The sequence below is a fragment of the Paecilomyces variotii genome (assembly GCF_004022145.1).
Source record: "Paecilomyces variotii strain CBS 101075 chromosome Unknown C8Q69scaffold_23, whole genome shotgun sequence".
In the NCBI taxonomy this organism is placed as follows: Eukaryota; Fungi; Ascomycota; class Eurotiomycetes; order Eurotiales; family Thermoascaceae; genus Paecilomyces; species Paecilomyces variotii.
Window position 1 is genome coordinate 1 of NW_021167162.1, and position 116236 is coordinate 116236.

The 116236-nt window shown below is 46.2% G+C and overlaps 45 protein-coding genes across 45 annotated transcripts; 20 read left to right on the forward strand and 25 right to left on the reverse strand.

Annotated features, from left to right (window-relative positions):
* The first annotated feature begins 3527 nt into the window (after positions 1 to 3527).
* C8Q69DRAFT_483362 (hypothetical protein) lies at positions 3528 to 5258 on the forward strand. The gene has a single exon (XM_028631711.1). The coding sequence runs from the start codon at positions 3642 to 3644 to the stop codon at positions 5073 to 5075; it is 1434 nt and encodes a 477-aa protein (XP_028480904.1). The 5' UTR covers positions 3528 to 3641; the 3' UTR covers positions 5076 to 5258.
* A 718-nt stretch (positions 5259 to 5976) lies between these two features.
* Positions 5977 to 7790, reverse strand: C8Q69DRAFT_191698 (putative amino acid transporter). The gene is made up of 2 exons (XM_028625977.1): positions 6189 to 7790; positions 5977 to 6123 (listed from the first exon to the last, which is right to left on the reverse strand). The coding sequence occupies exons 1-2, from the start codon at positions 7557 to 7559 to the stop codon at positions 6064 to 6066; spliced, it is 1431 nt and encodes a 476-aa protein (XP_028480905.1). The 5' UTR covers positions 7560 to 7790; the 3' UTR covers positions 5977 to 6063.
* Positions 7791 to 8714: 924 nt separating this feature from the next.
* On the reverse strand, positions 8715 to 9534 carry C8Q69DRAFT_483376 (hypothetical protein; the record flags this gene model as incomplete). The annotated part of the gene is made up of 2 exons (XM_028631712.1): positions 8885 to 9534; positions 8715 to 8838 (listed from the first exon to the last, which is right to left on the reverse strand). A coding segment is annotated over exon 1 (212 nt), but the record flags the coding sequence as incomplete, so codon positions are not given.
* Positions 9535 to 13666: 4132 nt separating this feature from the next.
* On the forward strand, positions 13667 to 14770 carry C8Q69DRAFT_489204 (putative short-chain dehydrogenase/reductase family protein; the record flags this gene model as incomplete). Its single annotated transcript, XM_028632101.1, has 2 exons — positions 13667 to 13826; positions 13911 to 14770. The coding sequence occupies 2 exons, from the start codon at positions 13667 to 13669 to the stop codon at positions 14768 to 14770; spliced, it is 1020 nt and encodes a 339-aa protein (XP_028480907.1).
* A 973-nt stretch (positions 14771 to 15743) lies between these two features.
* C8Q69DRAFT_511112 (putative nascent polypeptide-associated complex subunit beta) lies at positions 15744 to 16754 on the forward strand (the record flags this gene model as incomplete). The annotated part of the gene is made up of 3 exons (XM_028633247.1): positions 15744 to 15793; positions 16234 to 16406; positions 16510 to 16754. 3 exons carry the CDS (start codon positions 15744 to 15746, stop codon positions 16752 to 16754), a joined length of 468 nt encoding a protein of 155 aa, XP_028480908.1.
* A 667-nt stretch (positions 16755 to 17421) lies between these two features.
* Positions 17422 to 21515, reverse strand: C8Q69DRAFT_494160 (histidine phosphatase superfamily; the record flags this gene model as incomplete). The annotated part of the gene is made up of 8 exons (XM_028632201.1): positions 17422 to 17463; positions 17517 to 18971; positions 19060 to 19136; positions 19657 to 20014; positions 20088 to 20844; positions 20946 to 20991; positions 21144 to 21340; positions 21386 to 21515. The coding sequence occupies 7 exons, from the start codon at positions 21513 to 21515 to the stop codon at positions 17822 to 17824; spliced, it is 2715 nt and encodes a 904-aa protein (XP_028480909.1). The 3' UTR covers positions 17422 to 17463; positions 17517 to 17821.
* A 963-nt stretch (positions 21516 to 22478) lies between these two features.
* Positions 22479 to 24039, reverse strand: C8Q69DRAFT_191837 (hypothetical protein). The gene has a single exon (XM_028625978.1). The coding sequence runs from the start codon at positions 23748 to 23750 to the stop codon at positions 22527 to 22529; it is 1224 nt and encodes a 407-aa protein (XP_028480910.1). The 5' UTR covers positions 23751 to 24039; the 3' UTR covers positions 22479 to 22526.
* A 1525-nt stretch (positions 24040 to 25564) lies between these two features.
* On the reverse strand, positions 25565 to 26411 carry C8Q69DRAFT_191963 (hypothetical protein). The gene is made up of 3 exons (XM_028625979.1): positions 26185 to 26411; positions 25664 to 26064; positions 25565 to 25600 (listed from the first exon to the last, which is right to left on the reverse strand). Exons 1-2 carry the CDS (start codon positions 26189 to 26191, stop codon positions 25712 to 25714), a joined length of 360 nt encoding a protein of 119 aa, XP_028480911.1. The 5' UTR covers positions 26192 to 26411; the 3' UTR covers positions 25565 to 25600; positions 25664 to 25711.
* Positions 26412 to 26967: 556 nt separating this feature from the next.
* C8Q69DRAFT_448671 (glutathione S-transferase) lies at positions 26968 to 28174 on the forward strand (the record flags this gene model as incomplete). The annotated part of the gene is made up of 4 exons (XM_028629302.1): positions 26968 to 27082; positions 27157 to 27443; positions 27500 to 27964; positions 28022 to 28174. The coding sequence occupies 4 exons, from the start codon at positions 26968 to 26970 to the stop codon at positions 28172 to 28174; spliced, it is 1020 nt and encodes a 339-aa protein (XP_028480912.1).
* Position 28175: 1 nt separating this feature from the next.
* C8Q69DRAFT_191982 (short-chain dehydrogenase) lies at positions 28176 to 29348 on the reverse strand. Its single transcript, XM_028625980.1, has 2 exons — positions 29235 to 29348; positions 28176 to 29177 (listed from the first exon to the last, which is right to left on the reverse strand). Exons 1-2 carry the CDS (start codon positions 29305 to 29307, stop codon positions 28345 to 28347), a joined length of 906 nt encoding a protein of 301 aa, XP_028480913.1. The 5' UTR covers positions 29308 to 29348; the 3' UTR covers positions 28176 to 28344.
* An 859-nt stretch (positions 29349 to 30207) lies between these two features.
* C8Q69DRAFT_502244 (putative 5'-nucleotidase) lies at positions 30208 to 32898 on the reverse strand. Its single transcript, XM_028632386.1, has 4 exons — positions 32503 to 32898; positions 32226 to 32436; positions 31953 to 32146; positions 30208 to 31894 (listed from the first exon to the last, which is right to left on the reverse strand). The coding sequence occupies exons 1-4, from the start codon at positions 32613 to 32615 to the stop codon at positions 30418 to 30420; spliced, it is 1995 nt and encodes a 664-aa protein (XP_028480914.1). The 5' UTR covers positions 32616 to 32898; the 3' UTR covers positions 30208 to 30417.
* Positions 32899 to 33467: 569 nt separating this feature from the next.
* Positions 33468 to 35480, reverse strand: C8Q69DRAFT_511118 (phosphoglycerate mutase family protein; the record flags this gene model as incomplete). The annotated part of the gene is made up of 2 exons (XM_028633248.1): positions 33468 to 35394; positions 35446 to 35480. The coding sequence occupies 2 exons, from the start codon at positions 35478 to 35480 to the stop codon at positions 33468 to 33470; spliced, it is 1962 nt and encodes a 653-aa protein (XP_028480915.1).
* A 1325-nt stretch (positions 35481 to 36805) lies between these two features.
* C8Q69DRAFT_483408 (putative peroxisomal 2,4-dienoyl-CoA reductase) lies at positions 36806 to 38091 on the forward strand. The gene is made up of 2 exons (XM_028631713.1): positions 36806 to 37041; positions 37175 to 38091. The coding sequence occupies exon 2, from the start codon at positions 37186 to 37188 to the stop codon at positions 37924 to 37926; it is 741 nt and encodes a 246-aa protein (XP_028480916.1). The 5' UTR covers positions 36806 to 37041; positions 37175 to 37185; the 3' UTR covers positions 37927 to 38091.
* C8Q69DRAFT_483410 (major royal jelly protein) lies at positions 38092 to 39751 on the reverse strand. Its single transcript, XM_028631714.1, has 2 exons — positions 39102 to 39751; positions 38092 to 38998 (listed from the first exon to the last, which is right to left on the reverse strand). Exons 1-2 carry the CDS (start codon positions 39601 to 39603, stop codon positions 38196 to 38198), a joined length of 1305 nt encoding a protein of 434 aa, XP_028480917.1. The 5' UTR covers positions 39604 to 39751; the 3' UTR covers positions 38092 to 38195.
* Positions 39752 to 40366: 615 nt separating this feature from the next.
* C8Q69DRAFT_511121 (hypothetical protein) lies at positions 40367 to 42490 on the reverse strand (the record flags this gene model as incomplete). Its single annotated transcript, XM_028633249.1, has 3 exons — positions 40367 to 41608; positions 41659 to 41989; positions 42150 to 42490. The coding sequence occupies 3 exons, from the start codon at positions 42488 to 42490 to the stop codon at positions 40367 to 40369; spliced, it is 1914 nt and encodes a 637-aa protein (XP_028480918.1).
* An 810-nt stretch (positions 42491 to 43300) lies between these two features.
* C8Q69DRAFT_192048 (hypothetical protein) lies at positions 43301 to 45189 on the forward strand. Its single transcript, XM_028625981.1, has 2 exons — positions 43301 to 43754; positions 43812 to 45189. Exons 1-2 carry the CDS (start codon positions 43476 to 43478, stop codon positions 45087 to 45089), a joined length of 1557 nt encoding a protein of 518 aa, XP_028480919.1. The 5' UTR covers positions 43301 to 43475; the 3' UTR covers positions 45090 to 45189.
* On the reverse strand, positions 45189 to 46227 carry C8Q69DRAFT_192052 (hypothetical protein). Its single transcript, XM_028625982.1, has 3 exons — positions 46092 to 46227; positions 45799 to 46011; positions 45189 to 45707 (listed from the first exon to the last, which is right to left on the reverse strand). Exons 1-3 carry the CDS (start codon positions 46102 to 46104, stop codon positions 45289 to 45291), a joined length of 645 nt encoding a protein of 214 aa, XP_028480920.1. The 5' UTR covers positions 46105 to 46227; the 3' UTR covers positions 45189 to 45288.
* Positions 46228 to 46324: 97 nt separating this feature from the next.
* On the reverse strand, positions 46325 to 47791 carry C8Q69DRAFT_192088 (putative U3 small nucleolar ribonucleo protein Lcp5). Its single transcript, XM_028625983.1, has one exon. The coding sequence runs from the start codon at positions 47745 to 47747 to the stop codon at positions 46575 to 46577; it is 1173 nt and encodes a 390-aa protein (XP_028480921.1). The 5' UTR covers positions 47748 to 47791; the 3' UTR covers positions 46325 to 46574.
* A 534-nt stretch (positions 47792 to 48325) lies between these two features.
* Positions 48326 to 49950, forward strand: C8Q69DRAFT_483417 (hypothetical protein). The gene is made up of 3 exons (XM_028631715.1): positions 48326 to 48940; positions 49001 to 49056; positions 49112 to 49950. Exons 1-3 carry the CDS (start codon positions 48697 to 48699, stop codon positions 49625 to 49627), a joined length of 816 nt encoding a protein of 271 aa, XP_028480922.1. The 5' UTR covers positions 48326 to 48696; the 3' UTR covers positions 49628 to 49950.
* A 125-nt stretch (positions 49951 to 50075) lies between these two features.
* C8Q69DRAFT_192186 (endosomal integral membrane protein) lies at positions 50076 to 52709 on the forward strand. The gene is made up of 5 exons (XM_028625985.1): positions 50076 to 50241; positions 50321 to 51434; positions 51494 to 51831; positions 51893 to 52328; positions 52385 to 52709. The coding sequence occupies exons 2-5, from the start codon at positions 50330 to 50332 to the stop codon at positions 52450 to 52452; spliced, it is 1947 nt and encodes a 648-aa protein (XP_028480923.1). The 5' UTR covers positions 50076 to 50241; positions 50321 to 50329; the 3' UTR covers positions 52453 to 52709.
* A 758-nt stretch (positions 52710 to 53467) lies between these two features.
* Positions 53468 to 54716, forward strand: C8Q69DRAFT_192119 (calcium sensor). Its single transcript, XM_028625984.1, has 4 exons — positions 53468 to 53579; positions 53772 to 53857; positions 53928 to 54223; positions 54284 to 54716. Exons 1-4 carry the CDS (start codon positions 53569 to 53571, stop codon positions 54461 to 54463), a joined length of 573 nt encoding a protein of 190 aa, XP_028480924.1. The 5' UTR covers positions 53468 to 53568; the 3' UTR covers positions 54464 to 54716.
* Positions 54717 to 55365: 649 nt separating this feature from the next.
* On the forward strand, positions 55366 to 56291 carry C8Q69DRAFT_511128 (P-loop containing nucleoside triphosphate hydrolase protein; the record flags this gene model as incomplete). Its single annotated transcript, XM_028633250.1, has 5 exons — positions 55366 to 55375; positions 55458 to 55618; positions 55706 to 55773; positions 55850 to 56069; positions 56151 to 56291. The coding sequence occupies 5 exons, from the start codon at positions 55366 to 55368 to the stop codon at positions 56289 to 56291; spliced, it is 600 nt and encodes a 199-aa protein (XP_028480925.1).
* A 632-nt stretch (positions 56292 to 56923) lies between these two features.
* Positions 56924 to 58555, reverse strand: C8Q69DRAFT_410057 (putative bleomycin hydrolase; the record flags this gene model as incomplete). Its single annotated transcript, XM_028628275.1, has 4 exons — positions 56924 to 57358; positions 57425 to 58294; positions 58346 to 58434; positions 58498 to 58555. 4 exons carry the CDS (start codon positions 58553 to 58555, stop codon positions 56924 to 56926), a joined length of 1452 nt encoding a protein of 483 aa, XP_028480926.1.
* A 490-nt stretch (positions 58556 to 59045) lies between these two features.
* Positions 59046 to 61251, forward strand: C8Q69DRAFT_192264 (hypothetical protein). Its single transcript, XM_028625987.1, has 4 exons — positions 59046 to 59576; positions 59642 to 59752; positions 59813 to 60122; positions 60185 to 61251. Exons 1-4 carry the CDS (start codon positions 59267 to 59269, stop codon positions 60918 to 60920), a joined length of 1467 nt encoding a protein of 488 aa, XP_028480927.1. The 5' UTR covers positions 59046 to 59266; the 3' UTR covers positions 60921 to 61251.
* C8Q69DRAFT_192212 (putative short-chain dehydrogenase/reductase family protein) lies at positions 61009 to 62536 on the reverse strand. The gene is made up of 4 exons (XM_028625986.1): positions 62338 to 62536; positions 61628 to 62257; positions 61287 to 61562; positions 61009 to 61227 (listed from the first exon to the last, which is right to left on the reverse strand). The coding sequence occupies exons 2-4, from the start codon at positions 62212 to 62214 to the stop codon at positions 61098 to 61100; spliced, it is 993 nt and encodes a 330-aa protein (XP_028480928.1). The 5' UTR covers positions 62215 to 62257; positions 62338 to 62536; the 3' UTR covers positions 61009 to 61097.
* A 209-nt stretch (positions 62537 to 62745) lies between these two features.
* Positions 62746 to 66686, reverse strand: C8Q69DRAFT_483433 (putative kinesin family protein). The gene is made up of 5 exons (XM_028631716.1): positions 66318 to 66686; positions 66197 to 66231; positions 66034 to 66128; positions 63488 to 65925; positions 62746 to 63433 (listed from the first exon to the last, which is right to left on the reverse strand). The coding sequence occupies exons 1-5, from the start codon at positions 66320 to 66322 to the stop codon at positions 63193 to 63195; spliced, it is 2814 nt and encodes a 937-aa protein (XP_028480929.1). The 5' UTR covers positions 66323 to 66686; the 3' UTR covers positions 62746 to 63192.
* Positions 66687 to 67235: 549 nt separating this feature from the next.
* On the reverse strand, positions 67236 to 67931 carry C8Q69DRAFT_489223 (putative ubiquitin conjugating enzyme; the record flags this gene model as incomplete). Its single annotated transcript, XM_028632102.1, has 4 exons — positions 67236 to 67359; positions 67415 to 67639; positions 67702 to 67766; positions 67890 to 67931. The coding sequence occupies 4 exons, from the start codon at positions 67929 to 67931 to the stop codon at positions 67236 to 67238; spliced, it is 456 nt and encodes a 151-aa protein (XP_028480930.1).
* A 717-nt stretch (positions 67932 to 68648) lies between these two features.
* Positions 68649 to 70079, forward strand: C8Q69DRAFT_409988 (putative acetyl-coa-acetyltransferase; the record flags this gene model as incomplete). The annotated part of the gene is made up of 3 exons (XM_028628273.1): positions 68649 to 68813; positions 68876 to 69820; positions 69879 to 70079. The coding sequence occupies 3 exons, from the start codon at positions 68649 to 68651 to the stop codon at positions 70077 to 70079; spliced, it is 1311 nt and encodes a 436-aa protein (XP_028480931.1).
* A 1263-nt stretch (positions 70080 to 71342) lies between these two features.
* Positions 71343 to 72704, forward strand: C8Q69DRAFT_511134 (putative toxin biosynthesis protein Tri7-like protein; the record flags this gene model as incomplete). The annotated part of the gene is made up of 2 exons (XM_028633251.1): positions 71343 to 72115; positions 72203 to 72704. The coding sequence occupies 2 exons, from the start codon at positions 71343 to 71345 to the stop codon at positions 72702 to 72704; spliced, it is 1275 nt and encodes a 424-aa protein (XP_028480932.1).
* Positions 72705 to 72744: 40 nt separating this feature from the next.
* Positions 72745 to 75307, reverse strand: C8Q69DRAFT_192376 (transcription factor IIIC subunit delta N-term-domain-containing protein). The gene is made up of 5 exons (XM_028625988.1): positions 75093 to 75307; positions 74102 to 75025; positions 73845 to 74046; positions 73047 to 73796; positions 72745 to 72994 (listed from the first exon to the last, which is right to left on the reverse strand). The coding sequence occupies exons 1-5, from the start codon at positions 75195 to 75197 to the stop codon at positions 72786 to 72788; spliced, it is 2190 nt and encodes a 729-aa protein (XP_028480933.1). The 5' UTR covers positions 75198 to 75307; the 3' UTR covers positions 72745 to 72785.
* A 250-nt stretch (positions 75308 to 75557) lies between these two features.
* C8Q69DRAFT_448693 (hypothetical protein) lies at positions 75558 to 77069 on the forward strand (the record flags this gene model as incomplete). The annotated part of the gene is made up of 3 exons (XM_028629303.1): positions 75558 to 76015; positions 76096 to 76999; positions 77052 to 77069. The coding sequence occupies 3 exons, from the start codon at positions 75558 to 75560 to the stop codon at positions 77067 to 77069; spliced, it is 1380 nt and encodes a 459-aa protein (XP_028480934.1).
* A 374-nt stretch (positions 77070 to 77443) lies between these two features.
* Positions 77444 to 79024, reverse strand: C8Q69DRAFT_409973 (beta-1,4-mannosyltransferase; the record flags this gene model as incomplete). Its single annotated transcript, XM_028628272.1, has 3 exons — positions 77444 to 78394; positions 78512 to 78708; positions 78769 to 79024. The coding sequence occupies 3 exons, from the start codon at positions 79022 to 79024 to the stop codon at positions 77444 to 77446; spliced, it is 1404 nt and encodes a 467-aa protein (XP_028480935.1).
* A 669-nt stretch (positions 79025 to 79693) lies between these two features.
* Positions 79694 to 80845, reverse strand: C8Q69DRAFT_192435 (hypothetical protein). The gene has a single exon (XM_028625989.1). It carries the CDS (start codon positions 80655 to 80657, stop codon positions 79761 to 79763), a length of 897 nt encoding a protein of 298 aa, XP_028480936.1. The 5' UTR covers positions 80658 to 80845; the 3' UTR covers positions 79694 to 79760.
* A 455-nt stretch (positions 80846 to 81300) lies between these two features.
* On the reverse strand, positions 81301 to 84498 carry C8Q69DRAFT_192439 (putative CDF zinc transporter). Its single transcript, XM_028625990.1, has 4 exons — positions 83786 to 84498; positions 82517 to 83722; positions 82245 to 82463; positions 81301 to 82193 (listed from the first exon to the last, which is right to left on the reverse strand). The coding sequence occupies exons 1-4, from the start codon at positions 84274 to 84276 to the stop codon at positions 81389 to 81391; spliced, it is 2721 nt and encodes a 906-aa protein (XP_028480937.1). The 5' UTR covers positions 84277 to 84498; the 3' UTR covers positions 81301 to 81388.
* Positions 84499 to 85390: 892 nt separating this feature from the next.
* Positions 85391 to 86920, forward strand: C8Q69DRAFT_192605 (hypothetical protein). The gene is made up of 2 exons (XM_028625991.1): positions 85391 to 85903; positions 85988 to 86920. The coding sequence occupies exons 1-2, from the start codon at positions 85660 to 85662 to the stop codon at positions 86845 to 86847; spliced, it is 1104 nt and encodes a 367-aa protein (XP_028480938.1). The 5' UTR covers positions 85391 to 85659; the 3' UTR covers positions 86848 to 86920.
* A 415-nt stretch (positions 86921 to 87335) lies between these two features.
* C8Q69DRAFT_489230 (putative ubiquitin conjugating enzyme) lies at positions 87336 to 89812 on the reverse strand (the record flags this gene model as incomplete). The annotated part of the gene is made up of 5 exons (XM_028632103.1): positions 87336 to 87592; positions 87653 to 87745; positions 87806 to 87977; positions 88660 to 89586; positions 89654 to 89812. The coding sequence occupies 5 exons, from the start codon at positions 89810 to 89812 to the stop codon at positions 87336 to 87338; spliced, it is 1608 nt and encodes a 535-aa protein (XP_028480939.1).
* Positions 89813 to 90883: 1071 nt separating this feature from the next.
* C8Q69DRAFT_483503 (hypothetical protein) lies at positions 90884 to 91715 on the forward strand. Its single transcript, XM_028631717.1, has 3 exons — positions 90884 to 91560; positions 91623 to 91639; positions 91694 to 91715. The coding sequence occupies exon 1, from the start codon at positions 91203 to 91205 to the stop codon at positions 91509 to 91511; it is 309 nt and encodes a 102-aa protein (XP_028480940.1). The 5' UTR covers positions 90884 to 91202; the 3' UTR covers positions 91512 to 91560; positions 91623 to 91639; positions 91694 to 91715.
* On the forward strand, positions 91433 to 92381 carry C8Q69DRAFT_483504 (mitochondrial carrier domain-containing protein). Its single transcript, XM_028631718.1, has 2 exons — positions 91433 to 91454; positions 91512 to 92381. Exon 2 carries the CDS (start codon positions 91727 to 91729, stop codon positions 92309 to 92311), a length of 585 nt encoding a protein of 194 aa, XP_028480941.1. The 5' UTR covers positions 91433 to 91454; positions 91512 to 91726; the 3' UTR covers positions 92312 to 92381.
* Positions 92382 to 93914: 1533 nt separating this feature from the next.
* Positions 93915 to 96755, forward strand: C8Q69DRAFT_502268 (high affinity methionine permease). Its single transcript, XM_028632387.1, has 6 exons — positions 93915 to 94755; positions 94829 to 94924; positions 94995 to 95526; positions 95589 to 95725; positions 95784 to 96036; positions 96109 to 96755. The coding sequence occupies exons 1-6, from the start codon at positions 94266 to 94268 to the stop codon at positions 96347 to 96349; spliced, it is 1749 nt and encodes a 582-aa protein (XP_028480942.1). The 5' UTR covers positions 93915 to 94265; the 3' UTR covers positions 96350 to 96755.
* Positions 96756 to 97237: 482 nt separating this feature from the next.
* C8Q69DRAFT_192720 (CFEM domain protein) lies at positions 97238 to 98468 on the reverse strand. Its single transcript, XM_028625992.1, has 3 exons — positions 98139 to 98468; positions 97890 to 98071; positions 97238 to 97837 (listed from the first exon to the last, which is right to left on the reverse strand). The coding sequence occupies exons 1-3, from the start codon at positions 98317 to 98319 to the stop codon at positions 97346 to 97348; spliced, it is 855 nt and encodes a 284-aa protein (XP_028480943.1). The 5' UTR covers positions 98320 to 98468; the 3' UTR covers positions 97238 to 97345.
* Positions 98469 to 98606: 138 nt separating this feature from the next.
* C8Q69DRAFT_192865 (hypothetical protein) lies at positions 98607 to 99847 on the reverse strand. Its single transcript, XM_028625994.1, has 2 exons — positions 99112 to 99847; positions 98607 to 98978 (listed from the first exon to the last, which is right to left on the reverse strand). The coding sequence occupies exons 1-2, from the start codon at positions 99616 to 99618 to the stop codon at positions 98748 to 98750; spliced, it is 738 nt and encodes a 245-aa protein (XP_028480944.1). The 5' UTR covers positions 99619 to 99847; the 3' UTR covers positions 98607 to 98747.
* A 1598-nt stretch (positions 99848 to 101445) lies between these two features.
* On the reverse strand, positions 101446 to 102998 carry C8Q69DRAFT_192723 (dehydrogenase with different specificitie). The gene is made up of 3 exons (XM_028625993.1): positions 102747 to 102998; positions 101659 to 102598; positions 101446 to 101586 (listed from the first exon to the last, which is right to left on the reverse strand). Exons 1-2 carry the CDS (start codon positions 102806 to 102808, stop codon positions 101812 to 101814), a joined length of 849 nt encoding a protein of 282 aa, XP_028480945.1. The 5' UTR covers positions 102809 to 102998; the 3' UTR covers positions 101446 to 101586; positions 101659 to 101811.
* A 340-nt stretch (positions 102999 to 103338) lies between these two features.
* On the reverse strand, positions 103339 to 105076 carry C8Q69DRAFT_483515 (hypothetical protein). The gene is made up of 3 exons (XM_028631719.1): positions 104707 to 105076; positions 104050 to 104642; positions 103339 to 103988 (listed from the first exon to the last, which is right to left on the reverse strand). Exons 1-3 carry the CDS (start codon positions 104995 to 104997, stop codon positions 103589 to 103591), a joined length of 1284 nt encoding a protein of 427 aa, XP_028480946.1. The 5' UTR covers positions 104998 to 105076; the 3' UTR covers positions 103339 to 103588.
* Positions 105077 to 105775: 699 nt separating this feature from the next.
* On the forward strand, positions 105776 to 106835 carry C8Q69DRAFT_192891 (hypothetical protein). The gene is made up of 2 exons (XM_028625995.1): positions 105776 to 106128; positions 106205 to 106835. Exons 1-2 carry the CDS (start codon positions 105953 to 105955, stop codon positions 106653 to 106655), a joined length of 627 nt encoding a protein of 208 aa, XP_028480947.1. The 5' UTR covers positions 105776 to 105952; the 3' UTR covers positions 106656 to 106835.
* Positions 106836 to 107409: 574 nt separating this feature from the next.
* Positions 107410 to 108423, forward strand: C8Q69DRAFT_409989 (S-adenosyl-L-methionine-dependent methyltransferase; the record flags this gene model as incomplete). Its single annotated transcript, XM_028628274.1, has 4 exons — positions 107410 to 107462; positions 107531 to 107696; positions 107757 to 108035; positions 108097 to 108423. The coding sequence occupies 4 exons, from the start codon at positions 107410 to 107412 to the stop codon at positions 108421 to 108423; spliced, it is 825 nt and encodes a 274-aa protein (XP_028480948.1).
* Between the last annotated feature and the right edge of the window lie 7813 nt (positions 108424 to 116236).

Below are 116236 nucleotides of genomic sequence, written 5' to 3' on the forward strand. Positions count from 1 at the left end.
TATTTTCTTAATTATACTTAAAGGCTAATAATTATTAAATTAGTTTATCTTAATTAAAAGAAATCTCTATTTTTATTTAATTACTTTCTATAGCTTTTTTTTATATAATTATTTAATCTTATTTTACCTTTTTTTTACTCCTTAGGGCTTATTTAATCCTATTATATTAATAGAGTAATAATTTTTTATAATATCCCCAGCTTCTTCTTTAGAGCTTAAATTATCCCTAGGCTATCCCAGCATAATTAACTAAATATTATATTTAATTAAGCTAATATTCTTTTATTCTTCCTTTAGTCTTTATTTAATAATCTCCTTTTATAATATATTCCCTTATATAAAATAAATAACTTCTCTATTCTATCTTTTTAGCTTAAAATAAAGTTTATAATCTTCTCCCTAATAGATAAGCTTTTAATTTAAGAGGCTTTTTAAATCTAAATAATAAGATTAAATATAATCAGGAGCCTAGCAGAAGTTATATAAATTTAGAGGTATTCTAGATCTTCTAATTGGGTTAAATCTTAAAAGTGCCTTAACTTATATATTTAAGCTAATATTAGGTATATTATTATTAGGCCTCCCTATATACTATATACTATATAGTTTTAACTTCTTAAACTCTTTTATTAACTAATTAATCTATAACTATTTTATTAACTTTATTTTAGTATTTTATTATTTAGTCCTATTCTTATTCTTATTTAAATAAGTTTTATTAAGTTTAATAAAAAATTATATTTTATCTTTTTTAATTATTTTCTCCTTTATTAAAGCCGCTATATTTTAATCTTTCTCTAGTTTATTACTGTTAAGATAGTAAAGGGTTTTAATTATTCTTATTTTATCTACTACTTCCTTATAAAAATTAATATATTTAATAATAGACAGAGTATAATAGTCTATATTTAACTCTTAAACTATTTATTACTTAAGCTCCTCTAAAAGTCTTTAAAGATATTAAACTTTTTATAAGTATTAGCTTAATTTATCTAAAATTACCAGCACTTCTAATATAGCTTAATATTCTTAATTATACTTCCTTAAATCCTCAGAGCTATTATATTTTATATTTTTAAACTTTTCTAGCTATTAAATATTATATTTCCTTTAGTGCTTATTATAATAAATATACTCTTATTTAATTGCTTCTGCCAGTTTTAAATAGTTCTTTTTTTTATATTTAGATTAAGTATTTATTTATAATAATACCAATAGGCTATAATAGTCTATAAACTATTTAGTTTTTTTTTTTTTTAAGAATTAATTCGCCTTATATAGCCTCTTAAAAAGCCTTAAATAATAAATAATATTATCTCCTTTAAAATATAATACCCTAAAATTTCTAGATATTAGTATCTGCAGAGCTAATATAACCTAGATTAGCTATATTATTAATAGTCTTATATTTTTAAATACCTAAGCTATTTATATCTTTAGACTTAGTAATATTAAAAAACTAGGAATCTTTCTATTTTAATTAGCGCTAAAAAGATTAATACTTTTCTCTATATTTTTTTAAAAGAATAGTAATAAAGATAATAGTAAAAAATTCTTTTATTTTTTAATAAATAGTTCTTACTTAATAATTTTTTATTCTTTTTAAATTTCTGCTTCTCTTTTATATTTATTAAGCTCTTCCTTATATTTAGCAGTCCTTCCTTTCTCTTATTATTAATATATATTTTTACCTTATATTATATTTACTATCTTTACTAATCTAAAAGATATATTTATTTTTTTTTATTTATAATAGTAATCTTCTTCAGCTATTTTATTTATCTTTTTACTACTTTTTACTCTTTTTTTTAACTTTAGCCTTAACCTTAGCTTTTAATTCTCTTTTCTCCTTTATTTCTACTTAATATTTTAATATCTCCCTATATTTAGCTCTATTTTATTATAGAAAAATATATTAAGACTTAATATAAAGTCTTTAAGCAAGTAAGTATTAAGAAAAAAAAGAAAGATATTTAGCTTTGGAGCTTAGAGTAAAGCTAAAAGAAAAGCTTTAATTATAGACTAATATAGTAAACTAATAATAATCTAATACTAAACTAATATTGAACAATAATAAAAAGAAAAAGCTAATTATTTTATTCTAAATAACTAAAAGATATTATCTCCTTTCTTCTGCTTTATTTATAGACTTTTTAAAGACTTTAAATAAAAGCATATAACCTCTTAACTAATTACATTCTTTATACTAATCCTCCCCACTATAATAAAACCTTTAAAATCCTTTACTAATAAAATTGCTTTCTACTTAAATATTAAATAGAGCGCCTATTTAAATAATTAGCTTATAGGGCTTTACTAGGCTGCTTATTACCTATACCCTAAGACTTATTATAAGAGCTATAAAGAATAAAATAAGGCTATTTATTAAGTAATCTAGCAGTATACCGGCAAATAAACAGTGCTTAATTTTTATTGCTTTAAGGGGTAAACTAAAGCTTTTTATAATAGAGTAATCTGCTAGCAGTAATCTAATATAAAAGCCTTTTAGAGAATAATAATATAGCCTTTATCCTACTGCTTTTATAACCTACTAACCTATATATTTTATTAGATTAGGGTAATACTAAATCTTATAAACTTCGCTATATAACTGCTTAAAACTATTACTAATTCTATTACCTCTAAATATTCCTTTTTAACTATAAACCTTCAGTATATAAAGATCTATAATAGGCTTAAACCTAAGCATATAGATAAGCTTATCTATATCTATATAAACTCGCGTGTATTATAGGAGATAAATAGAGGCGCAGAATGCCTTAATAAAAGGGATATTAAAGCCGAACTATTAGATTTAAAAGATAAAGAAATAGAGAAGGCCTATCTTATATAGGAATTCTTAGGCAAAGCCGCTAAAGAACCCCTATCAGCTATAAAATTATTTATAGCTAAATAGTTAGTACTAGGATCTAGGAGATTTAATACCTTCGCTAGCTATAAAATACAATATTATTTGGAGTTAAATAGCTTCTAATTTAGATTATTTTAATTTTTTACTGCTTATTAATTAGGGGGTAAAAATATCGGGTGGGTCGGGATTACCATACTAATTTATTAGTATATTTCAAAATTTCAGATATTTTATCTCGTGAAATTCGGACCCCCAAATTTTATGAAATTTCTGAAACTTTGAAATTCAAATGCCATCCCTATTATACAGGCCATTGCAGCGAAAAGCCCACCCGCAGGGGGGGCACCTTGCTAGAGGGTCTGAGCTTGCTGAGATAAGGTACATGCTGGTATAAGAATTTGAACATGACAGTGCTTAAGCCGCTTAGCCGATTCGAGCATAGATCGTCACGCTTGTCCCCGGCCACGCGGCGCCTTAGACCGTTAATGAAATAGTACAGTGCACACATTCCCCCAGCCAGTAGATACGGAGTACGGAGTAGTTATAATAATTAAGCGCGATATTAATGTCGATTAGTTTACCTCTGGTCCCTGGACCATGGAGTTTGAAACCATGCTCTATCAAGACTAGAGTGACAAGTTCCCCTTTTGCCCCCCTCCTTGATGCTAACACCATCAACGTTATATTACCTTCTTGGCATGCTATTATTCCTTTCTTTGAACTTTCTTACAGTATATACAGGAATACACTGTGGATATAAACAACCGGTATGCCTAGCAAAGGAATCACGGTTTACAGCTATATATCCGTCGAGGGATATGTGGTTGAGTTCACGGCGCCAAAACAACATGTTCAAAGAACACCTGCAGATAACTTTACAGCAGAAAATCTCGAGGTTGAATCGTCCAATATTCCTGGACTGGAAAACTTTGTGGGACGGTTCAAGTGGGAGGTTTTCTATCATGCCAGGGACGCCGATGCCCCCGTCCTTATCGGGAGCTCATACTGCGACATCAACAGTCTCACTGGAAAAGTGGAAGGAGGCACGATGACCGCGACCGCCGCCTGCAAGGCTATCGTAACAAACAATGCCATTATTACATATGGATTTTATAGTGCAGGCCATGGAGAATTCGGATTGACCAATCGCGACCAATGCTATGTAACCATTTGTCCGGCTTCCAACAGGGCCTGGATGGGAGCAGTTGCGCCACCAGGGTCTATCGAGGCGCAGAAACCATTCTCGCGGTTTGTGCTTGCAGCTCCACATGACAATGGCATGAATAGTATGCAGTCCTGTGATATTATCTTCAAGCACTTAGATCACGACATGGTGCACGAATTGCGCGAAATCACACCGTCTCTACAACACTTTGATCACCTGCCAGACCATCTTCTCCTAGCTAAATTGCCAGACATAGTCTATGGAGTGTCTATTACGCAGAAGAAAGAGATTTCGATTATGCTGGCCCTAGGGGCACGTTATTTCGAATTCCGTCCAGCCAAGTTGTTGCCGATGTTCCAGAAGCTCTCGGTCCTACCAGATAAATTCTATTTTCAGCATGCGTGCATACCCGGGTTGGCATTCGACGAGTTTCTTGACCAGCTGGTTACTTTTCTAGATGAACACCCTACCGAGATAGCGGTCATCCATATTAGGTCGGATAACCTACTCAAGGAGTGCCAGAAGCCCACGGAGGACGAGATTGCAGCCGCGCTCACCAACGCTTGCGCACAGGCACGCAACGAACGACTGACCTGGGGAGATAGCGAATGTTTCCGACAGCCAATTGATATATTACGCCATGATGGGAGACGCCTGATTTGCGTGATCGAAGCCGAAAAATACGACAGCTGGACAGCTGAAGCCTACGCGACACTTCATGCAGATTCGATCCTTAAGCGCTTCGAAGAGATGACCACTGAGGGACAGGAGAGCACAGATCTGACTATCCTGCAGTGTCAGGCTACGTCGCAATCAATCAAGGAAGTGTTTGTGCATAGTGTGCTAGCGGCACACGCCGCGACCTCATGCCTTGCGTCCACCAAGGCGGCAATAGACATGCACACACTTCCTTGGATTCGTCAGAACGCACTTGATAGATTAAAGGCGGACAAGAACATCGTCATTATGAATGACTTCATTGATGGCGCGACTTGCGATACGGCTATATTGCTGTCGAGGGAAAGACTGCTAGCCTAAGTTATTGATTCATTGGAGGTCCCTAACCCGATTCCTTTTGTCTTTTCTATCAGAGCACTATCTTATTCTTGTATCAGCCACGGCGATGCAAGTAGCTCGCTGACCCACTGTGATGTTCCAGCCACCGAGCTTTTAGGTGTATTTTTACAATTAGTCAAAGTAAGCAGATGCAGAGAAGGTCATATTCAAACTTATTAAAACCTGTTCAGATCATCCTCTGCGTGACGACGACTCCAGCTTTACACTAAAACTACTATCTACTAGCAGCATATCACAAAAGATGGAGCAAAAGTTTCACCTCTAGACAAGGAAAAATTCGCCCAGCCCATTTCTCGAAAAGATCCAATGCTAACAAAAATCATACTGTAGGGACCTCAAATAGATATGTCAGTCGCAACGAGATAGGTAAGATTATCCTTGTGATTTGCATTATTCTATCCATGGTCCTAAACAAGTATCACACAATATTCGAGTACTGGACTTCGGTTATCGAATGATTGGATGAAACGTTGGCAAAAGTGGATTCTGCTCGCACTCCAGACAATTGGCGGGTAAACGTCCGTGGCAGTCATAGCCGCAAAAGCATAAAGCGGAGAATTCCCTTCGGTGGTGTGACAATAACTAGATATCCGCTGATGTATCACTACATATTGGGTAATGTCGACTGTTTTGGTTTTGATGCGACCCGGATGATGATGAAAGACTTTTTGGAGCCACAGGGTCCGTAACCTCGCTTCCTGTCATTGGAATGAGCAATGCTGGAATAGAATGGTTTCTCTATTTCTTTACCGCATACTTCTATATATATGTACATGTTCTCAGGCCCCAGGCCCCTGACGTCTTAAAACCATTAAGGTTTCGAGTGATTTTAACCGACTCCGTAAATTGATATGCAGACCATTTCCGGGACTTACGCAGTAGAAGTGCCCTGTATAAGATGCAAGGAAATTTCGAGCTGCGCAGCCTTCCCCACTCACCAACATCCTGCTTAGGATGGTTGCGCGCAGGTAAAAACGCCCCTGACTGTGCCGTTTCTATACTTTAGGATCTGCAAGAGATGGTTGTTAGCCAATGAGTCGTCGAAGGGCAGCTCACAAAATAAAGGGAACTTACAATATCATCAACGCTGGAGTAAGTACCGCCTACCAACGTAACCAGGCCGATAATAAAACATATACCGTTCAAGAACGAAAGCGCCAAGTTCTTCTTCGAAGAATACCACTTGCCCTGGCAGATGAGCATGAACCACATCAATGCGGGGAAGTAGAACGAGAAGCCGGAAATGAAAAGTGCTGACGAGATAGACAGCAGATCCGAGAAAAATGGAATGACCTCGGCAATCACCCATGCGATAACGGTGATGATGGCAATCAGGACGGTCCACGTAATCCATCCCATCTTGGTGTTGATGAATTGAATGGGAGAATCCTTGTAGACGCGACCATGGATCAGGCGACCCAAGACGGTCCCGTTGATAGAGCCACTGATGAAAATGACGGGAAGGGCGATACCGAAGGCGACTTTGCTCAGGAGATGGCCTGCTGACAGCAGTGCTGGACTCTTGACATCCTGGCCGACAAAAGCATAGACCAGGGCGCCAGTCACGGTGTAGATAATGATCTCTGTGATTCCAAGAGCCCAAATGGACTTGGTAAAGTCCTTGGGGGTGTGCATTTCGTCCATGAAGGAAAACTGGCACATGGCGAAGCTGTAGGCGAAGATAATGTTGGAGATGGCAATGAATGCCTCGGAGAAAGAGACATCTCCTTCTGGGAATGCAGTCCAGTGAACCGCTGAGAGACCACCCGGTTGATTGGTACTCTCAACGCCGGTGCCAATGATGGTGATGCCAATGGCAACGATAATAGAAGCAAAATCGATATAGCCCAGAATGGCCACCTCCGCGAAACTAGGAGGCAAGGCTAGGAGGAACAGAATCACGGCCGATACGACACCCCAAACAACTGAGCAGACACCGCTGCTGGTGATGTTCATCCAAGCAATCGTGCCGGTAAGACAGTGCGATCCGACGAGGAAAACCAGTTGCAACGCGAGCATCCCATAGATCAGCTCATAGCCAATGCGACCGAACATCAGTCTTCCGGCATCAGGGTAATGATGCACTTCAGGGAACTTCAGCTTCACCTGGCCGACAACGTAACTGGTGTAGATAGCGACCAGACCGAGACCGACCGAGCAGATCACACCTGGGACCATGCCAAGGGTCGCAAATGACGAGGGAATTGACAAACTGCCCAGAGCAATAGCCTCGACAATCAAGACCACAGTGAGACGCTTCCAGCCCAGTCTGTTGAATTTACTGTGGCCGCGTTCCACGAGGTCTCTCTCCGGCCCGGTGATCTCCCCCAGCTCTTGGTCGTATACGGGAGGAGCGACCGACTGGTCGTCCTTCTTTTCCATTTGATTTTGCATCATTGACTTGTCCGCCTCGAAGTCCACTGAACGGTGGATGGACGCAGTCATACCGGAGGAGAGTAGGAGAGGCGTCGTGTGAGGAGAAGGGAGGAGAAAGAGAGGGAACGGTGGGAAAATTTCCACTGCAGCAGAGGCCGATTAAGATTGTTGTACCCCGGGATCGAGAGGGCCGAAACCTACTCCTCTAGGCAAGGCGCACCCTGGTAAAGATGACGGGCGACCCCATACTTAGCGCTTAGTAGTTAGTCCTACTACTTCCAAAAACTCCACAGTCGTAGCGATGTTGCACCGGATTAGATAACAAGTCTCACGCAGTGGCAATATATATTACTCACACAGCCCTAGGGCTGTCCCTTCGCATGGCCCTTGCGCCGAGAACACGGGGTAGGACAGCAGATGATCTGTTAGGTATACAATTCCAGATGCCTCGTTCGGAAGCGGACTGTCAGATTAAACTTAAGGTCTGCATACTCGATAGACGTGAATCTGAATTCTAAAATTATCTAGCTTTCATTCCGATTCGACCACCGGATTAGGCGCAGTCGAGCTGAGATCTCTCGCTGGAATTTGCCTTGATTCTTTGACGGGGGATTTTGACGCCAAGAAGTCGAGCATTTCTTCTCCGCAGCGAATGGCCGCCCGCTGATCCATCACGTAAGCAGCGGAAATCCTCCGAGGACGGACCTCAAAACTCGCCGCGAGCGAGTCTCGTGATTCATCCGCCCTCCGCATTCGGCCTCGGCTGGTCCGCTCCAGATTAACAATCACAATCATAATAATAGTCAACATTCCTGCGTGGGATTCAAGCTTTTTGGGTCTCGTTTGACGCGCAGAAGAACATGCACGAGACCACCTGTCATGTTGACTTCCGTTTGCGTCACGGTTCCTTGTACTGTACTGTACTGTACTGTACTGTACTGTACTTAGTCTGGCACATGAAAATAATATGAGGTCAAATCCTCCCGGCTCTAGTTTCAAGCAAGCAACTGGCACTTGGCCCGATGCTGCTACGTGACTGTCTTCTTCCATCCCGTTTGCAGCTCTCGAAGCATGGCATCTCACAGGAGTCCGCCAGTCACTGTGAAGCGGTAGAAAGTACCCGATCATTATTATTTATACGCTCAACGAATTATGAAGTATATTAACCTGGAGTACATAATGGCGAGCAGTAACTTGTTGTGTTAACAGCTTATTAAACATGCAATGGATAACTAGTTAAATAATGTCCAATTATCAAAGAAAATACAAATTATGGATACCGTACACTGATACTCCCACGTGAAGTATAGTGATACTATCTGTCCTGTCCGCGTTCCGAAACTCAATTGTAAGTCGGTTGCCAGTATCGTCGACATTGTTTAACTGCAGCCAAGAGCAACAGTTCCTCCCTGAACAAGTACCATATTCATTAGTTACCGGATCCACTCGCCGTCCTTCTCCGCAGAACTTACGAGTAAAAAGGCTTCCGTGCAGCACTTGGGAGCAGTCGAGCATGAGTCATCGTATACCTTGCCTGCGAGTAGAAATGGTCAGTATAGCCACAATAGTGAGATGTATAATCAATAAGTACACAATCACTTACATTCCAACCCAATTGAGCCAACAATAGCAGTGGCATTGACTCCCAATGTCTGCAGGATCGGGTCGACCGTCGGGTCCAACGGAGTCTTCAGTTCAGGACAGCAGAGAAGAGGGTTGGGGCAAGAATCCCTGGTTTGCACAGACGACGCGGCAGAGGTTGCAGCGATCGCGCTGAGGAGAGAGACAATGGGCATAAGGCGGAACTGCATCTTGAAGGATACTCTTTCGGTAAACAAGAATGCTGTGAAGGCGTATGGTATAAAGAGATATCTTTCTTGAGTCTCTTGTGGTCTCTGATGAATGGTCTGAGAGATCGGGAGAATGATGGAATGGAGATGCCTTTTATATCTCTCTTCTACCGTCTAATCTCTGAGGAGACTCCGTGATTCCATGGACTCTACCAGTAGATCCAAATCATAACTCAAGATAGACTTCAAAGGCCGTAGTAGATCTTTCTTGGGACAAGAACTGTCTAGTTATTCCCTAAACACAAAACTTGATGTATAAGAAGTATACGGAGGTTCAGCTACTTGGCGTATCCACAGTTTGTTCAGGAACCGGGAAGAAACGGTCGACATGTGCCTGGCACAATTCACAGTCATCCAAACATATGCAAGAAGGTTATCAGCAGGACCCGAAAAGGCAATATAAGGTCTTGTCCACATTGCTGCTTTAGATGATCTGCAATAGATACTGAAGGCTTGGCAGGTCCCGACGGTGCTGGGGCTATTGCCGATCATCGTGGTTCGCGACCCTGCAGAATGGAGACGAACCATAGCTTTCAAGAAGAACTAAGATGAACTATTTTCTGCTTCTCCACATTGTCAGATAAGGCTGTGGCGGTACCCTACAGAATCGATGGTAGTGTACACCCATGAGAGTATACCGTTACTAACTCGTCCTTTATCTGTGGAGAAACTACCCGTGGGCCCGGACAAAAGGCCAAGAAGTCGAATGGGGGAATCACAAGAAACAAACAGAGACACTCCTGAGGATCTATTCCTATCTGCAGTCTTGCAATAAGTCTAATGACATAGCTCATAGTCAATCACATCATAAATCAGATCAGGGAGGAGATAAACTGGGTAGCTATCTTCTCTATCTTCTTGACCGAGATCGAATATAGACACGGGTCTTAAAGTACCTAGTCTTTTGACATTTAGAGCTCATAATCAGTTATTTACAGATGGAAGCACTTTCATATACAGGAACACAAGTATGGGACCTGGGAAAGGTTCGTTAGAAGTCCAGAAGGGACATTATATGGATTACATCATCTCTTCTAGGACATCACCGTACAGCATTTCTCAGGATCAAGACGTATAAAAAGGATGCAAGATCGCAAAGCCTTACTTTGAGTGCAGGTTTCTTATATATAAAAAAGGCTCTATACACAGAACATGGAAATGATAATTAAAGGCGTATAATCCCTCTTCACACACGCTGTGTCGTTTATGTCTGGTTTTCCATGCCCTGCGGGCGAAACTGCCGGGTTCGGTCATCGCCGACGTTCGGGAGCATTGCTAGACCTAGCGACGGAATCACCGGACTTGTTGTATCAGAGCCGAGGTATTATTTCCAAGTCTCAATTCATAGAGCTCATAAGAGGTTGCCTAGATATGGCTTGCCAATTAGCAAAGGATTATCCAGCCTCGCTATCTCAGAGATACATACATCTCCCCCTCGTTGGTCTTAGCGTCATATATTCCAGCGTCCCTACGCCCTTACTGGAGAGAGCAGATACAACTGTCCCTGTGTATACCAACAAATATTTGTTATCGTCACTGATATCTGGACTGAGGCTGGGATTATTTCACGCAGTCAAATTCTGGTATCCTTTTACTCCTCGCTGATTGCTTGTCCCAGCCAACCGAGACATAGCTGCAAGCTAGTATACCGACTGTGTGCCACCCTTACCCTCAATTGTAACACTCGAAAGACATGCTAAGCATATCTCAACCCGGGCCTTCCGCAGATGTGACGCCCACCATAACGCACCATAACCCGGAAATAAAGGCATCCGGTCCGAGGGAAGATGTGTTCTCTGCAATTTCTCTTCCAAGGCTATCAATTGCTGCTGTACAAAGACATATCCTTCTTGCCCAGTGTCACACGGGTGGCTTCGCCTTTTGTGTACAGATATGATGCATTTGACAATATACGGTATTCTTTCGAAGTTGTGCGCAGACGACAATGGCACTGTCTCATCAGTAATAAAACACAATGCCCATAGAGTGCGTACCATCAGTTAGGGTATTCTTTTCTGCCCGTGTTTCAAAAATAGACTTAAATAGAATGAATAACCGCAAGTCGATAGTTTTCAGGCAATTGCACAGGCCGGTTTAGTGTGAAAGTCAGAATCTCCGAGAATGATACGAGGTCCACCCTTACGTTAATGCATCCATGGTTGTCAAAACTATGTTCTAAAGTACAGTGAACCAAGGAAATCTGCTTCAAAATAATCACTCTGCTTTCTTCCACTACCGCATATATCACTCGCTGTTATCTCACAGTCAGGTAAATTGGAAAGCAATCCAGCCATCCCTGACGTTTCCAGAACTCCGCAAAGAGTTTGAATTCTCAGCAGCCCCTGTATATGCTATCGAGGGCAGGAATATCTCCTAAGTAGACACTACAATAGCCTTTAGCGGCTTGCCTCATACGAAGAGAAGAAATGACATCCAATATCTACCTCAAAGTTAGGCAGCGAAGCGATCGCTGCAATTATGACGTCGCCCATTTTCGGATCCGGGTAATGATCCCACAGTGCCGTATTAAGAAGACTTGGAGTTCTGTCTCAAGACTGGAAAACCTCTGTACTCAACCACCGATGGGAGAGTATCTCGCAGCGGCGGAAGAGACAAACAATAAGGCATGGAAGAGCATTGTGCTAGTTATGACTGCTGGTAGCCAATAGAGGCGTAGGAGGGACGGCTCCTGAACATCAGGAGATAATGAGACATAGCCTTCCTCGACATATACCACATCTATCCGAAAACTAATGTTAGATATAGTGGCACGGGGGAGATGGACAGGTGAACCACGTTGAGTAATGTATGAGTGAATATAAGGCCGCAACATTACAATCTAGTGACCTATCCGAAACTTCGAGTTGATTTATCTCCATCTTAATTGTCCGGCTAGCTGATCTATACACCAGACGCCTTTTGATGTAGGTATCGATGTATATACCTGCACGGCGCTCTATGCTTTGCGTGGATGGTGATCTCTTTTCATCACATGCAACCGGATTACACGAGTGCCGTTCAGAGAGCCCTAATTTCCAGTACCATTGATGGCGACGAATTGAAAAATGTGATATTTGGATGCCATGTCACTGTAAAGATAGTGAATATAGCAGAAAAGGTGTCTGGCGGAGTTAATTTACGGGGTCGGGAAACCATCAAGCATATGCGTCTTCCTGAGTATTTCTGTAGAATAATTCCAGTAGATAATTATAGCATCTGTAGAGTTAGGTGCATTTTCTATTCTAGCTATCTGAGAGTCAAAGATAATTTACTGGGTCTGCTATTGCGGACGAAAGAAAAGAAAATAAGTATCTTCTTGATCACTAACAAGATGATTGGAATAATATAATGCAGGTCTTTGAGGAAATCTGAAGACAGGAGTATTCTTAAATTATTGTGATTGGCAAACTAAGATATACCAGTCACGCGCGTCTGTATAAAGGGGGATCGCGGTTAACTATCAAGAGGTCAGGCGATGCAGCTGCTGTTGCAATACGCATATGCAAAATCTGAGTATTTGTCGGCGTATAAAGCAAACGCCAGGTGATCTGTCAATCATCCGTTTGTGGCAGATTCTTTGAATCCTGATTATGCTGGATTACTACTAGATTACTACTAGATTACTAGATTACTAGGATCTAGATTCTTTGTATGCTAGAGATAAATATGGGATCAAATCCGCCCTAGACCTAGAGTCAAGCAAGCAATTCAGATTCTGCTTCCGTGCTCTTTACGATTCGACAGTATTCCTATATATTTATTTGTCCTACTTGTCTTGTAGTTATATGATTGTTGCGTTTTGTGGATATTATCAGTTTAGGTCAATGCTATACTGACTCTATTTATATATAATTTCAGAACTCCTAGGCTCTTAGTAGCAGGTCTCTGCTCACCCGACCAGCTAGTTTCGTTATCTAGATTAATATAGCTTTCTCTGGCCAGATGACTACATTGAAGATAATAACTGCCTCTCTTTGCGCAACACAATTGGTGAAGTGATGTGATGTAGTTTATCAACAGGCGGCGCTTTTACCAAGTAACGAAACGATTGCCGACCTGCGACATGAGCTAGTGCCCCTGGCGATTCCAAAGACCGCGGAAGACCGGTACGGCCTCATTGTTGGCTATTTTCTTCGGGCGGGCATTCACCCATATTCCAGGAAAGGCGCGTACACGCATTAAGTATTCATTTTGGTATTTAAAATTGCATTCGTTTTGACAAAAAGGAGTCACTTTGCCGGCATGGTCTCCGATTCGCGACTATCGCAGCAGGGTCAAGACCGACAAGCGAAAACTACGAATCCGATTCTCCAGGATGTGGCTGCGATGGGAAGATTTGTCGCTGATAGTTTCCGCCATCCCCTGGAGACCGCTAGCAGCGTTGGACCTACACTTAGTGAGCTTACGCTTGGCTTCGTTGGCGAATCCTTCGTGCCGGAGAGGGACATTCGCGACCTTACGGGCCAGGTGGTGTTTGTCACCGGCGGTGGGTGCCTCAATAATATGCTATTACATGCGAGCAGGGATCGAACCTTCATTTGAATTCAGCGGCTAACCTCCAGTCGCATAGGTAATGCCGGTCTGGGTAAGGAAACGATCTTGCAATTAGCGCGCCATCGTCCAGCTTGCATCTACCTGGGTGCGCGGAACGAGGACAAGGCCCGCGATGCTATCGCCGACATCCAAGCGCAGCTGTCAAGCCCTGTCGAGATCAAATACGTCCCACTGGACCTTGCTTCATTCAAATCCATCCATGCTGCTGCGGAAAGATTCACCGCAGAATGCCATCGCCTGGACCTCCTCATCTTGAACGCCGGGATAATGGCGCATGATGCTGTCACCACGGAAGACGGCTTTGAGATTCAATTCGGAACGAACCATGTTGGACATTTCCTCCTCACCCAGCTTCTCTTGCCAACTTTGCTACGGACCGTAAAGGATGTAGGCCCTGCAGCCGATGTCAGGGTAATTACCTTGAGTTCCGTAGCCCACAAGGCCGCACCGGGGTTTGATGTTATGACCTCGACACCTGCGCTCCTGGGTAGCAACACTTGGCTTCGTTACGGTGCCTCCAAGGCCGCTAACATCCTCTTCGCGGCAGAGCTCGCGAGACGATATCCCGAGATTACATCTGTCTCCGTGCATCCCGGAGCCGTTGCGAGCAACTTGTACGAGACAGCCAAGGCTTCAAATTCCGTGCAGCACTATGCCATTGCCACCTTTAGCGGCCTCGCCATGCGCAGCGTCCGTACGGGAGCCTTTAACCAGCTGTGGGCGGCGGGCGTTTCGCGGGAGTCGTTGATCAATGGTGCGTACTATACCCCAGTGGGAATCGTCCAGAAACACAACCGCTATGCGACCGATGCGGAGCTGGGGAAGAGGTTGTGGGCGTGGACAGATGAGGCGATTGGGAAGGCGTCCAAGTCGTAGTGCATTAATTGCATATATACCGTTGGATATTTCGACATCATATGTATATACAGGAGGGCCTTTTCCCTTGGTCTCTCATGTATTGTAGTCTGGGAGCAGTATCGCAGATGTGGATGTATGTACATACTACTAGTTAGTCATTGCCCTACCCAGCCATGCAATCACATTTATGTATGTACCTGTGGATTAGTTACTACATATACCATTTGTTTCTGATTTTCTTGTCCTTGGATAATACGGTAGAAACCTCCACGGTGTGGAAATAGAGTCAAAGTCAGACAATAATAATGAGAGAGAGTAGTTATAGAAACCGCTGCAGAAATTGCTACATTAATATTTAATATTCCATAGTCTCTCGCGTGCCGCATTCCAAGTCCAGACCCGTTGTTAGGGTTTAGCCGAGCAGAAGCTCTCCCGACATCTTCTTCCACCACGAACTGCGCACAACAACACTCGAATAAACCATCCTGATGTCTCTGATGCATCCCCATGCCTTGTAATATCGTAGTCCTGTTAGACATAACCCGTAGACGTGGCCCTCATGGCTGTCCGTAAGAAACGTGGACTGTGAACCAGGCGAACCGTTCATTTTGCACTCCACACAAACTGGTGCTTGGGCCCGACGGCGAGCTAAGTAATTCGGAACCCCAAGATGTTGCTCGTCTCCCTCCACTGCGTCTTCTGCTCGATCCAACCTCTCTAGAGACGAACCATTATCACCCCTCTACGAAGACCTTTCCTTGTGAGTGCCCTCGACCTCGACCCTCTTTGTCTTGCGCGGTGAGCGAAGATCAATCGTCTCCAAGCCCCAACCCCGCTGCGACCTACAATAACTCTACTTCGTTACCGAGCTTAGCTAACCAGACGCCTTTTCGCTAACAAGACCCGGTCACTGAAATCGTCGGCGGGCGACATAATTCCACACGCGCGAAACTCATACAGAATCGAGTGTCCCCGAGAACAAAATCTCATAATGGATCAGGCAAAGCTGGCTAGACTCCAGGCGAGCGTGCGGATTGGTACGTGTGTTCTGTTGGTTGGATTGTGTGCGGCATGATTTCGCAATCTCGAACTGGGCTGTTAGGCTTCGTGCGGAGGAAGCAGTAGCTGCTGGGAAGCTTAGCCTAGCCCCCTTTTCTGGTTGTCGAATATCTTTCGCCTTGTTCTATCTGCCTTATGAGTTTGCCGATGCAACGATGGGATTGCTAACATGTGCTCTGCAATCTAGGGTGCGTTATACTCTTTGACCTTACCCTTTGAGAAGATTAAAGGGATCCCCTTTCGCCCTTCATCTCTATCCCAAGGCCTTTACTGTCCTGGAGCACAATTCAATTCATTCCAATATTCCAGTGTGCGAGGCTTGATCGCATCCCCGTTTCTATCAGCTCCAATGCACGATTTACATCTCGACTGAATAAAGTTATACACGGGTTTGGCTGACATTGGATATTTCCACGTTACAGAGGCAAGGGTACCCCCCGCCGCAAGACCAAGAGAGTCCACAAGTCGTCCGGCGCCGACGACAAGAAGCTCCAGACCACCCTGAAGAAGATGAACGTTCAGCCCATCCAGGCTATCGAGGAGGTTAACATGTTCAAGGAGGACGGCAACGTCATCCACTTCTCTGCTCCTAGAGGTGAGTCCGGATAGTCGGTCTTCTGCGCGACCTATGTCGATGGAGAGAGTACACTTCTTCAACAACCGCGAATTGTCTGCTAATCATCCATGACACTCTTCAGTCCACGCTTCCGTCCCCTCCAACACATTCGCCCTCTACGGTAACGGTGAGGAGAAGGAACTGACCGAGCTCGTCCCCGGTATCCTCAACCAGCTCGGCCCCGACAGCCTCGCATCCCTCCGCAAGCTCGCTGAGAGCTACCAGAACCTCCAGAAGAAGGAGGGTGCTGAGAAGAAGGAGGACGATGATGAGGATGACATCCCCGACCTGGTCGAGGGTGAGAACTTCGAGAGCAAGGTTGAGTAAACGGGTTCAGAGCTGTGCTGTGTGGGGGAAAAGAGGGGCAGGCGCAAAAGATGGAATTGAAAGGAATTGATCAATCATTACGAAATAATAAGAATGCTTGTGACGTTGATTGTATCCGACTGGGCCTGCAGGTCCTTCCACTGGTCATCTACCCTGTGTCCCTCCAAGACTGTGCGATATCTGAGCTATCCATCTATATCAAACATATCTTCTGGCCCATCTTCATGGGTCAGACTACGCCGACGTTGCAATATTGGTCACTTGTTAGTATTGGCTATCATTGCTGGCCAAATCTGTTTCAAGTTGCGAAATCCTATCAGCATGACCAGTGACTATGATCCTTGCCTAGGAGGATATGGTTGTAACATGAAGGTGGACCTATGACTGATCTCTCATACTAATTTGAGGGTAACATGAAAAGATATCGATGAGGCAATCGGGCCCGTTCTTCTAATCAATGAAGAAATATTAGGATGCCGCGTCATACAATTGCACGGAATGGTCCTTAATCCACCGTTACACAGAACCCAACACTAGGAAAACCAACGACCACACGCCCACAAGGCTTATGTACGCTTATCGCCAAACTCCCCGCAATAGAGGCTGCAAAATAAAGAATAGAAAGATCGCCATGATACATGCTGGGCTGTAATGTTGATAAACTTTTCTTTGGATGAGGCAACCATGCACCAACAAACGGAACGTCGAACTTGCCGTAGTCATTAGCAAGAATCATCGTCTCGGAGCTCTAACGCAACATACAATTGCAGAGCACACATTTTTCGAGCCAATCCCAACTCCTGTACGCATGAATGTGCATTCTTAGAGTTCTGGCTGCAGTTGGAATCTCCCGAGCGTGGAAGCCATGAAGCTGCGATGACATCTGTAAGTCCCTCTATAGGAACTCGTCCACCGCATCTGGAACATCCACACAGATATTCCTTGCCAAGGCTGTCTATCAACACTGGGTAATCTGTTGTGATCTCAATGACACTTCCAAGTGTCCATGTTCGAGAAAAGCCGTGCCGCTGACCAGTCAGGAAATGATAGGTGAGGCAGCTAGGCTCTCACGATTCTTCCTTGAGGCCACAAATATCAGTACCGAATATCATGTCGACCATGTACCATAGGCGCCAATAGAGATTCGATTTTTCATAGTCGAAAGTTCCATCTTCGCGTAGCTGAGGTCCATCGCCCACAATATCACCAGTAAACCAGCTCAGTATCGGGATAGAACGCAACACTCGCTCACTAACAGTTGGCTGAGGAGGTAGTGCTTCGGTGATAGGACGGAGGGTCGCGCGTCGGACGTTTGGAAGATGCGTCATGAATTCGGACTCAGGCTTCGTCTCTACGTTTTGGCGTTGACGAGCACCTGTAACCTGTTCAATTGCCGTGGCCGTAGCTGAGCTCGCTGTCGCAGTGGACAGTTGCGAATCACCTTCGTCGTCCCCCGCACCGGCCACGTTCGCGAGATTGCCGACGGTGAATGACCGTGGGAGGGTAGATCTCTCCGGTTCAGTGTGTTGTAGGAAGGATGTAGAATAGGAAGGCGTAAGGGTGTGATGAGCCTTGGACTTCGACCGACTAGCAGCTGCAGACCCCTTTGGGATCGGGGCATCTTCAAGCGGACCTTGGCCATGGTAGGGCTCACAGAAAACAAGATGGCCGTCGATTTCTTGCGGCGAAAAATAGCACGCGCGGTCAGCGGCTATCGTGGAGTCAAAGGTGACCTTTATCCAGTGGTAACCTCCGGCATATCTCTTCGATTTGCGATTAGCATCCGCAGAAAGATTGGCCCGAATGACAACGTCACCACCACTCAACAACTGAGAGAACGTGTTCGGAGCATTAGGATCGCTGCGCGGGTAGTCCTCGCAGATGAGACCCTGAGAGATGCGCTCGTATTTGTCTATCACCTTCCACTCCGAATCTTTGTTTCGGTATCCATAGAGTATGCACTCGGTAGCAACCTTCTCGATCGGTTTTCGCGATCCTTCAAGGCTTGACGCAGATGATGACTTCGGCAGGCTACTGTGCGCCCTTTCTTCCTCTTGCTGTTGAGTGAAGAGTCGGTTGAACTCTGCGACATTAGGGTTTTCCTTTTTTGCAGGGGTTCCAGTGCGAGTGCGCGACCGAGCGTGGTCATAACGAGCGTTGCGTCTCTTGCCAAACGGTCCAGTCTCTTCTGGCGGTCGACGAGGATTGCGAGATTCGCTGCCAGTCTCCATATTAGCACCCGCATGACACTGACTATGATAAACATAATGCAGGAGAGGGGGTGACATCGGACTGAAGTACATACTCCTTGTAGACATAACCCCAGGGGAGGAGATTTCCTTTTTCATCTCTCGCTCGTTCTTCTGGCGGTACAAAGTGATACTCCATGGCGACACCCAGGCCAAATGCGATGGGGTAACTAGACACAGGGTATGACCTGGAAAAGAACGGGGAACTGAAAGGAAGTGCTAAAGAAAAGGTATGAAGGGTGAAAGGAAAACATGCGCGACCAGCTAAAGTCGGTTCTGGGCGATCGAAACAGTCTACAGAAATAAACACCCATTAGCCTGGATATCCGTCACGTGATGTAGATCCTTGCCCCCATCTCCACATCAGGTATGTAAACACATTTAACATTTAACTAACACGGTTGGATTATTTCATAAATGTGCCTGCTATGCCCAAATAAATCTCATAAAAAGGCTGTATATAAAATAGCGACACTCAAATGCTATCGACATGCGGGGAGCATTGGTTTACTGACTTTTATGGGAGTTAACTTCATTAGATCTAAGTGTCTCTTGAGTACCATGTCTTTTCCCTACCATGTCTAGATTTCAATTACATCCATAGGCAGTCATATCTCTTGCGGTTCCTGTCTGAGGAACGTGATCCTCCCAACATCCCCATCCAGACCGCAGACTTCAGCGAAATCGCCGACCTCCTCCTTCCTCCTGCGCACGAAATGCAGAAACTCCATGAGGGGACAACTCGAGCCAGGGCCAGAACTGCATTCTGAAAGAGGTACGATACCATCGTTAATATTGACCCGGACGAAGACGTTATTCGATGGGGAAGTCTCAGCTGAGGAGCCGCAGACCAACCGTTCGAAGGTGACCCGGCCACCCATGGGTAGGACCGCTGCTGTGCGCCAGACACGGTCTGCAGCGATGTGCGACGTCGGTAGATGAGGATCATAAGCCTGATCGGATAAGATGTCCAGAGCGACAAGCAGTGGGGCGATGTCACCATCATGTACACTGTTGAATGTAAAATGTTAGTTCCTGCTGTTTAGCTTTTGCAATTTGGATATGTGAGGTTCTCAAAACCTACAAGCTTAGAAACATTGTCCCAGCATCTGGACCGTCCTGTAGCAAGTCCGCTGTAGCGTTTAGCCAGAGCCAACCCATAGCACCTGCATAGGGGTTTCCAGGACCAGCACGGTAGTAGTGTATCAGATCCCTCGCATACTCGAAGTGGTCCCATTCATCCTCAGTGAATACATCGCACCAAGGGCTGAACCCACGCACTATTGTTTCAAACCCACACATTTCCTGCATGCTGAAGATGTCAAGATTGGTTAAGCGCCCCAAAGCCTCATTGCCTTCCGATTGCAGACGGTCGGCAATCTCAGGGGCATAAGAGTCTCGGAAGAGTGATTGCATGTTAGCACCATTATCATGACCTAACTCCGTGTCCTCGAGATATTTGAGACATGTATCCCCCGGTGTGAGCGTGTCAGCGCGACGCTCAAAGGTCTCCGGTATAATCTGCAGCTCTGCTATCCCGTCTTTTTCCCACATGGAACCCAAAAGTCCCGAGGCAAAGTAGCGTGCAGTGTCAATTACCCGCTGAGAATCACTCGCCCATAGACGAATTTTGCGCTTTGGTAAAAGATTCGCATATCTCGTCCGAAACCGAACGCCTGCCGTGAATGCTTGCAGCGTCCCTGCATACGGTCCTGTGGTGGTCAATTGATCCAAGTCTTTGGACGGTTCGTCTGTAAAATAAGTCCAGTTATTGACAAATGCAAGGGAGCCATTCAGGGCAACGCTCGCTTCTTTGATCCGGGACAGAAGGTCCAGATGCCCTTGAGAGGAGAAAAGTAAGTTTCAAGCTTGTTACAAGGTCGGGCGCGGGAGGGGATCAACTTCAATTCGTACATGACGAACTGAAGGTTTTGGAACGTACGGTCTCCCACTGATTTAGTCGGATAACGTTCAGTATGACGGGACATCTGGATTTAGGTTAGAGAATGCCACGGAATGAGTAATGACATCTCGGAGAAAGCATGAATCACCTGCAACGGACTGTAGCAAATACTCTATGTATAAGAGCAAGGCAGAAGAATATGGGGCTTCAATTCAGTTGCAGGCAAGATGAACGCACCACATGTATCTGATCAACTACACACCCTACAGGCGGTGCGACTGCGTCACCCTGGCCAATAGTAGAAGCAGTCCCATCTACTTTCTCAATCCACGGCCCATATCCTCCCAGATGGTACAATATATTCCATCCTTTTCGTCGTTCTCTTGGCGGATCTGGACCCGCGCGCTGTGGATGAAACCATGTGTTCCAGCTTGCTGTATGTGGAAGGAAAGGGTGTAATGATTCTGAATCCGGCCTACAGAGTCCTGCGCGATGGGACAGCGTTGAGAAAATCTGGGATAACCCCTGCTCTTGGGTATACAAAGAGATCCCGAGGAGGAGGACAATAAACGATGAAAAGCTCACCAGAGAGAAGGCAGAGCTCTGCATGTTGCTGTTTTCAGCAGAGCAATGTCTCTAAGCCCTCTCTACCTGGAGGCTTACAGAGCAGAGGAAAACATTCACCAAACTGACTGATTCTGATATCCCTTCATAATCCTCTCACAGATCATACCGGCGGTGAAACATTTCTGTGGTCCGTTTCTCCGGTGATTCTTACCATTTCTGCCGCCAAGAGCGCGATCGGGCTGCACTAGGAACATGCGCGGAAAAGGTGAGAGATTCAAGAGGCGATTACAATTTTACATAAATCTCGTACTAACTAGTTTAACTCTTTGGACATGTAAACATCTCCTAGCAAGACATTCGGGGATACCTATATTCTAGCAAGTACCATACACCAAATAGAAATGGAGTAAGTCATGAGCATCATGCAGCTCGCAACGAGGAAGGTATAAATTGCTGTGAATAATACACTTCTGTGGGTGATCACCCTGGCAGGGACAGTCGCCGTCTCAATGCATGCCCTTGCTGTCTGTCTTCCATCCTACCCAGCTTTTCCGGGACACTAACAGGCTACGTGGTAGGTTGATTGATTCTTTTCTGTTCAAGAGACTCGTGGGCCTTCAGGTGCGTATAAGTGGATGTATCCGAATTATTTAACAGAAATGGCACACGGGAAACTACATGTTACCATCTCGTTCGAAACATGGTGTTTCAAGTAGGCGAAGTCTACAATATGTCATCGTACATACGGGGCGTTTATCTGTCTAGATAGCGTTGATCGACGCTTAACCTCTTTTTGGTCATATGCGCCGCTGGAGGGGGCTGAATGACATCAAACGCCGACTGGGACCTCAACCGCTGTCAGCGCTAATGTATCCGGGGTTTCCTGTCGTCAACGGTGGGAATGCGATTATGTATACTTCTACTGGTAGGCGGACATGTCGGCGTATTCATACCTAGCCAACCAATCAATCTACCCCGTACGGAATGTGACGAATTACACATGGCGATTAATTTCACTGATATTATTATTATTAGACATCGAATTTGCCCTCCTCATAAGCTATGCTCTCTCTTCATCTCTATATTGGTCCAAACATATGTCACACCCGCCCATACCACAATATACGCAAATAGAACGCCTAACGATAATCCAAATGCGTAGTGAAACGGCAAGGTCCATATGACCGCCGACACGCAACCAATGTAGACACACACTCCCAGCAGCCACCATAGTGTCAGATAAAAAAAGAACTGTCTAAACATCTTGTTAGTCTCATATCTATCATTATATCGCACCCGGAATTCGCGGTCTTGCAATCCATCGACGGCGATGAAGTCCTCTGCCGCATAATAGATGAAAGGGCGTAGCCCCGACCCTCGAGGCTGGGAGTTGATGCCGATCGGGATGTTCCACCAGGGAAGGTCGACCGTGATGACCATCAGAATGCCAAGGAACCCCATGATGAAGCTTGGTCCGTATAGATATAGTTTGGGTATCACCAAGCTGCTTCCGATAACGAACGGAATCAGCGCCAACACCATGGCTACTAGATATACCCACGACGTAGCATCCAATTCCCATCGACTGCGAGAAAGAAGCGGTGCGCATTCCTCTTGATGAAACAGCAATCGCCATACGCGTGCGAGCAGAATCCATAGTTCACCAACGCCAAATGATGCAATCGCCGAGCCTAGGATATCTCTGTTGAACTGCGGTCTTTCAATGGGGCAAGGGTTTTGCCCAGGAAATCTTGTGCGACACTCATCCTTCCAGTGCCCCTTCTGGCTATCGTACCACGTGTAATAAATGATGCACGGCACCACAATGTCAAAAATAACAATCATCGGTAGACCCAAGGTGATGCCGAGATGCTGCAGCGGGTGCGCTTCTTTCTGCGCCAGCCGAGTCTCTCTGCGCTTCAATGGCGGAAGGCTCCGTCCTCCTGTTGAGCCCACGGTAGTATTCCCAGTACTATAGATAGGCCGGTTGTTGGAGCTTGCTGGCCGTATTTCTTGGGAGCGTATGCTGTTGGCGTTGCTATGCGGTCTCGATCTTGGGACTCCAAAGTGGCGTGGCAACTCTGCAAAATCCTGGCTCATTGTAGTGGTTGCTGGAATGGATGGAGAGGCCTCATTCTCCGTCTCTTTTTCGTTTGGGCCATTTTCGGGCCGGGCATTCAGAGCTCCAGTCACTGTATTTTCATCGACTCCATCTGTTGGCGTTTGTGTCTTTTCTGGATCTGACCCAAGTACTTCCTTCTTAGCTGAAGGATCCATATTCCCCCCTCTTCAGCAGGATCGTATTAAGCGGCCAATGGGCCAAAAGTGGCAGCGTAAACTCGCACGGCTGGCGCAAATCCAGCCGGTGCCGAAACCAATAGGTGCTCTGATTGCAAGGAAACAGACAATATCGAACTGTGCTGGTGCAACAGACGTCGCTCGAGAAGCAAAATAGGATCGTATAATAATGGTGCTGAAACAAGACAAAGCTGCTGGAATGATGGTAGTAGTGTTGGCGTCGCAACCGGATCCGTTTTCGGCCTTTTAGCAGATGTGGGCTATTATTTTGAGGCGTTTTTCGGGGCCGCGTAAAGCGGCAGTGATTGACTGACCCCTGAATCGCGACTTAGTCGTACCGGGAATAACGCTGCGAGATGAGATCTGAAGAAGCTTTGCTCCGATCCAGGCAAGGATGTATATATATATGTATATATATATATATCTTGCGAATCCTCCCCCGGGCAACAGCTCAAATCCACGCGGAGAGCACTCGCACTTGCGCCATGGAGCCCTCTCAGCCTTTTGTAATTTGTAGCCCCTTTCCGGGCCGTGAAGTTCCGGGGGATCGGGCGGGTCAGCGGGCTAGACAGCTCGCACGGGCAGCGATCTTGTGATAGAACCGAACTTCTAGTGGGGAGCTGCAAATAAGAGGCGCATTGGTATATGAAGATTGTTTCTTCCTCCCAGAGTCGCAGACACAACCGGTAGGACTATTGGCTCCCAGTCTTACCGAATCAAGCCACGTGCACAGCCGGGAATATCCTCTTCTTTTGCCCGAATCAGTATCTATGGCAGAGAAAAAGATCGTTTGCTGCACGGTCAATCTCACTTCTAAATTTTCTGTTGGTGGCTCGATGACGCCTGTGATGCAGGTAGGGATCATAGGACGTGGAAGCCACCCCTCGGATCTAGAATTGAACAGAGCCGTTGAGCGTCTTCGATCGCTCAAAGAATTGTCGTGATAGTTATATCGATTGCTGTTCTCCTTCCACTTAGGAACGCTGACTGGTGTTTCCACTAACTAATTAACTAATTAGTTAGTCATTGGGACAACCGCCACGCCTAGCAATCTGCCAGTGAGTTGTCGCATCCGGAAGATGCAGAAAGCGAGAGAAAAAACCTCCTCAATCCGAATCATCCTTAGCGATACGTCACTCGGTTTCCATCCGAGGGATCCCGCTTCGGTTGTCCCAATTTGCCAACCAGGCGGGCTTTGCTTGCCTAGATAAACATAAACCTGAAAAAAAGAACTCTCCGCATGCGTTCATCGAGAGAACCGATTTTCCCGAGGGGATGAACTACGCGTCTGGAGGTTTCCAAGACAATCCCACCCCCACAGCTGGTGTCATTATCGGAGTTCTTAGGCGTCTATCAAAATGAATGACGACCTCATCTTCTGGGCACCGAGACTTCTCCGAAGTCGAGTCACGTGGGCTGTCTCGTGGAGATGCACAGCGATATTATTCTTACTCTTCTCGGTGACCAGAATTTAATAATATTCGGGGCTCACTAGAGCTGGATTACATTAAACGGCGGTCCAAATAGAATTCATTAGCCTTCGTTAGTCCACAGATTGCCGTATCCTCTGAGCCTCTCCCTTACATTTAATATTAGCTGGGGAGATGTATGGAGACTCTTCGCTCCACTATCACGCAGGGATTTTCTGGCGACTTGGTTCTCTTGAAACGTCTTATACCGCACGGTTCATGATCCATTAATATTAAGAAAAAAAAAAAAAAAAAGAAAAAAAAAAAAAATAGTTTGATAATCGATAGACCAGAATCAAATCCATATGTACTGTACATTGGGCTCAGCCCTGGTTCTCATCTGGTTTAGAACAAACATATCTATGTGGAGCATTAGCCTCCTGTCCTACACATCATGTTCTTTAGTTCGTTAACTAATAATACTTAGTTTGTATGTTTCTTTTATTAAGCCTTGCGCCTTGGGAACCATCGCTAGTGCAGAGCACAAGAGTTTTCAGAATCATCATCGCAATCAAGTCCGGTCAAGATCCATGCCTCTGGCGGCAACAAATCTGCGGTTTCTCCCCGTACATCCCACCACAGCTCTTTCTGAGAGATGATCTGTTCGATAGCTATGTCCTTAATCGATTCTGGTGTTCCAATAGGCAGGAGGCGTCGATAGCCGGTGACGAACCGCTGGGCGTCAAGTATATCAGTAAGCTGCTTTAGACGTTGGCAGTATCTTCGAGAGCACTCCGGGAGAGAAATTGGAAGCAAATGCTCGGAAGGCATAGTGTATGCATGGTAGCCATCCATGGAGATCCAAATGCTATAGCTGACAGAAGCTGACAAGCAATGTCAAAAGTGCCCGGCTGGTCAAGACGTTCTGCGTGCCATCGCTGTTCAGATAGGTGGGCAATACCATTCCATAATCTGTTCTTGACGGCTTGGATATTCTTACTCACAATGCATAGCCGTTCTCCATCCTCATCGGAGCTTATACGAGTCATGACTCGTTCGGTGACAGACTTTCCGTCGAGATGATGAGGAACATTTGCCAGTGCAACTTCATCCTCTGTTGGCTCTGGTAGGCTTCATTGTTTTCCATTTGGGGAGTCTCCGCCACATGCAGGACTCGGGAAAATGACGATTGTTTGCGGTTCAAATGAGTCGATGGAGTCCGCCATTGAGAGAAAAAACGTTAATCAGTGAATGCATAGGGCGCGCTCACCAACTAACAAGTCCTTACTCTCGCGGTGCACCCTGGAGACTGGAACAAAGGAGCTGCTAGTAGGGGTCTTTGATGGTTGCATCCTTACCAACTTGAATTGGAGGCGCGTTCTAGCAGGCTAGAAGCGGGCATTATTGTCTACAGACAGACATGTCTATCCAGTACGGAGACTGGTTTCCCCTTTAGTTACTCTTTTCGTGATGCATAAGGGACCAAGAATAATAATAATGTCGATTATTCTGTACATAGAATCCCCAAAATAGCATACTTATGTAAGATGGTCTCGGCTTTTGTCGCGTCATCTGGGCTTCGGGCCGGCTCTTCGGATAAGTAGTACATAATCTACTAGTTCAATAATCCATCGAATTCACTGTTGCTAATGCCCCGCACGCATGCTGGCATCGTACATTGTCAATATTGGAATGCAACGAGGATCCCATGGCACGGGAGATCCGGTAACACGTCCTATCAGTATAGTATTCTTACACGAAGGAATCGATATACATCCCCATTGACAATGAGCACCTCGACAGCGCCAATCCATCAGCCTGGTACCGCGGATGGTTGGCATGGCGTCATTCGACCGGATAGTGAATACCCCCCGGAGAAGGGCCGTTATCACCTTTACATCGGTGCGTCCTCGTCTTTTCAAACTGGACTTCTTGTCTCATAATATATGAAAAACAAATAACACTTGCTACCGTAGGCCTTTTCTGCCCCTTCGCCCACCGTGCCAACATTGTCCGCCACTTGAAAGGATTGACGGACATAATCGACATCTCTATAGTTTGCCCTTATCCAAAGGGCGATTCAAAGGGTTGGCCGGGATGGAGATTCCCAAAGACTGACGACGAATACCCCAACGCCACAGTGGATAAGCTCTTTGGCAGTGAATACATGCATGAGGTCTACTTCAAAGCAGATAAGGAGTACAAGGGAAGATACTCGGTTCCTTTACTCTGGGATACAAAAACAAACACAGCAGTCAACAATGTGAGCTAAAACTCCTGAGCATGAGGAAGAGTTGAGGGAATTAATCCATCGAACAGGAAAGTGCAGAGCTTCTTCGATGGCTTCCGACTGCGTTCAACTCATTGATTTCCCCAGAACTTGCCAAGATCGATCTCTACCCCCAGCATCTTCGCTCACAAATTGACAGCATTTCAGAGTGGATGCAGCGTGATTTGAACACTGGCGTGTACAAAGCTGGCTTTGCAAACTCCCAGGAAGAATACGACAAAAACGTGATTCCTGTCTTCGGCTCATTGAACAAATTGGAGGAAATCGTAGCCAATAATGGCGGCCCATTCGTACTTGGCAAAGAGTTGACTGAACTGGACATCCGCCTGTATGCAACCCTGATTCGCTTCGATACCGTCTACGTGCAGCACTTCAAATGCAACCTGGGGACCATACGCCATGACTATCCAGTGCTCAACAATTGGCTCAAGCACATGTACTGGAATATTCCTGCATGTAAAGAGACAACGGACTTCAAACATATCAAGGAAAACGTAAGTCCCTTTTCTTTCGCGGATATGCAATCGTTGTGCTGATACTTTTGGCGGCAGTATACAAAGAGTCACTATGACATCAACCCGAAAGCCATCACACCAATGGGTCCGTTTCCCGACGTCGAAGAAGGTGTAGAAACCGACATTTCAAAGCTTAGAATCGGTGGAGTCAAATTATCAGCAGTGCTTGAATACCAGGCCAAGCTATAGCAGCATACATGGACCCCCGATGGATGAGCTACATTATTCTCAATACGAGAGATCGCCCACAAATCTGCGAATTAAGACATGAATTAACACAAGGAACTCTTAAAAGACATAATGTCAATCTTTTACGTATATATAACTCGATGTTCTAGCTTGAGACCCTTTGCTAAGCCTCAGACGGATATTGAACCAGTTGCTAAAATATAGCCGCCATCCACCACAATAGTGGCACCATTCAGGTACTGGTTGGTAGCAGTAAAGATAGTTGCACTAGCCATATCACGTTCATGCCCAGGCCTCCCAGCGGGAACCACACCCACCATCATCTCCTTCGGCAGATGACTCTTATTCTTATCGTCACTACTCATAGCAGTCATCTCGCTAGGAAAGACACCAGGGGCGATTTGATTGACGCGGATTTTCAACCCAGAATTCGATATTTCGTAAGCCAGCATTTTCGTGAGGTGGACAGCTCCGGCCTTGGACGTATTATAGGCGAAATGATCCTGTGTCACCTTTACAATGCCCGAGATCGAGCTTGTGTTGATCACTGTACTACTCCATGCGTATCTCTTGTCGCTGCCTTTCTGAAGCAACGGCAGAAATGCAGTAGTCATGAAGTAGAGATGGCTGACATTGGTCCGATAAATCGCATCCCAGTCTGCAAAGGTTGCCGTTTCATTTTCAAATAAGCTCTTGCGCAGTTCCTCGGGCTTCTTAAGATTCGCCGTTTGAGACTGCCCTGCAATGCCAGCCGTGTTCATCAATATGTCCAGGTGGTCTTCGTGAGACGAGAAGGTCTTGACAAGATTCGCGATGGATTTCTTGCACGTTATATCGGCAGTTAGTGGAATGATCTTTCCATCTATATTCTTGCCATAGAGCTCAGCAACTCTATCGAGCTTGTCTTCGGTGCGTCCGACGATATATACTCTGGCACCGTTCACTGCAAGAGCTTGCGCTTGCATCAAGGCGATCCCGGTGCCGGCACCAGACACAATTGCGACTGCACAATAGTCAGTAGTGGGATATGTAACATATCCAGATTACCGAATTTATGAACCTCTGCCTTTGACATCGAACAGGTTGGTGAGTCTCAATGACGCGTTGCTATCTTGAGCTCCTTGAGCAGCCATTTTGAATACAAAAACAAAATCATATGTATAGCAAAATAATAGTCAGGTTTGAATTCATGCTATAGAAGCAAGAGCAAGGACTATGAAGTAATTATATTTTGTCTACGTGTTAATGTGTTCAAAATGACGTGGGCTTTCGATGCCCTTACATTAGCAAAGTATTACTCGGAATAGACATATTCTTCTACCCAGAGCTGGTACTCGGCAGGATATAAACGGAATAAATGACCGAGTGCTACTATTTGCTAGTCCATCGTGTAGCAGAATTATGAATTCTCTGTTAGGGATAATACGTATATCTCAGGTCTACTAATCCAGTTGATAAGCCGTGAACACCGGATACAGAGCCGGGTCGAAGATGTTTCTAAAAGCATTTTGAGGATTATAACATAACATTGAGTAAGGATTCTTCTAACTTCAATCACCGCAGACCACTCGGAAGTATAAGTGGCCGCGAATCATGTTGAAGACCAATATTAGACGCAGCCGAGCAGTCACGGCCCTCGTGATATGCACGGTACCATCAACTATTTATTCTTATTTAGTGGACTATGTTTCTATACACCGATCAGCCTATTACGCAGTTGAAAGCATGTACAGCAATCACTAATAGTGATAAGATGTTCAGAAGGCCCAACTTGTTCCTGACGTCACTGTCTGATAGCACTCGAGATGTCTTGTAAATGTGCTTGAGCGCTGCATTGTGTAGCCAGATCTTCTGTCAACATCTTTGACCATTCTAGGTAACATACGTAGCACAGATGTTGAAGTAAAGCTTTTGATTACGTTGGATGTGATGTGGAAATTGGGCTTTCATTGAAGAAGTGGTGTATACCCTGCATACTCTGTCTTAACGCCTACAGCGAGCTACATCCCCAGTAAATTAAAGGAATATCATGTGTGTTCTGGTTCCTCGTAGAAAGAGGTAACATCCATTGAAATTTAATGAGTCGGTCGAGACTAAGGTCCTAATCTAGGAAGCGATCAAGATATGTGCAATCACTGACTGTCCTCTATATACAAAGATTTTTTATATTGAAGGGGGAAAAAAATATCTTTCTTTTCTTTGGCAACACCAGGGACCGAAATTATTCAGTAGTACGGTCTGATTCATTCTTCAATAACGATTCTTCCTTCAGCCTTGGGTGCGATTCCTGCAGTCCATGGAGGCGTGAATTCTGCGCCCACATCGTCCACACAATCAGGGACATCCTTCTTGAGACCTGCATGTCTCATCCATTTGCGAACCACCGAGCGCACAAGGTGCAACTTATATTCCTCCTCCGCCGCTGACTTTGCGTTCGATGTCACGTAATTGATTTCCGATTGGCTGTCTGTGAGTATTTCAGGATCGGAGTCCGAGTCCGAGTCCATATCGACCTGATCTCCGTCCAACTCTGCTTCGATGCCCGCGGGAGGTCGATAGCGCCCATAATAATAACGCGTACTTGAGTTGCGAACAAAAGTTGGACGCTTCGGCTTTGTCTCAACAACCGGTGACGGCGTTGCTGACGGAGGTCTCAACCAGTCATCGCCATGTAGCTTCTGATGTACGGCATCCCAGTGTCGATCCAGGCTGCTACTCCAGTGCCGCCATTTGCCAAGAATCTTCAAACTGAGGAAGTACTGTCGGATAATGGTGCTGATCATGACACCGTTCTCTTCACACACGAGCTCCTCGGCCTCACCTCCTTCGGACTTTGCCAGCAAAGACATAAACCCATCCTTTCCACGAGCCATATAACCTCTTGTTGCCACGATATAATCCTTCTGTAGATTTAAATCCTTTCCTCCAACTTGAGCGAACGTGATTCTAGAACCTGGTGGAGCAGAGGGTTTAAAGCCGAAACGTATATTCGATACCTGCGGAAACCTGCCTTCCAATGCAGGGACTAGGCTAACACCATTCTCGAGAGCATCCATGAGCGCCTGTCCCTTTATTTTCAGAAGTACCACCGGATCTTCGAAAGGAAAGCAGTTAAGTATATCTTTAAGCCGAAGGACCCCCGGCGGGTAGATTTGATCACCTCGTATGGTTCCTGCAGCCATCAGTGCACAGTCCGCGTTATGATAGAAGCGCATCAGATCGCAAACAAAGTTCCCGATATTCGACTCTCTCGCACGAATTGTCTTGAAGCGTGCATCTAGAGGTTTAGAGGTATACCCTATTGGCTTCTCAAGTTTTGCTTTGAGGCTTGAAGTAAGCTTCCGGACAAGGGAAACGGTTGCTGGGTCTTCCGGTATAGCCCTCATAATGTCCCTTCTTGTTATGCTGAAATCCCAACCACCCGTGTCTTTTCGCCATGCTTCGATATAACTCAGCTGCTTGAAATCCGTGCCAGAGCGCAGAATATGGATGGAATTAAGGATTGAATGGGCATAATAATGATCGTGACCGCCAAGTATGATGTCGATCAAGCCCGGCGGCATGTTCTCTGCCAGCTTATTATCGTTGGGCTCACGCTGATGAGTAAGAGCGATGATAATATCTGCTCCTTGAGCACGCAGTTCAGGGACGAGTTCTTTGGCTGTCTCAGTGGCGGACTTGTATATAATATCGGGGGGAAGGGAGTTTATCGTGTCCAGCCTGTAAAGTGATTTGAATTAGTGTCATTTCCATCAAAGCATGGGAATCAGAGGCTTGCCATTCGCGTTCACCCAATCCGATAAGACCGATTTTTATCCCGTTTGACGAAGTCAGCATCCACGATTTCTCGCAGTGGGCCAGCGGTACATTCTCGCCCAGAGCCGGGTCGAGAACGTTGGCGAGCAGCCACGGAAACTTGCATTGGCCCTTCAGGTGCTCCAACTGCGCGACGCCGAAGTCGAAATCATGGTTCTACGGCAGATCAGTTCCTGCTCCATGTCTGTAGTCCCAATGGGATGTGATTGATGGTGGACACGGGAGGCATACTCACACCTACGCACGCCACATCGGTACCGGCGTTATTGAGAAATGGGATCATATGCCGCCCCTTTGTGACAGTACTTTCCAAGCATGGGTTCAATGCGTCGCCAGAGAAAAAGGTGAGGATATCAGGCTGTCCGGTAAAACGGGGATCAGAGCGGTAGAAATTCACAACGGACTGGAAACGGGCAACACCACCAGCTGGTTCCGCAGATCCTGCTCTTCCTCGAATGTCAGTATCGCCCTGGCGGTCTTATCCTCGATCATATGAAACAAGGAGAACGTACTCGACGTGGTAAACATCATTGTAGTGGAGTAGGCGCAGGTCCGGCGGACCCTTCCTGTTGCACGAGTATGTGATCGAAAGACCAGCCGATTCCACCTCTGACATCTTCAACATCCGCAGCTGGGTGTTTCCGTGCGATTAAGGAATGAGGGAAACGGCGCGTTAGAGTTCGAGCTCTAAGCTTCATGCGCGTTGGCAGTTGAGAGTTTGCAACAGGTCAACCCCGCCGGGACGATAGGAAGTATCAGTTCGATATGTGCTAGCGGGTTATTAGCACCGCTGACACCGGATCTTGGACGATTCCCCCGGATTGTAACAATGAATGAGTAAAATAAAAATAAAAGAAAGACTGAGACAGAGTCGAGGTCGAAGAGCGTCACGGTCACTGCTCATCGCGGGGAGCTCTGATGGACCAGGACCGACACTCGCCACCGGGCCAATGGGATGCCAAGGTTTAACTATGTAACATCCGGCCGAGGATCGGGAGTGTTAATCAATGAAGAATTAATATTAATATATAATAATGCTTGACGAATTCAACGCCTTGGTCTTACTATTCACTAGAATTGCGACCCCATTGCCAGCCTGCTGTATTCTTTGCAGTTCACTATGAAATATCAGCTGTACATACAAGAGCCACGGCATGCTACTCACATGCAAACAAGCAAGTCCACGAGTCCCAAGAGATCAGTGTGAACAAGCAGAACATTGGAAAATTATAATTATGATGCATTATTTACACAGGATATGTGGTATAATTCGTGCGTATCACCATCAGTCGTAATCGTCATCACTTCCAGAGCAAGAAGAAAAAAGGCTGCGCAACCCGGCATTATTGACGGAATCGCGAGCAGCTAGATTTCAGGGACCACAATATCACAACTGAGAGAGAGGAGGTGGTACAAGATAATCTGCAGCAATCCAGGTGGAAAAACCCGGCAATTATCATATAAAGCAGACTGGGTATCAACGGCGGCGTTCAGTGACCGTCCATCTACGCTTCAGGCCGAGTTCACCATCATTGATCATCGGTGCACTACCCCAGAGACCTCGCTGGGATCTGGTACGCTCCGGCATTCGCTGCGACCATGTTCCCTGTTTCCCTTGAAGTGCGTTTGCGTCTCCGTCTGGTTGAGTCTTGTCGCCTGGTGCAGGTTTCGGATCTCCAAAGTCAGGCACGATATCGTCCCCTGACTCGGATGCGCCGCCATTTGCCAAGGTAGAAGCCCATAAGCCGGAAGATCCACGGTTAACCGGACTCGGACGTGATTCGGAGCTGGATGCTCGCTGGCTAGTGTAACTGCGCGTTGCGGACTCGCCAATGGTGCTAGTGTCGACTTTTGTAGATGCTCGTGAACTAACACGGTGACGGTAAGAAGGCACTGCAGGTATAGACATAGGGACTTTGGGAGAAGACGGCCTCTGAGGTGGTGCAGCAGTAGGTGCTGCACGAAAATGATCGGTGGATGCGACTATCTTAACATCATATTCTTGGGATAAGGGGACATCGGCTGTGGAGTTTTTAGCCTCACTACCTTCTGTCGCGAACGAAGGGCCCTTGTATACAGCCATCGTAATAGATGCCATGGGCACATCTAGAAGCACGGGCTTGTTCGTCAATGCTCCGATTAGAGCATTGCATCCTGCGCCATGGGTTACCAAAACCAATACTGTGTCTGTGTTATCCTCCTCACTCGCCACAGGCTCTGTATTTGCATGCTTTTCACAGCGGGACTCACGGCGCTCCCGCTCAGCGGAATGATGCGTTCGGTACCAGTCGACCATCTTCTGAAGTCCGTTGCGGAACCTCGTATGCATAGAGCTCCATTCTTCTCCATATTCGCCACCATCGCCCCAGTTGTACGGCTCTCGCATGCTGTCCCATTGATAATCGACATCCACGCATGCGTCCCTAGCATGAGCCACGTAGCCAGGTGGGATCGGTTCTGACGTCGAAACGGCATATGTTGGGGTGGGTGGAACATAGCCATGGCTAGCGGAGATATCGCTGTCTGTTGACAGCCGGGGGAGTAAGCCTCTGCCAATACCGGCAAGATTGAAGGGCCCGTCATAGCTGCCAGCCCGATGTCTTTGTCCGAGTGCAAAGCTCATTGCTGAGTTATATCTTGTTGGATCGTTTCCATCTCCTTCAGGAGATATAGGGGTCGAAGAGCTACCCCAGCCACCAGGGAAGTGTCCAGAAATCGATTTCGCGTGACCATCGTGCCGGGGAATGTCCTCGCCCCGTCGTAATAACTCAGCTTTTGCGCCCGTCACCATGATCAAAGAATTAGGAGGGGAAATAATCTGGTCATAATAGTCGGGGCAGAGCCACTCGCCCAAGAATGCATCCACGCGCAGGAGTATCCTGTCGTCACTTCTGACCAGATCCCGTTCATGTTTGGCCTCCCCTTTATCCACGGCAGCAGTGGCCGAACTGTCCGAACTATCCATCGGCTGCGAAATATGTGACGAGACTGCAGATGAGCTTACATCCGAATTGCTCGATGATTTCGAGTCTGACGGTTTCGATGCCGCAGAAGCGCCTCTGTACTGACTCATGCCCGCACTAATGCCAATGCTGGTCTGCAGACAGCGTAGGAATGGCGACGTGTGAACGACGACCTTAGATTTTCTCCGACGTGCCTTTCGGGCCTTTGTACCACAGGAGCCATCAGCTTCACATGAAGCACAGGTGCTCGGATTGTCCACTGCGTTGTGTGTCTGCGGCTGTGAGTCATCGGTTTCGTCCTCCCGGGTTTCGAGTAGATTGGCAATGCGCGCACCTATGGCGCGCGACTGTAGCCATCCTCCGTAAGACAATGGCGGGTCGTATGGGGTCGAAGAAGAGTGGTGCCATTGATTATCCACAGCGTCCAGACGAGAGCCATGTCTGCAAAAAAGGTTAGCGATGATGGGTGTCTCTCGGGACAATATCACGCACCTAACGATAAAAATGACGGCGGGTGGCTTTCCCATGGCGTTACTTCTCTCCTGATGCATCTTCAAAGTAGCAGGGTTCCGTCCCAGCAGTCTTTTAGGACCCAAACACGTTGCGGAGGCACGTCTTAGTTAAGAACAGCCCGCGGGGTAGCTGCGTGTTGCAGGAGCCCAGGGAGACCAAGTCATCGCTCCAGGGTCGTCATCGCGAAATAAGCCATGAGACGGATCTCGCTGTCAGCTGCTTTAGATGGAGGACCTTAGTTAGACAGAGAATGATATGAGCCGGATAAAGAATAATAATAATAATGAATGGACGCGATGTTGATCTTTGGTGTTTGCAAACAAGAATGTCACTGGAGCTAAATTTTCACATGTGATGACTGATTATGTAACTTCTCCCCGCTCTCGCCGATTTGGGTCATTTTGATTCTCCCCGGCTTCTTCGGCTTCCTTGGGCGAGCAGTAGATATTGATCTTTACGAAGATACAGTCATACCTTTATCATGTAGACCCGGCAAAGGAGAAAAGAAAAAGAAAAAGAAAACCGCAAATGGAATCGTAGTTTGCGTACTTAATGTAGTGAGGGTCAACCGTCTCTTCTGGCCAACCGCTTATATTTGTTCTTCTTGCCGGATTCTTATAAGAGTATGTAGTATGAACATTATTTTAAATCATGTAGTTAAATCCTACTTGGACCTATCGTCTAATTTAACCAGCACAGCAAGCAAATTAAGTAATAGTCTAATAATATGCAAGCTAGTTATGCAGTCCTTCACAGCACAAGCAATAATAATAATAATAATAATAATAAATTCTCCTCCACAAGTCGAAGGCTAACGTAATTCCCTACCGACCTGATCACCCGCCCGACCTGATCAGTGCTGTATGATATATAAAAGAGCCTCTTTTCAGACCTGAATATCTCAACAACCACAAACCTAATGAATATAATAATTAATATGTAGCTTCTTATAATAGTATATTTATATATAGTAAAGTCTCAGATTCTAAAAATTATCAGTTATTTAGGTAATATAAATTACAATCGTAATTTTAATAAATATATTACCTTTGAAATATCTTGAGAAGACTTATGTCTAAGTAAATAAAATTCAGCATATATATTCTAAGCAATATATATTTCATATATATTCATTCTTATAATCTCTAGGTAGTTGGTTGTTGAGATATTCAGGTCTGAAAAGAGGCTCTTTTGTATGTAATACGGCACTGATCAGGTCGGGCGGGTGATCAGGTCGGTAGGGAATTACGTTAAAGAAGGTGCTGACTAATTCCCTGTGTTGGCGGACATAAAAAAGATGATTATCTCCGGATTCTGGCACGATTTATACAGACTTACTAATATCCAAGAGGCGACTAACTATCACCAATTTAAAATCCAAACTTGACGGGCCCAATAGAAATGGGTTTTGAGGGGAGCATCCGACAATCGGACGTTTTTAGACCCGTAGAGATCTGAAAACGTGTATCTAACATTCCAACTTGGGCAGTTACCTACTCCACTGGGGCGAGCGGGGTCCTACTTTAATTTGTAAAGAGAAGAAGAAATGGAAAGTGAAGAAGCTATATAGCTACAGTAAGTCTGTCACTACTACAGATCCTCTATTATTATTAAAGCAGGTCCAAACTCTAAAACATTTCCCTCGATCAATAACCACCTTTCCCTTCCCACGGTCTAACAACTCGTTAATACGCACATCCACATCCAGAAACCTCAGCCATGCCATCCATTGCAGGTTCCAAGGTCCTGATCCTTGGCGGCTCTTCAGGAATCGGCTTCGGGGTTGCGAAGCATTCCCTCGTCGAAGGCGCTCGCGTTTTCATCTCCTCCTCAAACCCTACGCGAGTATCCAATGCAGTGAACTCTCTGAAGGAGTCCTTCCCCAATGGCGACGTGACAGGATACCCATGCGATCTGAGCCAGGACGATGCCGAGAGTCGACTGGAGGACCTCTTCAGCAAGATCGGTGAGCTCGATCACATTATCTTCACAGCAGGTGACGGGCTCGCCCTCAAGCCGGTCTCAGAGATCGACATCGATTATATTCGCAAGGCGGGTCATGTTCGTTTCACGGTCCCTCTGCTTGTCGCGAAGGTCGGTTCGCGCTACCTGAAAAAGAGTCACACGTCTTCCTACATCTTGACTGGAGGTGCGGTGGCACAGAAGCCCATGCCCAACTGGTCTGTGGTGGCATCGTATTCTTCCGGCCTGAATGGAATGGTTCGCAACTTGGCGTTGGATCTCAAGCCTATTCGTGTCAATCTAGTCATCCCTGGCGCCATCGAAACGGAGCTCTGGGGACCCAACAGGGAGGCCTTGGTTAAGCAGGCTGCGGCACATACGGCTCTGGGCAAGGTTGGTGCCCCAGAGGAGGTTGCAGAGGCATACATATACTTCATGAAAGACACGAACGCTACTGCCAGCTCGATCAGCAGCAACGGAGGCTCCCTGATCGTTTAGAGCCTCTGCTATCTCTGCCATTATTCTTCCACGATAGTCATGAGGCCGTCCCTAGACGCCCCTGTCTATCGATGCGAAGAGATGATGGATAAAACCCACTACGATAGAATCACAATATACTACGTTAGACATACTTTTGTTAAGATCCCGTGAATGAATGAAAGCATCAGTTAATAATGTATGATCTCCCGTCCTCGCACTCGTAGTGATTGTGACACTCACTACGCCCATATTCTAGGACCGTAGTGCTATATAATCCAGAGCCCTAATCAGTAGAGACTCGTGATCTTGGTTCCTCCGTTTGGTAGTTTCGCCCTCAGAATAGTGCCCGGATACTGGCGAAGATCAGTCCCGTTATTCCACATTGGTTGATAGGGGAGCTGGTTGATAATGACATAAAGATATCCATCTTCCCCGACGGACAGTCCATCTGGCCAGATGATCCTTGGATCCCTCACGAACGGCTCCGTACGCCTCGTGGATGGGTTATAGTAGTAGATCGCATTCTGTTCCGGGATCCCCTGGTATATCAGCCCATTGGAATCGCCCTCGAATCCGTTCCCGTGTCCTCCACGCTGACCAAGATTCTTCACGTTATCATTTGCCGCCTCGAGGGAGTCGATACTGGTGTGGTCGCGCAGATATTTAGTCTCAATGGAATAAATGTAGTCGGAAACCATAGGCGAGTAATAGAGCACGGAACCAGATGGATCAAGCTGGATACCGTCACATCCTTGAGTTAAATGCTTGAATGGAGACCCCTTTGCCCATTGATAGAAAGGAACGCCTTGATAACTTGGAACAACATCATATGCTCCTCGTGTTGAAGGGTGGAGATCGAGCTGTCGCCACGACTCTCCAGTCCCTAAATCGAGCATGACGATGCCATTGCGGCCCTCTGGAGATTCGTCGCTGAAATACACAATCCCTTTGCCGCTTTCCGTGACATTGGGCCGTAGATCAAACCGGAGGTCATTGAGCGATGAGTCCGGATAATTCACAGTTGATGGGAAAGTATACACGTCCGTAACTGTGTCATTGTCGAGATTAATTGCGACAAGCTTCGTTCCACCTACATATTCATAATCAGTCTTACACTGACAAAAAAAATATTGACATGGCCCATTCCAAGACTCTCATAGGAGGGGGGAAAAAGGAACGATAGAACAACTCACCTGGTAGCGCATATGCCATCTCCCCGGTGACGCCTACATTCGGTCTCCCTACATCCAGCACCCACAAGGTTTCTGGACGGCTATCCGTCTGTGGCGTGATATACAGTGCCTGCACGCTGATCAACCCGGTGCGATTATTTGATCCAAATAGAATCCCATCCACGTTCTGCGTGCGCTCGTCGGGAGGAACATTCCATTCCTGACTGGGATATGGCCGCTCAGTTGTTTTATCCACGACCTCACCAAGAGTGTATGTGTAGTTTCCAGGATAGTACGTCACGAATATGCGACCCTTACTTGAGACAGCGAAACCAACGGGCCATTGGTCGTAAAAGTAATGGACTTCTTCCACCGGTGGTCCATAAGTGCCGTTATCGACTCGAAGCCGCGTACCAGAGGAGTTCTGAAAGGTTGGCTGAGAAATAACGAGACTTACGGCGAAAGCCAGAAGGGTACAGAGAACTTTCTTCATGTTTATATAATTCTTCGAGTGAACAGACATGGATATGGATTTTGGACTCAGAGATTATTTCACACCATGAATGGCCGCTGCAGTTCTAAGTCTCAGAATGCGAAAGCTCCAATATATGAAATATCATTGAGGCGAGCTACAGCCCTGGGTGGGAAAGAGCTAGCAAGTACGCCCTAGAATCAGTACTTTCATGTATGCAGTGCACAGGGATTATAAATCCAACTACGCGGGGTGTGCGGAAGAACTGATTCGACATACGGAGACTGGTGGAATATGTGACGATATACTACCTTATTGCCGGAATAGGTACGACGATCACTGCATGCGTATGTAGTTCCCGACCATCATCTTGGCCTGATTGGTGCTTCCAGACAGGCATGACAGAACCAAAAGCTTGACCAAACGATGGAAGTACTGAATCCAACTACTCGATCAGGCAATAAGCGGAAACGGTCCGATCGGGTCTGACAGGAAGCAATCATAGTATTCCATAGTACAGTGCCATCACCGCTATTACTCCTGGAACCTTCTGTGTGAATCTTCAGGGTATCAATGCTTCAGGTAGCTGCTGGATATACATGCGACGGCAAATCTGCTATCCGCAAAGCAGACTAGTATGTTTCAGGTGTCGAAGTCGACAATCGTGGTCTGTTCACGGATGGGAAATAACTAAGTGCTAATACATCGACAGCCGACAAGTCTATAGAAAACTCCATGTATAACCGCGAATGCCCCTCCATGAACGCCAAGGAACCAGTGTAGAGATCATTAAGTACATTCCTTTCCCCAGTTTTCACTGAACGCCGACGGGCCTCGCACCGCTTAGGTTCACAACACGGCCACCGCCAGCCCCGTCGAAAGTATTCGCCCTCGCGTTGAAAGCAGACTGAGCGGGTATCCGTACCCAGCCAGGCACGGAGTCGTCTTCACTCTCCCGTGCAGAGATTGTCTGCCAAACATTGGGGAAGCCTGTAGGAAGCGCACCCTTCAGCCGTGCTCCAGGGATGGCAAAACGAGGGTTCTTGTGGGTCAAATATCCACGCATTAGACCCTGCGTCAGCAGAGATGCGAGTATAGATTCAAGTTCGGCCATCAAAAGTTGGTCGCGGTCCTGGGCTTTATTCCCGCCAGGATACGGGTTGAGCTCGTATTGACCGTAGTCGTCATTGGGTTCACCGTCTACAAGTGCACCTACCGGGTTTTCTTGCCATTCACCTTGCGCGTCGAAGAATCCGTCTGGTGCTGCGTAATCATCGAAGTCCGTATGATGAGTAGTCTCGGCAGCTTGTATGGAATTATCCCCCAAACCGGAAAAGTCATTGTCAGGGGGATGATACACAACCTGGGACCCATACTCACTCTCCTGGGCCGCTGCATCTTTTGCAAGATCAGGTCGCTTGACTGCCCCAAACAGGCTGGTTGTCCCTATGGCCTCCATTCCTGGACGCTCGTGACGAGCTTGGAGCCATCTCACGACTGTTTCTAACTTGTTCAGATACAAGAATGGCGGTGGACCACGTTGGGCCTGGGCGCGCGAATCGCCATGGAAACCGCCATGGATAAAGACCTTGCGTGTGAGTGAGCGCCAAACAAGGATCTCGCATCGATTGCGAAGTTGAAGCAGAATGCCTTTGCGGGCAAACCACTGTAACTCGGGAGAATCAAAGGCCAAGTACTGTCTGAAGGCAATGTAGTCCCCACTGAGAATGAGCTGACACAGCGGAACAAACTTATCTGCGAGGCCCTGTGCTTCTGGTTTCTGCAACAGTGCTGCGGATGGAAATCGGCCCAAGACAATATTACAAGGAATAAGATAGGTGAGAATCAGATTCTTCTGGCTCATTGCCTGTCGATGACACTGGTCGTAGGCGGCTTGTAAGGCAGTTTGAGCGGGATAAAAGAGATTATTAGAAAAGAGGTAACGTCCAAGGTAATAAAGATATGTTACCCTCTGAGAGGCCGGGAAATATTCCAGAGGAGGAGACTGAGCGCTTATGCTGGCGAACATTTGTTCCGCATTTCGCAGTTTACCACACTGGGGTCCATTAGCGGGCTACCAAGATTGGCCCAAGATTTTTCTCTCACCTGGAATAGGAGCTTCAAGCAGACGTTGGCCATAAGGTATATGCCCACTCGTCTTCCTTCCGGCTTCCCCTGTGTACCCGGCGTGCCGCTTCGGTCCGTCAGACATTTGATGAACGCTTCGCGAACCACGTTTGCCGACTGTTCCACCAGGGTAACCTTTTCTGTGGCCTCTTCCCGGTCTAGACGGCCTTCCTGTCGGAGGAGATGGGCAACCAACTCGGGCCGGCGATCGAGGCCCATGGCCAGCTTCGATAGAACTTTTGAGAGGTACAGGACCGTTGGAAGAACGATGACCCCCATTTGACTGTCTCCCAGAGCGAGAACACATTGACTGTAGTGAATATCGAGTCCGTGATCAGTCTTCTGTCTTTATACAAGGAGAGTCGTCCCGCGTAATCCATTGTAGGAGGCAGCGTTCGTTTCCATGTGTGCCCAGAACTCGACCGCGTACGCAAGGGAGGGGCGGAACGGATGTTTCGATCGAGACTTACTTCAGTAATCCCTTCAGCATGTCGTACGTCTCGAGGAGGTTTTCGACGTTGGCGTCTCGCAGGAAGGTGAAATAGAGCTTCATGAAGACCGGAAACGCCGTCCAGGGCGGACCGGAACGATTTCGAGGTACCAATGCCTCACAACGCTTGAGCAATTCCGCGTCACCTTGTGTATTTGCTGGATAGTATTGTCTCAACTCCAGTGCCATCTTCTGGTATATTTCGGGCAGAGGGGGCTCCAACTGCAGGAAATCCTGCAGCTTTGCGCCATCGCGTTCGTTCGTCAACTCCGCGATGCTGCGCAAGAAGTCGTTCAGAACAACTGGCCCTGGTGCAGCCATTATACCGATTTCCAGTGTGAACAGGCACCTGCTGTTGGGCAGGCCCTTTTTTCGACGGTGAGCGAAAGCTGTCGGAAGAGCTTGCTTGGTGTGCTGATCCTGGTCGTGATTGACTCGACTGAAAGCCTATGCAAGAGCTGCTGTTCTAGGTCGAAGCATGTTTGCGAACAGCGTACCGATGTTGATACCACGCAGTCAACTGACTAAGTACCTTGTTGTGCTCCTTGGTTGCGTTGCGCGCTTTGGCTTGGATAGCAGAGGACACGCGGGAGCTCTCAAAAGACGATCCGCGATGCGATCCGCACCGGCGAAGCTGCCGCCCCGCGCCGCCTTTCTTTTCGAGCGTTAGATGATTGATATCTTGGAGTCGATCAGAACTGCTAAGTTACAACGATCTTGGCATCAAATTAACAGAATTATCAGAACTGTCAATAGCCTTGGACAGCTCATATTGTTGTATAGGATGGCTTTTGATGCACGATCAACTGCCCAAAACACATTCTTCTTGACAGTCCTCGACATACACTGGCGCTATGGAGTGCTTCAGTCCAGAACCAGACAGCTGACAATGTATTGCTTGATTCCACATGGTGACAAATTTAGCAATCGATATACACTTTCTCGGTCAATCTGATCTGTTCTATCAATTCTATCCTGCTTATTATTGAGATTGATTTCCAAGAATCACTTTCACGTGCATCCACGGATTTACATCACGTGTCGAGGCATAACTACGTCATGACGGGACGAAGTGGTGAGAAAGCGAAACAAGAGAAAAGAACGAAAAGAAAGAAAGAATCAATTGATCTTCCTCTGCCGTGTGGTTACATCACCTGCAGGGAAGCTAGCCTGTCTCTTGATCCGTGTCAATTGAGGTCTGGTAGCCCATATTATATACTTGGCTCATCTCAGCCTGCTCTGTTTGATACTCTTCTTCACAGCACCTATGCTGCCGGCATCATTCTCTACCTGATCAGTCACAACGATGGCCAACTCTCGGGGTGATGACTCTCTTCTGCTCGCTTTCATTAGGCAGCCATTCACCGTATTATACATTTTACTGCAGAGGGTCTTAGAATATATCTTTGCTCCTGCGCCGCCGCCATTGTCGGAGCGCCGTGAAAAGCTCCATCGTCCTCGGATTGCCGTGATTGGGGCCGGTTTGACAGGTATCTCGTCAGCAGCTCATTGTGTCGGTCATGGCTTCGATGTCAAGATCTTCGAAGCAAGGTCCAGGGATAAAGGACTGGGAGGAATATGGAGTGTATGATTCCTATTATCTCCTACCAGTTTCCATAAAGCGTGGCTGACTATGGTGTAGAGAGTGAACTCAACCTCTGCATTGCAAATCCACAGCATCATGTACCGCTTCCATCCTTCAGTCAGATATGACTCGGCCTACCCGACCCAGGAGCAGATCCGACAACAGATTATCGAAGTCTGGAAGCGCTACGACCTTCCCGACCACACCGTCTTCGATACACCCGTGAAATCGACGAAGCAAAATAGAGAAGGTAAATGGATAATAAACGACAATGAGCAGGAGCATGGCCTCTTTGACGGCATCGTCGCAGCGGTTGGTGTCTGCGGCGAGCCAAAGATGCCCCCCCTACCCGGCCAGGAGAAGTACAAGGGTCCGATCTTCCATTCTAGCAACCTTGACGGGAAAGACGCCAAGGGGAAAAGGGTCCTTATTGTCGGTGGAGGAGCCAGTGCTATCGAGGCCCTTGAATTTGCCGTCAAGGCTGGGGCTGCCGAGATAGACGTCCTGTCTCGTTCAGACAAATGGGTCATCCCGCGAAATTTCTTTGTTCAAACATTACTGGCTATGAATGTCTTTGGCCAGGAAACGTTCTTCACTTGGATCCCTGAGTGGTTTCTGAAAAAGTTCTTCTATCGAGACCTGCAGGATATCGCCCCCAAGGGTGGCTTGTACACTGGTACGCCTATGGCAAACAATGATCTCTTCGAACAAATTCGCAAGGGCAAGGCACGTTGGCTCCGAGGTGACATCGTTTCCTTGGAGGAAGACGGTGTTCTGTTCAATCATCGTGAGAAAGGAGTGCCCAAGGACGGACCGGGTCACGAGGCTGTTGTGCCTGGAGACCTCATAATCATGGCCACCGGCTTCAAGCGTCCATCGCTATCATTCCTTCCAGACAAGGTGTTTGAGCCCCCGTATGCCCCTCCAAATTGGTACCTCCAAGTCTTCCCTCCTGCATATCCCAGCATCTGCGCCAACAACAGTACGTATGTCAATGCTATCGGAACGGTAGGAAACTACCACATTGGCATCTATACCCGCTTCCTGCTCATGTTTCTTGTCGATCCTCTGACTCGACCAACCGAGGGCTGGATGAAGACCTGGATTGACTTCACGCGGACCATGAAAAGACTAGCGCCCACAGGTGCATTCGACTTCTTCACATATGCTGAGCTGATTTACTGGTATGTCTTCGTCATCATTGTCAATCCGTTCCGCTGGAAGTGGGCTCTCTTTGTCTTCTTCGGTATCGGACGTTCTTTACCCATGAAGATTGTCGAGCATGAGGGTTACATTCGGGACCAATTTGGTGACGAGAAGAATGGTCATAAGTAGTCATCTTATCATGCCTATCTCCGAATGAACCTCCGTGAACTCGACGAGTGTCACTTACATATCTAGCTCCATATGTCGATGCCAATCTCATGACGATGTAATGTAGTGTACATGTACTATGTTCCTGACAATATATGGATAGCTGCGCGTATATACAAATTGCTAAAGTTTTACTGAGCATTCCTTCTCGAAAGGCTTGCTATAGAGGCCTCCTCATCTCTGGCAATTTCCTGCCCGTATCGTAAGCAATATTCCCACGTCGTATTGGGAAACGACCCGTCTCCTCCAGCCAGAGGATCGGAGATAAAATGACAGCACAAACGCTACAAAAAAGTGTAGCGAAAGTCTGCCACAGCAGAACGATCGTAAATCCGATACCGTACGGAACCACGAATTTAATAAATTCCGACGTCTGATAGAGATCCTCTTGCGACTTGATATAATACAGCTTGCGGTCTTCCTTTTGAGATTCCGGGGTATCTGAAGACGAACTGTAAGGGTAGTTCGTCAGAGTGAGTACACTCGTCAGAGTCACTGGCGCAACGTAGAAGGGAACAATCCAGATGGAGAATATCTGAGAGAGCGTGACGTAGAGTTTCATGTGTTCCTTATCGAAAGCTGCCAACACCATTCGATCAGCATCAAATCACAACTAATCATACATTCACAATCTTGCAAAAAAGAGGTCTGCTATGCAAGCCAGACTCACCCACGCTCTTAACCTCATACTCGATCCGCGGCGACATTATCTTGTACGCCTGGTAGACCTTGATGATCAGCAACCTGCTCCCGAACCAGCTCCATGTCCGACAGAACGGATGAGTGAATTCAGCATCGGGCGTGAAGAACCGCTCAATCGTTTGCTTCTGGAGAGCAGGAGTTGATTGGACCAATAGGCCTATTACGGTGGAGATTTCATGCACTGTTGCGATATAGAGAGAGGACGGTCAGTTTGCGTTGATCTCGATGTGGGGTGTTGTGAGGGGATTAAGATTATCGTACCTGGATCTTCCATCGTGAAGATATACCTCCTGGGTGATGCTCCTTGTGGTCTTGAGAAATGTCAAGAGTAAGGAAATCTCATCGAATAATTACCTAGAGTAGATGTTTTGGGCGGTTCCTGAATCAATAAGAACTTAATGGGAGGTGATGATGTCATGATCCAATGAAAGCGCAGAAATGCATGTGACAGAGAACCCGCCCAGTTTTTTTTCAGCGTCAGACTTGGTCGATGCTGCTCTTTAGTTACTCTGCAAGGGAGAGTTAAGATTAGAGGCACAGAGATCGTAATAAAATATCATGACTGCTTTTTATTGGTATTGATGACTATGTACTGTAAGGTATCAAGGGCGATCGACAGAAATGCTGAAACTCCAGATGATAATGCGATAGAGAAACATAGCTTATCCATATCTCAGCCCGCAACAAAGAATGCTTTTTGCGAAATAAGAAAAATATTGAAAGTATGCGCAGTCAGACAGTCCATCATCGCTTCCAGCTCTCGATCTTCTTCCTCCGTTTCTCGAAAGTCTGACCGATCCCTGCGCCATCGCCGCGAGGGCCGTCTTCTGTGAGTCGTCTTTTACGACTCTTCTCCAGGACATTCCCACTGCCTTTCGCCCGCCGCGTGAGTCGCTCGATCCGATCGGCTCCTTCACCCAGTCCTTTCCATTCCTCTCCTCCGAATCCGCCCTCGCGACCAAACTGAGCGCGCCGTTTCGCACGTTCCTTCTTGCTTTCCTTTGGTAATCGGACGAAGTTGGTCTCCTCGTATTCTCTCCGCTCCATCTCCAGTTGTCTCTCTTTCTGAGTCTTCGTGCTCCTGCCGCCTCTCTGGATGGTACTACCAATGCTGGGTTCAGCCATGGGAGCCGACGACATCTCGGTGCTGACGAATTCATCGATAACGTTCGACTTGCGAGGACGACGGGATTCCCTCTCACGTCGGTCAAGGTCTGGTAGAGCAGTCGGCTTGATCTTGGGAGGTCGGTAAATGCCATCGCTAGTAGATTTACTCGTAGCTTTTGTTGATTGTTTCTCGGACCGTTCGACGGACTTGGAGAAGACGGAGATGTTCGGCCGATAAGCCATTTCATCAATGTCCTCCTCCTCTTCACTTTCGCTACCACTGGCATCGCTGTCAGCGCGATCGCTGCCTGACTCGTCCGATCCAGCCTTTTCTCTCTTCCCTTCGCGGGTCTTGGTTGCCTTGGCAGTGCGCTCAGCTCTTTCAGCATCTTCCGCTGCTTTGACCACTTTATCCACCTGGTACTTGAGTCGTGCCTCCAAAGGCCTAATACCACGGTCCAAGTACACCCTCAGCTCAACCAGTTTCTTGACGATATCGTCGCGGAGGGATGAGGCATCATTAGAATCATTGGTTTGGCTCTTCGAGTCGCGCTCTTTGGGGGAGAGCTCGCGTAGCTGACAGATCATCAGGAGCACCAGATTTTGTATATAAGAGAGCAGGATATCGCTCTTCGTGTCCAGCAGGGATATCCCATCTTGCGGGGGTTCGATGGTCACGTCGGAGGGTGCTTCCTTCTTCGTCTTCGGAAGTGATGGGCCGGCGTTCGACAAACAAGCGGTGATATCACCAAGGAGTGTCGATAATGACTGAGCGCCCGAAGGCTGTGACTGTACCTCTGCCGTGGCCATTGTGGGTTGTGTGCTGTCTCTACTGTCAATCTCGCCGCGACAAGAGATTTGACGGGGAAATTTTTTGGGCGGCTATCATCACGTGGTCTTATCTCTGGCTAGTCATGTGTCTCTCCGCCCGAGCGCCTTCTGCTCCGCTCCACATCTCATTTCTGTGCTGCATACCTAACTAGGTATTTGATATTGCACAGTACAAATCGGGAATCATACTCACCAATGATCGCAGATAATCATGGTATCGTCTCTTCTCTTCTGTAGATTTTGTTTTGTTGAGCCGTTCGAGTTGCGATTTCACTGTCTGGACTTTGTACGTACTTCTACAGTCTAGGTAGGTACTTATTAGCCGCAAACCCCCTTTGTCTACCTAGTTGTAATGCCGATGTCTGTTGCTACCGGACATAACGGGTCTACTATAGTTATCTAATGATATATCCATTTGTTGTCCAAAATATTCTTCAGACATGCTGTTAAGAGGATGGAGTTTAGGGCCCCTGGTCCATCCGCTTGCGGTTTTGTGTAACTTGGAAAACTGCTTACTTGAAGTTCTTTGTGTGACCACCCCGTTGATGCAGAAGGGCTGTGGCTGTACACTACTAGCCTTTTCTGATTGCTTCGACGTGACTTGTTCCAGTGTAGGCTCAATAATAGGGACGCACAAAGGACAAAAAGATGACATTCACTTATTCACCCATTTAGGCTGGCCTGCGGTGGAACCTACCAGCAAGCCGGAGATTGCGTTTGCCTACCTCCTTGAAGTCATTTTCTCCTTTCTGGCCCCTTCAAATAATTCTAGCCTGAGTCGAAATCTCTGCGGCACTTTCTAAGATAACAACCCTATTTGCAAGTCACAAATCCCAGAAGGCTTCCCAGCATTCAGGATTGAGCACACCCAGCAAGCTCCTCTCATCTCCCGAAGACTTCTAAGAAGCTCACATATCACATACCAGACATGAGGCTCCTTGTTGTGACTTTTATAGTCCTGTTATCTAGTGTCTGCGCGTTGCGCCTTGCTGTCGATGGAAAATGCCAGAAAGGCTACACAATCTGTCATCCTCCTGGTACAGCTGGAAGCTCTGAAGATACCGTCCATTTGTATCAAAATTTGGTTGACTCTGTCGATGATATGTCCACTAAAAGGGACGTGACGTTCGAAGCGTCTCTACTCGAAAGATCTTCCGTTCCTACTTTATGTTGTTAGTAGGACCTTGCTGAAAATCATTGTCCGCCTCTGGCTAACTGCCAACCAATTTCAGGCGTTCAGTCTATGCAATGTCTGCTTCTGAATAATGACCAAGTACCATTCTGCTGGGTAAGTCCTATTCATATTCAGGCGCACGTTCTCCAACTCACACTTTTGAATACAGGACCGTTTCACCACAAACGTCTATTTCGCTGATGGCTGGTACGGCAGCATCGCCAACGGGAATTTTACATCGCCATCCGGAAGACGGGTTAATTTGATAACAGGTGAATATGCAGATGGCTCTGGAAATATTTATTCTGCGAACCTGGGGGCCAGACCTAACACGGCCACGATGGACTTGCCGGCTCCTTGGACGAGCAAAGGCGTCGGAAGCGCCATACCTGCTAGCATCCTGGGAGCTCCAGCTACGTACACAGTTACAATTCCCGGGACAACAAGACCTGAGAGCATTATTCCTGCTGAAACTGTCGCGGCCACTACTTTGAACGGCACCAGAGTTCCCGGTACAACTGAACCGGCCTCGACGATTGATGGCACGACAGTCGCCGCTCGAGTAACCACTGTCACGGAGACACCCGCTGCTACCCAGACACACCGTGGAACCGCTGTTCAGTTCCATCCTCAGTTGATCCCGGCGTTTGTCACTGCTGGTCTAATGCTGCTCCTTTCAATGTAGTGACAGTTTACGACTGGTATTCGTCTCGACCATGTCGGTAGAAAGTGTATCTTCTTATGGCTGTACGCAAAGACACGTGTCTTTGCGGGTCTTTTTTTCTAGTATATCCGAGGATTATAATAGCTAATGAGAATAATCTGTCGAAGCTTTCTCCTTGCACTGCAGTTAAACTCTGGTTGTTTCGGAGGAAAAGTAAAACCATACCTCTTTTTTACCCCTCACGGCCAGATGGTGATTCATCTTTGTTAGATTTTTAAGAACTTCACATGGAAAAGGGTGTGACTTGTTCTTCCTAGCCATTGAGAAATGCCAGCCAAGCTGCTTATGAATGTGTTGGTTATTCTAAGTATGTCCAATACTGTCTATTTATTGTTGTACAGATCACGTGCTCCTCCAAGACCACGTAGCGGCAAGGCATGAACAACTTAGCTCCGACACTCCGGTTGCATAGAAACCGAGCTCGGGACCCTGATCAACTTCCCAACTTACTTTTGGCCCACTGCCACTAGATATCACAAAAAGTTCCGCTGCCAAGACCATCTCGTGGTCTGCTGGCGCCGCATGAGCAACTGACATACCCTTTTCCTGAGGTGGAAGAAGTGGGTGGACTGTAAGTATGTGATATCCACTGCTAGTTCAAGCTGAGTCCGCGGATTCCCAGAGCTGCAAGCTGACGTGAACTTCTCACTCAAGACGCTCACCATGTTCTCCTCCGCTCGGTCGTGGATTTTCTACACGGTGCTACTAACTAGCTCTTCACTCACCTCAGCCTTCTATCTGCCAGGTGTAGCACCCACTTCCTATGATGAAGGCCAGAGCGTACCGCTATACGTCAACCATTTGACTCCGGGATTAGCGCGGCAAGATGATCAAATACATTCTGTCTTCTCCTACGATTACTACCATCCCGCGTTTCGCTTCTGTCGCCCAGAGGATGGCCCGAAAGATGTTCGAGAATCGCTAGGCAGCATCCTTTTTGGAGACCGTATCCGTACCTCGCCGTTTGAGCTGCACATGGCCAAGAACGAAACCTGCAAGGCAGTCTGCGATGAAGTGAAATTCGACGGTCGCGCCGGGAAATTCACGAACAGAAGAATACTACAGGGCTACAATATTAATTGGCTTGTGGACGGTCTTCCAGCGGCTCAGGCGAATGTCGATACCTTGACCAACACGGAATTCTATACTCCCGGTTTCGACCTTGGATTGGTGGACGAGAAAGGGCAACCGTTCTTAAACAACCACTTCGATATTGTGATCGAATATCATCGTGTGGGACTCCCAAAGCAGAACAAATATCGCGTCGTTGGTGTCTTTGTCCACCCGGATACAAGACGCGATTCTAAGAAGCTTCCCGACGGCTCGGTGGACTGCGGAGAAGGTAGCGCACCTTTGGCCCTTAGCGAGGATGGAGAGACATCCGTGACCTGGACTTATGGTGTATACTGGCGCGAGTCACCAACCCCCTGGGCGACCCGTTGGGACAAATATCTGCACGTCATTGATCCCCAGATCCACTGGCTTTCGCTTATCAACTCTGCTGTCTTCGTCATTCTACTCGTGGGAATGGTCAGCATGATTCTTATCCGCACGCTGAGAAAGGATATTGCGAGATATAACAGACTGGACGCGATTAGCCTCGATGACTTGGATGGTACTTCCGCGGCCGTGGAAGATGGTATCCAGGAAGACTCGGGTTGGAAACTGGTCCATGGCGATGTTTTCCGGCCCCCTAAGTACCCGTTACTGCTCAGTGTGCTGGCCGGTAACGGGGCTCAAATATTTGTCATGGCTGGCGTGACGGTCGGTATGTTACGATCCCTGGGGTTACTGTGCTTTTGTGGCAGGATGCTGACAGCTATGTAGCTATTGCTCTGCTCGGCCTTCTATCCCCTTCGAACCGTGGCTTCTTGGGCACCGCGATCCTCATTCTCTATACCTTTTTCGGGTTTATCGGGGGTTACGTCTCTGCACGTACCTATAAGGCTCTAGGAGGAGAGGCATGGAAGCGGAATATTATCCTGACGCCTGTTCTGATCCCAGGGTTTGTATTTGCGGTTTTCTTCTTGCTCAACCTCTTCGTCTGGGCCCAAGGATCTAGTGGTGCCGTGCCATTTAGCACCATGTTGGTGCTAGTGGTCATTTGGTTTATCATCAGTGTCCCACTGAGCGTGGCTGGTAGCTGGGTCGGATTTAAGCAGAAGGTTGGTTCTCGTATTTCCCTACAGTTGAATTTGGTAAGCTGGTTTATCTGACTGTCTATAGACAATTGAAGGGCCCACGAAGACAAACCAGATTCCACGCCAGGTGCCTCCGATGACTGGGACTCTTCGCACCATACCTTCCATCCTGCTTACCGGTATCCTTCCATTTGCCGCTATTTTCCTGGAGCTCTACTTCATCATGAACTCCCTTTGGACCAGCAAGATTTACTACATGTTCGGGTTCCTCTTTTTGTGTTACGGGCTCATGATCATCACGTGTGCTGCAACGACTGTTCTACTTGTGTACTTCCTCTTGTGTGCTGAGAACTACCGATGGCATTGGCGAGCCTTTGTCGGTGCTGGTATGACCGGTGGCTATGTTTTCATCAACGCACTCCTCTTCTGGGCCACCCGAGTCAGTTTTGGAGGTCTGACAGGCGCTGTCCTCTATGTCGGGTATTCTGCGCTGATTGGATTCCTGGTGTTTATCCTGACCGGTAAGTTGATTCTGTGCAGAAAAAGCTGGTGAATGTTATTAACTGTGTTCTGTCAGGTGCTATTGGCTTCTTCGCCAGCTGGGCATTTGTCCAGCGCATCTACGGTTCTATCAAGGTGGATTAAACACATGTTGACGATCCGTGGTCTTTTTTTATCCCTTTACTGTGTACTGCCTACAGTGCAGAGCGAGTCTGCGCAATGGTCATGTTGGCCTCTCCTCGATTTCGGTAGCAATGCGGATGTCTGAACGGTTGTTGCTTTCTGGATGCCTAGTCGAACCAGCAGCGATTAGATGCGTCTAGGAGACCTAACATAACGATGAATTGCGGGTCATGTTCGTCTTTCTGAATGTGCAACTTACGATGTGTGTTCATATATCCCTTAGAATTAGTGCTTTGCCGTCTTTGGTGTTCAAGTTTCGGTGTTGTTGGGCAATAAATAAAACATGTACATACTTAAAGTGGCTGTACCATATTATCCTCGAATATGGAGATGAGTTAGTTACTTACGTCATGGTCCACGTTAGCCGCTTCGTAACTCGAGTAGAGTAGATTATGTCTTTTGCGTATGGTATGGTATTCAATAGACATTCGACGATGGATAATAATACTAGAATCGCTATCTTCTTTGAGACTCAATGATAAGTTACCATATCGGCTCCCGACGCAGTCTCGATCTCTTTGGTAATCCAAACCAGCTTAGTCGGAGAAAAAGGCCTAGTTATGGAACGAGCCCTTCGTGGCGTCTGCGCGGGTGGCTTATCAATCTTAGAGGCAGATCCCGATCGCAAAGGTCAGCCAAGAATCTCCTGGTTTCAACTATTATTCTAAGATGCCAGTCATAAGTATCGTGGGGCAGGTCGGATGTTTAGGAATCGCAGGCCTGGGCGGCAAGTCCCAAGTCCGGTGCCGCGTCCAGACCCGGCGACAGCCCGTTCAAAGGGTCATGCTTTTCTTTGCCCCTTCGACTGTCCCCCGATCTCTGACAACCAGCTTCTCCTGCTAGACATACATTCTCCTCATTCTTCCTGTCGTTGATTTCTTTTTCGACACTTGCGCTATAGTCCTGCCCCGCAGCTTTATTTAACCGCCAAGGACCGTGAAACTCGTCCACCGCTTCCTTTACCCCGCGTCAGACTGGTTTGCGCCTGTTTGAACGACGTACGAGCCTCACTGGGCGCAGCACATCGTGGAGGACTTGCTTTGGTCGCTTAAGTAATCCGTTGATCGAATAAACAGAATGGGAAAGACGTAGGTGCATTGTTATGAGCTCTGCCGGGGGTTTGAACGCGTCGTGCCCCGCCATAATCGCTGCTCCTAATGGGAACAGACAACAAATGATCGCGCAATATGGCCCAGACCTGCACATCATCACTGTTGTCGCGGAATTGCTCCTAGATTGTCTCTGAGGGCTGTTGCTAATGCCATCCATGTGCTGTGCAGGCAATCGAAGCTTTCCCCCACCCAGCTCGAGGAGCTCCAAAAGGCCACACACTTTGATAAGAAGGAACTGCAGCAATGGTATAAAGGTAAGGCGACGTTTGCTTTCTCAGTATCATTACAGGTGTCAGGGGAGCTGACAGCGTGCGATCATATCAGGTTTCCTTAAGGATTGCCCTTCAGGGAATCTGACCAAGGAGGACTTCCAGAAGATCTATCGCCAGTTCTTCCCTTATGGGGACCCGGCCCCGTTTGCAGATTATGTATTCCGTGTCTTCGATTCCGATAGGAGTGGCACGATAGACTTCAAGGAGTTCATCTGCGCGCTGTCGATCACGTCCCGCGGCAAAATGGAGGATAAGCTGGACTGGGCGTTTCAACTGTATGACATCGATGGTGACGGAAGGATCAGTTATGATGAAATGCTGGCGATTGTGGAAGCGATCTACAAAATGGTACGCATCTGTTTCCGACCGGATTCTCGTGGCATTGGAACTGACTGACTCGTTTTGTAGGTGGGCAACATGGTCAAACTACCGGAGGACGAAGATACCCCTGAAAAGCGAGTAAGGAAAATTTTCAACATGATGGACAAGGACGAGAATGGCTCTCTCGATCTGGAGGAATTCAAAGAAGGCAGCAAGCGCGACCAGACCATTGTCAGCGCCCTGTCTCTATATGACGGCCTAGTATAAAGCTAGCCGTCCGGTTTTGAGCATTTCTTCATTTCTTCGTCTCTTTCTCCAAATTCTCGTTTATTCCCCCGGCTGTATCTGATCACTCCCATTTTCCCCCGTTTGTGTCCATTTGTGTCCATTTGGGTAAATATTTCTTTACTCTGGAAGCCAGGGACCGCTTGCCCTGTCGTGTCGACTTCACCCTAGTCTGACGGTAAACCGAGCTGCTGTTCAATACCTCGATCCAAATGATCTGAAGAGTCTCTGGAGTTTCTGTGCTTCTTGATAGCTATTTTTCCTTCCGAGTTGCCTCTATGGAATGTTTCCTGTATAGTCAAGAGAACGAAAGGCTTGGGTGGCCCTGTTTAGATCTCATCTTTTGTATTGTTTTCGCCTATTGTTGATTAGTTGAGCGGCTGCTTGATGAAATTCTCCATAGTCAGTTAGCGCACGTTTTCGGTTATTTCAATTTTCTGATAAACGCTTTGTTGCTTTATCTCGTGACGTTTTATATAAATTTGATTTACGTTACGTATTTCATACTAAGACCTATGTGTAGCGGATATCTTGTAATACTTAGTAGACCGACATATAGATAAGGCGCCCACCTTGTCCCCTGTTGGCTAGATACTGCATATACTAATAATATCCTCTCAATTGAACAAAACATGGACCAAAAACAACAATTATTATTCCTACTTTAGCAAAGGCAAACACCCTTACCATACACCCCACCACGTGACAATAACACCTTGAAATCAACGCACGGACCATCTTCCCGCGCCCCTCCAATATTGACTTATCTTCACCGCCCGCAGTTTAATCCCGGAAGAAGAAGAGATGGAATTATTATTGATATGTTGAAGGTAACTCCGCTATTATTTCGACCGGCGCGGCCTTACTCTCTCTTCCACAGAACCATGTCTTCCGGTACATTGAGCCATGATCTTTTTATTCCTTTTATTCTTTGAGAGCAGGCTAATTAGACTAACTAACTAACTAACTGCTTCAGCTCCCCATCTTCCTCCCGATAGGCGTCCGATCGTCATCTCTGGTCCCTCGGGGGTCGGAAAGGGGACGTTATACAAGCGACTGTTTCAGCAGCATCCGGATACCTTTGCTCTGTCTGTTAGTCACACGACGCGCAAGCCCAGACCGGGTGAGCAGGAAGGTGTAAGTTTTTTGGTTTTTGTTTTCCGTTCCAATTCGGGGGAAGTTTTAAGGAGGAATAACTGATTCGATTGTGCTTTCGCGATCTAGGTCGACTATCACTATGTCACAAAGGAGGAATTCCAGGACTTGATCTCCAAGGATGGATTCGTGGAGTGGTGCGTTTTCGCTCTTGATTTGATAAATGAAAAGACGATAGTTAGTCCGTGGCTAATATTGATGGTTTAAACTCAGGGCCCAGTTCGGAGACAACCTCTACGGCACAAGCAAGAAGACTATTCAGGAACAGAGTGCGAAGGGTCGTGTCGTGGTGTTGGACATTGAGATGGAGGGTGTCAAGCAGGTCAAACGCTCTGACATCAAGGCGCGTTATGTCTTCATCGCGCCGCCATCTGAGGAGGAGCTCGAGAAACGCCTGCGTGGCCGGGCCACCGATTCGGAGAGCAGTATTCTGGTTAGTCCATTCTAGTCCTCGTCGTCATTCCTTAGACGATTCGCACCCTTCAGGGTCATTATGTACTGACTGATCGTACAGAAACGTCTGGCGCAGGCTAAGCTGGAGCTTGAGTACGCCAAGACTCCCGGTGTCCATGACAAGACCATCGTCAACGATGACCTGGACAGGGCCTACAAGGAGTTGGAGGACTGGGTCTACACTCCTCCGGCTGACTCTTAGGTCTGGCCCGATTGTCACTTATCGGGTGGATATCTTGTCTCACGCATGCTTTCGCCCGGAGACGATCGCATTCAACGAGACGAAAAGCCATAGACCAGAACGGCCTCCGTACTTATCCCGCGGGGTAATTGCCCCCCATCTGCACATCTGGGCTAGATATGTAAAGGTTGGACTCGACGAGCCTAGTGCATGCTATCTCTATCAATCGCGATCTTGGTGCCATCGCAGACGGGGTTGCACATTTCTCCATGACCGATGCACATAGAGATTAAGATGCAGGATCAATGCCCTGTGATGATGACTTCTTGGCTAGAGAGATAAGGTAATACCAAATAAAGACCTAGGTATATTTCCTAGTCCTTCCATTGCTCATTCCTAGGTTGCGAGAATAGCGTATAATGTCTCTACAGGAAGCTATGAGTTTCTCTGGAGTAGGGTCGAGTGCATTGCAAAGCGAGAAAAAGCAATAATTCTCCAAAATAAACAACGTAGCAGCATAAACACGTGAGATTGCTGGCGCCGAGTCTCCCTAGCCCAACACTGACAGTAATACTAGAAACCAAGAAAATTCCCTGCGTAGCCTTTAAGTCTAAGCAATATCATCACAGCTCGCCCATAATCCACAAGCCTTGTTAGGCCAGTGCACCCATAGGGTCCCAGAGGGGAAGCACCTTGGGCTCCTGGCTCAGAACGTCTCTGACCTCCTTGCTAACAAACCTGGGATCGACGACTACCTGGTAGACAAACTCATCCATCCAGCGATCGGTCATGACGAACCATCCCTTGTCTCCAGCATTTTCGCCCCAGGAGTTCTGAACGCGCCAGCGGACAGGCTTACCTCCCTCAATGTGCACGGCCGTCAGGACCATTGCATGCGTCATGGCAGACTCGCCCGTCTTGAGTCGATTGGCCTTGTTCAATCCAAGGTTGATATTGAAACCAAGGCTATAATCGTACAGCGTCAGGTCCATGATCCCGGATGCCGAGTCCGAGAACTTGCCCACATCGGAGCCGAAGAAGACCGGCAAACCGGCGCGGAGCATGGAGATAGCAGCAGATTTGATCGTCTATCATTCGTGGTCAGGGACAGTGCAATAATACCCGAGAGAAAAGATCCACAACTGCTCACTTACATTCATATCAACGTTGACATAGGTAGTGGGCCTACCACCGACCACATTTCCAAGTCTATCGACCGTCAAGAGACGGCCGTATTCATTTCTAGGGTCATTCACCAGGCTGAAAAGCTCGTGAACGTTGGTACCACCACAGGCACGGATTCCCTCCTTGGTAGACAGGCTCGCCGCAAATTCCTTTGGTGTCATAGATACCTTGTGGAACTTCTCCTCTGCATCGTAGAAATCCCACGAGAACTTCTTCTCGGTACTTGGGGGCGGGCCCAACATGATCGTAAGGATTGCATGGATCTCCTGCAGGAACTCATCCTTCTTACCAGCGAGTAAAGCCTTTGCCTTGGCACTGTCCCGCTGTGCCAGCTTGCGCAGGATCAACGCATGTTCTCGCAGCTTGGTTGTTATCAGTGACCCCATCTTTGAGCTGTTCTTCGCATTGTAGGAATCCGGATATAGAGACTGGGGGACCAAGCCGTATTTCTGCACCAGATTAGCGACCATATCCCACTGGCCCCCATCTCCGACGGGGCTCAACAGTAGTCTTTGGATCAATCGACTATCCAGGTCCTGGTCTGCAGTATCGATCGCATGCTCCAGGAACCAATTGGCCTTCTCGATTTTGTCCCAGTAGAACAGATAAGCCTGGCTCAGTTCGAACTGCGTGAGGTTGTATTTTTTCATGATGGCCACACGGAAGACATTCGTCGAGGCAAAGAGCCAACAACGGCCAGAGGACCGCTGGTTCGTGATGGGTGCTCCTTCAAAGGGGATGCGGACATTGAAGGTCTGGGTATCCGCTACCTGTGCCGCAGGGTTCGTCAAGATGGAACCTATCGGATTCGCAGAGAGTGCAGAGAGAGCTAGGCGACTCTGCTTTCCCATTAGCTGTCTGGCGAGTCTTATCTGCAGGATCAAGAATACCTTTGGATCTGCGAGCAGTTTCTGCTCCCAGTCCCTTGTCTGTCCTATGGAGATCGTAGTAGTTCGGTCACGGACAGGGTAAGGAGGAGCTACCGAACAGCATCAGCAAAATCGAACTGGATCATACGGTCTAACCCGTCGTCAAGCGTGACACATACGAGAATCATCTTCCACATAGACGTAAGGGTCCTTTTCTTCAACATCCGTCATGTCGAGGGCCCCCAGTCGGCGAGCCAAGGCCTTCTCCTCGAAGCTGGAGAACTCGTGAGATTGACCTGCACCCATCTTGGCCCAGGGAATACGCGAAGCAACAGTATATTAGGTACTCTAAAAGGAATCTAGATTAGCGATTCACAAACTCTTACAGTGCATGGAGGGTGGATGTAATTCTACTAGCGAAGGGTAGAAGCGATGAGGAGCAGAGCGAACGTGACGCCAGCAACGCTCATGTGAATTCCCCAAGGTCCTTCCAGTTGAAGCTTCCCGATATACCTAGGTAGGCAGGTGCGGGGGCTTATCTGATATGATAACGGCGGAAGGAGCCATCCGTTATTTATCACTAAGTATTTAGCGGCTCCACTGCTGCCTGGTTCTTCTCCACGGCTAAAATAAGACACAATTGTAACTACCTTATCTGATCTGTTACCAGGTAGTTATCTAGAGATAGAGATAGAGATAGAACATGGAGAAGACGTGCAAAGAAACACAGCAAAATATCGACAACTGGCTAGACGCACCTAGTCAATCGACGCGGAGGACACCGTCGAGAGTTGCATATCTCCGCCTATTTCCGTGACTTAACTCCAACCCAGACAGCAGAAGTACTGTACTGTACCTAACTAGTAACTTCCATCCATTGGCAACAAACACATCTGTTTCAAAAGTCATCTATCTCCTTTCACGATTAAGTACTCGCTAAATATGCCATATGAATTTATCAATAACAATGGCACTATCAATCCCTCTGCAAGAAAGCAGATCCGTCGCCATGTGGCAACTGGGAAGAATGCCGGGAAGAAACTAGCGCGGCCGTCGCGAAAGAAAGCATTCGAACTGAGCCGCAAGTCAGCTGCAGCTGTTATCAAGACACCGGAGGTCGTGAAGAAGACTCATGATTCAAAGCCCACCGAAGAAGTGATTTACGCTGTTGAGCAACAGATTGGCGATGGATTGTCCATACTCCCAGTTCCAGATGAGCTTGTTCCCGGGTCCAGGCCGCTTGAGCGAATGGGTATGTATGGCTATATCCGAATGGGCACTTGGTGTTATCATCATTAACAAGCGTATGTTATCTAGCCATCTCCTTCATAGGAGGTCTTCGACATGCACCTGAGATGAGCAATGCGCTAGATACTACCAGCATGTCGTCCTCGATATGGGTCCAGTTTATGTTCTCGGACGAAGCATGTGTGTATTGTATCTGGGATGGCAGACTTTCTATGGGGAAATCCCACTAACTATGTCCAGACTTTCATTGCATGGTAGCCTTATCTGTGACAGTTCTCGACCCGATTGCTATAAAGCCAGCGGGCCTCCTTGTGGCAGCGCGTCACCTATCACAGACTTTCCGTCTGATCAATGAAAGACTATCTGGAGATAATGCAGCATCCGATACGACCATCGCGGTAGTCGTGATGTTAGCAGAATATGAGCGCCAACTAGGTCACTACAATAACTGCCTTGTGCATATCGAAGGGCTTCAGCGAATGGTTGAGTTGCGAGGTGGTATCTCGAAGCTCACGAGCATAAATCCTCACCTGACCAAAAAGATATTCAGGTAAGACTGTCGCAATGATTATTGACTATTCCGTTGACAAAGTTCTGACGCGTTACAAAAAGAATTGATCTCGAGTATGCCCTCCATACAGGCTCGCCGACACGATTCAGTCCCCAGGATATTGCGTTCGGTAGCACAGGCATTTTGAGGTTTCCCAGAAAACATCAAAGACGGAGCGAACAGAAGGGATCCATCGTTTATCGTTCCGCGAAGTTCAAACAGTTGAGCGCCGATCTTGAAGACGTTTTCATGGATATTATATATTTCGCCCACTTGCTCAATGAGACCAGCTCTAGACGGCTACCCAAGATGGATCATTGTGTCTTCCATGAAAATATCCTGTTCCTCGGGTACCGCCTGATCGCCATCAGTACTTTACGGGGGCCCAATCATCCAAATAATCTTGAAGACATGATTCATTTGGGCCTAACGACTTTTGTGTCGGCATTCTTCTGGAGTCTTGACCGCAGCATTCCCACTATCCCACTTCTCACCGAATCAATCCGCTCTATTGTCCAGAGGTATGCAGGTGATAGCCAGGAAGAAAGAGCCGTTCTCCTTTGGCTACTGTTTACTCTAGCAGCTTCTATCTCCAAACAACCAGACGATGAAGTATGGTTGGTTCCAAAGGCGGCGGAGACAATGGATGCCATGGATCTGCATACCTGGGAAGATGTGCATAGAACTCTTTCCATGTTCCCATGGGTCAACGCTACCCACAATACGGCAGGTCAGGCACTTTGGCAGAAATCACGCGTCCCCTTGTCACTTCTCAGAGAAAGGCTGGAAATCAATTGATCTCGGCAATAAAACACCGCTATTGAGAGTGTTGATAATAACTGCTTCGTTGATTTTGATTATCTCTGGATTACCCCGCTCTCCTGACTGCGCCGACATCTCTCAATGGCAGTTAATCATCAACCAAGTCTTCTACAGAAGGGACCAGCCACAAGATAATCAGACGCAATTGACAGATCATAACTCCTGCAGAATTCTCTTTACATAACCAGGCTCAATGGACTCCAGTTCCATGGCAATTAAATCCCAGACATATTGCTGTGACTGTTTCCCTTCCTCGTCCGTTATCCAGCTCGGTACAACGTCCCTAAAATAACAAGCTGCATTAGCAAGGGATTTCTTTTGGTAGAAGAGACAGTAACTCACTCAGCAATCTTGCACGAGGAAAGGTAACATCCATGGCTCTCCCAGCCCGCGACGGCCGCATGAAGGAGTGTCCGGCTGCCAACCTCCGCCGTCCGCCCATACTGGTCAAGCTGGGCCTGAAGATGCTCACGAAATTCGGGTGTTGCGTTCCGACTTAGGTCTGTCTTACAGAGTCCTGGGCAGACAGTGTTCAAGACCACCCCTGAGCGAGATACGGGGATCAGGGCTGCGAGATAGCGGATTGCAAAGATCTCTAGGAGTTTAGACAGAGGGTATCTAACAACGAAGCTCCATCTTAGCTGGGATAAAACGGCACGGGACTCCATGATAAGTTCACATACGTTTGCATCAAACCGGACTCGTTCTCATCCATCTTCACGAACGGGTCATCCTTGATTTTATACCAGTCTTCTTTAGCCCGGAAACCAACTCCGCTCGAGACGAGCGTCAGACAAGGCAAGATGTTGAACCGCTGCGCAGTTTCCTTCAGCTTAGGCAACAGAAGCACCGCAAGCAGAAACGTGCTAAACACGTTGACCGTGAGGGGTAAGATATGTCCCTCGGCCATCGTTCGCTGGGAAACTGCAACGGCTGCGTTCTCAATTACCGCATCGATACGGTCCAATTCTGCAACAGCCCTCTTCGCGAAGACCTTGACAGAGTCATAGCTCGCTAGGTCGAGTGCCCATACTTCAGCGACGTGCGACTTGTCTGTTGCCTTTTCGATCTCTGCCTTTGCTGTCTCACCGGCACCCACGTTGCGAACGGCCATAATGACCTTGGCCGCACCGAGTGTGACCAAATGCTTGGCTGCTTCGAATCCCAGACCAGTATTGGATCCCGTCACGATATATGTACGTCCCGCACACGTCTCAGTCGTGGCGAGGAGGGGAAGAATACGACTTTGGGTTTCGATGGACTCCGACATGATGGGTCTAAGTGAACCTGATGTATATGAATGAAATATATATCTTGAACGAGAGAGACTCAGAGAATGTGTCAATTTTTCTTCTCAATGAAAGAAGTGGATATGAGTCGCATATGAACTCACCAAGAGTCAGGGCAGATGCCACATATATATACACCTCCACCAGTCCGACGGCTCTTCGGAAATAGGACGATTTCAACTCATAATGACCGTTCTTGAGCGGACCTAGATACAAAATAAAATCCGAGGGAATAGATTGCTATACCCCGAATGATCAGCTCATCTTACATTATCCCCACAGGTTAGTTGAGGCGATGCTGTGCCCAGGAGACAGTTTGAGCTGATCTGGCAATGGGAGACTGATTTCCTAGTCCGGATGTCCAGTCTAGCCAATCAGAGACTCTTTTCCTAACTAGGATAGCGTGATGTTATACCGTTAACTGAGAAAAAGGACGCCAGTATTTATTTGTCACTACCATGTATACGGTCATAGTAAAGACACAGCTCGAAAATGATTGGAGAAAAAGAAGATGTTTCTATTTATCTACATATAAAGCTCTAGCTGCTAACCTCCCATCGCAACATACCCGTCAGTCATTTCAAAGCTCGCGCCTATATCATGGAAAAAAGATAGCATCACCGGCGTAACTGGGAGAAAAAGAGAGAAGGCAAGAGACTCGTCAAGACAGTCGGGCCATGATCCGAGGAGGCATGCTGATCGCAACGCGCTCTCTATGATCCATCTCTTCATAGATCGGGTATCAATGTAGTGGTGGGGAGTGGAGGAGCGATAAGGGACGGGCTCAATCTTAGAGGGTCACAAGCAGGAAGCGCGGGGCGATGAAACATGTGAACATTCCCACCAGAAAATGCGTGACAGTGGACTGAACAACAGAACGGAAGTCATTGGATCCAAAAAGCCAAAAAAGAAACTGGCCGAGTGAGACTGTGGCCATGGTCCCCACCAGGATCTGTTGTTCACCGACGGTCAAAGAACCAACTGCTACGCTTACCAGATCCCTCAGACTGGAGTCCAGATACTGTAGGAATAGCAGCACTCCCGTTGGCATCAGAACCACCACCGCCACGAAGCGGCTTGGCGATCCTGGAACCGCCGAAGCTGAAGCCCCCAGCGGCGTCCATGGAGGGAAGACCCCGAGTGGAACCCTGCTTGGCTGCTTCGAGACGCTCCTTGACAGCTGTAAGCTGCGCTTCGAATCTAAAAACAATCAGTCAGCAACACGTCAACCAGAAAGGGTATCGTTATACGAACCTGTGGTTAGCAGCCGTTAGCTTCTCCTGGCTGTCCTGGAGCAAGCTCTCCAGACTGCTGATCCGCTCGTTGCGTGCAATCAGCTTTCGTTCGGCGATAGCAACTTCCTTCTTCAGGCTGCTGTTCTGCTCCACGAGCTGGCGCTGCACGTGGGTCAGTTGTTCGAGATTGCGTTCCAGGAACGCCATCTTCTTCTGCTGAGCGCGGTTGTTAGAGGACTTCAGCACATTGTTGTACTGCTCCCGCGTCTCATCAAGGGAGATCTCGAGTTCAACAACACGCTCGCAGCGGTTCTGAAGGTCACGCATGAGCGACTTCTTCATGATGTCGAAGTCAGCGATCTGCTGCTGCAGCGTCTTGCTGTTCACAGCTGCGGATCCCGCCGTGCCATTGGCAGAGGCGCGCTGAGCCTCAGCCAGTTCGTCGCGCAGCTTCTTCAACTCCTCATCCCGGCGAGTAAGCTCAGCCCTGAGGGCCTCCGCGGACTGCATCTCATGATCGCGCTGGCTGATGTATGCCTTCTCCAGACGCTGGCGGATCTCCTCAATGTCGCTCTCGCCCAAGTTGCGCTCGAGGATCTGCTCGTATTCGTGTTCGAGGTCAGTCAACTTCTGCTCAAGTTCCACCACCCGGCTGTCCTGCAGCTCGGACATCTCGCTCCGGTCGTTCATCGTCAGCTCCGCCTGTCTCACGAAGCCTTGAGTCTCGAGGAGACTGGCACGCAGCTCTGCGAACTCATCTGGAGCAACAGCCTCGCCAGCAGAACTGTGCTGGTAGAGTGAGTCGACTCGCTCGATGAGCTTTTGGATCTTTCTCTCGTTGTCCGAAAAGACATCGAGCCCCAGATCGAAGCCGGCCATCATCTTCGCCATCCTCTCCGCCTTCGTGCGGTCCTTCTCATCAAGAGCAGCACTAGTCTCCTTGGCACTGATCCGAACATCCAAGAGCTGCTGCTTGATTTCATCCAACTCGGCAGTAAGCTCAGCGTTGGCTTCCTTGAGACTGTCCATGGTGATGGACGCTTCCTTACTCTCATAGGACACCTTTTCGAGCTGCATCCGCAATTCGTTAACCTCAGTGTTAAGTTTCTCGTTGTCTTTCGATGTCCTAGAGGCATTCTCTTTTATGGTCCTGAGCTCCTCTCGGGCATCGTGCAAGCTTCTCTCGACGTTAGAAATATGAGTCTCCTTTTCCGCCAGCTGATCTTGCAGCTCGTTCTCCCGCCGCAAGAACTCCTCGCGCTCGTCCTTCTCCAGCACAATACTGGGCGTACCAGCACGCTCACCTAGCCGTGAGTCAGGCCGGCTAGGGGTCTCGGCACGAGCCTCCTGCAGTCTTGATGGGGTTCCGGGGCGCTGACGGGCATCGGGCCTCGCGGCTCCAATGCCCTCGATGCTTCTAGCCTGCGTCCAACGCTCCTTGGGAACAGCCTCGCCACTTCGCCATAGCTGAACCTCCCCTTCCAGGCTGGAAATGTAGTTCTCGAAACTAGTAACCTGGCTCTGGGCTTTCTTGAGCAGCTGCTTGAGCTCCGCAGGACTGAGCTCCGCATTGATCTTTGCCTTGTTCTTAATTGCCTTGGCTCGTACACCGAATCTCAATGTCGAAACTGTTTCTGCATCGTTGTAGCTGCTAGGAGAACAATTGATGATGAGAGTTGTCCGCGAGTTACCTCCCAAACTCTCCTGCAGGATACGGGTGAGTTTCGAGTCACGATACGGGACATGGGAAGATTTCCCGTCCGTCAAAGCGTTGATGACCATACCAAGAGCACTCAAACTCTTGTTGATCTTCTTGGCTTCCTCGAGGGTCTGACCACTTGCACCTGTCTTTCCAACCTTCTCACTACCAGCCAAATCGACCAGGAACAGCTGTCCACTCTTCATCGAGCCAGTTTCGACATTCTTCTGGGTGATCGTGATGACGAAGATCGAGTGTGATCGCGAGGATTCCTGGTTCATGTTCGTTGCCGCCACGGATCTTGCTTCTCCACCACGTCGCATCACCTCGTAGACTTCTTGCACGCTGGAGACGTAGATTTCCAGGAGGCCCTTGACGTAGACACCTCTCGACTTCTCCTCGTGAACGGGGAGATTGTCATTCTGAGGCACCAAGAGATCACGGATGCGCTCCATGTAAATTTCCATATAACTGACTCGTACCGTATACTCGATGTTGCTGGGACTGGACAAGATGCTGGCGAAGATCTGCTCGACGATGCGGGGAATGATACCTTTGCCCTCATCGTCGTCGATGTCGGAACCCATCATGGTATATGATTTACCGGCACCAGTTTGACCGTACGCGAAGACGGTTCCGTTGTATCCATTGAGGATATCATCCACAGTCGACCGAATAGAGAAGTTAAAGATATCTGTTTGCCGCGAGTCCATCGGGAACACGCGGTCAAACGTGAAGGCGGCTTGGCCTTCCCTGGACTGTTGACCATCATCAGCTCCCACTTCTGTCTTCTAAATACAAAAAATAACATATCTGCATGCTGCATGGTGGTATGCATGCACCGTGCAAAGCGGGAGTATTCTCACATTAATCTTACATGTGTCCTCAGTCTCGAACTCGACGATTGGTTCACCTCCGGATGCGAGCTCAACCTTGTTCTGCGGCCGAAATCTCGCAACCACTGTTTATCCTACCGTCAGTCTCCGGTTCCAGGGCTGGTAGCGCAAACACACAGCCGAATAAGCGTACCCTTGATGGTGTTGGAGCCGGTTGAGCTCGAGGACCTGTCATTGCGAAGATGCTCCTGTCAGCGATGCCTTCCAAAACCTCCCCCAACGGGCAGTCGAAAGACGTCCAAGGAGCGACTCACGCCATGTTGGCTGCTTGCTAGATGAACTGCGTCTATCACGAACAGTTGGTGCAGTCCCCTAGAATGGGGCAAGTGGCAGTACGAAAACACTCAGACACGAAAGCACGCCGCGAATTCTAGGGCGAGTCGAAATCCGATCGGTCAGGGGTTCACGTGCGGCAGTGGGCGCTGAGGCAGAAATCGAAACCCCCTCCCACGCCAAAGGAAACGCACAAAAAAACGAAAAAAAAGGCACAGATATCACAGACCACCCCTGGAGCAGAGGAAGGTCAGATGCAGAGCCAGCTTGAAGAGGAACAGAACAGATTATGCCAGATGTTTCAGGACTGCGGAGGGGCCACCAGCGTCGAGGTAGCGCATCGCATCGTTGTTGACAGCGAGTGGAGCTTCTACTGTTGAGATTCTTGGCAACGATTAACTAACGCCCGCGTTTCGTGGCCCGCGCAGAGCCAGTCATGGTGAGGATACCATAGTCTAGAGTAACTAACTAAGTGTATTCCAACAACTCATCTAGGCCTACGTGGTCAGTGGCCGATTGACAGTGGTGGCTGTAGCTGTTATGGTGGGCACTGGACGAAATGGGATGTACAGTTACTCATATTGCAATTGATGCAGTTTAACTAAAGGAGCAGATCACAAAATGCAGCTATCGACACTGAAAATCACCACGCCTAAACCCCACGCTGTGCAATTTGACCAAGGGAGGAAATGAAGAGTGGAATGCCCTGATCGATGGAAATCTCATGCAGGTCCAGAAAAAAAAGACAACAAAAAGCGCCAGTCAGAAAAGGAATGTGGTAAAGAGACAACGCTCCGTTGACGGATAGCAGGATCCGATGCACCGACACCTAGAACCCAAGAAACATACGTAGTGGCGAGAACCGGGTGGAATAAAAGCCAGAAAGAGCAAGAAACCGTCTAGTCCTCCCAGCTCTTCTCGACGGTCTCGCGGACACGCTTGGCGTATTCGCGACGGTTGTCCTTGTAGAGGTTCGAAGCCTCGACGTTCGCAGGAGACGAGGTGTTGGGATCGTTAAGCAAACTATTAAAAGGAAGATTAGATTCGTGAGCTTCCAGATATACGGACGAAAACATACCTCTGGATACTAGTCAGGATGGCCGCCACGTCATAGGTAGGACTCCAGCGGTTCTGCAGAATATCGAGACAGAGCTCGCCAGTGCCATAGACATTAGGATGGAACATCTGGCTGATGAACTTGACACCTGGGGGTTTGTTGGGGTACTGTTCTTCGAAGTGCATCACAAGGCGAAAGGTGCCATCCTCAAAAGGAGTGTCCGCGGGGCCGATGATGACGGCATTCCTAGACAGCGTCAGTCAACCAGCTGGTCCAGGTCCCTTTTATCACAGTGTCACACAACTTACCAGGTCATGACATTGTCAGCAACTGGAGATGCAGAGACACCCGCTGGAGGGTCTGTTTGCATGCGCTGCATCACATAACTCAGTCAGCGGAACAGTTCCCACGCGACCCCATGCGTGCATGCACAGGCGGGGTCGAAAGAGAAAACTGGCGGCCATCTAGATTGCCATCTAGAGTCACCAGAACGTACCTTGAAGTCACGCATGAGACGGCGACGAGCGGAGGTCGACATCGTGGATACGTGTGGAGCTGGTGATGAGGGGACAAGATGATCCTTGGGCAACGATTCAGGTTCGAGTGTGGCGGTCACAGACAAGATACGTGACCTAGCGTAGGACAGAAACAGCCTGGAGAGATATGAGGGCTTTTGCAGTTGAGTAGTGATCAGCCTGATGCCGTTATTGGGAAGCAGAGGGTGAGGGGTAGAAAGAAGGAGCAAGAACAATTTGCCGCAGACTGTCGTCCTGTTGACTCTGAGACTCTCTTGGTCCTCGCCGTTGCTGTCCCGCGATGCCGGAGGAAGCCGGAGAAACCATCTTGATGGGGATCGGAGAAATAGTCCTGATGGAGAAAGTGAGTGGTCCGAGCGTGATTGTGGCCTAATGTCTGACTAAGCGACTTATGCAATGACCTGAGACACATTATGAGGACAATTATGTCAGCAGTGCATTTGCACACCGTCCCTGCGGATCCGCTTTTATCCGCGTTGAGCCTCGGTGTAACCCAATCAGGGCTAGCGCAGCCGGAACTCTAACGAGAAGCTCGGTTGCTCTGCCGCAGTCACCTGACCTGCCCATTGCCTCGGTACGGTCACGGGTCATTCCCCGGGATGCGGAGTATTCGAGGAGATGTTGTTGCCCCCCGACCTGCTTTCTCTTCTCTTTATGTTCGGTTGAGGTCGATCTCTGCGGCCCTAGACGGATTCTCCTGTATCTCCCCTCCCGCTGCAATGTTGTCGTCGATCAGATCCTCCGTTGCTCTATCCGCCAGGATGTCGTCGTCTCCAACGGCAAGAGTCTCCCAGATCCAGAGGCACTTTAGCACCAGTCGCCCGGCGGCCAAGGAGATTCGCGATGCTTACATTCTGAGTGCTGCTCGTACGCCAACGGCGAAGGTATGTCGAATTACATGTGCAGAAGTTCTTTTGATATGATTGTATGAAACTGACGGCCATAGTTCAACGGTTCCTTTGCCTCGGTCTCGGCGCCTCAGCTCGGCGCCGTCGCCATCAAAGCTGCGGTCGACAAGTCTGGTGTCCCTGTCGAGAAGATTACCGACGTATACATGGGAAACGTGCTGCAGGGATCCGTCGGCCAGGCCCCTGCTCGACAGGCCTCGATTTTCGCCGGTCTTCCCCCTACCGTCGAGGCCACCACGGTTAACAAAGTGTGCGCATCCGGTCTGAAAGCGGTGGCCTTAGCCGCGCAGAACATTCAGCTGGGATTGGCAGAAGCTCAGATTGCTGGAGGAATGGAGAACATGACCAGAGTGCCATACTATCTTCCCCGATCAAGTCAGCAGCCGCCGTTCGGAGAGATCAAGTTGGAGGATGGTCTGATCAAGGATGGATTGTGGGACGTCTACAACCAGTTCCACATGGGTATCTGTGCTGAGCAGACGGCCAAGAAATACGACATCTCGCGGGAGGACCAGGACCAGTATGCCATCCAGTCGTATCAGCGTGCCCAGCAAGCGTGGAAGGAGAACAAGTTCGCCGAGGAGATTGCACCCGTTACCGTCAAGGGTAGGAAGGGAGATACTGTCATCGAGCGCGACGAAGGGTTCGAAAATCTCAACGTTGATAAGCTGAAGACCTTGAAGCCCGCGTTCCTGCGCGATGGTACCGGCACGGTGACTGCGGGCAATGCTTCCACCATGAATGACGGTGCATCCGCCCTGGTCCTGGGAAGCAAGGAGATTGCGCAGCAGTATGGCAAGGACAGCCGCGTTCTGGCACGGATAGTGTCTTCTGCAGATGCTGCCATTGACCCCGTCGACTTCCCCGTCGCCCCTGCGAAGGCCGTCCCAATTGCTCTGGAGCGAGCCGGCATCACAAAGGACCAGGTTGCCATTTGGGAATTCAACGAGGCATTTGCTGCCGTCATCAAGGCTAATGAGAAGGTAAGCATCAAACTTTCATATCATCAGAAATGACTTCGTGTACTTACGTACTGGACAGATCCTCGGCCTTCAGAACGCCAAGGTCAACCCTCTAGGAGGTGCTATCTCGCTGGGTCACGCTCTTGGCAGCTCCGGTTCCCGCATCTTGACCACTCTTCTGCACCAACTCCAGCCTGGCGAGTACGGTGTGGCAGCTATCTGCAACGGAGGCGGAGCAGCTACTGCCATGGTCATCCAGAGACTGGCCAGTGTTGAGTAAATCATCCACTATATGCCAAATAGTATAGACCCTCTTGCTTATCTGTTGAATCTGCACCACTGTATATAATGAACCTATACCTTGTGGATTCTGTTGGTATCGCCCACTATCAATATTAGCATGTGTTCTATATCCAAAATCTGCCGTTGACTTGTATTTATGTATGTACGTACAAAATATCCCAGTCTTGCATGAAATACATTACGTCAATGAATAACCAGTCTAGGCTGTAATTCCAGTCCATAAAGTATCACGTTGCACCACCATTGCCGCAGTGGACGGAACATCTCATATAACGCCATATGTCCATGTATCTTTGCGTGGGCGGACAATGTAAAATCAATCTCGAGCATATACTCTTCGTCGTACAATGCGCCTGCGACGTATCCGCAAGTACTCCTTTGTAGTACTGCAATTCTAGGAAGGGGAAAAAAAGTAACACGCTACCGTCGTTCAGCAGATTACACAGCATATAATAGTGGAGAGATATCTCCGTGAATTTGTATCACTCTTGCTTGGAAAGTATTGTACATACTTGAGGATAAGTCCAGCTACGCCTCTGGTGAAGAACAAGCTTTCAGGCGAACTCTCTATCTACCTGACCTAGAGTTTGACCTATAACACTGTACCGCGATCGTTCTTGCATAGCGTGGCAGCTATATCGCTGACCAACATGTCGTATACAGTACAAACTAATTCATACTTTTTCTCCCCATCAGACCGCAATTCGTACGATCTATTCTCGTACGAATCTTTTATCTTGTCTTGTACAGTTGTACCTGTTGTGCAACACTGTATAGGTACCTAAACAAATGCCCCGCGCGTTCAGGTGTAGATCCACCTCAGAAATAAAATAAAAAGCTTAAACTTACCAACACAATCCCACGGTCTGTTTGGTTCCCGATACTTATCTGGGCCAAGCATACGAGCTTTCTGCCGATTCATTACCGGAATACTCCGTACGAACTGTCTAGTGATAAGTTAATCTTAAGGCGGATACGTTAAAAAAGCAGCAGCTTGGGATCAGCCAAGTGTGACTTCTTAACTAGATATAGATAATACAGCAAGCTTGACAGTGGGCCTCAGTTAAGTAGTTAGTTACTCTTAGTGTGTTTGTTTGTTTTTTGTTTGTGTTTTTTTGGCCCCCAAGCAAGCTGTCGGATACAAAATAACAATCACTTCTCAAAGCTGTTATTATGATGTATAATAATTCGAAAGAAAGCCATTGATATAAATCTCCAAGGTATTTTGGTTTTCTTAAAAATGGCCATCGATTTATCGCCCTGTGCGACGTTCCTGTACACAGTACTCGCAAGCCATCTCACAGCGACTCTGATAGCTACCACGCCAAGAAAATCCCTTTTTCGCATCCTTGGGAATTTCATCCTCTGCTTCATCGCATACAAGCAATGGACGAATATACCGAATATTCCAGGTTCAGATACTGTCCGCGGCATGGTGGCCGCAAGTGTCGTCATTTCATTGCTCTATGCGACGAACCTGCTCTTTATGACGGGCATTGATCTCAATGACCTTATTCGCGAGAAGCTCGCTGATCCATTATCCATGGGTCTTCGAGCTCGTATCGATGCCGCTTTGAAGATCGTTCAGAACACGCGTGGCATCGGGACGAGTTGGCAGGTCAAGGGAACACCGTGTCATCCAGCATTTTATGAGCCGAATAGACGGTCGCCGGATCGTGGCGTTTATGTGCTCCGGCAGATGGTCATCTTGATATGGCAATATCTGCTCCTAGATGCTGTTACGGTCCCTTTGAAACTCATGTCCGTTGAGGACAGAGCACGGGAGATGGGACCGGGAACGGAGTGGTTGTTCTGGAATGCCAGTCCAGAGCAGTGGACGAGGAAATTTAAGACTGGAGTGATAGGCTGGTTTGTCATCGCTAGGTTGATAATCGATTCAAATCATAGATTGTTCTCAATCGTGGCTGTCGGGCTCGGTGGATCTCCCCCCGAACTTTGGCCGCCATTCTTTGGGAGCATGTGGGATGCATACACGATACGTGGATTTTGGGGGTATGTTCTTCCCTTCACTTTTATATACATGATATACTCCTATTCGATAGCCACTAGGCAGATCAGTGCTTACTTACTTTCCTCCAGAACATTCTGGCATCAAAGCCTTCGATGGATCCTGACATCATGGTCTTCTCTAATCACACGGACAATTCTGCGGTTGCCGCGGCCTTCGCTCGTCGAGCGCTATCTCAACATCCTTCTAGCCTTCAGCGTGTCTGGTCTTATTCATGTTGCTTATGACATTGGCAGTAATGTACCGTTAGAGCGTTCTGGTGCCATGCATTTCTTCTGTTCCTTTGCCTTTGGGATCATGTTGGAGGATGCGGTCCAAGAGGCATGGAAACGGCTCACTGGGAATCGCACAGGGAAGAGCGGAGAAACCTCGATATGGAAGAAGTTCGTAGGATTCGTTTGGGTTGCTGTATTCCTCTCCGTTGTCACGCCGTTTTACGCCTATCCTAGCCTGCAAGTGCCCAAGGCAGCGGTTCCATACAGCATTGCAGAAAAGGCGGGTATAACTCCAACACTCTCTGCAGCAGTCGTCGGTATGTTGATTACCAAGTTCTGGCTGGGAGGGGAGGAATAGTTCTGCCGTTATATGTCACCCTTTCTAACGTACGTTCATATAATTGTCGAGTTCGCAATGTCAGCAAGGATAGATTTCTATTCAGTGCCCATCCTGAAACTTCCCACCACAGTAGGCACAAGTGTCGAAGGCCTCGAAGATCAAATGGTACTTCGAGGAGACTACTTGAGGCTCTTCATGATCGCATTCTGGCCCGAATACTTCGTCGTTGAGATATTCTGTTTCACACACAGAACAGTATTTCGATATCCCCGGTTCCGGTATGCACAGGAAAGTTAAGCCGCAGCGGACTGAACTCTGTCAGAGTGATTCCACAAATACAGCAAGGGTAGCGTGACTTACTGAAAATATGGCCTTCTGCGCACTGTGCCTCTGCTGCATGGTACCATTCAATCCCAGCGTCACATATGCTGCATTTCTCAAAGAGCGTTCCACCTGGACCGCTCAATTGCTCTGCAGACTTGGGACTTACAGCAAGTGACTCGCCATCTATACACCTGGATTTCTCATCGGCCAAGTCTACACCAGTGGCACTTTCCAACTTTTCGAGAACCGAGTGAGCGAGAGATAGAATATTCTCATCACGACAGCTCGTGATTGCGCAAAGACATGCAGCGTATAACAGCTTCTGCGACCAAGCATCGTTGTACTGGTTTTCCGCTTCTAATCCGAGGGTAAACTGCAGTATCATCTTTCGTTTCTCCGAGATAAATTCTGGCGATGGGTCAGGTGGGTGCAGCATTGTGGCCACAGAAACATCCTTCTGTGCATCGAGGTGCGAGATCATAAGCGTGGTACGTTCCTCGGCTGTGGTTGTGTATTCGACCATGTCTCCTGGATGCAACGTGAATGCTATGGCGAGGAATCCCTTCCATGAATCCATGCCCCAGATCCTAGAAACCGCCAAGCCACCCAAGTCCCGGTCAATATCAAATCTCTCGCGGAAATCCTCCATTTGTTTCTTCCATGGCGACTGGAAAACCTGCATTCCATCCTCCATTGTAGGACATGTATAACTCTCTGCATATGCACCTAGCGTACCCACGTGAAGTGTCTGCTTTCCTGTTTCTTCGTCGATAACAATGGTGGTTGCTTGACGCTATCAGCGACTGTGGGGGATTTCATGCACGAGAGACTCACCACTGATGGGTTCCCAGTGCTTGGTCTTCTCCGAAACCTCTGCAGTGGAGTGGCCTGGGACAACGTCTTGGAAAAATGGCTTTTCGCGAACAACAATTCTATCTGACTTTCTATCCTCCCCTTCATAGCTGGTTCTAGGCATAGTCACAGTCACAAGGCCTGAAAAGACACCGGCACAAATAGTTATCGAATCGAATTCTCCCTAGTCGAGTTTAGTCATATACAGTAGGTAACCTCGATAAGGATCAGTTTCATACCTCAGATACCCATTGGAGCTCTCCAGTGAATCGATAATTATCCAAATTTCCAGCAGATTCGATATATGTATTCTTTGTGCATGTAATGTTCACACTGAATCCAGGACTTGATAGCCCCTGTTCCTCTACAGGAGTAAGGGTCGCGTCCAGAGAAACGATCTTTAGTTTTGTGCCGTAGACGACTGCCACGGCCGACCTGGCTGATATCTTGGCATCTTCTTCAGAGGTCTCATAAATCCACGGACCACAGGAGACGTGGGATATCCTAGCTTTTGATTTCACAGCCGAGACAAATATCGAGGGCGCGTGGATCATTGGAAATGTTTCTGCTGGGTTTGCTAGAGAAATCACGGATAGGACCTCTATATCGTAAGGTTTTTCTGAGCTTGAACTTCTCGCGGTTCTGGAAACTCGAACGAAAACCAGGTCATTGGCATCATTGGCTATTGCAAGCACATGCACACCCCAACGACTTTCCCACGGCTCCAGCAACGCGGATGGTCCATCTTGTCGCTGCTTCTGGCGCTTCAATGGCGGACACCATGCGAATGAGCGTATCTTCGACTTTCGTGCCACGACTCGTCTGTCAGCAACTGTCTGAGAAAAATGTAATTTCAACGCATCGTTGACGATAAAAACTCGACTCCATTTGTTTCGAAGCCCGCCAGAATCATAGAACGATAGGAGCAGGTTCGTAGTTAGCACTGCCAAGATGCTGCGTCTGTACTTTTCCAATCCAGGATAAGACCACTTAATGCCAGCGACTGTGCTGATTGACTGCTCAGAACCAATAGAGAAGCTATCGCGGTCTGCAGGGTTGGTGGTTGGCCACTCTATGTTAGTGAAGACATTCGCGCGGAGACGCGTGAACTCCCAAGGCCCAGCTGTCCCAGCTGCTGACCCATCGCGCTGAGTGTTTGGCGACTGGCAAATCGATTAGCTATTTTCTTGTCTATTACATGTGTCGGCTATATAGATAGCTAGAACTCACTAGGATGTGTATGTATTCTCCAGCAGCCACAGCAAGTTCTCCATCTTGTGACCAAGACAGACACTCATGACACGATGGGAAAAGCTGAAGTTCAATAGGTTCCATATTAAAACAAGACTATATGATTCATTTGCGCGACTATGATTGAGACTTAGACGATCGAGTTTTGAAGCGCATTGTGCTGATCATATCCACGTTTTCATCGCAGTGGAGGCACCTATTTGAAATTCTTGGCGGACGGTCCCGCTCCGGATCTGGACATCGCAACTGACATCCATGGATACTCAGATAGGGTCAGCGAATATACAACAAGCTGCCTAAATAATAGTTAGTTACAGCACCTCCAGTAACACTAAGCTCTAAGAAAGTGCTAAATTTCTACTGCAGCACTTTGAGTCTTATTTGTCGGCATTATAAATTATCGACTTCCCTATCCTTATCACGCCCATTTCACCATCTGCAACTATGGCAGCTACTCTTCCCCCCGAGATTCTGCTTTTGATTTTGGATGCTCTCGCAGAAACCAGCGACCGTTTTGGACTTCTCAAGGTCTGTCGGAATTGGAACACGGCCCTTGTTTCGAAGGTGTATTCGAGTGTTAAGGTTACCTTCTTCCCTGAGGTTTACATAGTACCATTTGCGCAAGCCATTCACAAGAATACGCGACTTAGGTCTACCGTGAGAGAACTTATCTTGCCGAATTTCTATGCTGACAGCTACGGAGCTAGCCACTACAACGCAAGCCTTTTCCGAGGGTTTCTGGAAAGCTTCACGGACAGCGCAGAGGAACTGAAGAGATGGGAGGAACTCCTAGACGTCAGAGAAACCACTGCTTGGCTGGCAGTGGTGCTGCTCCTCTTGAAAATCTCCAACACCTCGACATACACTGGAGCGAACTCTGCACCGAGCCTACAGTCGGGGCGGTAACCAAGATAGCGAACAAAACCACATCATTATTGGATCGACCATTTCCCTTACAACGCCTCGAGAAACTCACTATCAGAGCCGATGGTATTCACGAGTATCCAGTATGCGACTTTGCCCCCTTCTTCAAACTTCCCGCCATGCGGGCCTTGCACCTCAGTGGGGTTCATGAGGCACATGTGGAACGCTTCGAGAAATACAGAGATTTCTGGATCCCTCTAAGTCTGGAGCCGGGGTGCTCGCCAGTCCGTGAGATCATCGTGAATAACTCCAACTGCAAACACGGAATGGCGGAGTTCATTGCCTCCTGTGCTAACCTTGAACGCTTTGAATACCAGCACCGCAACCAAGCACTTTACGAGCGCACGTATTTGAGTTATCGATGCCATCCATTTCACACGGCTCTGTTAACTCAGAAACAGAGCCTGCAGGTATTACGTCTGAACGATATCGGTATCGCAAAGTGGGTGTTGTTCGAGGAGGCAGACAACCCAGAAGCTCGACGCCACGCTTGGTTTGGAAGTCTAGCGGAATTCACTGCTTTACGAGAACTACGGATGCCGGTGCGCAATTTGCTGCAGTCCACGGAGGGCCAGGAGCCGAACCAGTCCCTGGTGGAAATTCTTCCGCCCAGTATCGAATACCTTTGCCTAGCAAAGACCGACATGATTGAGTACACGATGCTCGAATCTCAGCTTCGTCGCTTGTTGGATGTTCGCGGCCAACAGTTTCCTAACCTGCAGAAAATAGTGCTGCAGCTGTTTCAGATGGAGGTGTTTCCTGGCGAGGAAGAAGTGCGCCTGAAACAGAAGAATTGGGGAGTACCGCCGCGTGCGAAGGAGGCCTTTGCGGATATTATGAGTATTTGTAAGCAGGAGGGCGTCGAATTCAGCTTTGTTAATGACGAGGACTACCAAATTCTCGTTGATGGCAAGGTAATGTATGACACTACCGATTGTTATACGACGGCACAGAAAATAAGGGTAAGTGGTATATCTATACCGAGGGATGGACTGCCTAACGCCATACTTACAGTGGGCTATGCGTATTTAAGATCGATTCTCGACTGCCTATTTGGTGAAGACCTCACATTCAACCAGCTTTTTTTTATCCATGGCACCTGGCTATACCACACGATCTCCTTTATGTGGGAAATAGTGCCATATTGACTATTGCGTGAGATTCGACCCGAGCATGGTTTGTATGGTGTTAATCTCTTGCCCATATTTCAGCTCTCACGATCAGTTAACTCTAATTATCATCGAATTGAATGAACCGTGAGAGTATAAGGGTATATCAGATTTCGAATATTACTCTACGGTAATACTCCGTTAACGTACTACCAGGTGAACCTCTCCAGAAGTCCATTCGACGTGACTAATCGATACACTGAAGGAACACATTTGCGCCAAAAACCAATTTTATTTTTACATCTCTACAAGTCCAAATAGCTTCCCGGCAACAGGATCCCATTCATCGTCCCACCGACGGGATCCTTCCTTAAGGGCGCCCTCGCGCAAAGTCGCAAGCTTAGCAGGGTTGCCGAACAAATCAACCAAATGCTCTACTAGTTCCTCCGCACTTCCAAAACCACGACCATTCACACCTTCGGTAACTAGTTCTGGCCATGCCTCAAACCTGTCCCATCCTACCACGGGAAGTCCAGCGCCAAACATGTCGACTACCTTCATTGGCAGATCAACTCCGCTGCTGCTAGTATGCAGACTGACGCCCAAGGACGCAGAGGCAAGAAGAGACGCATAATCATGAGTACTCAGCCATGCAGATTTGATGTCTACTCGTTGCAGCTTGCCAGCCTTCTTCAGACTAGCAATCCTTTCCAAGTACATCTCTCTTTGGGGCCCTTTCCCGGTGATGATAGCTAGGATATGGGGCAGCTTGCGGTCACCTGAAACTGCGAGATCTGAGTATCGCGTTAGAGCTTCAATGAGGATGGAAAAGTCTTCATCTGCAGTCCAGGACGTAGAGCTGACAAGGACCCGGGCGTCCCCGGAACCAAGTAGAGTCCTGAATTCTGCAGTCTCTTGTAATGATAACAGGAACTCCAGCCGTCTTGCATCGTCCCGGATAGGTTGCAAGTGACTTGCAGGGCGATCATGCAAAGGTAGAATAGGCGCCTTAACGGAAAACTTGTGTTTCAAGTCGCGAGCCATCGCGTTTGTCACACACAGATGGGCCGTCGCATAGCGACACATCTTAATCTCATACGATTTAGAGATCTTGACAAGTGGGTGCTGGTCGCCAAGCTTCAGAGCAAGGATGGAGTAGCCGAAGTTGTGCCAGTCAATCACGAGGGCAGTATTTCGGAGGAAGCACACCAAAGATGCCACAGCAAGACTAGGGATTGAAGGAGGATTCTGAGAGATCGAATCTCAGCAACTGCTGGATCCATAGATTGTACCCAAGAGCGCATTAAATGTGATACAAACAGCAAACAGGTTCCATTTGACGTGGGGAGATGATATGGGACTGACCTGAACAAGTAACCATTTAGCTGGTTCCGTGCGATACGCCAGACATCTCCAGAGTGACCAGAGTTGGAAGACGACCTTCAACGGGCCGAAGAACAGAAACAATATTTTATTACTCGTCTGCAAGAAGGACGGATGCGCGGAGAGGGGTACGATGGATATTCTTGGGTTCGCTGTGATGTCCGGATGTATATCGGATTCTTCATATAAAAACGCTTGTTAATCATCAATTCAAGATTAAGAGAGAGAAGTGTACGCACCTTGGTAACCAATGATGTCTACCTGACCTCCCCTCTTCGCAATGCTCAGGGCATGGTATTGCATCCGCGGGCTGCGACCAATATCGCCAAGCACCAAGACCTGAAAGGGGCCTTTCCCTCTTGCCGTAGACTGGCCACTCTTCTCGGTCTGCTTATTTGATCCCTTAGAAACTCCATATTGAGAGGGTAACAGCAAGATCAACAATGTGAGGAAAGTCGACGCCCAGAAGGCGATGTTAATAAGTGCTGTAATCATGGCCGGGCTTGCATAACCTTCATAGACCAAACGGCCAGAGGTTACTGTGATGCTGTTACAGCCCCACAAAGATGTCAACTAGGATCCATCGACCATTCCATAGGCAGTGTTGAGCTCCGTCAAGAAGATGAAGCTATCCCGCTGTCAACACGCGGGCAGATGAGCTCGGACCACAAGTTTCCCCGACGCGTTAAAACAGCTACTTAGATCTCCATTTCTATTGGTCAACAACTATTTCCATCTCGAGTAGTTGATGGACTTCAAGAATATAAAGTAGAGCCCAAACGAGCCAAACCTGAAGTACTTATTAAAAAACGAGCTTGAAATTATGAATCCATGGGATATTTAGTCTTCTTTGCACCCGGATTGAGAAGTTAGCGCTGGAGAAGATGGGCTGCCTTGTTCAAGAAGCCTTGGATCCTATCCTTATGTGGGCAAGAAGTCTTCCCATGAAGAAGAGCAGGAAACACACGGCATTGAGTCATATGAGCAAGGGTCTCTCATATTCTCCTAGATTTCGATATAGGTACCAACTTGGTAGCTGTATTGATATAAACAATTTCTGCTACTTAACGACTCATTCCCTAGAGATACAAGTCTAGTTTAAACCAACTCCAGCCCGACAAAAGAGACAGCAAATCAAGCATGCATAGAAACAGTCACCATAGAAAACCACCCGAAAATAAAACCAAAGATACCACAAATCCCCGAAATAACATCAAGTAGAGATCACCCTTCATGGAAATGCTATAGTAGTATTCAGACGAAGGTCAAAAAGATACAGCCGCACAGCTCCGTACAGGATCACTAACGTAGCGAACAAATGGAGAAGATCCAAGGAATATGAAATCGGGCGAGCTAGTTGGCTCATCAAGCTCACATTATTCGGGCGAGATGTCTGATTTTGATAGCGCCTGCGGTTGTCACGATAACGATGGCGATGGTTATGCATATGAAACATGGGAGGTAGATATTGGGTTCCGTCAGAATCAGGACTGTATTGAAAAGTCGGTGAATATCGGCCCCTGTATCTCCATTGAGGATGATACTCAGGCAGGTCTGGAGAAGACATATCCCATCTCATTTGTGGGTATCGACCGTAACCCCCTGAAAGACGGTACCGCCTTCGAGCTGTCCCCCATGGATTGTTCTCTATGTCCATCACGTCCATAAAGTCATCCAGGCCAAGGCCATAAATCCGATCCGTGAAATTCTCAGCAGTGATCTCCGCTGAACTCGTAAAGTCGGCCTGCAAGACCATAGGCTCAACGGCTCTCGGAGTACGATCAGGATCTTCTGCCGGCCAGGGCTCATCGCAGAAGCATGCTTCGCACCCACAATTACAGGGACATCTGTAGCGGCCATGACTCTGGTAACAAGTTGTGTCTGGTTGTTGTCTTTGCGAACGGTCTCTTGGCTCCTGCGGTGGTTGGGATGGACGGGGGATGTCCGAGCGTTCGTCATCAGCTCCATAGGCGGAAGTAGATGCATTGAGACTTGTGGGAGCATCTTGACGGATTTCTCCCAGTTCCATTGAAGGACTATCCGGGACCCCATTCATTTCAGTATCATCTAGGAATACACCAGGTTCCTCAAATAAGTCACCGGCTTGTGCCCCTGTTGGCGCTGCCATCGCGATACAGGAAGTTGAAGCGGAAAACGAGTATGTCTGATGCGATCAACAGACAAAGCGTCGGATAATTATCTCAAGGGATCTCGCGTGCAAAGTGAAGGTGAATGAGCAGAGATGGCTTCCCATGGTCTGGGAGATGGACGAGAATATATCCATTCCTGAGGACAACGTTTCAAACCTTTTGTAGATATGAAACCGCTGGTTTTCCGACTTGTATATCCAGGGAAACACCGTGCTTGTGGTTTGAAGCTATGGGCTATTACTCTTGGAAGTTGACGTTTCAATCATGACAAATATCTACTTATTGTCATGTTTGCGATAATTGTATGTCATGAGTCAGAACCCGAAAAGCAAGCCTTCTGTCGGGATCTAACGTATGAATATGTTTCGGGAAACCGAGCAATCATCGGCTCAGATCCTGCGCGGAATCCATGTGGCAAAGCGGATATGTATAACAAAAAGTATGTGGTTAGACTCCTATCCAGCATATTTGATGTGGGCAATCGCCGCAGGAGATCACCACAGGAACTCCAGTAAAAATAGTAGGACGTGCTAAGGGGATATGGCCAAGATGAACAACGGAGGTATCGAAATGAACATAGTGCTGATCGCTGGCTGGCGCCTAGTGGGAGGTACCACCAAATTCAAAAATAAATGACCGTGCTTTACCACGTAGACATGCACATTGAATTTCAAAAAGTAGATACAATATACAAGAAGGTTGCGCCCACTCAGGAGCTTTTGTTCCCTGCGCCACACCAACAACGTCCATCACCTTCCCGTTCAACCTGGACAAGGATGTCCATGTTCTTTTCCTGCAAGTAGCTGACTGTTCGCTGCCGTACATCATCCAAGTCAGCTCCCCGTGAAGCTACAACATGGATAACTCCTAGGACCTTTGGATTCGGTTGATCGTGGCTATGGGAATGGTCGTGGTCGTGGTCGTGGTCATGGTCGTGGTCGTGGTCATGGTCGTGGCCGTGTGCATGTGAGTGATCGTGGTGATCATGATCATGATCATGATCGTGAGATGCGTTCGCGGTGTCATCGAGCCAGAATTTCGGCACAGTGTATCCGACGACACCTCTGAGATTGGTGATACCGCCCAATGTATCGCGTAAATTGTATTCCACATCCGCTGGCAGAGTCAGCAGTAGTGTTTTTGCGGTGCTGCTCACAAGCGGAATAGCAGAGGCGAAAATCAGGATTGCAATTAGACAGGAAGCAATAGGATCAAATCCTGGCCAGCCATACAGCTGGACGAGAATAGTCGAAATAACGACTGCAACAGAGCCAAGAGTATCAGCAAGGATGTGAAGGAAGATACCATGCATATTTTCATTGGCATGGGAATGAGAGTGGCCGTGGTCATGACCGTGTGAATGACCATGATGAGCATGATCGAAGGCCATTATACCGACAAGGTTTACAGCAAGACCAGCGGCGCTGACAACCAACAGCTCTGCTATCCGATGCATCTCACTGCCTGAGAGCAACCTCTCAATAGCCTCGTAGACGATCTCAACACTTATGATCCTGCAGAAAGTCAGTATCTCTCCAGTCATTGGACCACGACTGGAAACTTACATGAGGAATATGCCGTTTGCAAACCCGGACAAGGTGTCTACCTTTCCATATCCATAAGGAAACCTAGCGCTGGGAGGCCACTTGCTCATGACTGCAGCGCATAGGCCAACAACCAGAGCAAGACAGTCAAAGAACATATGTATGCTATCACTCAAGAGCCCCAGAGAGCCGGTAACAATTCCATAGGACAGTTGAACGAGCATGAATGCGAAGTTAAGGCTATAAGATTTAGTCAGCGCTCGTCGTGGAATTAAAGGTACAGTAGCCCTCACGTCATAAAATAGAATATCCGACGAGAATCCCTCTCTTTTATGATGCTATGCAATAATGGATAAGGCTCAGAGAACTCAATAAGGGCCGCCGAAATCTTGGACGGATTCGCATTGCTGTGATGATGGTGTCCATGCGAGTGGGAACTAGACTGGCCATCGAAACGAGCAGCCGCATATGAAAACCCAGCCAAAAAGGCCCAGGTACAGTAACCGACAAAACCACTCTCCAAGTGTGGAAGAGCCCCAAAGATGACAGCGAAAACAGATCCTGCGGCCATACCCAATTTGTGGGAACTGCGAAGATTCATGGGAGATGCCGAGATCAGCGACATCGCAAATGCAGCGGATGTGAGAGAGGCCCAGAGAATGTCTGAAAAGCCTGTAGAAGATGATCCGCGGATAATGTGTAGGAAGAGAGAGACAGCTGCTAGGACACCTCCCGAGAATATTGTCAACATGGTATCATCCGGTGTAGCGACAAGGGATGATAAAACAGTGGCAGTGCCGTGATCACCTAGAGCGTAAGCTCCAGCATCCAAGACTGTCGAGACAGATTCACCAGTTCCGGAGACAGACTCTGGTCCACGAACGGGCTCGGGGAAAGGGAGCCTGAGCAGGAAGATGGAGACGAATAATGCCAGATACCCCTTGAACGGCGCCCGATCTACAGGCGTATCTAAGTTCAAAAATCCCAGAGAGGTAAACATAAGCAGGGCTACGAGTGTGAGCTTCTTGCGACCCAGACTTTGCTTCGAATTGTTGCGGTTACCGCCCACTGTAAATACAGCTGGTAGGCCGGACGCAGAGGCCAGAAGCAGGGCAAGAGCAACAGCCACAGGGCCAATTTTCATAGCTGCGTAGATAGGTAAAGCCAACGAGAGAACCCTGAGGGCAGACTTTTGCATTGCCGCAGCATTGAGACGGGGTAGGTATACCGTCGAGACAGGGTCTGCACCGGTTGCCTTTTCCCGTCGCATTATTTGCCAGGAGCCAGTAAATATCAAAGTGGCGGATACCAATCCTGCTAGCTGCTCCAAATCAGAGCCACTCTCCGGTGCATCTGCTACTATTTGCGACTCAGAATCTGAAGTTGATGCCCGAAGCCAATCATCGCTGTTTAGCGTGGCCGAATCTGCGTACTGTCTCCAATACCATGATAACAAGACCCACGGAAGGACCATCACGAGACCGGTAACAATATCACTGCTGCACGCAATGTGAGAAATGAATGATATCTCCGAACAAAAATCCCGCGAAAAGTCTACTTACGTCTGCGAACTTTTGTTTTCTGGGTGTTCAGGGTGCGAATGCGAAGGAGCAGCAAACTCGTGCTTTTCATCCGCAGCCACATTTTCGGCCACTATACTCGTCAAACCACCCCCGATAAACCCATTTGAAGCCAGGTGCGAGTGTGACCCATGGCTGCTACTGTGACGATGGTGACCATGATGATGGTGATCATGACTGTTGTTGTGGTGGTGGTGATGGGCATGATCGTGGTCGTGGTCGTGGTCGTGGTTGTGGTCGTGAGCACCGTCATTCGAAGGAAAATATCCTTCCAACGTATGCCCTTCAGTAATTCTTGCAGAAGCGATTGGGTCTAGGACCTGGTGAAATTGATGATCGCCAGAGGCAAAAGGTAGGGAACTGGGGGCCGGTGATCGACGACGAGATCGCGAGTGACCGTGCCGGCTATGACCACGTTTTGGAGAGTCGTGGACATGGTGGCTGACGCTTGAGAGAGTGGAGGAGGTCGACATGATGACTTCCGCGCTCCTTCAATTGAACAACTGAGGCAATATGAGTTATGCAGAGGTAAATCGCATGGGTGAGCTCGCAAACGAGGGACGTGGTACGCGGGGGATGGGTGAGAATCGAGCTCCCCACAGCTCAATTGAGACCGATACCAAGGAGCGTGTTAGCAGGAAGACATGATAGGATGGTCGCGACGAGAATAATATTAAATCTGGATTATGAATGCGCTTTAAAAGGAGCGTAGAAAGGCGAAGGTTTGTGTCGTGCGGCAGTGGTTGAGCTGTTTCGATGTTTCGCGGCCGGCAGATAGATAAGGAGAATACGGGGTTCGGGGCGGACGGAGGAGAAGTTGTGGCGTTCGTGGCTAAGGCTGCTTCTTTTCGTCCTAACTGCTTGCGAGTGCCGATCAGCGGCCAATGTTTGGAGAACAATTAAATCTGACCACACACATCACTGTTCTAGAAGCCAGGATAAACAAAGTGTTTTGCATGATAGAACAAAAAATATCCTATTTATCCTATTGCTCTGCATATACTGTCTTGCGGATATACCAAGTTGTCTCAAAAGGGACACACAACCATTTACCGTTTTTCTCCCAAGGTCCCCAGATAAGCACACGACAAGAGAGAGAGATTCAGAACGAGTGCGATAGCCAGCGGAAAATCTATAAATAAGTTCTTCGCAATAAAGAGCTTCTGAGAAACGAGATGTTTTACCTGAAATAGGTATCAAGAATGGTAATTTGCTAGTGGACATCTAAAGTATGTACCTGCACTAGCGAGAAAGACAATTCTACCAGTCATAACTCGAAGCACGAGGGGCCTTAACTATCCCTAATGCTACATACATAGTCCGTCTTGTAAGCTGCATCATAGGCTGACGCCAAATTGCATACAGCATTGCTGAGCAGGAACCTTGATTGCCAGCCAGGGCTGCTTACAGGGGACTGAGTGCTTGTGTCATTCTACCTTGAATTGAGGGTTACGGTCTCTGTACCTAGATAGGATGCTTAATTATGCTTGATAAAGACTCCGCCTGTGTAGTCATCCATGCAACGGTTGTATAGATATTACGTTCGGTGTGCTACGTTTGATTCGATGTGTCCACTCACAACCTAGGCACAGCGTACTTCAATGACATTTTCAAGTGTAAAAGATTATCAATATATTTCATCTCCAACCCTCAGATCTATTCCAGGCCACGATGCCTCATCCATTTCCCAAAGGAGCACCGAAAAAATATGGTCTAGCACTCATGATGACATCAACAGCTGGGTTGGACATGTCACGCAAGGAGAATTTTAGAAAATAGTCAATATTTCCTATAAGACGTGTATAATACCAGTTAAAACAAACAAAAAAAAGCAACACTCATCTATTGATTCATCCATGACCAAAATAAGATCGACAATGTCGCAAAAAGATGATAAATCCTACTTCGAAACTCCATTTTATGGCTGCGCAGCTTGCGCGGCAGGTATATCGGCCGTTGAGGATATTCGGAGGGAGAAATTAAAGGTGAACTTGAAGAGACATCAGTGCGATTACCCAGAGTGTGGGTGGTGTGATGCCGACGAAATTGACGAAGCATGTTTCTCGACTGTCTTGATGTGGAGCACCTTTTTCCGTGCTAGTATGTTATCCTCACACCTGCTATGAATATATTTCGTGTCCACAAATGGACTTACTGATGTTTCCGTTTTGACGATATATACAGTTATTCCAGCCTGGAAACAAGGGAATTACAGGATTTCGGGGATAGCGCAGGGGCTGGAAAGCCTTGCCGTGGTAGGGGTACCCTGGGAAAGAAACGCATGTATTTTAGGAGACGATATGTGCAGCACTTATTACAGCGTTGAGTTACATCCTATAAGCCTTTTGGATGACCCTCCTGTGGAAAGAAAAGACGAAACATCATGGTGTTATCTTATTCATGCACGCTGCTGGAAACTGCTGGAAGGAATGATAGGGCCCCAGGCGAAGGAACAGCTGCCGAGCCTCGTATCCGCTCTTCGACAGAAGTTCAAAAGCCTCTCTTTCGGACTGGGTGGACACACTACCTCCTTGTCCGGATGTTCAATGTGTGTGCATCCTCTCCGGAACCGGTCGTATATGAGAGATCCTCTCAGATTGCGTTCTGTTCAACAGTTGATCGCGAAAGCCATACAACGTCGATCTGCGAAAAGTTTGAAACTGAAGGAGGTAACTCGTGCAACTGTCAGACCCCGGTCTTTCCGTGACGATCTCCCAATGGAGATTAAATATTTGATTATTGAAAATACAAGGGAGATAGACACAGCAAACCTTATAGCGGCGTTTGATTGGTTCATTCCTGACTCATATTGGGTAGCTCGGTTGCCATTTGATCTTATTCCAGAGCTCCAGCAAATACCTTTTGATCAGCTGGACATGTCATACTTGGGAGCGGGAATTGCATACTTGCTGGCGAGGACCCCTGACATGCGGAACAGAGCAAGGACCGTTGGGATACTGAAAGAAACAACACAGATGTTTTGGAAGATTATAGAGGACGCCAGAGTTGACAAGGCAAGTGTTGAGGAAGCTTTGGGGCGTTGAGATTTGTGTCGGTAGAGATCTGTTGTTTGATGTCTTTGCTAGAGCTAAGTATTTAATTTACTACCGAAGGGGGCCCGCAACGAAGGCTACCCGCTTCTCTATCCATCTGATCGATAGTCGTCACCTTGGCTTTCTGCTAATGGCCCTGCTCTATAACAAGTATACAATTTAGCTACGTAAGTCTGTGATCGAAAATAATGTATGACCTAACTTCACACGAAAGGCTGTAATGCAATTCTCGAGAGCCACAGAGGTCAAGATGACAAATACCAAGAAATGAAACCAAAAAGAAGATATCCGAAAAATGCATAAGATCGCTGATAGAGCCCGACCAAATAATAACGGAGAAGCCAGGTAGAAAAGCAAACCTTCCCTGGCCCTTAGGTGTATCAAAGACCAGCATGAAAGCTGGAGAAAACGGCGTTCCGCTGTAACCATGTGCAGATCAAGAGAAAGGCAAAATAATATCCGTGTATCCCAGTCCAGCTTCACTCTTCTCCTAGACTCTCACGGACGCACTTCCTCACTCGCTTCTTGAACTCCTTGGGATCTTCGCGCCAGAGCCTGGCAGCCTCCACATTCGCGGGTGATTCATCATTCGGCGAGGACAGCATTGAGATCACAGATAGCAGGATAGTCTCTGGCGTCTGCACGGGCGACCAGCGTTCCGCAGCGGATTCGTAGCCATACTTGTCTTCCTCCGGTGGGTGTAGAATAGAAATGCAGACTTCGCCGTTGGGATAGACTGGATAGGGGTTAGGGTGTGAGTACTATTTCGGTGAACATTGAAAACAAAGAAACATACTGTTAGGATGAAAAATGGGAGTCTCAAATTTCATCTTTGGTGGCATAATAGGGTAGTCCGGTGGGAAAGATAGTCTCGCGCGGAAGAAACCACCTGCACAATATCAAAGTTAACAGGACACACATAGCCACCAATATCAACTGATATACATACCACCATACAGCTTCACATCGTCCGAAATCATCAGCATTACCTCCCACTCAAGGATGTTGTTGTCCGCCAGTCCGCAGCTGATGCCTGGAATGTCCTTGTCGGATTGCATCTGCTGCAGCTGACGGGTCAGCATGCGGCCAGCGGGGGTAGTGGCCATGACTGTGGATCTCTTCTGTTTCTGCTCCAAAGACTGTCTCCAGGGCAGTTGAAGGAAATGATAGTGTCCGGACAGACCGCGCTGACGAGGAGGTGAAACCTAAGGCGGTGTAGGGGGTAAAAGCCAGTGGCGGAGCAGACAGCGGGATGGGCGGAGATGATCTTTCGATGGTGTCTGTTTCTGAAGACTAAGATCGAAGCAGCGTAGCAAAGCTAACAGGTCAAAACAAGAAACGAGAGAGCTTGCGTGGGGAGAATGTAGGAGGAGGAGGAGAGGGGCGACAACGCTTTTCTGCCGCGGGGTTTGTTCGGAGGCCGGAAACGATAACATCATGTCTATCGCCCGCCACGGAAATGTAAGCGCTCCGCCGCCACGGTCCCCTATAAAGGAGATCTATGGAAGCAAACCCTAGTGGACCAGACTTTACTGCTAGTGCGGATACATGAAAGCAATGTTACAGATCGAAGATGGAATCGATTTACTGGAATATGGAAAGAGAGGACCTTGGACGTAAGGCGCCAAGACTAGAAACATAACAGGCCCAACGCATGAGATCTACGTATCTGTCCACCTGGATATCTATCTGCATAATGCAGATCTTCCTGTGCTAAGCCTTGTGGGATTGTAGAGCGCAGCCGATCAGAGTTGAAAGTCGCGAACTTTCCGGTCCTTAAGAGCTGGACGCCATAGCGACAACCGCTTTGTCGAAAGCATCCCCTAGGATAAGACGCGCCTCACCCAGGAGGATCAAACCGAAAACGGTTCCCAGAGCGATATTGATCAGTAGAGCCTTGCAAACAGCCTTCAGGTACCGGATACGCGAAGACCAATCGAAGCTGTTCCAGGCATCGAGAATGCCCACGCGGCCACCGCCCAGAATCTCGGGGGTAACCTTGCCGCCAAAGGTACGGTCAAAGGGCACAATAGTCTCATCTTCCTCAGGCAGCATGGAGGCTGCGATACGTGTGAAGACCATGGTCGCGGGCAGCTCAATCAGGAGTGCGACCGCAAGACTACTCATCATCACCACCATCGCACCAACCAGAGCCTTGACAGGAGGGAGCTCGTCTGACACCCAGAGCATGTTGCTGCCATTCGTTGGCTGCAGCACCTTGAAAGCACGGCCCAGGGCCAGCGGCAGATAGAAGGAAGCCTGGTCCACAAGGCTCCGCAAGGCTGCGACGGGGGCGATCTTCCTCCAGCTGTTGCGGCCGGGAATTCGTTTATACCACCGTTTGGTCGACGGCTCCGAGATTACGATATGGATCCATGCCATCTCCATGTTAGCCAGGAGAGTCTGCACGATGATCTGGGTGAGAGAACGGCCAAAGTAGGAGAAGCCGAAGAGGGTCGAGAAGATAGAAGTCAGGAAACTGCTGGCTACCAGCCAGGCTAGGAACATGCTCAGCCCGCGGAAGGTCGACCAGCGACCAGCGCGAGCACGCAGATGGCGAATCGTCGTGCGCAGCTTGCTCGTGATGGGACGGGCAGGAGGCAGAGGCTCTTCGACATCGCCAGCGGGCTTCGGGGCATTAGGGTCGGTATCGATTTGGAGATAGATATCGGGGTTCGGGTCTTCCACAGCCGCCAGGGTCGGAATGATCATTCCGCAGGTGTAGTTAGCCTGGAATCAGATACGATTAGCATTGTCCGGCAGCGCTCTTGTCTCGTCCGGATATCATGGGACCTACAGTGAACACCACAGCAGCGAAGATGGCGCCTGTGATCAGGAATAGAGCCCATCCCCATGCCGGAACCTTGACCTGGATACCATTGTCCGGTCCCTCAGAGTACTGCACTGAGGCAGCCTGGATGCCTCGCCGAGCGAGGTGCGATGTCCAGCCCGTCATTGTCGTTGTTACCACTTCTGTTTTGCAATTGCAATGCGAGACGACAAGAGACAGGTTATGGGGGTATCAAGAAAGTGATAGGAAAGGGAAAATAAATAAACAAATAAAAAAGAGCGAGAGAAAGGTTGATGGATGAAGAGGAGCGGCTCTATTATTAAGTGAGAGTTGAAAGCAGAGCCGCGCGTAGCGTAGCGTAGCGTAGAGTATCCAGGCAGCCAGACGGGTCGGGGGCTGAGCACAACTCGCCGACTCTCCGTTAACGAAGTAGTCTAGTCGACTCTTTTTTGCCATCCAACTATCTATCTTAATGGCTGGCCAGACAGCTCTGGCCCCCAAAGGCGCTGCACGTCGCTTAGAGTAGTCGAACTTAAGGAGCGATGTTCGTCGTTGGATCGAGGCTACAGGGCTTTTCAAGGCTCTGCTGCCTAGGATGTTTATTAGATTACGCTGCATCGCCGACGAGGCTCGGCCCTACCGGAACAGAGAAAACTTCCCTATTTGCCGCGATTATTGTTTCTATACATAGGAATCAGCCGTGGTTAATCACAGGTCATACAAAGTACGCGAGCGATGAAAATGTTTTAATCCATCTACTATTACTCCTCGTGTTCTCAGTATTATTATTATGTGAGATAGTTGCCACTAACCAACTGGTTGGAGCACTGGTATTGATTACAGTTAACTCCAGATCTGAGATGGCCTTCCTTCTAGAATGGAGAATGCAGGATCATCTCAAGTACGATCTACTGCCATTAATGTCCTTGAGGCCCTCGAAATCCTATATACATGGTCATGTATTGATGCATAGCATCATGATGCCATTATTGACGATGGACTATCTGCACCTGGACATGACTCGATGACAGCGCTCTCTCTTCAAAAGGTCCATCTGGGGTAACTACTTAGTTAGATGATGACATCTACAAGCCTGGATCAGACAGCACAGAGCTGCCCGTTCATCCGGAGGGGTCGACAGCTGTGAACAGCGTGAAGCGAGACATTCCTCGTGCGTGGTTGGTCTGCCCCAGAAACGATCAGCGGATGAACCCCAGAATAAACGATTCCTTTTCAGTTCATTCCTTTCCCTTCGACCTTCTTGGCGCGCTCGCCCGACACGAACCTGTCTTTTCCCCGGCGGAGGTTTCTCCAGAACCGAGCCGAGGTTTATTACTATTGAGTATAACAAGCTAGCAGTCGTCGCTTTCGATCGGCATCCCACTTCGCGGCTCTGTCTTAACTATCTATCAAACCCCCAGGGCCCGCGCCTCCAATCGTTTCTCTCTGTGTTCCTTACCCTTCAGCGTCCTCTGGCATCTGCTCCCTTCCGCGCTGCTTCCTGAGCTTTCCTCTTCCCTTTTCACCTCCACATCCTCGTCACCCCGCAATTATCATGTCTTCAACCGCCCCTACGAACCCTCAGGAGGTCTCTGACGAAGTCAGGGCCACAGAGTCCAAGACCGTCAACCAGACTCTGGCGCAGATTCGCTCCTTCGCCGCGGGGGGCGTGGGAGGTGTCTGCGCCGTCGTGATCGGCCATCCGTTCGATCTGGTCAAGGTGCGGATGCAGACTGCGCAGAAGGGAGTCTACTCGGGTGCTATGGATGTTGTGAGGAAGACTATTGCCCGAGAGGGTCTGGCCAGGGTAGGGATGACGCGTGCAAGTCTTTCGGAGAGCACTTCGTTGACAATGGCATCTTAGGGACTCTATGCCGGAGTTTCCGCGCCCTTGGTTGGTGTCACGCCGATGTGTGAGTATCCTCCCTTCCCTTGTAGCTCTCTAAACACACGTTAGCTAACTGATCTCTTGAAGTCGCGGTTAGCTTCTGGGTAGGTCATGCAGCTGCAGCTCTATCGCTATGAGCGACTATTAACCGCACACAGGGCTATGACTTGGGCAAGACGATCGTCAGCAATATGTCTGAAGTTCCCGTCAAGAACGGCACTCCCCAGTACTCAATTGGCCAGATCTCGGCGGCAGGTTTCTTCTCCGCGATTCCAATGACCCTGATCACGGCACCTTTCGAGCGAGTCAAGGTTCTGCTTCAGATCCAGGGCCAGAACCCACCACCTCCAGGCCAGAAGCCGAAATACTCTGGCGGTGTGGATGTGGTTCGACAGCTATACAAAGAAGGCGGCATTCGCAGTGTCTTCCGTGGAAGCGCAATGACTCTCGCACGTGATGGTCCTGGATCCGCTGCGTACTTCGCCGCCTACGAATACATCAAGCGCAGACTCACTCCCAAGGATGCAGAAGGCAACGTTACCGGTGAACTCTCCCTGCCCGCCGTGTTGACTGCTGGTGGTGCTGCCGGTATTGCCATGTGGATTCCTGTCTTCCCCGTCGACACCATCAAGTCTCAAATGCAGAGTGCGGAGGGCCGGCCGACGATCGGAGGCACTATCCGGTCCATCTACGGTAACGGCGGTTTCAAGGCCTTCTTCCCTGGATTTGGACCAGCTCTTGCTCGAGCGGTGCCCGCGAACGCCGCCACATTGTGAGTTGCCTTTCTGTGATTTTTGTGCTACTCGAAACTAACTATCAACAGCTTGGGAGTCGAAGTAGCGCACAAGCTCATGAACAGATTCTTTGAGTAACGAGCGATTGGAGCACGACTAAAGAAAAAAGTGTAGCGATTTTTTTTTTTTTGGAAGACTCTATTCTGTTGGTTGATTCTATGTCCAGCGTCAGCGTCAGGTTTCTTCTTCTATTCACGGTCTGGACGTCTCCTCCTGTGTCTCCATTTATACCCATCTTGGAGGGCCTTTGACGGATCGGCCACATCTTGTGGATTATACCCGCTGTCAATATGTTAGCGAGCTACGGGTCATTACTTCTTCCAGTATATATTCATTGGTGATTGATTGTCGTATTTCTTTTCGGCCGGTATATTTGCCTTCTAGATCGTCAGACAGGATCCGTGTAAATAGATTTCGTATCCCAGGCGAACTCATAGTATGTACTATATACGTATATACATCTATCACCGAATCAGATCGTTTCTATTAGATCGTCGAATCTGATCTGCCTTGAATGCGTTCCGTAGTTTTCTTGCTATAGTTGAAGGCATAAAATGAACGAAGTACCTATAGGGACTGCAATTCTGGCCGCATTCCTGGTCATAAACTGGATCTGGGCTCCCCGTGAATTTATGTATAATCATATCTTTTCACGCGCGAACAAGCATCTAAATGACACATAGCGATGTGAGACATAACCACAACCCGCCGAGATAGAGATGCCCATCAACGCTGAAGGTATTACAGACGATCTCCTCTGATGCAATAAAGGAAGATATTTTTCCGAGCGATTTCATTTTCATGATGTCTCCTTTCGAGGTATCAGTGTACGTTGACCCATAGATCATACAGCCCCGAAACCGACGTTAGAAAGTGAAGGTAGTTTGCACATCCCATTCGTACTTGACTCTTTTTCTGAATGAACTCTTAGAGTGATTCTTATCGAGTACATAGAAGCATGTCACGGTAAAAGAACCATAATGTTTACCACCATACCCCACACACCATCCACATCATCTAGAGAATAGGTAGTTAAACTTTGACAATGACCTCGGGAGATAACAACCACGACCACAACCACAAACGATATAGTATATATTGGTCTACCTACCTAGTGCTACGGAAGTGGCGTCCCGAGGTCCTTTAGCAAAGTTGACGCCATATTAGTGGCTCCTTCGTGTTCAAACGTGTTTGCGCCCGTGCTTTTATCTCAACCTGCCAAGATAAACGGAGATAAGTGGATGGATTATGCCATGGAATAGAGTCTAGTAACTTGCGCAATGGTTCTAATATACCGCAGGACGACAGTGTGTTAATTTCATATTGTTTTTCAGTGGGTGATAGTTTCGAAACTTCTTTCTTCACGCGGTACATGTATCAGATTCCATCAATTGTAGGTACCTAGGTAATCTTCGACTTTAGTAGGTCACTGAAAGTTACAAATGCAGACGTATAATATCCATATTCTTTCGCTAAAATATTCTGTGAGTTCAATGGAGTGAACTACTCGTCGTGCTATCAACCCAAAGTCGACTTCTACAGGAGTCAGGAAACCACACACAACTCAACTCACGCTTGATACCTACCTACTTCTCCACAGAATCTCATCGGCCCACCTCTCCAGACGAAATAATGGCGAATACGTGATTGTTATTCAGATCGAGACTAAGCAGAGATAACCGCCTGGGAGCTATGCGACAAGGCCGTCGCTGGCATGGGCCTCCATCGGGTCGGATCGAGATTGCGCAATTGGATCTAACGATGAGCATCTGAAACGACATCCAACCCACGTTTCTAGCATCGTTGCATTGGCATGAGGTAGTTCTAGACCTGTTTCTCGAGATGGACTGTGCGAGAGATGCATTTATATCGTGTCTTCCCTCTTCTCTGTGTGTATTTCCGATAGTCAGTCGTCAGCTCGTCTACAACCAGCAATATGGCGCTCCCATTCCCTTCAAAGAATAAATCCGAGGAGAGGAATTCCCACGAGATCGATAGCAGCATCGTCGACTTGGGAAGCTTGAAATTCACCCTCGAAGCTGGTGAAAATTCATCTTTGCCAACCTATCAAGAAGCCAGTGGTGCTCCGGTCGAGGTCAAATCACCTCTGGGCTACTCTGTCGGCCCAATTACAATCATATGTCTGAATCTGAGTAAGATGATCGGGACGGGAGTGTTCTCGACTCCGTCCTCGGTGATGAAAGGTGCTGGTTCGGTCGGGTTGGCTTTCATCTACTGGACCATTGGGTATTTGATGGCTTTCAGTAACCTGGCTGTCTACTTGGAGTTTGCGTCGTACTTCCCAAGTCGATCGGGATCAGAAGTGGTGTACTTTGAACAGTCCTTTCCGCGACCAAAGTATTTCTTCCCGACTGTGTTTGCGATGCAGACGGTTGTGCTGTCATTTAGCAGCAGCAATGCTGTCGGTGAGTGGCTCAGCGCCTTGAATTGGTATAATAAGTAAGGAACATCCTGACAAGACTGAATGCATCAAAACAGTGCTGGCACAATATTTGTACAAACTCGCGGATTCAACTGGTACAGATTGGGAGTATAAGGGGGTCGCCATAGCTTCCTACACTGTAGCTGTTCTCTGTAGGTCTATATCTATCCTAACACATCATACTCCTGCGATTGACCAAACACTTCTAACAAAAGCATACAGGCCTCGCATTCAATACAAAATGGTCTTTGCGCTTCGCAAATGCCATTAGTGTCGTGAAATTCATAACCCTCGTCCTTGTCGGCATCACTGGGCTTGTTGTGCTCGGAGGCAACACGCGCGTGAAGGATCCAACAGCCAACTTCCGAAACGCTTTCTCGGGCAGTTCCAAAGCCAGTCCATACGGTGCTACGAATGCATTGGTGAAAGTCATGTTTTCATATGCTGGCTACGAAAATGCATTCAACGTCGTGAATGAGGTCAAGAATCCAGTCAAGACCTTGCGCTGGAGCGCGCCAGTGTCATTGACGATAACGGCAGTGCTTTACATCCTTGCCAACGTTGCCTATTTCAGTGCTGCAACGACCGATGAGATCCTCAAGTCGGAGAATACCGCGGCGAGTGTATTCTTTCAGAATGTATTCGGTAGCGGAGGGGCTTCGCGAGCGCTGAACTGTCTTATTTGTCTCAGTGCTTTTGGCAATTTGCTGGCTGTCTTGATCGGACAGTCTCGGATGCTGCGTGAGTGTGGAAGGTCAGTCGAATACATACATCCCCATGCGCTAATAGTGGATGCTGACGATACTTATGGGATAGACAAGGCGTTCTCCCCTGGACTAGCTTCTGGACATCAACTCAGCCCTTCGGAACTCCTCTGGGTCCGTACTTTGTAAAATGGGCATTGACAATCATCATGATTATAGCTCCTCCCTTCGGCGATGCCTTCAACTTCGGTTAGCTCCAATATAATCTATTTCTTGATCCCGCATTGCTAACTACTCGACAACTCAGTCGTCGATCTCGCCCTATACCCGACCTCTTTTTTCACCTTCATCCTAGGCATCGGTTTACTCGTCACCCGTTATCGGCGTAAGAAACTCGGGTTTCCACAAGCCAGTTACAGAGCGTGGGACGTTGTAGTCTGGTTCTCGATCATCTCTAACCTTTACATGCTCGTCATGCCATGGTACCCGCCAGACACGGGAGCAGATGGCGGAGACGTCAGTTTCTGGTACGCGACGTATTGCGCCGCGGGTCTTGGAATGTAAGTATAAGTACAATCCCCAGGTCATCACTTCCCCAGATAAACAAAGCCACCTGCTAACATACAGTCCAGCATCGCACTGTGCGGAGTATACTACTACATATGGGTAAAGGTCCTCCCCAAAATCGGAAAATACGAACTTCGACAAACCATCATCGAGCTGGACGGCGGCGGCTCAACGCATAAACTCATCAGAGTACCGCACAGCGAACTATCTCGCTGGGATGCAGAGCATGACGCGACAGGTCGACTGCGCCATCGGACTACTTATGAGGCAAAGTCTGAGGGAACGTATATAACGACTGAGTCGTGATGTGGAAAGTACACTTCTCTTTTCTTCTGTCATTGATTGCATGGGCACGATTCCTGCTTCGGGATTTACGCCTGCTGATATCTGATTCGCCAATTTTGATAGTTAAACGTGTTTCTAGAACAAATGATTCTCAGTACGTATATGAATGACATCTCTGGAATAGTTCGGATTGGTGAACGGGCCAGTAAGTAGGCTTCTAGCGTTGTTTGGTCGATCAGGTTGAATCTTGCAGACTAAGTACTCCACTCTTGCTTGAAACCGGTTTCTCGAAAACAACATGGACCACAGTCCCGCAAGATGATAATCAAGTTATAGTTGTAATAACAAATGATGAGGTATGGTAGCGTAACATAGTCAATGGATATATGTCTGTGACTCAAAGAGTCAATGTTTATTTAGGCCAGCGACAACCACTCCAGCCCCAACATATGAACATCAGCTGTCGTCTCTTTGTTCACCGCCCATGTAAAGGCGATCTGATCAAGTCTGCTATGAGTAATAGATGACTAGTGACGTTATTACCACGATCCCAAGTCTCCATATCAATGCCAACTCTTGATGAATTTAACTATCCACGACGGTGGAGTCAACTGCTCCGGTTTCAACCTACTGGCCAAGTAACCGAATACTACAACAGAAGCCACGAAATGATGACCTTTATATCTTACGTGATACGGCAAGAAGATCAAGGGAGTACAATGCGATATTTTGCCATTACTTCTAACTGCCATGATGACAGCTCCTAAACGAATGTGGTGGAAACGCTACCACGCCGAGTAAAAGGACTGATCATGCCTATGGTATACAATCATAAATCATCCACGCGGAAAGAGACCGCACCGTAGTCCGTCGCCAAGGGATATCAAACCAAGCCAAAACACAAACAGGTATTATAGAATATTAGCGTATGATTGTCGACACATTGCGAGCGACGCAAGCCTTCGGACCGGTAATGAGCCGAGGACAATCTCAAATGGCCACCGATTCGCATTTGCTTTACAGGACGAAAAGAGCGGCAAGACCGACAGCACCGGCCATACCACTACCGAGAGTGGCCATGGGAGCAGCGCCCTGGGAGGTGGAAGATGAACCAGCGCCACCAGCAGCGGTCGAAGCGGCACCGGAAGCACCAGAAGCAGCGGTCGAAGCGACACCAGAAGCACCAGAAGCACCAGTCTTAGCAGCACCTGCAGCACCAGAAGCACCAGACTTGGCAGCGCTGGAAGCACCAGAAGCACCAGACTTGGCAGCGCTGGAAGCAGCAGAGATACCGGTAGAGGCAGCACCAGAGGCACTGGAGGCACCAGTCTTGGCAGCACCGGAGGCATTAGAAGCACCAGAGCCGGAGGCACCAGCGCCACCGTTAGGACCGCCAACAACAGTGTAAAGGGTGGTGCTACCGATGGTAGTCGTCTCAGAAGACTTGCCGCTGGTCACAGTAGAGAGGACGGGCTCAGTGGTGATAGCGCTGGAAGAACCACCAGCTCCCTAATGAACAATTAGCATGACATCTCTTGGCTATTCCACGTTATTAACTTACGGCAGCGCCAGAAGCGGCAGCAGATCCAGTGGTAGCAGCACCAGTAGCAGAAGCGCTCTCAGAGGAGGCACCGGTACCAGCAGCACCAGCACCGGTAGCAGAAGCAGAAGCAGAAGCTTCACCGGAGGAAGCGCTGGAGGAGGCGCTGGAGGAAGCGCTAGAGCTTCCAGAGCCAGAGCTCACTAGGGCCCATGTTAGCTACCCCTTTCTTCCATCCAATAATAAGGTTTGCAGATGGAAGAAACTTACCAACACTGGCACAGTGCTGAGTAGCAAAGGCGACAGCAGCCTGGACATCGTCACCAGGGCAAGCCTGCTGGGTGCAGTCGCGAACACCGTACTTGAAGTCCTGGTTATTGCACAGGCAGTTGCTGTCATTCGCGCTGCAACCCAGAGAAGGAGCAAGGGCCTTCATGTTGTTCAGGCACATCTCCTACAGCAGTATATCAGCATTGAGCCTCCAATTGACGGATCCGCAGGATCATGTTGACCGACATACAGCACATGAAGAAATGGACGTGTCGGCCAGACCCGAGGCAGCGAAGAGGGCAACGGAGAGAATGGTAGCAGTCTTCATGATGACGGTGGGGATGTAGATCCGAAGCTAGACAGTAACAAAGATGAATGGATGAATGGATGATGGTAAGGCTGTAGAGTATAATGAAAAATACCGCGCAGAGCAGAGAAGACAAAGCTGGGTGATCGACTAAGTTAACTGACTGACTTGGGATGGAGAAGAAAAGAAGAGCAAAGCGAGGGGTGTTGGAAGGGTTAAAAAGCTCCTTCTCAACGCCTTCGGGGAATTTCCATCTGCATCACTCCTGCCAGTCCGCGGCTCCACGGCGCTTGCCCGCATCATCATGTCCATTTCCTCGTCTTCACGGTAAGTATCTTCTCTACTCTCTCTCTCTCTTTCTCTTTCTCTTTTTTTCCCGCAGCTGAATCGTCATAGCTTTTCTGATCTGGCCCACTGGCACAGGCACCATGAGGGCCGGTGGCTGATCCAAGCAGCCAGCGGGCGATCCGTTCAGATAGAACTTTGTTTAGTCCAGATACGATCGACAGACAGTCCTGCTGGCTCCAGTCTCCCTGACGTATCTGGACCTTCAGCCTTTGTCTTGTCCAACCGGGCACGGGTCGTCTGCTGTGGATGAGGAGCCACAGTGAGGTTCCCCGAAGACCTTGCTAGCTGGCCGTGTCTAAGTACTACTATCAAACTTACCTTCTGCCAGATCAAGCGGGTCTTGCCCACCGGACAATCTGGGCTCAGAGCCTCAGACTCTTCATGACTGTCATGACAACAGTACGTCAGTGGAGATGGCCTCACCTTGATTCTTCTGTGTCCATTGTGCGCCACTGTGCGTCGAGAACCCCGAGCAGAACCCTGAGCACAACAAACCTGCGCAGACGCGACAAGCATTCGATTATTGAGCTTGCGCCACACTTGTCCTCCCCTTGGCAGGATCGAAAAGTGACCTGTATCGCAACTAGCACCCGTGGCCGACCACGGTTGCATCGTCCCAGACGCGGGATGCGAGATCAAGACCAAGATTTGCTCACATTTGGAAGCAGCCGATGGATGAGCGCATTCGGTGCGTGTGGCGTCACTATGTGGAGATTCTGGATAGCCCATGTGGCTCGACTTGCTCGACGAGTCGACGTCAAGCTCGATGAAATTGCGATGCGGGTTACTGTTGGCTTGCCTCAGCCACAGGACAAATATTAGCATTGTGGAGATCAAGTTCGTACCATACGATTACGGACTCATAGCGTCCCCGGAATATCTTAAGGGTCGATCGCTGCTGTTCCGTGGACCGTCCCTAGTTGCTCCCTAAAGATCGGCCCAGGATGATCTAAGTCGGTCAGGCAGTCTAGAGAGTTCATTAGGCATGAAATAAATAAGCCATTCGAGATCATTTATACGGGGTTGCCGGCCATCCCGATCACTAGAAAATCCTCCGCAAAGATCCCCGGATAACAAGGTGCTGCAAGAAGCGGACTCATTCCTGGCATACAGAGCATCCACGTAGCGTCGGTTAACCGCACGCGAAGCGTTTGGTCTCAGCGAAACCTCTCCTTTGTTTTTATTTATTATTTTTTTTTTCTCATCCTACTGCTTTTAGTGTGGCTATAGCTTGCTGTCGGCTCAGAATCTTTTCTGAAGTTTTGTCGCGAACGAGCTCTACTATGGTAGAGTATGATCAGCGGTCAAACTTTTTTTCCCCTGATCCGAAGTTCGATCTCTTGCGCTTTTCTTTTCTTCGGCTACGGCAACACCACGAACACGATCAGTCTCGGTCGTGGCTGGTGTGGCGGTGCTCACTGCGTCTTAAAGCTGATCTCCCTTTCCTCTGCCTCTTTGGGCATCCGCATCCCGATACTAGTTCGAGAGTATGGGGAAAAGAGTTCAGTTGGGTTAGGCCTAAAGGAGACTGCCGGACACTACTTGGCACTATCTCCGGTGTTCGTGTCTGTGCGGTTGTCCTTGAAGTGAAACTTACGACGATGACAGATTCATCTCACATGAGCTTCTAGAGTATGGTAATCTCTGAAGGATCCACTCCGCAGACTTAGCCATTATTGCTCAGCAGTTACAAAATTTTCTTCTAGTAAATCCATTCCCACAGGTCTCTATGGGCAATTCCCGCTGCAGTTTACTACGCCTAACTTGATTGTTCAGTACTTCGAATGACTGAGGCATGGCAACTATTCTTGATCAGATACTTCATGGGCGAACGGTACACAGAACAGAGAATCAAGGGTCCTGCCAATGTTTTCTTGAAATGAGCTTCTTCACAAATGGGCGACGGCATGTCAACCATTGGTCGGTTTAGCCTTTCCCGAATGTGATATATTGGTGGTGAACCAGTGGACCGTCGCGTGGTCCATCCAACCTACAATAATGAATTCTTATCGACGACTGGGGATCATTGTTCCGTTCACGAAATAAGCTACGGGCCGAGATATGTGTGAGCTCATGGTGTTACCCCTGAATCATCCTTCCAACTGTTGCGAAGTCAAAGAGACCCGGGAATTCTCGCCTGAAGATTTGATATTATGTATTATGGTCCTCCTGCCGGCCGGTGCTGACTTCCATAGTCCATACAATGGCCTTGAGATCCCGAACATCTGGGACAGTCTGACGAGCGGACGCGCTTCTTAGTTTCTCCCAAATTTTCTTACAGAACATTGGTGCTTTGCTGATCACAATCACGCATGAACATTTTATTTGGCGGGTCATTGGTGGATCGAACTTTTTCATATTTCTATTGGCCTTGAGGCTTCTAGATAGATTCGATGTTTTCCAAGAGTATTGTCCCCAAAGAAGACACCGTTCTCCAAATATTTTCCCGCGCAGATGAGGTAGTGAAGCCGGTGTGGAAACTATGCAGTCGTGCCGCGTGGACCCGTTGTCGCTAGGAATCGGCCAGCTTACAACATAATAACCGATCTCGTGTCTCGGTTAGAAGGCCTATCTAGAAGTTTTTCTCGGCAATGTCGGTTCGGAGTGGCATCTCTAGACTATATTTTTGAGTAATGCTCCCTGCTATTGACCTTCAACTTATCGAAATAATACTACCTCCCGATCGCGATGTAGTATACCATTCTGGCTGAGACAGAAGTCAAGATGTACTTCTCTCCCACCTTCGGAGAGTAATCGTACGCGCATACTGGCAGACACAGTTGTGATGCTGAGCTGAATGGAAGGTTGTCAGAACCTGATTGATTTCGCACTATTTTTTGGCACTATGGACAGTGAGATCTTTACCAGTGAGTCGATGTTAGTCTTTGATTTCCTGCTGTCTTCTGTAACCGAACTTGCTTGTTCCTGCTTCTCAACAGATGATCCATATGGTGCCAGTTTGTTGTTTGATTGATACAGGAATGACCATCAACACTTCTCCAAGTATCCTGTGATGACCTAGGTGAAGATGATACCACCATCCACGACCATGGTCTGTCCGGTCACATAGTCTGAATCTTTACTGGCAAGGTAACCTCCTACGAGACCGGACACGTCCTCGGGCGTGCCTGTCCTGCCTAATGAAATCAGATTCTCCGTCTGCTTAAAAGTGGCCCCTTTCGGTTTTCCAGTCAGCTGTCCCATCGCATCGTCGATTTGCTCCCACATTGCCGTTCCAATAACGCCGGGCGCGTAAGCGTTCACAGTGATCTTGTGCGGTGCCATTTCCATGGCCATCGCCTGCGTCAGACCTCGAACCGCCCACTTGCTGGCTGAATAGATTCCCAGAGTGGCCCAGGCTTTGCATGCCACAACCGAGGCCGCACCCACGATCTTGTACACATTTACGCCAGCGGCTGACTGGGGATCTCCCTGCGCAATCATCTGCTTGGCAGCGAGTTTGTAACAAATGAATAATCCTTTGACATTGACATTGAACACCTCGTCCACGTCCTCCTCGGTGACATTGAGCAGCGGTTTGATCTGCGCGACCCCAGCATTAGCAACCATCAGTGTCAATGGCCCCAGCTGGGCAACCGTCTCCTTGATCATGGCCTCAACCTCTGCCGAGGAAGTGACATTGGCCGCGATACCAATTGCGCGCGGACGGGCTGGGGCATCTGGCGAGGTGTGTTTGGAATTGATCTCAGCGACGAGCGCATCGATTTCGGCTGTGGACGAAGCAACATCGCTTATACAGACAGAGTAACCCGCCTCGATGAGGCGAAGGACGATAGCCTTGCCACTGGGAGTGTCGTCAGCAAGATACATTGAACTTTGGTCCTAGTTTCAGATCTGGATTCAACAAAGACTGTGCAGAGATGCAGCAGCGATCGTCTCAGCCAAGCAATATTGGTGCCACAGTTCCTATAATCAAAAAGCGATGTACTCACATCCCGCGAGCAGCGCCCGTTACAATGGCAGTTAGGCGAGGAATAGATGCCGGGCTTGCCATTATTTATTTAGATACCGTTCAGGAGTCGGGGTTCTGATATCGAGAGCTAGTTGGTATCCCGAACAATCTCGATCAGTAAATTATGCAGTTCGACTATAGCATACATATCATGTGGAGCCAGTAAAGAATCACTCTTCATGGTACTCAACCAAAGTGAGTGGCATTGCGAAATATAAAGTCTACAAAGCATCGTTCTCGGAGAAGTCCCCTCAAAAACTGGCCGTGTGATCTCCGCAACATGCCTATCCTCGGGTCCGTGGGCTTCCTTGCTCAATGCTGATGCGATACCTAATTGGTCAGTAACTGGGCTAAGTGGCTATAGTTACAGGCATTTCGGGAAATCTGAATGCGAACGGAGGAACAACCACTTGTTCTAGATCCATAGCTTGTATTGCCCGCATGACATGGATATGCCATCTAGTCTACCCCGCATCTTCTCTTGACCTTTCTGATGTTTTCGGCACAGCAACCGATAGTCCCGCGCGGGGTGGTTATCTAACTTCTGCGAGGTTTTTCATCTGGCACGATCGGTCTGGTCTGTTCACGGATGTTTCCGCGTAGTTAGCCGTGTTGATGAAAGTGGTAAAGGAACAGGATAACGATTGATCATTCAGATGGATAAGACAGTAATGACTGGAAAATTCATTATATGACATATTTCAACGGCAGACAGTGACAACTAACAGAAATCCAACCTGGAGCATTGATGTTGCCCCGTATATGGTGTTATACATCTCCTAGGGCATCAATATTCGACAAACCTGACAATAATCATTCAGATCAAGCAAAAGGACACTGCCCTCTTCTCTCTCTAGCAAGGACACTCTTGATCTCAACCATCTTTGCATCCCCTTTGCCTTCAAAATATCTCGGGCCGACTTCTGATGTCCTATAACCTCGTGGATAGTACCGATCGCCATCATCTCCTGGAAGAGGCAATCCCATAACCCTCCTCACCCATGCCGCAGGACCCCATCGATTCCATATAGTTGGCTTCACGTAATAAGGGACAATATCCCAGTATTGGAAGAAGTTCCGACCATTTTCATCGGGATTCTCAGTGAACACGTCGTAACGAAGAAAGTACGGTCGTGGGGGAGATAAATAACGAATGAAGTATTTTCGAGCGAGGAGTGATACGGAAAAGATCTTGCTTAGAAACCGAGGTGGAGGATCGTACCTGAGCACGTTGAGTATATCTTTCTTAGCATAAACTGGCAGAGAGAAGAATGACCACATACATCATAGCCCCTCTCAATCTCTCATCCATCATGAAGGAGACGAAGTAGATCCCGAGAGGTTTTAGGAAATCCGGTAAGACATAAACAAGAATATCTGTCGTCCTATCCGCAACGTCCTTATTGGCTTGATGGGGCTTCATCTTCTCACGCTCATATTCATGGCTCCACGCCTTAATCTCCTCAAGCCAATGCAAACCATCTCGGAATCCAGACCGTTTCGTCCCAGAAGGAAGAGAATCATAGCCGATTCCAAGCGCATCGCCTAGACTTTTCCAGTACGTGCCAATAGCGCATCTTTCTAGATCGGTTAGATCGCGCCACTCGTAAGTTTCAACGAACCTGATCGGCTCGAGAGCGAAGAGACTTAATGTGTAGAGCATGTCATCGTCTAGGATCCGCCCGGTCGAGCGATATCCTGTGTGGAGATAGTTTGTTCGTGCGATGGCAGCGTGAGCACGCTCAGAAGATGGCTCAAAGGCAACGAATTCCCCGATTAGGAGACTGGTGTCGGCGTATCGTTTGAATGCAGTAGCGGTATCGGATAGTTGCATCGTCTTCACCAGAAGGGATGATATGGAAGGAATACCATACGTCTATACGATGATATATCTTAGCTCAGGCCAATGTTAATGGTTGAGAGGATGATAGCTTGCTTACCCGAAAGAGCGCGAAATGAAGAGACTTAAGCGCCATGAAAGGGAACTCGAGCTGAAAGATAAGTTTTTGAATCTCCCATGCCTCGCGATCAGTCATTTTGTAAAATGTGCCGCGTCGGAGGTGCGAATATTTCTTCTGCAGATACTGCAATCTACGGTAGCGAAGGCTCGCCACAAGCCCAATGTATACAGCCGTGCATAACAGGATGTAAACCATAGAGTTGCTAGAATCGAACACCTTCAACTGCAGAACATAAGCGGAGATTCGATCCAGGTTAATGATTCGAGACATTTTGGTCACTCTTAGATAATGTTTTGAGAAAATAGTTATGTATTGTTCGAATATGTAAGCGAGCAAGGATATAGATACTATTCGCTCCTAATACCGCAACCCGGTGTCCTACGCATCACGGATAGACTCGTACTTTATAGATTCTTGCTGATATTATAATTTATGAGTATTATGCTGTGTAATTGCTTTGCCAAACCATCAGACTATCCGGAAAGACCAACAAGCTGGGTGAATATGCGGGGATCTTGTATAGATAGCGCCGACGGACCGAGGAAGGGGTCTGCGACTGAACGTCGACCAGGTAAATCATAACACCATCGGATAGGCAGCTGCGATATCCGTTTATCTAGGACCAAGCGGAGGTGAAGAAAGACGTTAGTTTTCGAGACCAAAAGGTTGGAGAGCAGCAATTAAGATCGCGCAGACACTAATTGGCCGAGGCGTCTATTCACATGTTGCCGCGGTGAGGTCGATCGCGAAGATCGAGAAGATCCAACAGACCAGAGGGTTCGGATGGGAAGATACCGTATCGTATGATAGCAGAAGATCAGGGTTGATGTTGAACAAGAAAAAGATGTATGAGTGATGCCCTTTGTGCATAGTTTGGACGTTACCGAGGATGGCTAATCCATGCTTGTTTCCCCGGAATGCGGAGTAGTTGACTGTTTGGAGTGCTAAAATGCGCTTAACTATGTATATTCATATCACGAAATAACATAGGCCCTGTTCTGTCTTCATGTAAAAGTGGCATCCCATAATCCCGATACTTCCTGCGTGATACTGGTTTCATTTCGTACACGTGGTTTAGGCCGTCTATCCAAGGTCCAGCAAGAGTTATATACGTTCTTATTACAGAATCTCTTTTGTTTATATATATGAGGGTAGCTGTGTATTATTTGAGATCCCAGCCTGGTCTCATTCTCCTCGTCCAACATTTTTCTTGGAGCGCCTTAAAATGACGAAATCTCGAGAAATACGCCCTCTGAGATGGATTCGAAGGGCACCAGGGGCATGTCGCAGATGCCGCAAGAGGAAGATCAGATGCGACGCATCGATCCATGGGCAGCCATGCAGCAACTGCCGACTAGATGGTCGAGATGACTGCGAGATTTATGTTAAGAACATCAGACGGTAATCTATGCATACTGCGATAAGCTTCAATCTCAATCTCTGTTAGAGTATTTCCGACTGACCTTGTCTTCATAAGTAGATTTAGACCTTCTGCCCGCTGTCCGTGGCCTCATCCAGAGAGTGCGCAATACCATGATCGTGATGTTCCATCAACAGCATCGGAGAATCCGCTGAGGTGGCACATAAGCTTTCCTCATATATACCAGATGGAGGCTACACGAGCAGAAAAGGATCGGGGAAATGAAGACAACCGTAACATTTTCGGTTTAGAGCCTATGGTGCTATTAAATCCTGATCTTTTCGATTCTGAGGATAGAAACAGAAGTGAGAAAAATATGCCGGACACTCGACACATGGGTATACATGATTTAATTGGAATTGAGGAGAGATCTAACGCTGCTGCTGGTCAAGAACCAAACTCGCCATCGACAATGCGTCATACGCTCAATGGGCAGACCAAGCACCATGATGCAGTCACATCGTCCGTGAACCTTGACTTTTTGGACATCAAACATTTATCACGCTGACAAGATGCGTACATTCCGGCTTTATTATCCATTAGTATCGTGACGAGGCCAGATAAGGCTGATCCGTCTAGTAATAGTAACGTCGTATAGCGTCAGAGATATTTTCCGCATGCGGAACGTTCCCAGCGGACATTGATATCATTTACGGGGACAGTTAATATTGTATAAACGGTATCTCAATGATGGATTGCTTCACACAGGTGGACACTACTTATAAAGTTCCCTGAATTTTCGAGTCGTCTCTAGAAAGTTTGGATCTTTCAGTGGGTAGGCAGCTGTGCCTGCGCCACATTCTGATAGTTTCCCATGCGAGATAGTAGTGTTGTGCGCTTTAGATAGTGCTGGTCGAGATTAGAGTACTTAGTATTCTTTGTCTTCATCATGGATATCTTGTAGAGAGGATATGAGCAAGTAGAGACCTTGACTTCGCCGACCTTTTTCGAAAGGCCGAGATGGACCCCACCACATCCGCCGTGAACGCCGATCCCCAAGATATTTCTGGAGACAAACCAGGTTCATTTTCTAGTTCCCTCGAGGACCGTATAAACACTGCCCTATTTCAACACCACAAAGGAAGAAGACAGTGACAGCGCGGTCGAGTACATTGCCCAGGTGGGAAACATCTTGTCGCAAAAGCCTCTTCACATTGTAACAGTTTGGTCCTTTCCCAATCTCCGCCATCTCCGTTTCCGAATATCAGACATCCCGGCGAGTCTGTATTGAGTCAGGTTATCTAAAGACTTCTATAACTTCCATGAGCTCAATTCCACAACCTCCTGGACGTCTGATCTCTCATTTCGCTAATAGGTGGACACACAATGCAACGCCCTGCTAATCTCACATCAACATATCACCGCTGACACTATATCGAAAAGATCTCGAGAGACTCAAAGTACCGGATGGTCAGAACTATGGGAGACAAACCAGAGCGATCTCTGGGATCGTGGGAAACCATCGCCGGCATTGATTGATTTCATCGAAAGCCGACCAGCGGTCTTGCCTAAACCCGAGAATGGTCGTCGTTTAAAAGCGCTCGTGCCTGTATGCTTTTCATCTCTATTGGGGCTTGTGCGTGATAGACTGGTACTCATTTTCGAATAGGGCTGCGGAAGAGGCTACGACGTAGTCGCGTTGACCCTGCATGGTTTCGATACATACGGTCTTGAAGTGTCGAACAAGGCCGTCGAGACGGCTAGAGAATATGCAAAATCAGAACTAGCTAAGCCTATCCAGCACAACTACGGCGAAAGGTCCAGCGAGTGGCCCTTGGAACACGCAGGAAAAGCAGAATTCGTCCAGGGCGACTTCTTCCAGAGGGATTGGGAAGCTGCTTGTGCTTCGGATGGCGTCAGGGGGTTTGATTTAATCTACGACTATACTGTAAGCATCCACTGATTATGCTGTAGCCATCCAGGCTTAGAGTTGACTTCTTTGGCTTGAGTTTCTCTGTGCGCTTCTACCTGAAATGCGAAAAGACTGGGCCCGTCGCATGCGCGAGCTTCTCGCACCTGGTGGTATTCTAGTCTGTCTGGAGTTCCCACTATATAAGGATCTCAAAGCTCAAGGGCCACCGTGGGGTCTGAGGGGTGTGTACTGGGATCTCCTCGCAGTGGGGAATGATGGCATCCTGAATGAACCCAGCGAAGAAACAGATGGTGCTCAAGGACCATTTGAGCGAGTTCTATACTTTAAACCAGCTCGGTCATACGACAGTGGAAGAGGGACTGATATGGTGAGTGTCTGGCGTGCGAGGGCTCAGCAGATCTGAAGCTGTGATCAAAAACATGCAGTGTATACAGAGTATGCATCTTCAATCTAGAAAAGAAAGCCCAGATCAGACAAAAAGCCTACTTCACGACAAGCACGCATGGAAATTAATTAAACCAGCATGGCGCTTTGGCCCCAACTAACCTAAGTAGCGTGGGACAAAAGATGCGACGAGGTGAGGGGGTAAAAACGCCCCTAAGGTCTATATTTTGGGCTGCTTAGCGGGGGCAGATTTTAAAGTAGGATTTAGTGGTCCCTATAAGACCTGCAAATTCCTTCGGGTTAATTGATTGTAGGCGAGTTAGTAAGTTAGCGCCTTATCTCTGCTAGAGAGGGATTGGACCCCAGGGATTAGGGGCCGAACACTCACTGCGCTGAGCGTTAGAACACAAAACTAAGTGTTCGGGGATTGAACCTGCCGTGATACTAGTCAAATTCTCCATGGGAGGATCATAGATTTCTAATGCTAGCGGTGCGCATGTCCATTATCAGCCGCAAACGCCTCTATACTAATTTAGTGCTTACAACATTACCGTGTTTAGTCATCTGCCGACCGTTTCTACCTGCCGACTGTTTTTTACTATAGGACGCCGAATTATTAAATCTACTAGATTTCAACGATAACATATTCAAATTAATTAATATTTAGAGGGTTTAATCTAGGCAATTAATAAATTATATTAGACTAGTTTTTAGGATCCCTAAATCGCTCGGGCAGTTATATCTACTATCCTCAACTAGTTACTGCTAAGGGGCCTATTTTAGCTTTAATCATCTATTTAATAATATTTTCTTCCAATATCTATTATTTTATAGGTTTAGATCTCTTCTTTAAGCTCTAATTAGCCTATTTTAATTCCTTTTAAAGCTAAATAACTGCCTATTTTACTATTTTTTTTTCTTCTTTAAAGTATTATTTTTCTTCCTATATTTATAGGCGAGCTAAATAGTCTGCTTTTTAGATTTTATACTTTTCTTAAATAATATATTATTTCTCTTTTTACTGCCGCTGCTATTAAAATTAAAACTCTTATTTTTAGTATTATAATTATTATTTAGCTTTCTCCTTATCTGCTAAAATCTACTATACCTCTTAAACCTTAATTAGATTAAAGAAAATAATATTATTATTTTTTAGTTGGCAGAGAAAAAGCTATAAAATTCTAGCAGGCTATTATTTTACCTGCTTATTAAGAATAATATATTATAGACTAATATTTTATTACTAGAGGAGTATATTTTTAATATATAAGTTTATTATAGTATTTATAAGCTTTAATACCTTCTTATTATATATATTATTTAAAACTTCTTATAGAAGCTTTTTAATCTTTTATTAGTTACTTATAGATAATATTAACTAACTTAATTCGCTTAAAAAAGGCCTTTCTTTAAGTTTTTTTTTAAAATACTTAAGAATAACCTATAAATTAAATAGGTATAGACTAGTTACTGCCTATCTATTATTAATATTTTTTACTATAAAAGTAGTGTCTCAGCTAAGAAAAAAGAGATTAAAGAAATCCCTCTTTTTAAAATAGCTAAATCTTAGGTATTTATTTAGCTAAATATCTAAATAAGTATTATAGGCTTTAGCTAATAGGCTAAATAGAGAAATATTAAGCAATTATAATATATATATAGAATAAGGCAGAAATAATAATAATAGAATTCTATTATAATCGCAATAATTAATAAAGTATTTTATAATATAAGAATTATAGCTATTAAAGATTAATAGTATTATAGGAAGATATATTAAGACTTAGTATAAAGTCTTTAAGCGAGTAGGTATTAAGAAAGAAGAGAAGAGTATTTAGCTTCGGAGCTTAAAATAGAGCTAGAGAAGAAGCTTTAGCTATAGATTAATATAGTAAACTAATAATAATCTAATATTAAACTAATACTAAATAATAATAGAAAGAAAAAGCTAATTATTTTATTCTAAATAACTAAAAGGTATTATCTCTTTTTTTTTACTTTATTTATAGACTTTTTAAAGACTTTAAATAAAAATATATAATCTCTTAACTAATTATATTCTTTATACTAATTCTCCTTATTATATAGCCTCCCTTCCTTTAAGAGTAAATGCCCTTATTTATCTTCTTTAATTATTATAATTTATACTATTTTTTCTTTCTAATATTATAAATTATTTTTAAAGTAAAAATACTCTAATTTTTAGTATTATATATATCTTAAAATCCTTAATTTATAAAGCTAAGTTCCTTTCTTTTATAAATAATCTTAAATTAATAATATATCTTACTTTAATATAAAATATAGCTTTATTTTAACTTTTAAATAATCTTAGTTCAGCTAATTAAATATTATTCTGCTTATAGTTATAACTTTATTTACTTAAATATTAAAAGGCCTAAATCCTCTTTAATTAAATCTTATCTTATCTTACTCCCTATAATTAAAATAATAAATATTATTAAAATTTATTTTTTAATTCTTTAATACTAGCTAATATAAATTATTAATAAAGATTACTTCTCCCTGCCTAAGTATAATATTTCTTAAACCTATAATTTCCTCAGACTTATCTCTAATAATTAGTCTAATTTTTAGAATTATAAAACTTTAATTTATTCCTCTCTTAGGAATAATAATCTCTATATTTAATATTCTTAGCTTATATCCCCTAAGATATTAAACCTATAGCCTATATTTATTATAACTATATAATGCTAATTAGATTAAATAGATTTAAATATCTTATATAATAACTTTCTAGAGAATACTTTTAAATAAGTTTTTAAACCTTATTATTCTTTTATCCTTCTTCTTATAATAAAGGGCTATTTTTACTTCTATAATAATATATTATAATATCCCTTTTATTAATTTCCTTTTAAAGGATATAATTTAAAAAACCCTATTTATTTTTTAATAGTTAAAATCCTCCCTTATTATAATACTTAATTAGATATATTAGTCCTATATCTTATTTAAGGTAAAGTCTTCTTTACTTAAATTAAAATATTTTTTATCCTTATATTTAAATTTAAGATATTCTTTAGCCTTATATAAATTATCTCAGACTTTATAATATAAATTACTTAGTATATTACTAGAAATATCTATATTAATTAACCTAAGATCTTTAAACAGTTAAACTATCTCTAATATTAGAGATTTCTTAAAAAAAAAGTCTTTAAATAAGAATTTTTTAACTTCTATATTATTTTTATCTTCTATATTTTTAAGACTTCCTAAAATAGGACTCTTTATTCTTTCTTTAACTTAGCTATTATTAAGTATATTTAATATCTACTTAGCCTCTATATTATCTTTAAATTATATAATTCTAATATTTTATATATCTTTTAAATGCCTAATTTTTTTTTTAATAAAGGGGTCTTCTAGGTTTATTATAGAAAAGGAGGGCTTTATATTAATTTTTAAGGCTTTACTAAAAGATTCTATTACCTATTTATCTCTAGAAATTTTATTTATAGACTATTTAGTTTCTTTAAATAAATTTTTATAAAGATAGATTATTATTTTAAATAATTCTTTCTTCTACTACTTTATTATTACTAGCTTTATATTTTTTATTATTTTTAATACTCTTCTAGCTTCTTTTATAAATATATTCTCCCTTATATTAATTATATTAGCTAATAATTATATATAAGGCTTATAGATTAAGTTAATCTTCCTAGAATTAATCTATTATAAGACTTCTCTAATCTCCTTAATGCTTATATTTAGTCTATTTAGCTAAAACTATACTTTAATTTCCCCCTTATCCAGGCAGTAATAATCCTCAAGGTTAATATTAAGTTTTTATCCTTATTAAAACTATTTCTAGTAGTCTATACTAGTATTCTAAAATTCAAGGTTATTATTATTATCTATTGTTGTAGGAAGATATATTAAGACTTAGCATAGAGTCTTTAAGCGAGTAAGTATTAAGAAGGAAAAGAAGGGTATTTAGCTTCAGAGCTTAGAGTAAAGCTAAAGAAGAAGCTTTAACTATAGACTAATATAATAAATTAATAATAATCTAATACTAAACTAATATTAAACAATAATAAAAAAGAAAAGCTAATTATTTTATTCTAAATAATTAAAAAATATTATCTCCTTTCTCCTATTTTATTTATAGACTTTTTAAAGATTTTAAGCAAAAATATATAACCTCTTAACTAATTATATTTTTTATACTAATTCTCCCTACTATATAATCTCTCCTCTTCTAAAAGTAAATACCCTTATTTACCTTTCTTAATTATCGCAGTCTATACTATTTTCTCCTTTTAATATTATAAATTATTTCTAAAATAAGAATATTCTAATTTCTAATATTATATATATTTTAAAACCCCTAATTTATAAAGCTAAGTTCCTTTTCTCTGCAGATAATCTTAAATTAATAATATATCTTATTTTAATATAAAGTATAGCTCTGCTTTAACTTCTAAATAATTTTAATTTAATTAATTAAGTATTACTCTGCTTATAATTATAACTTTATTTATTTAAATATTAAAAGGCCTAGATTCTCTTTAATTAGATTTTATCTTATTTTGCTCCCTATAATTAAAATAGCAAATATTATTAAAATTTATTCCCTAATTTTCTAATATTAGCTAATATAGATTGCTAATAAAGATTATTTCTCCCCGCCTAAATATAATATCTCTTAAACCTATAATTTCCTTAGACTTATTTTTAGTAATTAATTTAGTTCTTAGGGTTATAAAGCTCTAGTTTATTCCTCTCTTAAGAATAACAGTCTCTATATTTAATACTTTTAGCTTATATCTCTTAAGATATTAAATCTATAGCCTATATTTATTATAATTATATAGCGCTAATTAGATTAAATAAATCTAAATATCTTATATAATAACCTTCTAAAGAATACTCTTAGATAAGTTTTTAAACCTTATTATTCCTTTACCCTCTTTTTTATAATAAAAGGCTGCTTTTACTTCTATAATAATATATTATAATATCTTTTTTATTAGTTTCCTTTTAAAGAGTATAATCTAGAAAATCTTATTTGCTTTCTAATAATTAAAGTTCTCTCTTATTATAATATCTAACTAGATATATTAGTCTTATATCTTATTTAGGGTAAAGTCTTTTTTACTTAGATTAAAATATTTTTTATCCTTATATTTAGATTTAGGATACTCTTTAGCCCTATATAGATTATTTTAGACTTTATAATATAAGCTGCTTAGTATATTATTAAAAATATCTATATTAATTAACTTAAGATCTCTAAATAGTTAAACTATCCCTAATACTAAAGATTTCTTAGGGAAAAGATTTTTAGATAAAGATTTTTTAACTTTTATATTATTTTTATCTTTTATATTTTTAGGATTTCTTAAAATAAAACTCTTTATTCTTTCTTTAACCTAGCTATTACTAAATATATCTAATATCTGCTTAGCCTCTATATTATTTTTAAATTATATAGTTCTAATATTCTATATATTTTTTAAATACTTAATTTCTTTTTTAATAAAGGGATCTTCTAGATTTATTGTAGAAAAGGAGAGCTTTATATTAATTCTTAAGGCTCTGCTAGAAGATTCTATTACTTATTTATTTTTAAAAATTTTATTTATAAATTATTTAGTTTTTTTAAGCAAACTTCTATAAAAATAAATTATTATTTTAAATAATCTTTTCTTCTGCTATTTTACTATTGCTAACTTTATATTTCTTATTATTTTTAATACTCTTCTAGCTTCTTTTATAGATATATTCTCCCTTATACTAATTATATTGGCTAATAATTATATATAAGGCTTATAGATTAAGTTAATCTTCTTAAAATTAACCTACTATAAGACTTCTCTAATCTTTTTAATACTTATATTTAATCTATTTAGCTAAGACTATATTTTAATTTCTCCCTTATCTAGGCAGCAATAATCCTTAAGGTTAATATTAAATCTTTATCCTTATTAAAACTATTTCTAATAATCTATACTAGTATTTTAAGATTTAAAATTATTATTACTATTTATAAGTATTTTTAACTTTTTTTTAAAAATATTATCTTCTATACTTCTTAATCCTATTATACTTTATACTTTTTTAATATAAATTTAATATATAATAGTAGGTTTAATCCTTTCTTTTCTTAAAAATTCTAATATTTTTTTATTTTTTAAATTATTAATAGCCTTTTTTATTAATATAAATATATTAACTTTATATTTATATCCTTTTTTTAGCTATTTCCCCTTATCTTAAGTTTTAAGCTTTTTTTTCTCTTTTAGCTTTTTAGGACTCTTAATTCTTTTTTTCCTTTTTTCTCCTCCTTTATATTTTTCTTTCTTTTATCTAATATTAGATTTATTAATAAGCTTTTACCTAAATCTTTTATTTAATATTTTTTTTTTCTCCTATAATCTCCTTTAAAAGATTATTCTCCTTTATTTTTATTTTAATCTCTTATAGTTCTTTATTAATAGGCTTTTAAAAAATTAGTCTTTTTCTATTAAAGGCTTTTTTTAAGATATTTTTTACCTTTCTAATATTAATTAATTAAAGGCTTTTTTTAATTAATATTTCTTATCTCTTAATATTATAAAGTCTATTAACCTATACTTTTATTAAATATATAGCTATTATTTTCTAGTCTCTAATATTAGAAATTAATCCTCTTATAGCTATTAAGATTTAATATAACTTTCTAATAATTAATAAGACTTAGTCTATAATCTCTTAGCCCTATTTCTTTATAGCTTTATAGTAACTTTTATCAGCATATTTATAATTCTTTTTTACTTATATTTTTAATTCTTTTAGCTTATTAATAGCTAATATTTTTTTCTTTTTTATTTTTTTTAATAGCTCCTATTAGTTTAAGAAATTATAAAAATTATTAGCTATTTTATTATATCTGCTTTAAAAATTTAAAATAATTACTGCTATATTACTTATAAACTAAAATTTTTTTTTTTATTATTAGCCTTACTTATTATCTTTTTTATAAACTTATAAATTTTGCTAACTGTAGTATATATATATATTTTAAGTTAAAGAGCTTTATTCTAATAGATAATATTTTATATTTCTAATATATTTTTTTCTATTTTTAATATATATCTTTATAAAATAATTCTTTAAAATAGTTTCTAAATAAAAAGATATATTTAAAAGATAAGATAGGGTTAAGTTTAGTTTAATTTAGTCTCCAATTATTTTTATTATAGTATTATATAATATAAAAAGTAAGATTTTTATAATAAGGTAAAAATTTTTTATTTATTGCTTATATTCTTTATCTAATATTTTTTATTTTTAGCTTTATTTATAGACTTTTTTAAGGTATTTAAGCTAATATTATATATTTTTTAATTATCTCTTTTTTTTTTCTTTCTTAATTATCTTTAGGTATCTTTAAATTCTTCTCTTCCTTAAAAAAAGACGCCCTTATTTTAAGTTTACTCTCCTTCTCTTCTTATTATAATATTTTTATTTAATATTAAACTTATTTTATTATTAATTTTTTATTTCTCTTCTTTTAAGCTAATATTTTTAGAAGGAGGGTATTAAGACTATAACTATATATTTTAATCTAGATAATATCTAGTCTATATTATTATTATTATTATTTAGTTACTAATTTTCTTACTTAGATATTATATTATTATTTATAATTAATATTTTATTTTAATCCTCTTATAAATAATAGCCTTTTAAATAATTTTTATAAATTAGGTCTTTAAAAAATATATTATCTAACTCTTTAAGCTTATAGAATTTTTTTAAGGACTTTTTTAATCTTATATAATCTAAGCTAATAGTATACTAGTTTTTAAAATAAA

Coding starts and splice junctions, on each gene's coding strand:
- C8Q69DRAFT_192088 (XM_028625983.1), bottom strand. CDS start 47,747: ATGGCCACGGCAGAGGTACAGTCACAGCCTTCGGGCGCTCAGTCATTA.
- C8Q69DRAFT_192439 (XM_028625990.1), bottom strand. CDS start 84,276: ATGTCGACCTCCTCCACTCTCTCAAGCGTCAGCCACCATGTCCACGAC. Junction 82,464..82,516: donor CGGATATTCTATTTTATGAC/GTGAGGGCTACT, acceptor TAAATCTTATAG/CCTTAACTTCGCATTCATGC. Junction 82,194..82,244: donor GCAAACGGCATATTCCTCAT/GTAAGTTTCCAG, acceptor GACTTTCTGCAG/GATCATAAGTGTTGAGATCG.
- C8Q69DRAFT_192052 (XM_028625982.1), bottom strand. Junction 45,708..45,798: donor GTATGAGGTTAAGAGCGTGG/GTGAGTCTGGCT, acceptor TGGTGTTGGCAG/CTTTCGATAAGGAACACATG.
- C8Q69DRAFT_483433 (XM_028631716.1), bottom strand. Junction 66,129..66,196: donor CGGCTCCAACACCATCAAGG/GTACGCTTATTC, acceptor TAGGATAAACAG/TGGTTGCGAGATTTCGGCCG. Junction 65,926..66,033: donor AGGACACATGTAAGATTAAT/GTGAGAATACTC, acceptor GATGGTCAACAG/TCCAGGGAAGGCCAAGCCGC.
- C8Q69DRAFT_192865 (XM_028625994.1), bottom strand. CDS start 99,618: ATGCTAATATTTGTCCTGTGGCTGAGGCAAGCCAACAGTAACCCGCAT. Junction 98,979..99,111: donor CCCGCTTGATCTGGCAGAAG/GTAAGTTTGATA, acceptor CAGATACGTCAG/GGAGACTGGAGCCAGCAGGA.
- C8Q69DRAFT_483417 (XM_028631715.1), top strand. CDS start 48,697: ATGAGGCTCCTTGTTGTGACTTTTATAGTCCTGTTATCTAGTGTCTGC. Junction 48,941..49,000: donor TTCCGTTCCTACTTTATGTT/GTTAGTAGGACC, acceptor AACCAATTTCAG/GCGTTCAGTCTATGCAATGT. Junction 49,057..49,111: donor ACCAAGTACCATTCTGCTGG/GTAAGTCCTATT, acceptor TTTTGAATACAG/GACCGTTTCACCACAAACGT.
- C8Q69DRAFT_192435 (XM_028625989.1), bottom strand. CDS start 80,657: ATGGCAGCGCCAACAGGGGCACAAGCCGGTGACTTATTTGAGGAACCT.
- C8Q69DRAFT_192212 (XM_028625986.1), bottom strand. CDS start 62,214: ATGTCGGAGTCCATCGAAACCCAAAGTCGTATTCTTCCCCTCCTCGCC. Junction 61,563..61,627: donor GAGTCCGGTTTGATGCAAAC/GTATGTGAACTT, acceptor CTTCGTTGTTAG/ATACCCTCTGTCTAAACTCC. Junction 61,228..61,286: donor TCCTCGTGCAAGATTGCTGA/GTGAGTTACTGT, acceptor TTGTTATTTTAG/GGACGTTGTACCGAGCTGGA.
- C8Q69DRAFT_192720 (XM_028625992.1), bottom strand. CDS start 98,319: ATGTGCCTGAACAACATGAAGGCCCTTGCTCCTTCTCTGGGTTGCAGC. Junction 98,072..98,138: donor TCAGCACTGTGCCAGTGTTG/GTAAGTTTCTTC, acceptor CATGGGCCCTAG/TGAGCTCTGGCTCTGGAAGC. Junction 97,838..97,889: donor CTGCCGCTTCTGGCGCTGCC/GTAAGTTAATAA, acceptor ATTGTTCATTAG/GGAGCTGGTGGTTCTTCCAG.
- C8Q69DRAFT_483503 (XM_028631717.1), top strand. CDS start 91,203: ATGTCTTCAACCGCCCCTACGAACCCTCAGGAGGTCTCTGACGAAGTC.
- C8Q69DRAFT_191698 (XM_028625977.1), bottom strand. CDS start 7,559: ATGACTGCGTCCATCCACCGTTCAGTGGACTTCGAGGCGGACAAGTCA. Junction 6,124..6,188: donor ACTCCAGCGTTGATGATATT/GTAAGTTCCCTT, acceptor CATCTCTTGCAG/ATCCTAAAGTATAGAAACGG.
- C8Q69DRAFT_191982 (XM_028625980.1), bottom strand. CDS start 29,307: ATGGCTGCTCAAGGAGCTCAAGATAGCAACGCGTCATTGAGACTCACC. Junction 29,178..29,234: donor GTTCGATGTCAAAGGCAGAG/GTTCATAAATTC, acceptor ACTATTGTGCAG/TCGCAATTGTGTCTGGTGCC.
- C8Q69DRAFT_502268 (XM_028632387.1), top strand. CDS start 94,266: ATGGCGCTCCCATTCCCTTCAAAGAATAAATCCGAGGAGAGGAATTCC. Junction 94,925..94,994: donor CTACACTGTAGCTGTTCTCT/GTAGGTCTATAT, acceptor AAAAGCATACAG/GCCTCGCATTCAATACAAAA. Junction 96,037..96,108: donor TGCGCCGCGGGTCTTGGAAT/GTAAGTATAAGT, acceptor CATACAGTCCAG/CATCGCACTGTGCGGAGTAT.
- C8Q69DRAFT_192605 (XM_028625991.1), top strand. CDS start 85,660: ATGACCAAAATAAGATCGACAATGTCGCAAAAAGATGATAAATCCTAC. Junction 85,904..85,987: donor GAGCACCTTTTTCCGTGCTA/GTATGTTATCCT, acceptor CGATATATACAG/TTATTCCAGCCTGGAAACAA.
- C8Q69DRAFT_192048 (XM_028625981.1), top strand. CDS start 43,476: ATGGCCAACTCTCGGGGTGATGACTCTCTTCTGCTCGCTTTCATTAGG. Junction 43,755..43,811: donor GACTGGGAGGAATATGGAGT/GTATGATTCCTA, acceptor ACTATGGTGTAG/AGAGTGAACTCAACCTCTGC.
- C8Q69DRAFT_192723 (XM_028625993.1), bottom strand. CDS start 102,808: ATGGCAAGCCCGGCATCTATTCCTCGCCTAACTGCCATTGTAACGGGC. Junction 102,599..102,746: donor ACGGGCGCTGCTCGCGGGAT/GTGAGTACATCG, acceptor CGACACTCCCAG/TGGCAAGGCTATCGTCCTTC.
- C8Q69DRAFT_192186 (XM_028625985.1), top strand. CDS start 50,330: ATGTTCTCCTCCGCTCGGTCGTGGATTTTCTACACGGTGCTACTAACT. Junction 51,435..51,493: donor CATGGCTGGCGTGACGGTCG/GTATGTTACGAT, acceptor ACAGCTATGTAG/CTATTGCTCTGCTCGGCCTT. Junction 52,329..52,384: donor CCTGGTGTTTATCCTGACCG/GTAAGTTGATTC, acceptor GTGTTCTGTCAG/GTGCTATTGGCTTCTTCGCC.
- C8Q69DRAFT_192119 (XM_028625984.1), top strand. Junction 53,858..53,927: donor ACTGCAGCAATGGTATAAAG/GTAAGGCGACGT, acceptor CGATCATATCAG/GTTTCCTTAAGGATTGCCCT. Junction 54,224..54,283: donor TGGAAGCGATCTACAAAATG/GTACGCATCTGT, acceptor CTCGTTTTGTAG/GTGGGCAACATGGTCAAACT.
- C8Q69DRAFT_192264 (XM_028625987.1), top strand. CDS start 59,267: ATGCCATATGAATTTATCAATAACAATGGCACTATCAATCCCTCTGCA. Junction 59,753..59,812: donor TATGTTCTCGGACGAAGCAT/GTGTGTATTGTA, acceptor AACTATGTCCAG/ACTTTCATTGCATGGTAGCC. Junction 60,123..60,184: donor CTGACCAAAAAGATATTCAG/GTAAGACTGTCG, acceptor CGTTACAAAAAG/AATTGATCTCGAGTATGCCC.
- C8Q69DRAFT_192376 (XM_028625988.1), bottom strand. CDS start 75,197: ATGGAACCTATTGAACTTCAGCTTTTCCCATCGTGTCATGAGTGTCTG. Junction 74,047..74,101: donor AGCTCCAATGGGTATCTGAG/GTATGAAACTGA, acceptor AAACTCGACTAG/GGAGAATTCGATTCGATAAC. Junction 73,797..73,844: donor GCACTGGGAACCCATCAGTG/GTGAGTCTCTCG, acceptor GATAGCGTCAAG/CAACCACCATTGTTATCGAC.
- C8Q69DRAFT_502244 (XM_028632386.1), bottom strand. CDS start 32,615: ATGTTGAAGATGTCAGAGGTGGAATCGGCTGGTCTTTCGATCACATAC. Junction 32,437..32,502: donor AATGATGTTTACCACGTCGA/GTACGTTCTCCT, acceptor CATTCGAGGAAG/AGCAGGATCTGCGGAACCAG. Junction 31,895..31,952: donor GGATTGGGTGAACGCGAATG/GCAAGCCTCTGA, acceptor ATCACTTTACAG/GCTGGACACGATAAACTCCC.
- C8Q69DRAFT_192891 (XM_028625995.1), top strand. CDS start 105,953: ATGACGAAATCTCGAGAAATACGCCCTCTGAGATGGATTCGAAGGGCA. Junction 106,129..106,204: donor TATGTTAAGAACATCAGACG/GTAATCTATGCA, acceptor TGTCTTCATAAG/TAGATTTAGACCTTCTGCCC.
- C8Q69DRAFT_483408 (XM_028631713.1), top strand. CDS start 37,186: ATGCCATCCATTGCAGGTTCCAAGGTCCTGATCCTTGGCGGCTCTTCA.
- C8Q69DRAFT_483504 (XM_028631718.1), top strand. CDS start 91,727: ATGTCTGAAGTTCCCGTCAAGAACGGCACTCCCCAGTACTCAATTGGC.
- C8Q69DRAFT_191837 (XM_028625978.1), bottom strand. CDS start 23,750: ATGGATCCTTCAGCTAAGAAGGAAGTACTTGGGTCAGATCCAGAAAAG.
- C8Q69DRAFT_483362 (XM_028631711.1), top strand. CDS start 3,642: ATGCCTAGCAAAGGAATCACGGTTTACAGCTATATATCCGTCGAGGGA.
- C8Q69DRAFT_483515 (XM_028631719.1), bottom strand. CDS start 104,997: ATGTCTCGAATCATTAACCTGGATCGAATCTCCGCTTATGTTCTGCAG. Junction 104,643..104,706: donor TTCATTTCGCGCTCTTTCGG/GTAAGCAAGCTA, acceptor ATCATCGTATAG/ACGTATGGTATTCCTTCCAT. Junction 103,989..104,049: donor AGATTGAGAGGGGCTATGAT/GTATGTGGTCAT, acceptor CAACGTGCTCAG/GTACGATCCTCCACCTCGGT.
- C8Q69DRAFT_483410 (XM_028631714.1), bottom strand. CDS start 39,603: ATGTCTGTTCACTCGAAGAATTATATAAACATGAAGAAAGTTCTCTGT. Junction 38,999..39,101: donor GATGGCATATGCGCTACCAG/GTGAGTTGTTCT, acceptor ATGAATATGTAG/GTGGAACGAAGCTTGTCGCA.